General features: G+C 44.3%; 2 protein-coding genes across 3 annotated transcripts in view; both read left to right on the top strand.

Annotated features, from left to right (window-relative positions):
• Positions 1-3,737, top strand: part of ascc3 (activating signal cointegrator 1 complex subunit 3) — a 654,593-nt gene extending 650,856 nt beyond the window's left edge. For both annotated transcript variants that reach the window (XM_085997711.1, XM_085997710.1), the window contains exon 42: positions 2,554-3,737. In XM_085997711.1, coding sequence (XP_085853837.1) covers positions 2,554-2,701 — 148 coding nt within the window. In that variant the 3' untranslated portion in view covers positions 2,702-3,737. The remainder of the gene's footprint in view (positions 1-2,553) is intronic.
• Positions 3,738-52,507: 48,770 nt separating this feature from the next.
• sim1a (SIM bHLH transcription factor 1a) lies at positions 52,508-115,062 on the top strand. The gene is made up of 12 exons (XM_085997709.1): positions 52,508-52,692; positions 53,042-53,738; positions 64,184-64,266; positions 65,794-65,883; positions 67,720-67,828; positions 67,980-68,065; positions 70,662-70,861; positions 71,889-71,995; positions 72,526-72,673; positions 98,985-99,150; positions 102,329-102,749; positions 112,989-115,062. The coding sequence occupies exons 2-12, from the start codon at positions 53,564-53,566 to the stop codon at positions 113,720-113,722; spliced, it is 2,319 nt and encodes a 772-aa protein (XP_085853835.1). The 5' UTR covers positions 52,508-52,692; positions 53,042-53,563; the 3' UTR covers positions 113,723-115,062.
• Positions 115,063-144,179: the final 29,117 nt, after the last annotated feature.

Here is a 144,179-nt window from a genome sequence, read left to right as displayed (position 1 = left end):
TAGCGGAAATGCCGGAGGATGATCCGTTGAATGTGGAGGCTGGTGGGGTGAAAGGTGAGGACAAGGGGAACCCTATCGTGGTTCCGGGAGGGAGGGGCAGGGGTGAGGGCAGAAGTGCGGGAGATAGAACTGACACGGTCGAGGGCAGTGTCAACCACACTTTACACCTAATCCCAGCCTATTACCATCTCGTCTAGCTTCTAATCTCTTTTACTTCTTTTGTTTCTTTTATTCTTTTGTCCGATCGCAGCCCTGCCTCCGATGTAGTTTCTTTTCTTTCCAGTTTTGAAGAAGGGTCCAACCCGAAACGTCAACTCAAATTTCTCTCCACGGATGTTGCCTGACCTGCTGAGTTTTTCCAGCATTTTCTGTTGTTATTTCGGATTTCCAACATCTGCAGTATTTTGCTATCGTATTAATTTGAGCAAATGGGCATGCCTTTGTGTTCACAGAAAGCAATTTTTAAATAAAGTAAAATACTAACTTTAAATAAAATTACAACCCGCTGTAATCGGGTTTTGCCAAAAGCAGAAAAGCTGAATGTTCTGTCCCAGTATGACGGTCATGGCAGACTTAATTTATTTAAAGCTCTAGCATTCATTTAACTTTTGCTTAGAAAAATAGCTCGAGGCTCCCTACAAATGACTTCTAAAAAAAATATTTGGCTGTGGCTCCCAGAGCTGCCTCGTAAGCAGCCATTTGGAGATGTGTGAGTGTAGCCTGGAGTGATTCACTCTTCAGTGTCCCCTCTCCACTTAGCTAGTACCTCCACTTGTGAAGAATTGAGGGAATGAATCTGCATCAATTTGTAGTGCAGTGCATGAGAGGTTTTAACAGGCCTGAACAGATGTAAACTGGCGCCATGTCACCATGCACTTTTATATACAGGGTTATGCACAGCTTTGTACTCCAAGGCCGTAATACAACTGAAGAGTTGAGTCTTTGTATATATTTGTCATCCAAATGGCAATGTTACAATCAAAATAATTAAAGCAATGCAATACCTCATAGCTTTTGCCCCACTCTCACATCAGCCTATATATGTTTACAGCACAAAAGGAGGCCATTCAGGCTATCATGTCTGTGTGAGACCTTTGCTGGAGCAATCCAAAGCTATCCCCAATGCCCTGTTCTCTTTCCCCATAGCCCTACATTTTCCTCTGCTTCAGTTAATTATCTATTTTTTTAGTCACAAGTACAGTAGTGTAGTGGTTATGTTATTGGACTAGTAAACAGATTTGTAAGTTCAAGTCCCACCGTGAAAATTTGACAATTTGAATTCGGTTTTAAAAAATCTTGAAATAAAAGACTAGTATCAGTAAAAGTAACCATGAAGCTGTCAGATTGTTGTAAAAACCCAACTGTTTCACTAACGTCTTTTATGGAAGGAAACCTGCCGTCCCCACATAGGTCTGGTCAATATGTAACTCCAGTTCCACATCACTGTGGTTGACTCTTAACTGCCCTCTGAAGTGGCCTAGCAAGCCACTCAGTTGTATCAAACTGAATGAGGCAGTAGTTCTTTATGTTCCAGAAACCCTTTAAGTGGAGACATTTCTCCTAATCCCTCCCCTCATTCTCTTCGCGACCATTTAAACTGATGACCGTTAATTACTCCCCAACCAGAGGAAATAGTATTTTCCTATTCAACCGCTCAAAAACTCGTCATAATTTTAAAAACATTTATAAAATCTCCTCCTAGCATTCTCTGCTCCAGTGGAAATAGTCTCAGTGTCTCAAATTTCTCCTCATAGCTATAGTTCATTGTCCCTGGTATCATCCGTGGTGATCATTGATCTACCCTCTCTATGGCTTTAATACCCTACCTGTAAGAGGGCACCCAAACAACAGTACTCTTGTGGCTTAACAAATACTTTGTGCGAATTCATCATTATTTCTTTACTCTTGAACTGTTTGCTCCTATTTATAAAACCCCAAATGCTGCAAGGTATTAATTTTTTGAATTGATGGCATTAGTTTAATCAAAAGCAGTATACTATACACTCTTGAATGTAGGTGGTGTCAGCCCTGGTCCTCGGGGCTGTCTGTAAAGACAAGGTGCTCCATATTTCCACTGTAACCCTAAGGAAAAAAATTAATAGTGCTAGAGTTTGAAAATAAACCAGTTTCTTGGTAAAATTGGTATGAAATTAAGATAAACTATACTTCTGAATTTTGGAATGTGAAGAGATTTGTCATCAAAAAGAATCTTAGCAATTTTTTTTAAAAAAGAAGCATTTTTGATCATTTTAAGGAAAGGACACAGAAGTAATCTCAAAATCAATGCACTTTTATTAGTGGTATTTTGACATATTTCACAGAAGTTAAGTTGTCATCATGCAAGAAAATATAATGTCCTATAATTGCCATTTCAGACAAGTGTACCATACAACATCAGCGATGTATTCTGATCTTTTTAAAATTCTTTATATTCACAATTCTTTGTTCTAATAAGAATATTTTTGCGCATCAACATGTTCAGTATTTGCATTATTCAGAGTGAAGGGAAAGCTTTAAAGTAAAGTACTGTTTCTTTCCGCTTATATTTTTAAGGTATATCTACACTCTCTATCTGATGAATGATAGCTATCTGGGGATGGACCAGCAGTATGACATTTATTTGGACGTGATGCCAGCGAGCATTGCTGCTCAGGTCAACACCGAGGTCTCTGATGCCATGAGTGACCTGGCTGTGGCGTGACATGACAGGCTTAGTGCTGAACAACCCGGGAGTGGTGATCTTACAGTACAGATTGTGCTGGTGTGCCGGGGCGGCCCTGAAATGACTTGATATTTGCCTTAGTGGATGCAACTTCTAACCTCAGACTCGAAGGAAATTACAAATGGCAGCTGAGGTGACCTCCAGCACGATTCATCTGCACAGTTTGGTGGCCTTATGTAAATTTGCATTTTAGATTAGTGGTACACCCAGATAATTTGAGACTCTTTATACAGTCCACCAGGGCACCAAGCGAAGAGCTGAAAGTTATCCATTAAGAATCACAACTTCCTTCTATATTACTTTATGCAGGTTATGCATTTGTTGTAGAAAAGTCATTAAGCACTTTTATTTTTCAGTAAATTTTACTTTAAATTAAAATGGCATTCACTCAATGCATACAAAGTTATCTCTACTGCTGATGTCAGTCAATATGATTACCTAGGTGACAAAGAAATGAACTGACTTTCTTCTTTATAACTAATAAAGCATGGACTTTATTTAGTTCCTGTAATTGCTACCGATGTATTTAAAAGCTTATTCTGTATAGTGTAAATTATTTTGAATGTAGCTCTCAAACTCATCAATAATTTCAGATGGGCAAAATGGATGCCTGCGCAATCAGCTGTTATGAATTAAAAGTATACTTTTAAAAATCTCTATCTGTATGATGGGAAAGAAAATAAGGTAATTTAAAGGCAAGTTGTGATTGAAAATTCATTCCCATATCGACTGGGTGCAGAGGGTATTCATTTCCATGGTAACATGAAGGCTAAACTTGACACATTCATAACCATGGGGTCAGGTTAAACCTAGTAACCTTTCTCAGCAGTGAGTGCTGCAAGACTTCATTTGTCAATATCAATTTAGTTGCATCTGTGAAAATTAAGTTGTGGCAAAAATACTTGTGTAGCACAAGAAAAATTTGATAGTTACTGCAAAAAGGGAGACCTGCATTTAATATGAGTTTACAGTGCTGGTTGCATATGTAAAAAAAACATTAAACTTTATTGCAATACACATGTATTTTGTGTCTTCTTTGTCATATTCAGTAACAGCTATTGAAGGAAATATTGTAGAATGAAACAAGATCTGTTTTTAGTAATATTATTTCTGATGAAAGAGGTTGTGTTTCAATTTTGTCTTTTGTTTTAAATCATTTGCAGCCAATTACCGCAAAAGTAAACTGCATTGATTTCCTGGTTTTATTTTTACCAATAATTTAACAATTGAATAATGTAATCAATTCAAGCAAACCATTTTTCACTAACATTCCGCTATTTCTGTATTTTAATTTTCTTGTTAACTGTAAGTATTTGCCCAGTATCTGACTTTTACTTTCTCATGAACTCACTTGAGATGAAGCATGGTTAAAGCACGCAGCTTGCAATCCTTTCTGTCACAATCTGCAGTATCAGAATGGAAAAGGTAAAGGAGTGAAATGCTTTAATTTGGAATCGTTGCTGATAGAATTGCTAATATTGTGATTCCAACAATAAAAATGTGCCAAATATATCTCTTTTTTGAAGTATCAAATTTCAGTTAAGAGAGTAGTAACTGGCAGGAAGACTTAACACAGAAACAGACAGGGGAAAATGTGGCTGTATGTTCCTTTTTGATTCCATTTTCAAAGCAGCGCATGGTACAGTGACTGAAGCAATGGCTCACGATGTTGCCTGTTGCTTTGGCTGAGCTGGGACTGGTTGAGTTAATGTTGTACTAGTTCAGCAAACTAAAAACCTTTTAATGTAAAAAATCCATTGTCCTCAGGAGGGATAAGGTTATATTAAACTGGCACTGTAATCACAGTCACAAAATATTGCTCCTGTTTACCCGCTACGAAGTGCATTGTAACATTGCGATCGCACCCACAAGCATACCTGACACTGGCGCAGTCAGACCTGCAGGATACTCCCCCTGCTGCGTGCTTCAAACGAGGTGAGGCTAACACTATAATTATAACTGTGTGCCATGTAGTAGTATATTCTTACAATACTGGTGAAAGCACATTCTGTCAGGGTATTCTTTGCAAGAAAAATATATTCATTATGATCTCATATTTCAATAATCAGTGGTTTAGTTGACTGATTATTGGTACTGATAAATCCTTTTCTGTAGCATGCTGCTTTTCTCTGTTTCTGCACCAGTTGTGTAAAAGGGAATCCTACTGAGTCTGTACAGCTTGCTCTGTGGGAATTATTTGACTGATTTTCAGTGGTGTGATGAAATGTTGGCTCTGGAAGGTTTCACTAAAAATTGGGTGAAAGTGTTGCTGTAACAAATTCCTCAATACCTCTGGTATAATCCAAATCAAGAAACGTACTGGAACTGCTGCTCTGTCTACAATGCAAATATGATAATATGTGAATTGTCTGTTTACATATTCTGCCCCCGATATTTGCATATTAACCAACTTCAGAAGGGATTAAGACTTTGCATGTAATACTGCATTTTTTTTAATAGATTGAAGTATCTTTAAAATGCATAGAAGCAAGTTTCTGTGTGTGTTTATTCAGATATATAAAATCTTGCATATGGTGCACACTTCCTGTCCACAAACCATACTTCCTCTAACAATGCTGAGTCATAGTTTTTGTCAAAATCCATATGTAAATATTTAGAATAGAAATCCATATGCAAACATTGAGAATGGCAAAACTAACTAATCACTCAAAATGCTTTTTGAAAAAAAATGAATCAGTGATTTTTTCCCTCAGTAACTGAAATTTCTTAAGTCCTAAACAAGGTTTCAAACAAAATTAAGAAATCAAACTAAATTGCACATTTCACAATAATATGATTACATTTGCACACTGAATTGTCTTTTTTGCCTTTTAATACCTTTTAACTTTTTTACTTCAAGTCCTCAGCCTGTCTCAAACGACTGGACTTTAACTGGATATCTTTACCTCATTGCGCACCCGTGAATTCTCGGCATGTGCAGAATTTCCCAGGGCACGATATGCGCATCAGTATGAATTCCCTTAATTCTGTGAGGATTTGAGAATTTTTTATCCAAATTACATTCTAACAAAATGGAGATTAAATTCTTAAAGTTTTTTTCAGGCAAATGACTGATTTTGTTTATTAACAGTTGTGATTTTCTGTTCTGAACTGGTCACAGAAACAGCATCTATGATTGTAGTTTATTTGTTGATGGTTTAAAAAGAAAACCAATTGTTTATCACTCGCCTGTTTACTTCTGTAGATAATTCAAGTTAAAAATGTCTCTCATCTGAGCTATCAGCTTTAAGGAATTTTTTTATATAAATCTAGAAAAATGTAAATAATTAACTTTTGAGGTAGCATTTGTTTATGGAAATTTATGTTTGTGAAAGAATATGTTAGAAAACTTGCTTGTAATCCATTAAAGGATAAATATTTTACTTCTACACTCATAATAGGGAAAGTGGGGTGGAGGAAGAATCTGAGGACGCAAAAGGACTGTGGGTAGGTCAGGGAGAAGGCTGACTCGCAGGAATGCAGTGGAAGGGTAGCACCTGATGGTGTGAAAGAGGCGAAGGTCTCCCCTTCCCATGCTGCCAGATCTAATAAGCCCCAATACTGGCAGCTTCTGATCTCCCAATACTCCAAATCCCTTTTCCCAGTCCTGCTGTACTAAAGGGCCCCTTCCTCAGACTCACTTCCCAAGATCTTGGGATCCCCCTGTACCCACCCAGTGCTTGCAAGCCCCTAGATCAGAGTTGGGCAATTATTTGGGCTGGAGGGCCACTTAACAAGTTTTGGTGAGTTGTTGAGGGCCGCACACCAATGTTCCCCCTAAGGCAGTCGCGCATCAATCGCGAGGCCCCGTACAGGCTGCTCAGCCGCTCCTGCTGCTGGAAGAGATACTGCGCATCCGCGGCCGCACAGCAAATTTGAAGGAACTGCGCATGAAAAAAAAATTAGAGGAAACATTGCATAATCATAAACATACATTCAGATAGTAGTCAGATACTATCTTAAATACACAAAATGTAGTGTAAAATCTTCTGTTACTAAATGAACAAAATGATTGATCAATCCATTATTTGTTGTACTGAAAGTCTACGTGGCTGTTTGGCAGAGCAGCTCGAGTCTACAGAGCCTCCAACGTGAGAGATGTTCTCTTTTTAGTGTGCTGAGTACGGGAGGCCGAGGCTTCGCAAGGCCTGAACTACAATCGCATTGTCCTTGTGCTCCGGGATCCACTCTAAGATGGTGATGAGGACTCCCCTGCCATCGTGCTCTGGGTACCAGGAGAGGAAAGACACAACGCCAGCCTCTTTCTTCGGTAAAAGAGTCATGGAGATGTGCAGCCATAACTCAACTCTAAAATGGATGGGGCATATTCGAGTATGCAGTGCATTCTGGGTAGAGTCATCCACCATTGGGGCTCAGAATCACGGTACAGATCCTTTTGAGATCAGGCCAAGGAGAATCGCTTTTGCGAATTGATAAATTGAATTAAGTATTACTGCGTGTTCCCTGGCTGCAGTTCTGGTCTGTCTCTGACCCACAAAAAGTGGATAGTGTAATGTGCAGCTCGAACTCCGGCTCACGTTCTATTTCTGTCCCATCCAGCAGGCCGGATTGAAAACTTGGCGGGCTGGATGCGACTCGCAGGCCATATTTTGTCCACCACTGCCCTAGACCATATTCCCATTGCTCCTTGGTCTCAGAACCACCACCAATGTTTGCAGACCAAGACCTCCCTCCCCATTTCTCCCAAGTCCCAGAACCTGTCTCCCAGCGATCCAGAACCCACAAACAGCCCCAGCGTTCCCAGAACCAACCTCCTTACAGACCCTGCAGCTCCCTCAAAGTATTGCTAAACCCTGAGACCTCCAGCCTAGTACTGCCATATCCCAGGCCCCTTTCCCAGTGTTTCCATATCGCTGAGCCACCCCCAATACTAAAGTCAGTGTCCCTGATAAACTTAGCATAACAACCATTTTTTTAAAACCTCTGACTCACTATGAGCAGTGCCATGGAAAATCTCAGTAAAATACATAATTTGAAGCCCTTCTTCAGCTATAGCTATATACAAATAGCAAGAAATGCCTATTTATTTGGAGATTTGATGCACATACACAAAAAAATGCCTTTAGTCTTCATTATGTACATCAGTGAGAGTTATGAATAAAGAGTGTGGGATTGGCCCTCCTCCATTTCCTTCTGTACTATTTAACTATATAGCTACAGAAAATAGTAGACAAGAAAGTGCAGATAATTCCAAAGTCCTAGAATTGATTTGTGTAAAATTCAGTCTAATAACATTGAATAATTCCATTACAGTGAGCGACTCGACACAGCCAGTAGTACAAATTACATTTGAAATTGAAATCGAAGTTAAGATATAATTCCTGGATTCTTTATCCAGAAGGCAAAACGATAATACCATTAACCCCATAAGCACACAGGAAAGCCTCAGATTTAGAGAAGTTAAAATATAGAATTCAGTGTTACTACTTAATTGTACTTTCTCTTGTACTTAGGATCTCACACTGCAGAAATGCATCTCTGTTTCTGGCACTGTTCGTTTTATTCTCCATTTGCTGCATTCTGAAGAGATGACTTAAAAAACATGAACCCATTTTCCATTTCTAACAATGACAGAATCTCATTTTGAAATATATTTACACATTGAAGCATGATTAATATACATGCGTAATAAATAAGAGTTTTCACTGGCTGTGGTGCATTTGTGATATCTGTCAGACATGTAATGTACTGTTGCCACAGAAAAATCTAAATAGATACCTACTTGAACACGACAGTGAAGACTAGAGAAGCTAATTCAGGCTGTTTCAGTTGAGTTTATGAAAAGAAGTGCGAGACAAGACCATTAAGTCCATCTATGCTCTCACTGTCCATTAGATGGTGCAACTTAGTGATTCAATTTGGTTACAAGGTCACAGATTTCGTACCCACTTTATCTGCTACTGTTCAATAGCCCTGTCTGCCAAAAGAAAGTACTCATTAAATTTATAACATTCTCTACTTCTTGGATAGGTATATTCACCATTCTCTGAACTTTTGAAGCAACTCTAGTTTGAATAAATTAAATCTTAACTGTATATTCATCTTTTTTCATCTAAGCTTGTCCCCTTGTAGAGTTTGTATTAATATTGAACATCTCTCTGGGTTCCACTTTATCTATACCCTTGAAGATTTTAAATATTTAAGTAAGATTACCTAAACTGCTATTTTTCTCCCTGTAAATATTGCTAGTGCCCATAGTCTTTCTTCATAGCACAGTTGTCCAATCCTATTTATCAACTGAATTGCCCTTCTTTATATTCCATTCAGGGCCAGTGTGTTTCTCCAGCCTCTGCAGTACGATGCCTACAGTTTAATGAATTTTTCAAGTAATATCTACCGAATGTCAGCTGCCGAATTGATAGTCCCTATTTATCCCGGGTTCTGAGTTAATTCCTTATTCAGCCAACAGTGTCAGCTTTGTTTAATGGTAGCATTCTCACCTCTGAGTTCTCACAAAATATCAAAGTGCTGCACTTCTTACATTAACGGGGACTGTACTGGCACTCGACCTCGCCCTCCAGGATCTACTGCGGAGGGAGCGTAGGCAGCGAGAAAGATTGGAACATTTAGCCAGAGGGGGGAGGAGGAGGGCCATCAGGGCTCTCAACAGGAAGCCTTACCCTCCGAGGGTCTTCCGACAACAATTCTCCTACCTTCAATTAAGCGAGGAGCAGCGTCTTCGAAGGCTCCACTTCAGCAAGGAGGTGGTCGCAGAATTCTGCCACCCCCTGCAACAAGACCTCCAGTGTCAGATCAGGATGAGGACGGCTCTCTCAGTGGCAGTCAAGGTCACTGTCGCCCTCAATTTCTTCGCCAGCGGATCCTTCCAGTCTGCAACAAGAAATATAGGTAACATCTCGCAGTTCGCCGTCCATCGCTGCATCCGGGAGATCACAGAGGCTCTCTACAGTAGGAGAAGGGACTACATTTCCTTCCCCATCACCAGAGAGAAGCAGGACGAGCGTGCATGTGGGTTTGCCAGGATAGCAGGATTCCCCATGGAGCAGGGCGCCATTGACTGCACCCACATGGCTTTGCGGGCACCGCATAACAATCCTGAGATTTTCCGTAACCGCAAAGACTACCAGTTGGTGTTAATGTCCAGTTGGTGTGCGACCACAGACAGCGAATCCTCAATGTGAATGCCCGCTATCCTGGCAGCAGCCACGATGCCTTCATCCTGTGCCAGACCGGTGTTCCAGCAGTCTTCCAGCCACCACATCAAGCTCGCGGCTGGCTGGTCGGAGACCAGGGCTATCCACTCTCCACCTGCCTCATAACTCCCCTCATCAACCCCAACACTCCTGCCCAGCACTCATATATTGAGAGCCATGCTGCCACCAGGAGCATTATTGAGCAGACCATTGGGGTGCTCAAGCAACAGTTCTGCTGCCTTGACCACTCAGGAGGAGCCCTCCAGTACTCGCCGCAGCGGTTGTCCCATTTTGTCATGGTGTGCTGCATGCTCCAAAATCTGGCCATCCTGAGGACCCAGCCCTTGCGAGCAGGGATCGTGAGACCACCTCAGGAGAAGGAGGGGTATGACTAAAAGGAGGAGGAGGAACAGGAGCGAGGGAGGAGCAACCACTCAATCGGCCTTCCAGAAGGGTGGTCCGTGACCACCTCATCAAACTGCAGTTCCAATAAATTCAACCCCAGATCCCCGTTGCTCACCACATCCCCATCATTCCATCCCTGTCACAGGCCATATCACAGCGCACAGCTGAAATGAAAGACAGTACAACATTATCTGAAGTGGATTAATAAATTTATCAATCAGTGAACACATCTTTACAACAACATTTACTATTCACCCTTGTGTAATCCCTTAGTGACTCTCATTACTGTACTTTTGCCTACTCTAGTGCTCCTATGAAGGATGAAACTGGTAAAATAGATAAGGGAGAACCAGTGGATGTGGTGTATTTGGATTTTCAAAAGGCTTTCGATAAGGTCCCGCATAAGAGATTAGCGTGTAAAATTAAGGCACATGGGATTGGGGGCAAGGTATTGATTTGGATAGAGAACTGGTTGGCAGACAGAAAGCAAAGAGTTGGAATAAACGGCTCTTTTTCCAAGTGGCAGGCAGTGACTAGTGGGATATTGCAGGCATCAGTCCTTGGACCCCAGCGATTCACAATATATATTAATGATCTGGATGAGGGAACTAGATGTAATATCTCCAAGTTTGCAGACGACACAAAGCTGGGTGGGCGTGTGTGCTGTGAGGAGGATATAGAGAAACTCCAGTATGATTTGGACAGGTTGGGTGATTGGGCAGAAGCATGGCAGATGCAATATAACGTGGATAAATGCAAGGTTATCCACTTTGGTGTCAAAAACAGGAAGGCAGATTATTATCTGAATGGCAATAGATTGGGAGAAGGGGAAGTGCAACGAGACCTGGACATCCTTGTGCACCAGTCGCTGAAAGTAAGCATGCAGGTGCAGCAGGCGGTTAAGAAGGCAAATGGTATGTTGGCCTTCGTAGCGAGAGGGTTTGAGTACAGGAACAAGGATGTCTTGCTGCAGTTGTACAGGGCCTTGGTGAGACCACATCTGGAGTATTGTGTGCAGTTTTGGTTGCCTTATCTGAGGAAGGATGTTCTTGCCATGGAAGGAGTGCAGCGAAGATTCACCAGGCTGATACCTGGGATGGCAGGAATGACGTATGAGGAGAGATTGGGTCGATTGGGCTTGTACTCACTGGAGTTTAGAAGAATGCGAGGGGATCTCATCAAAACTTATAAAATTCTAACAGGACTAGACAGACTAGATGCTGGAAGGATGTTCCCGATGGTCGGGGAGTCCAGAACCAGGGGTCACAGTCTAAGGATAAGGGGTAAGCCAATTAGGACAGAGATGAGGAGGAATTTCTTCACCCAGAGAGTGGTGAACCTGTGGAATTCTCTACCACAGAAGGCAGTAGAGGCCAATTCATTAAATATATTCAAGAAGGTGTTGGATATATTTCTTAAGGCTAGGGGGATCAAGGGATACGGAGAGAAGGCAGGAACAGGGTACTGAATTTGGACGATCAGCCATGATCTCATTGAATGGAGGAGCAGGCTCGAGGGGCCGAATGGCCTACTCCTGCTCCTATCTTCTATGTTTCTATGTAAGTGTTGACCCAGTGGCTGCAGCAGGGCTGGTGGAAGGCTGCTGAGTGTCCGTGCGGGAGACTTCAGATGGCCTTGCAGGATGCCCTTGACCAGCTCTGGGCCTGGAAGGCCTGGCTGTAGACTGCACCACCTCAGCGTAGGCAGCAGCAGTTTGAGCTGGCTCGATGACAGGCAGCGACAAGGGAAATGGTGGAGTGGCAGTGGTGGGAGCAGGAATGCTGTCATCCTGAGAGAGGACAGCAGGTTCCTGCTCCGCTGACCCACTGCCAATTCCCCGGGGCAGCACTTCAGCATCCCTAATAATCTGTTGCAGCACAGATTGCTGGCCTGCTGCGACACCGTGAAAGCCCCAGTCAATGGTGGTAGACCCAGCCATGATGGCAGCAGTCAGCGTTGCGTGGCATCAAGCTGAGACCTCACTAGAGCAGCCTGAGATTGAATGGCACCAACCATAGACTGCATTACAGCACTAAGACGTTGCTTTGCTTCCGCCTGTGCTGCAATGGAATCTGCCAGATCGCCCATCACAGGCTGCATCAGGTCTGTGTCGCTACGGTCTCTCTGGGAGTCTACCATCCTTTCCAGAGTGGAAATGATGGGCTCCATGGTGCGCGCAGAGCTTTGTGCAATGTTGGAGGTGGACTCCTTCATGCTCCTTACCATTGCCAACAGGCTCTCGGGCACTCTTGCCATTGCACCTATGATCTCCGTGTGCATGTCCATCACCCTTCTTCTAAAGGCCTCCCCATCGAGGTCCTCATCTGAATTCTGTGTGGAAGAACTCTCCCTCCGGGGAGCTGGCCCCCAAGCTACCCTTTCCCTCTGGCTTTGCTGCAGCCTGCTCATTCCCGGTGTATCACCCTGTGTAGATCCCACTACTATACTAGCCTCTAAAGAACGCGTAGTGCCAGTACCTGAGCTGGTGCCTGCGGGTGAGACGTGCAGTGACGCGATGTGTTCTTCCTCCTTCTCCCGCATCGCTCTCAATGGTGCCCTCAGGGATAGGCTGCTTGCTCATTATCTGAAAGCATAAAAGCACAAGAGACGGGTTAAGGTGAGGGGAGGGGGGCAGGAAGGGAGAGATGCATGCCTACAGCATGATTAGCTGGAATGTGGGAAAGGCTTGTGGGGTGAGGGTGAAGTGGGATGTGCGAAGGAGTAGGGATGTCCCCAAGAGGATCAACGTCGCCGATGGCCACGGCGCCCACCACCTGGCGCCCAATAATCTGCAGCACTCGATTCTCCAGCGCAGACAGTGGTTGGGTGTCAGCTTGTCCCCCACCTGTGCGCTCCTGCTCCCTCCTGTTGTGAGCCCTTGGCCTGCAATAGAAAGGAAAGTGTGTGAGTGAGTGTGGAGCAATGTGTTTGGGTGATGGGCCTACCATAATTGAATAGCTCTCATTGTGTGCAAGGTGTGAGTGTTGGTAGGTAGAGTTTGTTGGTGAGTGAGTGCTAGGGGTGTGGTGCTTTGGCCAGTGTGTGCAGACTGTGGTTCAGACGGTGGTATGTTGCATTTGTTGACGCATTAACTCACTCTGACCACCCGAGTGAGGTTGTTAAATTTCTTCCTGCACTGTGTATGGCAACCACAGTGCTGCCCAAGTCTCTCCACAGCGAACACCAACTCCTCCAATGCTTGGTCTGAAAATCTGCAGGCTTTCTCCCTGGGCCATGGATCTGCCATGAGTACAGCTGGTTAAGTCGTCCAGCTCCTTGGACTTGGCCTGCTCCTGCTTGCTGACACAGGTTCACAGGCAGCAATGCTGAGAATGAAGTTCTGCAGCATGAATGAACCTCCCCTTTAAGAACGGAAAGAGCCTATGCCAATGATGACTTGCGATTAGACAGCAGCTGATATTGGTTAGTGCTTTGAGTGTAACGCCACTGAGCTAGGCCGTTAGCGCTTGATTCAGCACTCCTATCCTTTCTTTGAGCGATGACATTGAATTTTGTGTGCAATGAGATTCATTAGCGCTGGGCACTAAATCTCAAACTTTTCCAAAGTTAGCGCCCACTTGTGGGCGATAATGAATTTCTCCCCCAAAGTGTCATGGATTCAAGCCCCATTCTAGAACTTGAGCACTTAATCCAGGTCCAACAGTTCAATGTAGTACTGAGGGAATGCTGCATTGTCAGAGATGCCGTCTTTTGTATGCGACTCTAAATCAAGGTCCTGTCTGCCTGTCCAGGTGTGAACGAAAGATCCCCTGGCACTATTCAAAGGAGAGAAGGGAGTTTTCCTGGTGTCCTGGCCAACATTCATCCCTCCCTTGTAGGATTTGGCTATATGCAAATTAGCTGCTATTTACCTTCATAACAATGGTGACTACACTTCAAAAACAAACTCTGGCTGTGAAGTGCTTTGGGAGGTCCTAAGGATGTGAAAGGTGCTATATAGAGGAGTTTGACTTAAATTTTGTTTCTTCTATATTTGTGATCTTAGCAAGTTTTTGTATACATGTCAACTACTCTGGATGATATTAGTGACCTGTCTATATTTCACTGTATGTACCTAGAGTAAGCTTTTCTACAGATGATACCCTCAGGAATGTTCTGAAATAATTTCACTTTGACACTAAACAGGAAAAGAAAACACACATGAAATCAGACTAAAAGAGGAGAGTAGTTGCCTTAACATCAAGGGAGCACTTGACTGAAGATCCTGAGCAAAACTGAGGTTAATAAGGCTCAAAGGGAGAACCCTCTAGTGGCTGGAGTCATAACTATCCAAGGAAGGTGGCTGCGGTTATCGGAGGCCAGTCATCGCAGCTCTAGGATATTGCTGCAGGCGTTCCTCAGGGAAGTGTCCTTGGCCCAACCAATTTCAACAGCATGAATAATGACCTTCCCTGCATCAGTCCATCCTTGTGACCTCCACCACTGAGAAGGATGAGCAGCAATGTCATGGGAACACCATCGCCTCAAAGAGTCACGCACCATTCTGACTTGGACATATATCACCTATATATAGAACTGCAAAGGTGCATGAGAAGGTCCATCATCATCTCAGGGCAATTAGGGATGGGCAGTAATGCTGGTTTTACCAACATACAAAATTCTTACTGGGCTTGACGGGTTGGATGCAGGGAGGATATTTCCCCTGGCTGGGGAGTCTAGAATCAGGGGTCACAGTCTCGGAATAAGGGGTCGGCCATTTAGGACTGAGATGAGGGGAGAAATTTCTTCACTCAGGGTGGTGAATCTTTGGAATTCTCTACCCCAGAGGGCTGTGGGGGCTCAGTCGTTGAGTATATTCAAGACAGAGATTGATAGATTTTTGAATATTAAGGGAATCAAGGGATATGGGGATAGTGCGGGAAAGTGGAGATGAGGTAGAAGATCAGCTATGATCTTACTGAATGGCAGAGCAAGCTCAAAGGGCCAAATGGCCTACTCCTGCTCCTATTTCTTATGTTCTTATTCTGAGAATAAATAAAAATTGGCATCCAAATATATTCATTATCCAAAGTATGTGTTACTTGCCCTTCCAGTTCACACTGGGATGTAACTATTTCCAAACCTCTATAACTACCAATTTGAACTCGAACAATGCAGAAATGGTCACCTCTTTTACCTAATGTTGTTGACTTAATGTAGAAGGCAGGTACTTCTATATAGATTGGAATTGTGTGTTTGCAAATATCTTCTCCCAAATGGTAGATTCAGACACTGGGACACAGTTATCGTTCATTCCATTTGGTTGCAAATTCCTGGCTGGGCAGATTGTGCTGTCTTAATACCAAATACAGTGTGAGATTAATCATGTCGGTTATAAAAAATAACAGCAGTAATTATACTGTGAATGGAATGAGGCTTGGTATTGTGGAAGAGCAAAAGGATTTGAGGTGCAGGATCACAGAACATTAAAGGCATCACCTCAGGTTGATAAGGATGTAAATACAAAGCTATAGGAGTTCTAGGTTTTATCATGTGGTGCAGAATATAAAAGCCAAGAGGTAATGATATTGTAAGGAGTGCTTGAACTCCTAACGAAAGTACTGAGACTGAAACTAGCAGTTAACCAAACGTGGTTTAATGCACTAGTCGTCGTCGTACGTGTCTTCATTCTTCATACTGTTCCCTTTGGGGAACTGTATGAAGTGGTGGAAGGATTTCTGGCTGCGATTAACGCTCCTTCCATGACCGTAACCATCTTCGTACCAGCCATTAGGGTGGTTAGTCCTATGGCGGGAGGGTTTTACGGGCTCCCACAACCCATACGAGGGGGGGGGTCACCCACACCCACGGACGCAAGTATCCCGCTGGATGTCAACCCAGAATTTAGAGCTGGAGCTCCGAATCCACTTGCCGGGACTGTCTGGAGTGGGGTTCGAAACCCTACGCCTTCTGGCCCAGCGGCGGGGATGCTGCCGCTACGCCAAAGGCCTACTCCAATGCACTAGTAAAAGTTACAAACAAAAACGCAGGAGAAACTCTATACAGGTCTGTACACCAACTGGTTGCACCAGGACAGAGAGGGAACGCCTCTCCCCTCTGACGCCATCACGTTTCCCGCCATTGGGAACATCACGTGACCTGCGTAATGACGTCATCGCGCTGGATCGCCATTTTAACGAACCCGCGCTGTTTATACAGAGCAAACACTTCAAGGTAACAAGCCCCTGTTAAAGGCAATTATATACATTACTGCAAGAGTCTCTTGGTGGCTTTGCCACATACGCCCCCCCAGAATTGTCTTTAATGAGGAAAGTCAATCGCAGAGGAGGTCGGACAAGCCTGTTTGAACGACTCCTAAATTCCTGGAGAGGAAAACACTGAGCAGCTGGTGAGCTGGAGGGGATAACGGCCTGGTCAGGTGCGGCAGCAGCCGGCGGTCGACCCCTACGTGATGGCTGAGCGGGCTCGACTGGCTGTTCAAAGTCCAAGTGCGCGGGCTTGAGGCGATCGATGGAGATGTGGTCCGGCCTGCCCCCGAGGTCGACCAAAAAGTCTTAGCCCCTGTCTGTAAAACCCGGAAAGGACCCGTATACGGAGGCTGGAGCGGGCTGCGATGGGCGTCTTGACAAACGAACACGAATTTGGCCTTCATCAACTCCACTGGAATGTGGGAGGCAGGAAAACCATGTTGCGACGTCGGAACTGGCCGGAAGCACTGCGCCGCTTCGAGGTGGGCTTCCCGCTGAGTGGCTGCGGACCACGGCTGTGTAGGGGACGGCAGGAATTCGCCTGGTACCCGGAGCGGCTGACCGTAAACCATTTCCGCAGCCGAAGCCTGCAGGTCCTCCTTTGGCACCGTGCGCAACCCCAGCATAACCCAAGGCAGTTTATCGACCCATGCTGCGTCCAGGAGGCTGGCCCTGAGCGACGCCTTCAATGAACGATGAAAACGCTCACACAGCCCATTCGCCTGCGGGTGGTAGGCCGTGGTGCGATGGAGTTTGGTGCCTAAGGCTGAGGCCACCGCGTTCCAAAGCTCAGATGAGAATTGTGGATCGCGGTCGGACGAAATATCCATCGGAACCCCAAAGCGTGCTACCCATGACGAGATAAAGGCTCGAGCGACATCCGCAGAGGTGGTAGACATCAGGGAAACCACCTCTGGCCATCTCGTGGTGCGATCTACCATCGTCAGAAGGTGTGTGAAACCCCGCGATGGCAGGAGTGGCCCCACAAGGTCGACGTGGACGTGGTCGAACTGACGTTCCGGTACCTCGAAGGTGGCCAAGGGGGCCCTGACGTGTCGTCGTACTTTGGCTCGTTGACAAACCACACATGTGTTCGCCCAGTCGCGGATGTCCTTGCGCATCCCTCTCCAGATGAATTTGGATGCTAGCAACTTCTGCGATGCCCTCACGCCAGGTGGACGGAACAATCGGACGGGGGTCTCCCAAGGAGACGTCACAGAGTAAAGTGGTGCCCGCCGAATGGAACGGCACATCCTTCGGTTGAAGGCTGGCGAAGTCAGAACGAAAGGCTTGAGTGTCCGGGTCGGCAGCTTGGCCGGCCGCCATTCTCGCATAATCGATCCCCAACTGCACGGCTTGGACGGTGGCGCGGGAAAGGCAATCCGCTACCACGTTGTCCTTGCCGGCCACGTGCCGGATGTCGGTGGTAAATTCAGAAATAAATGTAAGCTGTCGCTGCTGTCGAGCCGACCACGGTTCGGCAGTCTTGGCCATCGCGAATGTCAGCGGTTTGTGGTCGACAAACGCAGTGAAGTGGCGCCCTTCGAGCAGAAAACGAAAATGGCGAATGGCCAAAAACAACGCCAACAGCTCTCTGTCAAATGTATTGTACTGGTGTTCATGCCGTCGCAGCTGGCGGCTAATAAACGCCAGTGGTTGCCACGTGCCGTCGACCCATTGCTCTTGGACGGCCCCTATGGCGTAGTCCGACGCGTCAGTTGTAAGAGCGAGGGTGGCTCCTGGCAGGGGGTGTGCCAACATTGTCGCATTCGCGAGGGCGGTCTTCGTGTCCCCGAAAGTGCGGTCCATTTTCGGTGTCCAAACTACGGGCTCCTTTCCCGGCTTCCCTCTGAGGGCCTCGTAGAGCGGCCGCATGAGCTGTGCAGCCCTGGGAACAAAATGATGGTAAAAATTTACCATACCCAGGAACTCCTGGAGTGCCTTCACGGACTGCGGCCGTGGGAATGCGGCGATCACCTCCACCTTAGCCCGAAGCGACATTGCCCCCTCTGAAGTGATGCGGAGGCCTAAGAAGTCGATTTGCTGCGGGCCGAACTGGCATTTGGCTGGGTTGACAATGAGGCCGTGCTGCTGAAGGCGACGAAAGAGAATGCGCAGATGCTTGAGATGGTCCTCCTTTGTGGCGCTGGCGATCAGTATGTCATCCAGATAGACGAACAAAAATTTGAGTTCCCGCAGCACCGAATCCATTAGGCGTTGGAATGCCTGCGCCGCGTTTTTAAGTCCGTAAGGCATGCGGAGGAACTCAAACAGGCCAAAAGGGGTTCTCCAGTAGGCTGATGATCCTCGACGCTGTCGAGTGAGGAGACCACATAAAGATAACGGGTCTGATCCTGCACGACGTTGCATAGCTCGAACTGCGCCTCCGCTTGTACGAACCAGGAGGCCGCCTGTTGTTCCCAAAATTGGGGGAGCTTCAAAGCCACTGCTTTGGCTTCCATCATGGCCCTGCATTCCATTTCCGCCGCAAAGAACGTCCGCAAGGATTCGGGGTCACCAATGTAGGAGTGCTTGAACTCCTAACGAAAGTACTGAGACTGAAACTAGCAGTTAACCAAACGTGGTTTAATGCACTTGTAAAAGTTACAAACAAAAACGCAGGAGAAACTCTATACAGGTCTGTACACCAACTGGTTCCACCAGGACAGAGAGGGAACGCCTCTCCCCTCTGACGTCATGACATCATCACGTTTCCCGCCATTGGGAATGTCACGTGACCTGCGTGATGACGTCATCGCGCTGGATCGCCATTTTAATGAACCCGTGCTGTTTATACAGAGCAAACACTTCAAGGTAACAAGCCCCTGTTAAAGGCAATTATATACATTACTGCAAGAGTCTCTTGGTGGCTTTTCCACAATATATACAATCTTAATAAGACCTCAGTTTCACACTATAGGAAGATTATTGAGGCTTTAGAGATGGGACAACACAGATTCACTAGGATGCTGCCTGGTATGTTGGAAATATAAATGCAAAGAAAGACTTGAAAAATAGAGGCTTTTCTCATTAAAACAACATAAAAGTATTTAAAAAGATGTAAGAATGGGACAGGGTAGATAGAAGCAGACTTTATCCCAGTAGTTGAGGGGTTTAGAATGAGGAATTAGATATAAGATTAAATGCAAGAGATTTAGAACAGTGAGCAAGAAAAATGTCCTTGCACAGAGGAAAGGGAGGTGAAGGGATATTGGGACGGGGAAAATATGATCAGGATGATCGGTAAATGCTGACATAGAGTAGATGGGCCGAATGGCCTATTTCAGTGTTTGATGCTAATGTATTTTTAATCACACATTGAGAGCTTTTGATGCATAAATGTAATTGTCCTGTATTTTGAAATAGGATGCAATAAGCAGTGTTTTTTTTTTCAAACCACACACCAAGAGGTGCCCAGATGACACGTTAACAAGATAGATATGGATGAGAAATGCACATCCGTGCAGAAAGAGCTACAATGCCACCCCACTCATCAGCTCAACAGCTAATTGTTTCTTAAATGGTTCCAAGGTTTTTGCTTCCACCTCGAAAGTCACTCTTTAAGTGAAGGACTTTCTACAATCAATCCTAAATTTTTACTAGTTTGAATCGGTTCACTCTTGTTTTAACTTTTCTATCCTGATTACTATCATAATTTCTTCTATGAGATCCTTGATATCATTCAGGCTCTGTCCCAACACTTATTTCTCTTGCTTTCACATCAAAAAGGGGTTTTGCATAAGCATCTGAACTGAAACCTGCTATGTATGGGTTAGGTTTGCAACAACAACTTGTATTTATATAGCGTCTTTAATGTAATAATAAAACATCCCAAGGTGCTTCACAGGAGCATTATCAAACACAATTTGACACCGAGCCACATAAGGAGATATTAGGACTGGTGACCAAAAGCTTGGTCAACGAGGTAGGTTTTAAGGAGCGTCTTAAAGGTGGAGAGCTTTAGGGAAGGAATTCCAGAGCTTAGGGCCTGGGTCGCTGTAGGCACAGCCACCAATGGTGGAGTGATAAAAATCGGGGATGAGCAAGAGGCCATAATTGGAGGAACACAGCGATCTCGGAAGGTTGTAGGGCTGCAGGAGGTTACAGAGATAGGGAGTGGTGAGGCCATGGAGGGATTTGAAAACAAAGATGAGAATTTTTAAATTGTGGCATTGCCGGACCGGGAAATTGATTGTCGTGTTCACATGGGATCCCAAATTTCCCTGTTTATCTAGCAAATGGAAAATACCATGCTGTTAGACCAATGTACATAGAATAAAATTACAGTACTTGATCAGATTTATTTTATTGGTTGAATAATCGAGACTAAGTAACAGAGCAAAATATTGAACAATGCAGTATGTAAAAGCAATAACATTATAATCATTCCACAAGGAATTAACATACCCTTTTTAGAACATATTTCACAGAGTCTGACAAGTCAGAAGACTTCTGAACGAAACATTCAGATTTGTCTCTTGGTGGACCTTTCTGATGGAATGTAAACGGATGATGCAAATCCCAGTCCATCCATCGAATTCACATTCCCCTTCCAGAACCAGAGCTGTGATTTATGCCACGAGCTGATTTTCATGTTTACCACCATGTTCTGGATGTAAATAAGCTTGAGTTTAACAGATTTTATACTTTGTGAGGTGAGGTATCAAGTCTGCATGTTTTTGCTTCCTCCAAGCGTTTCCCTTAATTACTCAGCAATATGCGTATGTTAACATTCAAAATAAGCTGTTCTAGCAAGCATATTTTTCACTTAATTAGTTTCTGAACAAAGGTATTAATACAAGCAGAGATCACCCACTCGAGGACAGATGTTGTGGGTTCAGGCCCACTCCAGAGGCTTGTCAGATAGGGGATTCACACTGGGAAAGTCATTTGGTGTCTGCAATGGTGCTGGGACAGAAATTAAATAATGTATAACCCTTGGCACAAAGGCTGAAAAGAACCTAAGGGTCAGCAGGGGCGAAATTAAGAGAAATGGTAAGAAATAGCTGAAATACACGTATCCCAATATTACTGTGTCCTTTCCATGACCTTCCATTTACTTACCACCACCTAACAGCCCTGTCCCTCCATGTCGCTTGGGTGTTATTTACATCTGACCTCCTGCATGCCAGAATGTCAGGAAGTGGCAGGCAAGATCGAAACACTCCTAAACGAATATTTAAATTAAGCCTCTGCCTGCTTGTGGTGAGCATTTCCACCATTGCAAATTCAACCAGTTTGCATTGAGCCTCTGAAATCAAGATGCAAACAACTATTGCACAGTCTGACAATTCATCAATATCTTACTGCAAGTATATACCATTGACAAAAGAGCCAGAGGTGAGATAAGGAGGTATGGAAGTGTAGTGGTTATGGTAGACTAGCAACACAGATGTTGCGAGTTCAAATCCCACTGTGAAATTAATCTGATTTAAAACCCACCTAATCTACTGTGAAACACTGAAAAAGTAAAGTTAAACAGTTAAATAACCTGCATTGGAGTGAATGAGGTCCCTTCTAATTCCACACCTGTTCCCATATGTGGCAGACTCTGGGGTCCATCTTGCTTTAGATCAGAAGAATCTCTATATCTATATCTTACATTACATTTTACTTCTTGTTGATGTGTTTTTGTCACACTTTTGTGTCACTTTCCATTCTAAATTCCTATTTTCATATTTATAATGGAAAGTGCCTATGTAAACTAGTCACGCTGTAATTGTGCCCTTCCACCAGTTGTGGCACTGTAGCACCTCAGTTTTGCATCTTCTAGCTCCTCCTCCTGTACTGTAGAGAAACACTTGGGCTGGGAATTTCCTTGGAGCTGCTCCAGCTCTGCTGCCGTAACTTTGCCGAAAGTGCAGCACACAGCCCATTTCCGAGTGTAAGTGGGGTTTGTGCCCCACTTCCAGCATATTTAAAGTGGCGGAGCAGGAGCAATTCCAAGGAAATTCTCTGCCCTGTACTCTAATCGCAACTTTACATGCTTGCTTCTCAAATTGCTCTAAGTTTTCCTATTTAGCCATAAATAATATAAAATCAAAGTATTGTATAAAAATAAGGACAGAATGTATGACTTTAAAATCAGGACTGAATTACTCTGCATGTCCTGCTCCAATTATCTCTGGCCCTTTAACCCTGCTTCACATGAAGACTCCCATGTGCAACACCACCAAACATTTACAGGAAACTTTCTGGTATCCGGCACGGACGGGACCAACGTGGTGCCGGTTCAGCAACAATTCCGGATAACCGAACGCTATAGTGAAAGATACGGACCTTAGAGCTCCGTATGAAGCAACAAACCCTGTGCTTCAGAAGAACGTCCACAAGTTGCAAGCATCTCTGTAGCTTAGCAACAGCTGCAGCCAAACCCTTGCCTTCCTCAATTTGTTGCTGTGCAAGTAATAAAAGTTATAAAAGTTAGCTGAAACCGACTCCTGAATTTTGCCGGTTAACCGACATTTCCGGTTATTTAGGGGCCGGTTAATCGAAAGTTTCCTGTACTAGTTAGATATATTTTTTTTATGTGGCTATTGATAGCCAGTGATTTATCATGTTTAGTGCCTTCTCTAACTTCTAGCATAGCTGCCTCACTATAGGGAAGATAAGAAATAGAGAAAACTATATTACCCACTTCAAAGGGAGTATTCGGACCTCTTTATGTAAATTGATTAACAAGGAGACAAAAAGTTAACCAGTGGTAGAAATAATTAAAAGTAAAACACAACGTGCATTTTTGTAGTGCCGTTAATGTTGAAAAACGTCCCAAGGTGCTTCACAGAAGTGTAATTAGACAAAAGTGGCCATCAAGCCAAAGAAGAAGATATTAGGAAAGATGACAAAGCTTGATCAAAGAGGGTCTTAAAGGAGGAGACAGTAGGTGGAGAGGCAGAGAGGTTTAAGGAGCAAATTCCACCGTGTACAACCCAGATAGTTGAAAGCTGAGCACCAGATGATGGGCAAAGGGAGTGGGGATTCAAAAAAGTTGGAGAAATGCAGAGATCTCGGAGGGTTGTAAGGCCAGTGGAGGTTACAGAGATAGGCAGGGGCAAGGCCATAAAGTGATTTAAACATGTTAATGAAAATGTTTAATTTGAGGCATTGGGGACCAGAAGTCAATGTAGAGCAGCGGGTTCTGAGTGAGCAGAACAGGAAATGGACAGCAGAGTTTTGAATGAGCTGAATTTTATGGAGGGTGGAGAGTGGGAGGCTAGCCAGGAGAGCATTGAAATCGTCAATTCTGGAGGTGACAAAGCAACAGTTTAGCTGAGGCAGGCAACATGTTCTAATGAGTGTTTCCAGGGTTTTCTGCATTATTTTTTCAGTGTTTCACAGTAGATTAGGTGGGTTTTAAACCAGATTAATTTCACAGTGGGATTTGAATTCACAACATCTGTGTTGCTAGTCCACCAGAACCACTACACTTCCATACCTCCTCATCTCACCTCTGGCTCTTTTGTCAATCGCCTTAAGTCTGTGTCCTCTGGTTACCGACCCTTCTGCCAGTGGAAACAATTTCTTCTTATTTACTCTATCAAAACCCTTCAGGATTTTGAACACCTCTATCCAATCTAAGGCGAACAACCCCAGCTTCTCTAGTCTCTCCACGTAAGTCCCTCATCCCTGGTACCATTCCAGCAAATCTCCTCTGCACCTTCTCTTCTAAGGCCTTGACATCTTTCCTAAAGTGTGGTGCCCAGAATTGAACACAATACTCCAGCTGAGGCCTAACCAGTAATTTATAAAGGATTAGCATAACTTTCTTGCTTTGTATTCTATGCCTCAATTTATAAAGCCAAGGGACCTGTATGCTTTTCTAACTTGTCCTGCCACCTTCAAATATTTCTGTGGGTAAACCCCCCAGGTCTTTCTGATCCTGCACCCCCTTTAAAATTGTACCATTTAGTTTATATTGTCTCGACAACAATAACTTGCATTTATATAGCACCTTTAACTAGTTCAAACGCCCCAAGGTACTTCACAGAAGCATTATCAAGCAGAATTTGACAATGAGCCACATAAGGAGATATTAGGAAAGATGACCAAAAGTTTGGCCAAAGAGGTAGGTTTAAAGAGCATCTTAAAGGAGGAGAGAGAGGCAGAGACATTTAGGGAGGGAATTCCAGAGCTTAGGGCCTGGGCATCTGACGGCCCAGCCACCAATGGTTGAGTGAAGAAAATTGGGGATGCACAAGAGACCAGAATTAGAGGAGCGCAGAGATCTCGGAGGATTATAACCTTCTCTGCATTAAATTTCATCTGCCATTTTTCTGCCCATTTCAGCAGTTTGTCTATGTCCTCCTGACGTCTGTTACTATCCTCCTAACTGTTTACTACATTTCTGAGTTTCGTTTCACTGCAAACTTTTAAATTATGCTCTATATACCCAAGTCCAGGTCATTAATATATATCACAAACAGCCGAGGTCCTAATACTAACCCCTGGGGGACACCACTGTATACTTTCCTCCAATCTGAAAAACAACTGTCCCTTAGCCAATTTTGTATCCATGCTGTAATTGCCACTTTAATGCTCTTTAATCAATTTTGTTAACAAGTCTATTATGTACTACTTTCTCAAACGCCTTTTGAAAGTTCATATACACAGCATCAACTGTACAACCTTCATCAACCCTGTCCGTTACTTCATCAGGTTCATAGTTCATATTGTGAATCCTATGGTCTCTAAGCATGTCATATACTGCCAATTTTGGATAACTCAAGAGTTATGGAGGAGTGATCCATTTTACATAGAAACATAGAAACATAGAAGATAGGAGCAGGAGTAGGCCATTCGGCCCCTCGAGCCTGCTCTGCCATTCAATGAGATCATGGCTGATCATCCAAATTCAGTACCATGTTCCCGCCTTCTCTCCATATCCCTTGAACCCTTTAGCCTTAAGAAATATATCCAACTCCTTCTTGAATATATTCAATGAATGAACTGGCCTCCACTGCCTTCTGTGGTAGAGAATTCCACAGGTTCACCACTCTCTGGGTGAAGAAATTCCTCCTCATCTCTGTCCTAAATGGCTTACCCCTTATCCTTAGACTGTGACCCCTGGTTCTGGACTCCCCGACCATTGGGAACATTCTTCCAGCATCTAGTCTGTCTAGTCCTGTTAGAATTTTATAAGTTTCGATGAGATCCCCTCTCATTCTTCTAAACTCCAGTGAGTATAAGCCCAATTGACCCAATCTCTCCTCATACGTCATTCCTGCCATCCCAGGTATCAGCCTGGTGAATCTTCGCTGCACTCCTTCCATGGCAAGAACATCCTTCCTCAGATAAGGCGACCAAAACTGCACACAATACTCAAGATGTGGCCTCACCAAGGCCCTGTACCACTGCAGCAAGACATCCTTGTTCCTGTACTCAAACCCTCTCGCTACGAAGGCCAACATACCATTTGCCTTCTTAACCGCCTGCTGCACCTGCATACTTACTTTCAGCGACTGGTGCACAAGGACGCCCAGGTCTCGTTGCACTTCCCCTTCTCCCAATCTATTGCCATTTAGATAATAATCTGCCTTCCTGTTTTTGACACCAAAGTGGATAACCTCGCATTTATCCACGTTATATTGCATCTGCCATGCTTCTGCCCAATCATCCAACCTGTCCAAGTCATCCTGGAGTTTCTTGGCATCCTCCTCACAGCACACACACCCACCCAGCTTTGTGTCGTCTGCAAACTTCGAGATATTACAACTAGTTCCCTTGTCCAGATCATTAATATATATTGTGAATAGCTGGGGTCCAAGGACTGATCCCTGTGGTACCCCACTAGTCACTGCCTGCCACTCAGGAAAAAGAGCCATTTATTCCAACTCTTTGCTTTCTGTCTGCCAACCAGTTCTCTATCCAAGTCAATACCTTGCCCCCAATCCCATGTGCCTTAATTTTACACGCTAATCTCTTATGCAGGACCTTATCGAAACCCTTTTGAAAATTCAAATACACCACATCCACTGGTTCTCCCTTATCTATTTTATCAGTTACATCCTCAAAAAATTCCAGTAGATTAGTCAAGCACGATTTACCTTTTGTAAAGCCATGTTTACTTTGTCCGATCCGGTCACTTTTTTCCAGGTGCTCTGCTATTACATCCTTTATAATGGACTCTAGCATTTTCCCCACTACCGATGTCAGGCTTACCAGCCTGTAATTACCCGTTTTCTCTCTACCACCCTTTTTGAACAGTGGGGTAACATTAGCTACCCGCCAATCCGTGGGTACTGTTCCAGAGTCTATCGAATTTTGGAAGATGACCAGCAATGCATCTACTATTTCTAGGGCCACTTCCTTAAGTACCCTAGGATGTAGATTATCAGGCCCTGGGGATTTATCGGCCCTCAATCCCATCAATTTCCCTAACACCATTTCCCTACAAATACTGATTTCTATCAGTTCCTCCCTTTCATTAGACCCTATGTTCCCCAACATCTTTGGGAGGTTATTTGTGTCCTCCTTTGTGAAGACAGAACCAAAGTATGTATTTAATTGGTCTGCCATTTCTTTGTTCCCCATTATAAATTCCCCTGATTCTGACAGCAAGGGACCTACGCTTGACTTCACCAATCTTTTTCTCATCACATATCTATAAAAGCTTTTGCAGTCAGTTTTTATGTTCCCTGCAAGCTTACTCTCATACTCTATTTTCCCCCTCTTAATTAATCCCTTTGTCCTCCTTTGTTGGATCCTAAACTGCTCCCAATCCTCAGGTTTACTGCTTTTTCTGGCCAATTTATATGTCCTCTCCTTGGATCTTATGCTATCCCTAATTTCCCTTGTTAGCCACGGTTGAGTCACCTTTTAAAAAAAAAATTATGCCAAACTGGGATGAACAAATTCTGTAGTTCATCCATGCGATCTTTGAATGTTTGCCATTGTCCATCCACCGTCAACCCTTTGAGTGACATTCCCCAATCAATCCTACCCAACTTGCACCTCATACCATCGTAGTCTCCTTTATTTAAATTCAGAACCCTAGTCTCTGAGTCAACTACTTCACTCTCCATCTTAATGAAGAATTCTATCATATTATGATCGCTTCGACCCAAGGGGTCTCGCAGAACAAGATTGCTAATTAATCCTTTCTCATTACATAATACCCAGTCTAAGATGGCCTGATTTCTAATTGGTTCCTCAACATATTGGTCCAGGAAACCATCCCGAATACACTCCAGGAATTCCTCCTCCACAGTATTGTTACTAATTTGGTTAGCCCAATCTATATGTAGATTAAAGTCACCCATGATAACTGCTGTGCCTTTATTGCACGCTTCTCTAATTTCCCGTTTAATGCCATCCCCGACCTCCGCATTACTGTTTGGAGGTCTATATACCACTCCCACTAACGTTTTCTGCCCCTTGGTATTTCTCAGTTCTACCCATACAGATTCCACATCATCAGAGCTAATATCCTTCCTTTCAATTGTGTTAATCCCCTTTTTAACCAGCAATGCTACCCCACCTCCTTTTCCTTTCTGCCTATCTTTCCTGAATACTGAATACCCCTGGATGTTGAGTTCCCAGCCTTGGCCACCCTGGAGCCATGTTTCCGTAATCCCAATCATATCATATTCATTTACCTCTATTTGCGCAGCTAATTCATCCACCTTATTACGAATGCGCCTCGCATTAAGACATAAAGCCTTCAGGCTTGTTTTTTTAACGCTCTTACATCTTTTAGAATTATTATTTACTGTGGCCATGTTTGATTTAAACCCTTGATTTCTCTGCCTGTCACTTTTGTTTTTCTCCTTCCTGTCTTTTGCTTTTATCCTTGTTTCCCTTTCCTCTGTTTCCCCGCTCAGGTTCCCAACCCCCTGCCATTTTAGTTTAAACCCTCCCCCACAGCACTAGCAAACACTCCCCCTAGGACATCAGTCCCGGCCCTGCCCAGGTGCAAACCGTCTAGTTTGAACTGGTCCCACCTCCCCCAGAACCGGTTCCAATGTCCCAGGAATTTGAACCCCTCCCCCTGGCACCATTCCTCGAGCCACGTATTCATCTGAAATATCCTTCTATTTCTACTCTGACTAGCACGTGGCACTGGTAGCAATCCTGAGATTACTACCTTTGAGGTCCTGTTTTTTAATTTACCTCCTAACTCTCTATATTCAGCTTTTAGGACCTCATCCCATTTTTTACCTATATCATTGGCACCTATATGCACCACGACAACTGGCTGTTCACCCTCTCCCTCCAGAATGCCCTGCAGCCGCTCCGAGACATCCTTGACCCTTGCACCAGGGAGGCAACACACCATCCTGGAGTCTCGTTTGCAGCCGCAGAAACGCCTATCTATTCCCCTTACAATAGAATCCCCTATTACTATAGCTCTCCCCCTCTTTTTCCTCCCATCCTGTGCAGCAGAGCCACCCCTGGTGCCAGAAAGTTGGCTGCTGCTGCCTTCCCCTGGTAAGACTATTTTGGTTCTAGTCTACATACCAATGGTAAAAGTGTTCATTGTTCACCCGCTATTCCAGATTACTTCACACATAAAGTCATGTTTTGGTTCGGGGGAGTAAGGGTTTGCTTGTGGATGCAAGCTTTTGTATTGGATATGAGAAAAAAGTATGTGGAGTAAGCCCAAATCGTAACACTGTGGCGGATCGCCACCTAAACGGGCGCAATCCACTTTTCCGTCCGTGGACAATAAATCGGGCACCTTGCCTTTAAGAAGCATACGGCCTTTAAGGCATGACAAAGGAGCGGGCGTCGCCCTCAGTGTGTACACAAAAGCGCGGGCGTAGCCCTCATTCTGTTTTCGGGTTTAGCAGAGAGAAGAGCTGGGGCAGCCATCTCTCGAGAATGTAATAAAAAGCCATTTGTTCCTCAGATCGGTTCGGCCTCCATTCGTGTTCCGCGGCAGCCTCGACATTGGTGACCCCGACGCTCAGAACGTATTCCGAGCACTGCAATGGCGGACACGAACGCAGTTTCCGTGAAACTGCCGGAGTTTTGGGAAAACCAGCCCGAAGCCTGGTTCCTCCAAGCTGAGTCCCGATTCCGGCTGCGACACATCACCACAGATGGGACGAAGTATGACTACCTCGTCGCATCACTCGGTAGCTCCACAGTCACGAAGGTCTGGATAGCGCTGCAGAACTCACCAGAGGAGGGCAAGTATGCACATCTTAAGGCCGCGCTCCTTAAAAAATTTATGACCTCGACATACCAGCGAAACTGCCGCCTCCTCGACCTTCCAGGCCTCGGTGACGCCTCACCGTCAGACCTCCTCTCCCACATGCTCTCACTCACCAACGAGAGCCCACCCGGGTCCCTCTTCCGCACGCTGTTCATCCGCCAGCTACCTCCCAGCATCCGCCCAGCGATCGTGGCGTCCGGCCTCACGGAACTAGAAGCCCTGGCCCACGAGGCCGACAAGCTGCTGTCCGCTCACTCCAGCCGCGACGTCGCTCCGGACCTGGCAGCCACAGCCTGGGCGCGCCCCTCACCGGCCACCACGCGGCCACAAGGCCCAGCCACGGGGCCCACGGGGCCCACGGGGCCTTCGCGCCCCACAAACCCGGGCTACTGTTACTACCATGCACGGTTCGGCGCCAGGGCACAACGGTGCACACCTCCCTGCTCCTTCAAGTCCACCCCCGTACCAGCCCCCATAATGGCCGTGGGCCATGTGGGCTCCCTGCTGTACGTCACGGATGACAAAACCGGCCGCCGGTTCCTGTGCGACACTGGAGCTCAGCACAGCATCATCCCAGCCTCCGCCCTCGACATCCAAAAGGGCGAACGAGGACAGGCGCTGGCTGCCACTAACGGCCCGGACGTACGGCACCCGCACAGTCACCCTCGACCTCGCTGGTCACCGCTACCGATGGGAGTTCATCACTGCCAAGGTACTCTCCCCTCTCATCGGCGCAGATTTCCTGTGCGCCCACGGCCTACTGGTAGACATCCCTCGACACCGCCTCGTGGACATGAACACCATATCCCCCATCCTGGGCGCCACGGCCCCCCGGCAACCCGCCGACATGGCGTCACAGTGCCACGCCCGGGCCACGGATGACTACTCGGCACTCCTGACCGAATTCCCGGTCCTCACCAACCCGACCTTCTCCGCGGAGGTCGCCAAACACGGGGTGGAACACTTCATCCTCACCACAGGCCCCCCAGTGTACGCCCACGCCCGCAGGCTGGACCCAGCCAAACTGGAGATCGTGCGGACCGAGTTTGCCACTATGGAACAGCTTGGCATCATCCGCCGCTCCAACAGTCCCTGGGCCTCCCCACTCCACATCGCCCCCAAACCAGGCCGCTCAGTCTTTTCCAAAGTCGACCTGGTGCGCGGCTACCACCAAGTCCCTGTCCACCCTGCGGACGTCCCCAAGATGGCCGTAATCACCCCCTTCGGGCTTTTTGAGTTCCTGCGGATGCCCTTCGGCCTCAAAAACGCAGCCCAGGCATTCCAACGGCTCATGGACTCGGTCCTTCGGGACCTGAAGTTCCTGTTCGTCTACCTGGACGACATCCTGGTAGCCAGTTCCTCCAAGCAGGAACACCTCGAACACCTTCGCATCCTATTCGGGCGCCTCAGCGACCACGGGCTCATCCTCAGCCCAGCCAAGTGCCAGTTCGGCCTGGACAAGATCGACTTCCTCGGCCACCACATCACCCATGCTGGGGCCATTCCCCTGCCCACCAAGGTACAGGCCGTCCAGCAATTTCCCCACCCCACCACCATCAAAGGACTCCAGGAGTTCCTCGGGATGGTGAATTTCTACAACCGCTTCATCCCCAAAGCGGCGTCCCTCATGAGGCCCCTGTATGAAGCCCTCCGGGACAGGAGCGGCAAGATGGTGGTTGAATGGACGGCAGACGTATCAGCCGCCTTCAACTCCACCAAGACCGCACTCGCCGACGCCACCCTGCTCGCGCACCCATGGCCCAATGCCAGAGTAGCGCTCACCACGGACGCCTCCGACCACGCAGTCGGCGCCGTGTACGAGCAGTGGGTCGACGGCGCCTGGCAACCACTTGCCTTCTTCAGCCGCCAACTACGCCCCCCGGAGGTCAAGTACAGCACCTTCGACCACGAGCTCCTCCCGTTGTACCTGGCGGTCCGCCATTTTCGGTTTTTGCTGGAGGGCCACCCCTTCACTGCGATTGTCGACCACAAACCCCTGACATTCGCAGTGGCAAAGACAACCGACCCCTGGTCTGCCAGGCAGCAGCGCCAGCTCGCGGCAGTGTCCGAGTTCACCACGGACATCCAACACGTCTCCGGCCGCGACAACGTGGTAGCCGACTGCCTCTCCCGCCCTGCCATCCACGCCGCACACCTGGCAGTCGACTACGCTCAACTCGCAGCAGACCAGCTCATGGACCCTGATCTGCTCTCCGCACCTACCAACCTACCAGGGCTACGCCTGGCCGACGTCGCCTGCGGCCCGACCGCAGTCACGTCAAGTGCGACATATCCCTATCTCAACCTTGGCCCATCGTCCCAGCGTCCTGGCGCCGCCGGGTATTCGAGATTCTCCACAACCTCTCCCACCCTGGCGCCCGCGCATCCATCAAATTGGTAGCCAACCGCTTTGTCTGGCGCGGCCTTCGCAAGGATGTGCGTACTTGGGCCAACTCCTGCCTAGCCTGCCAATGGGCCAAGGTGCAGCAACACACGAAAGCACCCCTCGAGGAGTTCACCGTTGCTTCACGTAGATTCGACCACATCCACGTGGACATCGTCGGGCCCCTGCCGCCGTCGCAAGGCCACACGCACTTGCTGACAATCGTCGACCGCACCACGCGCTGGCCCGAGGCAATTCCACTGACCTCTACCACCACCGCCGACATCGCCAGAGCCTTCGTCAGCACCTGGGTTGCACGGTTCGGCGTCCCCTCCGACATGACGTCGGACAGAGGTCCGCAATTTACCTCTGAACTCTGGACCACCATCGCACGCAATCTCGGGGTGACCATTCACCGCACCACAGCGTACCACCCCCAAGCCAACAGACTGTGTGAGCGGTTCCACAGATCCTTGAAGGCATCTCTTCGAGCCAGCCTCCAGGACGGCGCCTGGACCGACCGACTCCCGTGGGTCCTCCTCGGCCTGCGCTCCGCGGTTAAAGAAGACCTCCACGCATCGGCAGCAGAGCTCGTGTACGGCCAGCCGCTGCTCGTACCCGGCGAGTTCCTGCCCACCGCCACGACACCCTGGTCAGCCGACCAGCAACGCCACGACTTCGCCTCACCGGCGCTACAGTTCACCCCGGTGCCCATTGCCCGGCACGGCGAATCCACCTCACATGTCCCACTAAGCCTGCACCAGGCACGGTTCGTTTTCGTCCGGCACGACGCCCACCGCGGACCCCTTCAACCCCCGTACGACGGGCCCTACAAAATGCTACAGGCTGGGGACAAATTTTTCGCCCTACAAGTGGGCGACAGGACTGAAAAAGTGTCGGTTGACTGACTCAAGCCAGCACACTCGGAGCCCGGTGAGCAGGTCCCAGTAGCTCGTCCACCGCCATGCGGCCGACCTGCCCTCAAGCCAGTACACCCGGCTGCTCCACGCCTGACCGTTCCACGTCCACCGGCGTCCTACAAGAGCCGCTCCGGCCGGCCCATCAGACCACCGCACCGTCTCGTCCACACCTCCTAAGCGGATTCTGGGGGGAGCTGTGTGGCGGATCGCCACCTAAACGGGCGCAATCCACTTTTCCGTCCGTGGACAATAAATCGGGCACCTTGCCTTTAAGAAGCATGCGGCCTTTAAGGCATGACAAAGGAGCGGGCGTCGCCCTCAGTGTGTACACAAAAGCGCGGGCGTCGCCCTCATTCTGTTTTCGGGTTTAGCAGAGAGAAGAGCTGGGGCAGCCATCTCTCAAGAGAATGTAATAAAAAGCCATGTGTTCCTCAGATCGGTTCGGCCTCCATTCGTGTTCTGCGGCAGCCTCGACAACACCATATTTGACAGGAAACGTGTTCCTATGGGAAGCAAAATAACAAATATTATTCTGCTGTTGTCCATGCCTGATTTTCAGAATGACTGCTGGCTGTATGATAGAAATTCTGAGTGGCTGTGATATAAGGTATACTTCATCAACCTATTAAAGAAAAATTGCACTCAAGAGATTTAAAATAAAGAAAGAGAACAAAGCAGAGTTTAATCATTCATTTATACAAGGTAATGCAAATTATCTGTTGGCACCAGGGTGCTTTTTGACACTGAAATACTGCATTTTTCAGCACCTGATAGGTTGCAATAGCTACAAATTTTGCTTTGCTTCTCAAAATACACATTCTTCCCTGCAGAACTGCTGGCTTCTTCCATTAATTGCACCCATTGCTTGTGAAAGCCTGTCAGCAGCAGTACCCTAAACGCAATTAAATCTCCCAATTTTTCTGACTGACTCTGAGAAAATGCATTAGTTATCCAGGCTAAAAACTCATAAAGTGCTCATTGAGGTATTGGCTATTTTATGAGCTTCCAGCATAGCTGATCTACATACTTAGTCAGATTCTTATTTCACAGTGAGTTGGCTTTCATTTAGGCCCCAGTTTTGACTTTGTGGATGAAGCAGGCATTGTCTGGTGATTCAGGTTGATTTATGATTACCACATGTTACTTTTATTAATTTATTTTATATCCAGCTTACTTTTTCTTTTATACCATATATTTTTTTCTAGTATTTGATGGTTTTCCTGAATATTACTGTGATGTGTCTCTCTCTGCGTATATAACCCATCTCAGCTATTGCCTTCATTAACGTAACCAATACGTACTAAGCTAAAGTATCTACTAGTAGAAATGCATCGCAAAGTAAAACAAAGAAAATGATCATTCTGTGGTGTTGCGCATGAGGAGCATAAGGTTTAAAGCATGTTTAGCGTGGCACTATTCTAACCAGAGAGGAGGGAGTGGTGCGCCATGGGGTACATAGTTTTACAATTAAACTGCTGGACCTCAAGAGAAGTAAACAGCTTACCGTTTAATAGCATGGGGGAGGCAGCTAACTGTGATGACAACAGTTAAGAGAATTATTTTTTCCTGGAGCTAATTTCCAATCAGAAGGCTGTAAATGGGAGAAACATTGGTTTACCCAATTAGAAAACTGCCATGTGCCTTTAAAGGAAAAATACTTTTGAAATGATTGACAGCATTACTAGCTATTCAAAGTGGATGCCACAAGGTCCTATTTGAATGTGCTCACTACCTGTATTGGACTGGGGGAGGGAAAGGAAGCCTTATCTGTTTGTGAAAGGGTTGTCTTATTAGGATAGGTTGAGCAGGTTGGGCCTTTACTCATTGGAGTTTAGAAGAATGAGAGGTGATCTTATTGAAACATCCAACATTCTGAGGGGGCTTGACAGGGTAGATGCAGAGAGGATGTTTACCCTCGTGGGGGAATCTAGAACTAGGGGGCATAGTTTCAGGATAAGGGGTCGCCCAGTTAAGCTGGAGATGAGGAGGAATTTCTTCCCTCCGAGGGTCGTGAATCTTTGGAATTCTCTACCCCAGAGAGCTGTGGAGGTTGAGTCAGTGAATATATTCAAGGCGGAGATAGACAGATATTTTGAGCTACAGGGGAGTCAAGGGTTATGGGGAATGGGCAGGAAAGTGGAGTTGAGGCCAAGATCAGATCAGCCATGGTTTTATTAAATGGTGGAGCAGGCTCGAGGGGCCAAAAGGCCTACTCCTGCTCCTATTTCTTATGTTCTTATGTTCTTATTGTGGGAATTGCAATTTTATGTTCTTATTGTGGGAATTGCAATCTATCAGAGTGCACACTGACATTGCTGCATTCTGGGAGTTGCAGTCCACCTGTGTCACATCCACAAAGTGGCATTGGTGAATTAGAGGAATCTGTTACTTTGTTGAGCTTTTTGATCAGCGACACCTGTGAAATGTAGCAGAATTCAAGTTAAAAGCACCAAGCTTCAGAGATCGCAGCACACCTGGGCAGGGGAATTGTACAGGAAGCATTTCTAATGTGCATCGCCTGATTTGTGGGTAGGTTCAGTGTGGTTTTTTTTTTCAGAATCATTTTTTATGGGTTTGTTATAAATTTTATTTATATGACTATATATATTCAGCTAGGTCAGAAATAAAAGTGGCAGCTGAAACCATTTTCTAAAAATTAAATGCCATGATGTGATTGGGTGAAATTGCAAATTTTCACATGTTTGCTTTCTGTGGGAGCTGTGATGTTCTATACTTCAGGGAAATTGATCTCGATACTAAAGTCTCACATTAATTAGTTGTTTATGCAAATAATTATATTCAATTAAAGAGGGAATTTCCTCACCTGTATCTCTTTTCCAAAAGTGTTGATATTCATCGCAGTTTGATTAAAAAATGATGAGGAATAATGACTCCTAACAAAATAAATAATGGATGCCAATCAGTTCTTTAGATTCTCATTCTATTAAATGGGTCTATTACAGGCAACCCCTTCAAGAAGTAATTGTGCCCACCATCAGAAACCGCCATCAGTGCTTATCTGAGAGAAAGAAAGCAGTGTGGATGTTTCAAGCAAAAAACAAGTATGAAGTGTGATTGTTTTAGAAGTACTACTGGAAAGCAGGCTGCCTGTAATGAATTTCCCTGTATAATATATGTGTATGTATGGATAGTGGTGATTGTGCTCATAATATGCCCCAAGGCTAGGTATTCCTCCTCACCTGTGGCCTTCAGGATGTCTGCTGTTTCATACGCCACCAGATCTCAAAGCACTGCCCCCACCCCCCTCTGTCCCCAGTGGAGAGAGCGTGACCATCAACAAAATGTTAGCTATTCTGTTCATTCTTACAACAACCTCCTGTACTTTGGGAGATCCACCAATGCGGTGCCATCGGGCAGGCCTCTCGTGCTGCTGTTGAGTGGGAAAGGAGATGAAAATATTGACTCTGATGGACAATACATTAGTCACCTGTTTGATGCATCTGTGAACAGCAAATTGGCTGATACTACGGAGTTCCTTGTGATAGCTCGGAAGGGCCTTGAGTATTTTGACTGCCGTTGGCCGTGCCGTCCTCATGGTGAATGGCTCCAGGTTTCTTCGAAACAGAAGGCACTGCTCCGTAACAACCTTCCTGCAGAATGTGAGCCTACAAAAGTAGTCCTCCGGTATGAAGGGGAGTACTGAAAGCAATCCTCATTGCTTGCAATTGAATGGTAGCAAAAGGAAATGATAAATTCAGCTTTAAGGATTCATTTTCTGACAGTCAAGTGATTGGTCGGCCTTTAGCACCCATTTGTAATGCACGAGGATTGTGAGAATTCAGGAATATGAAGTGACGAATGGATACATGAATTCTTCTTTCTCTGTTCACAGGGGAGTCTATGAGCAATCTTTCCAGCACCTTAGTTAAAACATTTCAGACAAGTTTACCACTGAGCTACCCTCATTTACAAATGTAATGGGCTTAACGCCTGTATCAGATGGGCGCCATGAATGCTTGCACAGCTAACTATGCCAATATGGTGGCATCCATACCTCTACCACTGATTGAGTTTCTTCCCAAAATTGTCCCTTGCACCCATTTTAAGCTCATAAATTGGGTGCAACGAGGTGCAATTTCTAGCCCTTTAGATTTAACTACCTTACACAAAGGGTGGTGAACCTGTAGAATGGACTGACCAATGGAAGCAGACAGTATGGAGAATTTTACGGAATAATTGGCTAGATATTTCAGGGAGCAGGTGAATGAAAGGCATTAATTTTCAGGACGGACCAGATTGCATGCAGTCTGTCTTTTGGCTTCTGCACTTTCCTATGTTCTTAGTTTTGCAGGTTTCTTCAGTAACGCCTGATTTGCATTGGTTTACAATTCAAAATGAAGCTCTCAAACATTGTATGCAAGGAATTGTGCCACTGGCAAGCAACCAGGTCAGGATGTGCAGAAAGCACACAGCTAGTGGGAAGGAGATGAGTTCCCAAACTCAATTTTCCAGGCCCCAGATGCACAATTCTCGCTGATAAAGCATTTACAAGCATACAGAAAGGGCAGGAAAAGACCAAGCAGGCCATCAAACCTGTCTTATCCAGACACAGTGCAGCCTATGTGCACCATCAACCCACCAATCTCCTGGCAGAGGCAGTAAACCTTAACAAAAATATAAATAAGCCATAGGCCAATTTAGGAAAAAAATCCTGTGGGAAGTATCCCCTGTGACCACCTTGATTAATTTAAGCAAGCTCCAGGTGACTGCAGTAATTCATATCAATCCTCATAACTATCCCTTACTACCTTTTATAACTTGAGATGCCCTCCACTCTTGGGACCTCATCCTGTTTCTTTTCAGTGTGTTGGTACTTATCATATGCTCTGATAATTTGCCCCAGAGGTCAATGATTCTCCCTGAAAAGAAATGCTTCCTGGCATCTAACCCATCTCTTTGCTTTTGTATTTTAAACGTATGCCCTTAGTTCTTCCATCCTTATCTAGCTCAAATAAGCTGAATGAAATATATTCCCTTTATCACTTTAACAACTTCAATCACATCTTCTCGAAATCTATACATCTCCAATGGGATAAAAAAAAGTTTCCTGACCGTATCCTCATTGCTAAGTGCCCTATGACCAGGTATCATTCTGGCTGCCCACCTCTAGACCCTCTCCAGGGTCTTTTGTATGTTCCTAAGTTCTGCACTAGGAAAGATTCTTACTTGAGGGAGTCCTATAATCAATCCATGCGCGCTTCAAAGTATCAGAACGAATTAAAAACGTTTGATGTCACAATCAATATTAAGAACTCATCAGTGAATCTGACGTAGAATGGGAGCCCTATAATTAGATACTGGTTATGCTTAGGCTTCAGTCACTGTCTGAGCCTTTCAATTGGAGTGCTGCTTTGTGATTTAGTGAGGCATATCCATTATCCTCTATTAACATTGACGACAGACCATTCACTGTGGTCGGTGCACACCAGCCCAGCACTGACCGCAAGTACCGCGCCTTTCCCAAAATAATTCTTTCGCTATACTTAAGAAACTTCGACTGATTTGCAAGTCCAACGCACAGCTGATAACCACTTTATGAGAATAAGCAAAATTCAGTTTCTAGTTCAAAATGTTCATTTAAAGAGAGAATCTCAGCATCGATCCTTACAGTAAAATTGCAAAGAATCGTGAGGAGCTTGAACTATTTTTGTAATCAATGTCATTTTGTAAAAATATATATTTAAATGTTACAAACTAATGGCAATTACTTCTACTGGACACTAATCCTTGTGTTCTCTTCCTCGCTGTCCTCACTTGAGTCCAACTTGTTATTTGCTCCCCCCCTCGGGAGTTGTTGTGAACAACACGTCTTGTTACATACTTGGTAGCATCTCAGAACACCTCCAAGGCGCCAATTTTGAATTTCAGTATTGCAGTATTTTTGCAGAATAATTCAGCTTTATCAGTGCTCAAACATGTTTGACCATCGTATTTTTATGGGGATGGGGGTTAAAACTCTCTCGCAGTCAATTTCCAGGTATTTGTCAGTGTGATATTCACATTCTGCCTACTTTGCAGCGCTAAGGCTGTATTGTCACCATGAAGGAAACTGCAATCCAATTGGACCCACTCTTGTAGTTACCACTACAGGTCATCGACCTGAAACGTTAACTCTGTTTCTCTCTCCACGGATGCTGCCTGACCTGCTGAGTATCTCCAGCATTTTCTGTTATTTCAGATTTCCAGCATCCGCAGTATTTTGCTTTTGTATCAGTCCTCTTTCAGCTGATGTGAGCACTCCAACTCAAGTGTCATGGGCTATTATGCGAAGTAGCACCAGAATTGTTTCCATGTGTTTTTAGGCTATGCTTAGTTTTTGACCTTTTAAATGTACATGACTAACACCATACAGGAGCAATTTGGTAAAAGATTGACAGGAGATCGGAACTCTGCGAGAGAAAAAAGAATATATCAGAATATTAGTGAATTTCCAAAATGTTAAAGCAGTTGTTACACATTGCTGAAGTGATGGCTTTGACTTGTGACGATCAATGGACAATTAGACTCGCCGACCAAAAACAGCAAATCTAACATTTAGTTCCTGACTAAACCACAAGATGGGGTATTCCTCCTGGGGGAATAACCTATAATACTCCTCCCTCGCAACCGGGCGTCATATTCATGAAACCAACAGGAGGCGATGGTATCCAGAGAGGAATCTGCCATCTTGGCGCCACATTCCCATCTGGAAAATGATGCACTGGAGGCCCGAAAAAACCCAATTTCAGGATTGCCTTTTTTTTGTAATGCATTGTACTCTTGTCCTATTTCCAGGTTAATTGATTGGTATTTTCATGATTGTACCAGAGGCTTCAGAACAATGGAATGCCTAGTATACATATTTCAAGTGAAAATATAATGTTATCAGCGAGAGGCTGGCAAAAGTAGAGGACGACAAGGTGCCAGAGAAAAAAGTAGATTTTTTTAAATTATTGTTTTATATAACCAAATGATTCTGAATAAGCGTGTCCCCCTCCCGGTTATGGAGTGCTGGAATGGATCCATTGGACCATCGCTGTACAATGTACTGACTGCAAAGTGTGTCACGCTGCAGTTGGGTGGTGTAATCACTGTCCAGCTCTCGCCTACAAGATGTATTTTATTTTAAGGATGTTCCAATTTGCATGTTATTAATGATATTATCATTGTTTAAAAGGTCAGAGCAACGTAATTAACATTAAGTCGGGGTCACGGTAATTACAGTCTCAAACCAGCAGCGCTGGGCTGGATAGAGGCTCTTGACGGAGGAGGGCGGGAGTTCTGGTATTGGCTCCCAGTTGCACACGTGTGCCACACTGCAGGTCACATGAAACAACGCAGCCAAATCTATAATACACGAAAGATTTTGCTCATTTTACCTAGAAATTCCTATGATATCCAACCCATTACAAGACCCTTCCAAACTAAAGCATTCGAACGTATTCTAAAACAGAATAGACGAGTAAGCGGTATTTTCCAAATTGGTCACACGAATACTTCAAACGACACAACATAACGCAATTCATTGAAATGTTCTGCCTCTTGCACTTGTGGTTTTTGGCAGATTAGTTTTTGCCCAAAGGAAGATTTGAGGCTCCGCTTTCCTATTCAGGCCCACTTTAACATGATGCAACAAACAGAAAGTGTGTGGAAGAATGCACTTGTCATCAATGAGAATTGATTACGTTTGTTGAGAGAAAAATTGCCTACATCAAATATTTACCATAGAATTGTAAATGGATTGCCTGAATGAAAGATTGAAACGACCTGGTGCTTATGCATGTCAAGCCTTCACTCGAGTACCAAGGTATAGCACTTAGTCCTACTGTTAATATCTTCACAGACCCTGCCCCCGCCAACCAGTCTCTGCCGGTCCTCCGCTGGGATCTAAGTGCAGGAATTGCAGAATGGCAGGAACATGAAACACGGCTCGGAGCTACTGTCATAGGGTGAATGGCTTTACGCATTTATAGCTCTCCGCTCACCCCCGCCCTTTCTATCTATAAATATTAGAAAAGGTCCAATGCTAATGACAGGGTGGAAAGTTTTATATGTTTTACGAGTGAACAGCCCTATTTTACAGCGCATCTTGCAGAGGTGTTCGTTACTTTCCATTCAGCTTTGACGTGAGCAGGTTTAATGTTTTGGTGTTTTATGGGAGTTCTTCCTTCGAAAAAAAATCAACTGCAAATACTTGAAGGGGAAAAATTGCACAGGGCTGTGGGGAAAGAGCAGGGGAGTGGGATTAATTGGATAGCTCTACCAAAGAGTCGGCACAGGCACGATGGGCCGAATGGTCTCCTTCTGTGCTGTATCCTTCTATGATTCTGTGAAATATGGTACAAATCCCAGCTCACATCGATCCGAGCAAGGATGGGACGGAACGTGCCAAAGTGACTTTATCGGTGGTTTCACTGAAGTCTTAAGATATTATTATTAAAGATCTATTAAAGCATGAAACGGGACTGGGTTGTTTATCCTATATACTTTATTGACAGTTGTTAAATATAAAACATGGCGCGGGTGAGGGCTCGGTTAGAACATCCTACTCCGAGGTACCAGTCTGACTTTTCTATTTGATTTGTCACTTTGGTCTCATTGGGATGAAACGCGCCATTTTTAACAGGCGTTTCCCCAGAAAGCGAAGCCTGCATTCTAGAAAAGAAATGGAGTTGGGAATGTCAATTAATTGCAGCATTAGGAGAAGAGGACAAAATACAAAGGGCTGGAACGATGTTCCCCATTCCGGTCAATATTTGTGAAATTCCCCCCCCCCCCTTATATGCTTGAGGCTAATACTGAAAGGTGTGGGGAGGACTACAGCTGGCAGTTTTCCTGCAAGGCCTAAGTGGAGCTCAGGGGGTTTGATTGACTCGTCGGTCTCCCGTGGCGTTGCATTTGAGGAGCGCAGACCATCTTGTGGGACCGCATGACGGCCCTTGAGCTGCAGATGGACTCACTTTGGAGCATCCACGATTCTGAGAGGGGTGTGGATAGCACATTTAGTGAGTTGGTCACACCGCAGGTTAAGGCCAGCGTAGACAGTACATGGGTGACCAAAAGGCAGAGCAAGGGCAGGAAGGTAGTGCAGAAATCCCCTGGGGTTGTCTCCCTTAGCAACAGGTTCACCGTCTTAGGTACTGTTGTCGGGGGGGGTGACGCATCGGGGGAAGGCACCAGCAGCCAGGCTCATGGCACCATGACTGGCTCTGTTGCAAAGAAGGGAGGGAAAAAGAGTGGCAGGGCTATAGTAATAGGGGATTCGATTGTAAGGGGAATAGATAGGGGTTTCTGTGGTCGCGACCGAGACTCCAGGATGGTATGTTGCCTCCCTGGTGCAAGGGTCAAGGATGTCTCGGCACGGGTGCAGAACATTCTGGAGGGGGAGGGGGAACAGCCAGTTGTCGTGATACATGTTGGTACCAACGACGTAGCTAAAAAAAGGGAAGAGGTCCTACAAGTAGAATTTAGGGAGTTAGGAGCCAAGCTAAAAAGTAGGACCTCGAAGGTAGTAATCTCTGGATTACTACCAGTGCCACGTGCTAGTAAGAGTACAGAGAACAGGATAGTTAGACTAAATGCGTGGCTTGAGCAGTGGTGTAAGAGGGAGGGTTTTAAATTTTTGAGGCATTGGAACCAGTTTTGTGGTAGGTGTGACCTATACAAAAGGGACGGTCTACACCTGTGCAGAGATGGAACTGATGTTCTCGGGGTAATTTTTGATAAAGCAGTTCGGGAGCATTTAAACTAGTATGGCAGGGGGCTAGAAACCTATGTAGTGAAATAGAGGAAAGTGAAAGGCAGACAGAAATAAATGGTAAAAGGGTGAGGAACAAAAAACAAAGGGCCAAACTAATTCATAAAAAATGTGAGCATAAAAAAAGCCTGAGGGTTTTATACCTTAATGCGAGAAGCATCAGGAACAAGGTAGATGAATTAGCTGTGGAAATAGAGGTTAATAATTATGATCTAATTGGGATTACGGAAACATGGTTGCAGGGTGAGCAGGGCTGGGAGCTTAACATACAGGGGTATTCAGTATTTAGGAAGGATCGACAAAAAAGAAAGGGAGGAGGGGTAGCATTGCTAGTAAAAGAGGGGATAAATGCAATTGAAAAGAAGGATATTAACTCAGTTAATACAGAATCTATATGGGTGGAGCTAAGAAATAGCGAGGGGCGAAAAACATTAATAGGAGTGGTATATAGGCCTCCAAATAGTAAAATAGAGGTTAGGGAGGGCATCACGAGGGAAATTAGAGAAGCGTGCAATAAGAGCACAGCTGTCATCATAGGTGACTTTAACTTACATATAGATTGGACTAGCCTAATCAGTAAAAATAATGAGGAGGAGGAATTCCTTGAGTGTTTAAGGGATGGTTATCTGGATCAATATGTCGAGGAACCAACTCGGGAACAGGCTATATTGGACTGGGTACTGTGCAATGAGAAGGGACTAATCAGTAATCTTGTTGTACGGGGACCCTTGGGTCAGAGCGATCATAACATGATCGATTTCTCACTCGAAATGGAGAGCGAAGAAATTGACTCAGAGACTAAGGTCCTGAATTTAAACAAGGGGAATTATGATGCCATGAGACGGGAACTGAGTAGGTCTGATTGGACAACGTTCCTGGGAGGACTGGAGGTAGATAAACAATGGCAAACATTTAAAGATAGAATGACAATATTGCAAAAATTGTTTATACCAATCTGGCATAAAAGGAAATCTAAAAAGGTGACTCAACCGTGGATAACAGGGGAAATTAGAGACAGCATAAAATCCAAAGATAGGGCGTATAAAATAGCCAAAAAAAGCGCCAGAGCGGAAGATTGGGAACAGTTTAAGATAGAGCAAAGGAGGGCAAAGGGCATGATCAAGAGGGGCAAAATAGCTTACGAAAACAAGCTGGCGGAAAATATAAAAACTAACTCCAAAAGCTTTTATAAATATATCAAAAGGAAAAGACTGGTGAAAACCAAAGTTGGTCCATTGCAGTCAGATACGGGGGAATATATAATGGGAAATAAGGAAATGGCAGATCAACTAAATGCATACTTTGGGTCAGTCTTTACGAAGGAAGACACAAAAAACCTCCCTGGGATATCGTGAAAAATAGGGACATTGGCAAAGGAGGAACTGACGCAAATCAATATCTCTAAGGATATGGTGTTAAGGAAGCTAAAGGGATTGAAGGTGGACAAATCCCCAGGGCCTGATAACATGCATCCTAGGGTACTGAAGGAGGTGGCCCTAGAGATAGCGGATGCACTAAGGATGATTTTTCAGAATTCATTAGACTCGGGAACAGTGCCGATGGATTGGAGGGTAGCTAACGTTACCCCACTATTCAAAAAGGGGGGTAGGGAAAAAGCAGGTAATTACAGACCTGTAAGCCTTACATCAGTTGTGGGCAAAATGCTGGAGTCCATCATTAAGGATGAAATAGCGGAGCACTTAGCAAATGGGGACAGGATAGGACAGAGTCAACATGGATTTACAAAGGGTAAATCGTGCTTGACTAATCTATTGGAATTTTTTGAGGGAGTAACTGGTAGAATAGATGGGGGAGAGCCAGTAGATGTGGTGTACCTGGACTTCCAAAAGGCCTTCGATAAGGTCCCACATAAAAGATTAGCATGGAAAATTGAGGCTCATGGGATAAAGGGGAAAGTTTTGGCGTGGATAGGGAACTGGCTGTCAGATAGAAAACAGAGAGTTGGAATAAACGGCTCATTTTCTGAATGGCAGGCAGTAACAAGTGGGGTACCACAGGGATCTGTCCTGGGCCCCCAGCTGTTCACAATTTACATTAATGACCTGGATCAGGGAGTCGGATGCAGCATTTCCAAATTTGCAGACGACACTAAACTAGGAGGGGGGGTGGGCTCAGAGGAAGAGACCAGGAAGCTCCAGAGCGATTTGGACAGACTGGGCGATTGGGCGGATAAATGGCAGATGCACTATAATGTGGACAAGTGCGAAGTTATCCACCTTGGGTGCAGGAACGGGAGGGCAAATTATTATTTAAATGGCAATAGATTGGGAGAGGGGGAAGTACAGAGAGACCTGGGTGTTCTTGTACACCAGTCACTGAAGGCGAGCATGCAGGTGCAACAGGCGGTCAAGAAGGCAAACGGTATGCTGGCCTTCATAGCAAAAGGGTTAGAATACAGGAACAGGGATACCTTGCTGCAGCTGTACAGGGCACTGGTGAGACCACACCTCGAGTACTGTGTACAGTTTTGGTCGCCTCATCTGAGGAAGGATGTTCTTGCCATGGAGGGGGTGCAGCGGCGATTCACCAGGCTGATACCAGGAATGGCGGGAATGACCTATGAGGAGAGACTATGTAGTTTAGGGATGTACACACTGGAGTTTAGAAGATTGAGAGGGGACCTCATAGAAGTGTATAAAATTCTGACAGGTCTAGACAGACTGGATGCAGAAGGAATGTTTCCCTTGGCGGGTGAGAACAGAACTAGAGGACATAATTTAAGGATAAGGGCTAAACCATTTAGGACAGAGATGAGGGGGAATTTCTTCACTCAGAGAGTGGTGAACCTGTGGAACTCATTGCCACAGAGGGCAGTGTACGCCAGCTCATTAAATATATTTAAGAGGGAATTAGATATATTTCTACGGGCAAAAGGGGTTAAGGGTTACGGAGAGAAGGCGGGGACGGGATACTGAATTAAAGGATCAGCCATGATCTCATCGAATGGCGGAGCAGGCACGAAGGGCCGAATGGCCTACTCCTGCTCCTATCTTCTATGTATCTATGTATGTATCTTAGTCTTCAGGGGAAGCAGGGTTAGAGGGTGGGCGATAATTAGACCAGGGCACGCAGACACAATTCACTCTTTATTTTAAATCTTACATTCCGGCCTTATTTTTATATTTCCAGTATAAATCCCCATACCGACATTTATAATGGAACTCCCTATGTAAACTTGTCACTCTGTAATTCCACCCTCCTGCCTGATGGTGTCACTCCAATGTCTCCACTGGGGGCACGGTGTAATTACATAGGGGCAAATTAACATAGGCGGTTTCTATTATAAATATGAAAAAGGGAAATTAATGGTGAAGTTGACAAAGTGTGTGCAAATGAAATATTTTGAATATAGATAAATACATATCGAAGACAAATATTGACTGCTCAGTTATTTCAATGGAAAATGTAAACATTGAATTTTGAATGGTCCAATCCAAAATTTATACTTGTTCTCCATCTATTTTCCCCTCAGCTGACGAGGTCTTACCTGGAATTCCCTCCCTAAACCTCTCCGCCTCGCTTTCCTCCTTTAAGATGCTCCTTAAAACCTACCTCTTTCTGCACTAATATCTCCTTATGTGGCTCGGTGTCAACTTTTGTTTGATAATGCTCCTGTGAAGCGCTTTGGGGCATTTTACTACATTAAAGATGCTATATAAATACAGCTTGTTGTTCTTATTCTCCTTATACTGAAGTATGGTTTCATAAGCAGTTATATTCTCACAGAGGGCGGTGGAGGCCAGTTCATTAAATATATTCAAGAAAGAGTTGAATATATTTCTTAAGGCTAAAGGGATCAAGGGGTATGGGGAGAAAGCAGGGACAGGGTACTGAATTTGGATGATCAGCCATGATCTCATTGAATGGCAGAGCAGGCTCGAAGGGCCGAATGGCCTACTCCTGCTCCTATCTTCTATGTTTCTATGTGAGTGTGAGCAGTCAGCTGGACCCCAATAAAGCCAAGCTTGATGCTGTTCACACGCCCATATATCTGCACACCTCCCCCTCCCAGTTTCCTCTTCTACTCTTTGAACGTGTATGAAAACTTAATCCAGCCATCAATTTATGCCCATTCATTGCTATACTACCTGGGCCCATACATGAAGAGTGACCATTTGGTGGAGGTACTGGGTACGAGTGCGCCAGGAGTCTCTGGGCCCCAGCAGTCCAGTTGTCTGGTAACTCGCCCAAATAAGCATTCTCCACGTGTGAGCCTGAACAGTGAGTGTGGAACAATGTTTGGGCAATGGCTGTGAGCTAGCTGTTTGACATTGAAGAAACATCATAACTGAACCCAATCTTGTCCACGCCTGACACCCACACATGCACACTTTCCACAGAGCTCATTGGAAAGCAATCGAGAGTTGAAACCCAGTTGATTATTGTTTCTTTAGCCCGTGTGTGGAAACTAATTGTGGCACCTTACTGCTCCCTGAGATCTGCTAACTCAGCAAGGCCAGAAATCCAACATGTGGTTCAGTGCCACCTCAGATAGTGCATACCCACCGAGTCACGTCTGCTTTTCGGATGGTGCTGGTGCAGCCGCAGGAACCCTGGCTTCCCCGGTCAAAAGATATTGATGCTAATTGTAACATTCACAGTAAGTTCAGTTAACCCAGCGCTGACCAGAGATGGAACCTGATGTGTATTGCTCAGTACCACACCACACATTTTCCCATTGAATCGTTGGGACAGATATCTCTTTATGCAGATGTAAAACTTGTACATTTATCAACTGAAAAGAAAGTAAAAAGGATAGTTTGGACACAAAACAAAAACACTGTCTAACATTGATATTGATACCTAGGTACGTTTAATATTTAACAATTTAATGTTTAACTATTTTACCAGAATGTGATCGCCAATTGAAAGAAATCTTAGAAAATGGTTTAAATCAATTGCGCTTAATTAATACACGCGTAGGAGTCGCAGCAGTGTTTGTACTGTAGTTAATCAGTCAAAATAACCAAATAAATAATCATTTTCTCAATTCATGAAATGCATGTTTTGTCGTTTTATTGCTTTAGGCTAGCGGTTAATTATTGTCTAAGGTTAAGTTGGAGTTTCGTTTCCACTAACTAAATCTAAATCACTCAGGTTAAAAAATTCTGCGGAGTTGTGTGAGAGAACGCAACGACAAGAAATGCTTCGAAAAGATTTCACTTTCCCCCTTAATTGCAAAGTATGTTCTGTACGAAGGTGAGATTGCATTTCACATGGGAAATCTCGAGTTATCTCTCCAAACAGCGCCGAAAATGTAACGCCTTCTTCCAGTAAAAATAAAAGTTGCGGCTGGATTTTATTTTATTTTACTTTTTAACTAAAGCTTGTTTAAAATGCAATAAGTCAGATTTGCTCTGCTGTCCACTCGATGTAATAGTAATGAAGTTATGCCATTTGGTGAACCATTCAAAAATAAATCTTTCATAAGTATGTAGGCCTTGTTATTTTAAAAATGTAACGTTAAATTGTTCCTCGTTTCGCAAATGTGAGACTAACCAAGACAACGTTTACGTACATTGGAGAGGTTCAGTCTGCAATGAATGACTGGCGTATTGGACTTGCTGCATAAGTACAGCGATGAGGGGTTTGTACACTAATGTCATCGTCAGCTTTACGGACCTATAGAATTTGGTTGTGGATTTCACGTCGGTGCCCTATAACTATTTGCTCCTCCTTTGAATTATGGTAATGATGAACATTTTAAAGAGTCTTTTTTTCTCGAGCTATCGAAACCATTATTGGAGTTGGGAAATAGAAGTATGGGGTTCACATACATAAAACAATGCTTATTTGAAGCATTCCTGTTCTGGTGCGTGTAGCCTCACAGTTAGGACTGTAATTAAGAGAACCACTTTGCTTTAGGATTGGGATGTAAACATTAAGCAGGAATACGACATGCTCGAGCTCTGGGGCAGCTCCATCCTGACATGTTAAATGCGATAACGAAATTCAATTGCCTATAAACTTTATCTTTAGGGAAACACTGAGATTGTACTTAAACCAGTCATGGCACCATTTTATATCACAGAAAATGTTGGAAGCCGAGTAAACGTGAAGCACGAGGATTTAAAACAACTCAGAAATGAGGCGCTGGGAGCTTGTACAACCGCCGAGCAACACAGCTCTGGGGACGGAGGTGACTGACAGTGAATTGTGGATGTGCTGAGCCCAGCCACAACGATCATTACTCTACTTAATGAATGGCAGCCCCACGCCACCCACCCCCCCCCCCCCCCACCCCATTACGCGTTAGCAGGTTGCTGCTCAATTCCTAGAAGAGAATAGTTAATTTTGATGTGAAACCTGTTGGTTCAGGGATCCGTTTCTGTTTAAGGCATTAGCTGTTTTACCCTGATCCAGAACCCCCCCAACAAATTAACACTTCGTAATCCCCCGATCTGACTGAACTCCTTTCTCACTGGCCGGTCAGCCGAATCGCTCGAATGGCTGCTGAAAGAATTGGATTCAGAGGGGCGGTTGATATTTATGGGCAAATGACATTTTTTTAAGTATCCTGACCGCTTAAAAGATTTTTTTTACAGCATCGGCTACACTTGTAAGTGGGAGGGTGGAGAATTCCCGTCAACATTATATAACGAACAGCGACATTCTCAACACCCGCCGCTTTAAAGGTCTCACATGAAGAAATATGTGAAAGGCCAGCCAGAAAACTTCAGATCGACTGCACGACAGAACGCATGAGAAATCCATTTCACACCCATTAGCTCGCCCATCTAATACCATCCATAAAGTATTCTTTCTTGTTTTTAAAATGCCATGAGGGAAAATGTTGCAACGTTTGGGAAAGCAAATCGCGTTTATATATTAAAATAAAAGCATACATGTAATTTCATTGATTATCTAAATACAGAAAATTAACTGGCATTTTATGGCAAACACGCGAGCTTGTACAGACCGATGGTCAGCTTATGAAGATGCTGTCTGGCTCCACGTTGTGACTGAGCCTCACTGCGCCCGAAAACAGTCCATTCATTCACCACAGTACTTTAATAGAAACTCTCTTCTGACATTAAGGTTTTACTCGGTGTTGCGTGCAAGTGTTGTCGAAAACTGCCCAACAGATGTCACTTGTCTTTTTCATTTAACAGGTAGTTTTGCTGAAGACGCGTTTTTAAAAGAAGACTTCTCATGTTGGAAAACTACCACACACAAAAAAGACCTACTTCTCATCACTATCTGTAAGGAAAATAAATGGAATGTGTGTGTTTCTGAAATAGCACTGCTGCAATGATTCATGAAAGTGAAGGGCTCTCTCTCCTTCCCTGTTGAAGCGTGTGCCGGTGTGTGGGATGCATTTAAAGAAAATCACATGCAATATTATAAATGACTTATCCGCCTACATATTTGCACATAGTTTTTTTTAACTAACTTTGATCATTATTAATAATAATCAGTTTCGTTAGACTGCAGGTTCCTCGATTAATGGATTTTTTCTTAAGGAAAGTAGAACTGCAACGGGCGCGTGCGCAATGGTATTTTTTTTTACATTTGGGTGTTCATCTCTGTGACAGGGAGATAACGAGTAAAGTTTAAAAAGCCGTAAGGCGTGTTTATCCACAGCCGACTCGAAGAAAACAGCAGGAAAGTTTTGCCATTGCAATAACGTATTTGCAAGCAAGGTCACAATCATTTCAGTCGGCACCGGCCCTCTCTCTGTGCTGACAGTACAATTCATGTTGTTGCTGATCCGTCTGCAGCGTGTGCTCCTCCTGCATTCGGCTCACTTTAACAGTGCAAGATTACGTCGAGGTGCAGGTGTAACGTTACTTTGTGGAATCCGCAGTCTTTGTACAGGGGGATACTTCTGTAAACCTTCGAGTTTTGTACAACAACGCATTGCAATTAAATCTGCAAGAGATCGCACGCTAATGCAAGAATTAATGAATCGTTATATGGCGTTCGAGATATCCTATTAAAAGGAGCTGAGGAAATAGGCTTACAAGGGATTTAAAAACAAATTCAATTACACGCATGTTGCAATAATTAAGAGTACGTGGAAAAAAATCACGAGTTATCTGCATTTCAATTAGATACTGGGTATTCGTTCAAAATAGAATCAGTCGTATAACCATTTTATTTTGTTGCAAGGACTACTATCTAGATTAAGCTTTCAAAAAATAATTTTACACATTATTACACGCTTCATTAGTGAACAGAACATGTCTGAACTTTTGTCTAATCGTGAAACGCATTAAAAAACCGCTGGGGCGTGATCAATATTCACTAGGTGAGGTCGCGTTAAAGACATCTTTAGTATCACCTTCAACTATGCTGTGCCAATAACATTTGTCTGTTATTAGCAATACAAATAAAACAGTATTGTATTGACAGCGTGAAATTAAGGCACCGGCGACTGTGAAATATGGAGAGAGAAAATGAACAGCTCTACTTGTGCAAAGACTCTTCTCGGGCGGAAGTCGTCGTCTTTGCATCAGTCTGTGGAGCTTATTTTCACATTCGCTCAAACATTGAAACGCTGTTTAAAAACGTGTTGTGCAAAGCAAATTGAAACACCTTCTCTCTGCAATCTAATTAATGGAGTAATAGCGGATGCCGGGCTTCATTACCGCGTCTCTGTTTTGAATAATTTAAGGTTCAGGAATTATGTGAGTCTACTGCACTGTACACAACGAAAATCTAAATACTTCAGAATATCTTTACCATTTCCATATAGAACACACTGTAAACAGTTATCAAATTAGTTATAGTCATGAGCGAATTATCTTACTGACGTGGTAGGTCCTTTGCCACGGTTTTTTAAATGTTATAACCAGTACCAGATTACAAATTATGTGCGCAATGTGACAAATTGTAACCGTATTCTTCTGAGTGTTGTCTTGTATTTACGGTGTTTATTAAGCTTACCATTGTACATGTTCTGCGCAGTACACTCTATAGCAGCGCGATATCAAGACACCAGCAACAAGTTTAATTTAACTCTGCTGCCAGACTGTACATTTACCGAAGGTGCACTTAAAGGTTCGCTTCGCAGTTGTGACTTTCAGTAAATACACAGCTCAGTGCAAAGATGTTCAGCTCCCAAATACTTCTGTTTAGTTTCTATATTTCTTCAGTTATTGCTTTGCGCTAGTTCGTAATACCAATATAATTTAAACGTTAAAGTGCTATTGCGCTTACATAACTATACAGTGCACTTTATTTTATGATCTTTCTGTACAACCTTTTTTACAATAAAGACGCGCGTGGTTACTACGCTCTATGCATTGAGAGTATGAAATATATTTAATATCTCGGTTTCGTGACTTCTACAATGCATATGTTAAATGAACTCTAGATATTTGGCCATTGATCATCACGTTTGCAATACTTTCTATACAATCTGGAACATGCATTTCTACGCTACATGTATCGTTCCAACAAGTTTTAAGAGTTTGCTAATCTTCTCTGTCCAGTTCCAATTTTAGTGTATATGCTGAGTGGCTTGAAACAGCAGCAATGCTTTTTCTTTGGGTGTTGGGGGGGGGGGGGGGCGGGGTCAGAGGTCAAAATCAGCGCCCACCCCCCTCCGCCCCAGGCAGGCGGCAGCGGCGGGCACGTGACCTGCCCGGGGAGCGCCGACCAATAAGAGTCCGGCTGGAGGCGTGTGATTGACAGCTGGGCGGGAGCGGTGCCTGCGCGCCACTGGAGCTGGGCTGGGAAAAGGCTGGCGGCGAAAAGTTGCGCTTCACACTGCTCGACAGGCAGCCAAAGTTCAGCGCAGGGGAGCAGCCCGCCTTGCAGCGGCGGCCCGCCACAGTCACAGCAACCGAGAGTGAGAGAGAGAGAGGGGGGGCAAGGGGGAAAAATTAAAACTCGACAAGCTGAGGACGGTATTGCCCTTGGCCACTTTCCGAGTGTTTGCTGAAGATTGCCCAAGTGATCCCAGAAAATGCAACTTGGCTTTTAATGAGTAATCTAAGGTGAGCAGAACAATATAGTCATAGTAAGTGCCGTGATAAAAGTGAAGTCAATGCTAATCCTTGAAATCTCATTTTAATGCAAAAAAATGTAATACAAATAAAATTGATGCTAAGTTGGAGGCCTCCATAAAGATAGTCATACCTGCAAACAACAACAGTGCAAGGCATCTTCATTTTTTTTTCCATTAACATTTCGTTCACTCGGTTATATAATTAAGTTGCAATTCTAATTGGAATGAAGTCATCAACTACCTGATTCGGTTTAGTCATCTAGGCACAGTCAAGCTTTCGTTTTTGCTTCTGGTGCCTGTTCTTCTTGTAATGCCTGTTCCTTTCTGTCTTCCTCCAGACACTTGCCACTGGCGGGTATGAAAACTGAAGCACTTTGGAAATTGCATCTGCAATAAGAAAGGGGAACTTTGGGACTGAGACTGGCTGGATTATGGCTCCTTCGCTGCGAAAGCAGTTCCCCTCCAGGTATAAACACACAGCAGAGAGCCCTTGGCACGGTGCACCACCGGCACAGTAATGACAAGCCGGCTGCAAGAGTTCTGATCTGCATTGGATTGCTTTCAAAATCTCACACTTCATCATACATATAAAACACACTGACTGCACCGCGGCTTTCACTTGCCACTGATTTTAATACAGGTCTGGATGCTCTTGAATTTATCGACGTTTACGCTTTAGTAGTGCCATATTTAGTTTAATTGAAAAGGAGGGGGGAGTTATTCCCCACCCCCTCCCCCAAAAAAACCAATTTCGACATATATGCTGGTTTCACACGTGGTGTTAAAACCACAACCGTTTCTTTTCGTGGGGGAATGAACCTATGGCGGACGCGCTGTAAGAAAAGGGAAAAGGAAACGAGATGAAGGAAAAATCCAAAAATGCTGCCCGGACTAGACGGGAGAAGGAAAATAGTGAATTTTATGAACTGGCCAAATTATTGCCACTGCCGTCAGCAATAACCTCCCAGCTCGACAAAGCCTCCATCATAAGACTGACAACCAGCTATTTAAAAATGAGAGTGGTTTTCCCTGAAGGTAGGTTACAATATTCAATTTTTCAAAATTGTTATCCGTCGGGAAAAGCACGATTGTATGGAGGAATGAAGATCACAATTAGACCTGGCATAGAACACATTCAGACGTGGTAGAAAATGTACATTTTTAAGTGAAATGCACCGATGAGGACATTTGTTAACATACACACTGAGTGCAGTGTGCACAATGTGCAAGTGTCGTTGGATTATAGTGTGCTTTCAAAGTCCTGAAATTGGTCACCCACCAAAATTGTGAGTGTTAGATGATTATTTATATAATCAAATACAAATAGGGAGGAAAATAATATAGAAAAGTAAAGTAATATCACCATAAATTTGTAGTCATTGCAACATTAATGAAAACTTATATATAAGTTTAGTCTGGTAAATATATCATTTCCTTTGAGGCCATATTTAATTATATTTGCAATCAGGTCTTTATATTTGAGATGTTGCCTCCATTAGACCAAAGGTAGGGTTATTCAGACACACAGACTTGTAACAATTCTGTAAATAGATCAATCAATAGATTTTGATGGGAATTACTAATTTCTATTTAGTGCTGCACTGACCCTATTCATATGACGATTTTAATTTATTTTTTATTTAAAGAGCATATAATCTAGCAGGGAACTCTTGAAAGCAATGTGTAGGTGCCTGTTGAAAATGACTCATTTGTTTTATGAAAGTTATAGTGACAGACAGTAATTGAACCTCAATAAGAACAATCATTATTATGCAATGAAAACTAACAGGTTGTTATTAAAGACAAACCAGTAGTTTTATATGCTGTATTTTACAAAGTAATTTCATTTGATCACTGGCAAAAGATACGAAATACGGACGAGATAGTTTATGCTCATCTACAAGACATGAACTGGTTGATTCAGAACACTTGTAAGAAAAATATAAGCGTGATATATAACAACACAATTAATATGATAAAGCGGTGCTTCTGGACGTGTATAGAGCTACTGCAAAACAACAACAGGACTAATGTACTTCCTGTTGCAAAGCCCTATTATAAGATATGCATTTTATTCTAGATATGTGAGGCTAAAGCCGCACAAGTATAGAATGTAAAAGTAATATTTCCACCGCAGGCTGATTTACGGATTGAAGCCCGCTGTTGTAGTTCAGCCGTGGGCCGGCGATTGTGTCTCCGCCCCGTTATTATTTACTTTGTTTTGTGAGTGTGTTCATTGCAGTTCACAATTGGGATAATCCGCAAATCGTGAGCTTTTAAAGTGTTGGCAATGAGCGCTTGCTCAATTAAAGATTGAGGATGCCGCTTTGTGTAGGTCTGTCCTAAATATACTGGCCGGTCGTACAGCGGTAACTGCAATAGAAATGTTTGATTATAGTTTAGCTTATGTGTTTGCACCTTGTTCGATTTGTTGTTAGCACCGTGCGCTGTCTAATCATTCGTCTTATTTACATCCTCAATATTCCACGTTTCAAAACCAAAATGTTCACGATTCCACCCTTCTCCCATTCTCTGCGGTGATTTATCAGCCCCACTGGGCTACTTTTCCGCGTGCTTTCAGGAGAGACTTGTCAATTATGGTTTTGCATATCTGACGAGATGTTTGATCAAACGAAGCATATGGCGCTGCTTGTAAGGTGGTGAGTAATCTATAGGGTTTCAGAGAGAGAGAGAGAGAGAGAGCGGATCTACTCGGCAGCAACACCCTCTGAAAAAACAAACGTGTTTTAAAGCCCCAGAGAACACCAGAGCAAAGTGCACTACAGCAACAACTGCTAACCAAGGAATATGTTAACCGTTAGGAAATAGCGTGAATGTAGGTCCAATTGTATATGTGTGTATAATTCTCGCGCTGTACTGTACACACACACACACACATGCCATCTAGCCCTTTTCGGTGCATGCCACGCATATTCTCGTGTCAAATGACAATCGGAATTGTCAGTCGACACCTCAAATTCTAATCGGCTCAAGCTGTGAGAACATGGGGCTGATCATTACTTCTCACGTTTTCTAATGTCTCTTTCAAATTAAATCTCGTCCCCCGTTTTAATTATACCCTTGCGAGACTGCCAACCCAGATTTAAGAAACGAATCACTAATCGCCAAGTAATTTCGTGTATACAAGAGATTGCGCTGAACCAAATTGTGACCAGGTGAGGTATATCGCGGTGTGTTTTCCCACCAACATAACTAAAAAAATACACTGATAGGCGCTACAGACCAACTCCCTAAGCTGATAGTTGAAAGCACAAGGATAGTGCCATTATTACCAATATTGTTGACAACAGCAATAATTCATAATATTGTGTGTACATATTGCCCCATTAATAATTATGCATGAGGTTATTTTCTTGTTTTATTTAAATATAAATCATTGCACGTTCAATGGTTGTATGTACAATAATTCATATTTAAACACAGTTGAATAGCTCTCGATATGGTTAAAAGTGCCAAGGGTTTTGCAACTGAAACGCTTAAACCGAAACACCATGACTACGAGATTGAAATGCTCACACCAATTTTGAAAAGCGGTGGCATGGCTGTCACAGTGCTATAGCATGTTTAGACCTTTGATGCATTATTGCATGATTTTAAACGTATAAGGTATTAGAAAAAAATGACAGGAAATCTAATTTCCTTATGACTCATTGAAGAGCAGGAGCATACAGTGACCAAGCAATTAAAGAGCCTCTGAGGGTTCGCAGGCAGTTGCCTGAAGTGCTGCAGTAGGCGAGTGTGATTGGTTTGATATCCAGACACTCTCAGCAGCTCGGTTCTTCTGTAAACAGTTCCTTTCTGAAGGCTGCTGTTCCAACACATTGTGCTTGGAGAGACCGAACGGAGACATATGAGAGAGAGAGAGAGAGAAGGAATATGTGTATTTAAACGTTTTACTTGAAATGCACTTTCACTGTTTTGAAAACTTTGTAACTATTTTCTGCACAAAAACTCAATTGTAAAATGTAAACAGTAAAAGTGCAGTATTGTGAAAGTGAAGGCATGTGTTGTTAGGAACTTAAACTTAATAAACCAAGATGAACATTTTGTGTGAAACAAATACAGCATTTAAAACATAAGGCGTTGTTAATTCGCTTAAGCTCAGAGTACAGACTCCAGAAAGGTAAATTGAAATGGCAGGAGCGATCTTTTTGCCCTCCGTTTAGCATCACCAGGCGCGTTGAATTAAAAATGCATGTTTGAGCTCGGACAGCACCGCGCGGGACAGTTCGAGGTAAAGAAAGGCATCCCAGGGGAGCAGGAGATTATGGTTAGGAATAACTTTCGATTTACATCAAGTTTACTCAGCATAAAACATGGCTCGGGAAATACTGCTTCAGGAGACTTGACAATCCATATCAAAATCGCTGCTGTCACTGTTGCTTAAAAATGTCAACTTGATCCCAACAGCCCAGGAAAGAATTCCCCTACATACAAAGCAATCAGACAATAGCTGATAGCAATCCCGCCTAATACAATGGTGTAAGATGTTAGTGTTTTTGAAATGACTATGTCCAATCGAGAATGGAATGCTGCCATTCTCTATTCGCATCGCTGAGGCCTGGAGATTCCTGCCGTGTTGTGTGTGGACATCCCTGGATGTTTCAGACCAGCACTTGTAGCTCCACTTACAAGTCACACTATTATAGTCTAATAAACCAGCCTTTGATTATATTGTTCCCTCGCTTGCAGCTATTAAGAATCGAGAAATGCACTATTTGCTTATCGTAGAGCTACTATGTGCAATTTTCTAAACCTTCAAACTAGCAACCAACCAAAACGAAGCGAACATTAGATTTACAGGGCGGAGGGCGGAGGGGGGGGGGGGTGGTAGGGGTCGGCGCAACCCTAGCTGGGGGGAGCGATCCCAAACTCCCCCGCGAAGTCAAATGTTGCCGTTTTCATTTGTCACTAATGAGAAACCCTTCCCTGTTCAGGTTGCGTGTTTTCTTTGATTTAACACTTCGCTCTGTTGAGACCTAAAGGGGTCACCGGCCGTTTTAAGACTTCAGAGAGCTTTCTGTTTATCAATCCACATTTTAATTGACGTTTACTGCTGATTGTGGGGCCCACAGACGCCATTCTGATTTATAAAAAGTATTGCTCTACAAGACGGAGGCTAACCGCGCCGTACCACCTTTCCTTAGAACTTTATTACAGTCAGTTTAGAGTGAAACACAATACAAGGCTCGGGGGGTTAGAATCCTTTTGGAAAGGGACTGACTGCCAGTACCTGCTTTACAGACCTCCATCTGGCAACATTTTACACGTGCAATTCGGAGAAACACGCCGTTCAAATTCTTAGTGACTTTTGTTTAATATGCTAACGTTCCTGGCGTTGGTCAGTGCCCCAATGAGATAGTCCGGTGGAAAAACACCACCTTGTTGTCTGGAAATTGTGGCCGGGGACGCCGGCTCCAGTTATCTGGAGAACCCATAGAGAATGGTTCTTCAGCAGGCTAGATCTTTCTGTTGCTTAGCCCGAATGAGAGCAAAACAAACAGGGAGAGAGAGAGAAAAACAACAGGTCCTTTCACCAGATTGCATTGCAAGCCTAAAAACCTTCAGACGCCCCCAGCATCTAGGCCGACAGGCTGGAATCCCATACATACACAGGAGGGCTCAGACAGACAGACAAATCCCGTACACACAGGCTCAGACACCGAGTCAGATCCCATACACACACACACACACAGATCCCATATATACACACAGACTTAGTCAGGACCCATACAGTCTCAGAGCAAGATCCTATACATAAACAAACCCAAGAGTCAGATCCGACCCCACGCCCAAAATAACACGCACACATATACAGCCAGACAAATTGAAACTGAGATCCTTCCCCCTCATCCACACACACACACACAGACATAAATATATAATGAAAAGGTGACCTCGTCGAGATATTCAACACTAGAGTAAAAATGTTGTTTCCAATCCAGTGCGCAAAAAATAAATTTCAAACACAATTTTTCGTTTTTAAAATTCTAATGGCCAGTTTTATGTTTCCTGTTGGTAGTTATTATTGTATTAATGTTAAGCATTTGATCTGATCGATTTGTCTGCATGTGGAGGGGGGGCGGGTTGCTAGAATCTCACTTGCCACGGTTTTATCCTGCCGGTTTGTAAAGGAAAACGGGATGCTGAATATGAGGGCATTTTTGCGATTTAAAAGGAAGAAATGATTGCCATGTCTGTGATATATGTCCCGTTCTTCGAGGTGGTGGTGGTACTGTAGGCTGAAGTTGGATTTATCTCCGCTAAGGGCTGATGCTTGCAGCGAGAATCCAAAAGGTCGGGGGGCTGAGAAAAAGAATTCACCTGCGCCAGGTTGCTCTCAGTGCACTATTGGGATAGATACCTTTACTCGCTGTGTTCAGCCCCCTGACTATCTCGTGACAACCAGGTGCTAACTGCTCGCTTTTAACTCACTAAAGAAGGCACAAGAACAAAACGGGGCCAGATTTCCTCTGTGCACTGAAGTATAGCGAAGTCTTAAACACATCTCCATGAACAGATTTAGAATTATTTCGCACACTGACGAAATCATTGGCATTTAAGCGTGTGTGTGTGTGTTGTTTTTAAATACAGTTCACAGGAACTATGCGGATGGGAATTGTTACAATCATTTGATCTGTCCCCAGGTATAGGCCAGGTAGCGATCCGAGGATCTTTACAGCTGATCTCGGTCGCGCTATTCCTGATCTCAAACTGGGTTGGATGCATCGTTCTTCCTTTTCTGCTCCCTTTAATAAAAGCGGACAGGGAGAAACTTCCATCCAAAAACACTCGATGGATCAGCTTCTTATAAAAAAAACCGACAAGAGTATTGCAGTACAAGGGTGTGTACAAGTGTACCCGTCTCAGAATAATATATAATTAGAACTCCCCAGAAACATAATGGGCTTGAATAAATGGCGTGGCCAAGATCCCGTAAATCAGGTTATATTTTTGACGGCGGTGTCTCAAATGTTCAGTTTACATCAAGTGGCAAACAAAGTAACAATTGAATTTTCTTTTAAATTATATCCCAACAGTTCAGAGACGGGGACTTTATAAAAAGCGACGAGAAAATGTAATTACTTTAGGAAATGTGATCTTAACAGGCCCTCTTACGTCCGATATTAATTACTGCCAGCCTAACCTGAAACAATGGATGCAGACTTTTAAAATCAATTACCACACATATACTTTTAAAACCAGTTGCACGCACTATATATTAATAGTCCCATCAAAATTCTGAAAACCAACTACTAAATTGTAATTGAATGGATTCTAATTCTCATCACCATCACAGGCAATGGGCCTGTTGTGTACACATTATTTAGGGTTGTGGGTGGTGTTTGCTGGATCCTTCTTGTTCCTGCTTTAAATTATACATTAATATATATAATAATAATGTGGAGTTTGAGATTCATTCTGAGAAATTTGGATCGATTGCTTTTTTTGGATAGCAGAAAGCCCAGCTGGAGAACGAGGCGAGCTGAGGACTGATTAGAAACCATCGCTTTACTCGCCAAGAACTGCCTTAAATGGCACCTCTGGGATTTGGTCAATTTTACTGGATCTACTTCGCCTCATTTGGTTACTAATTGGTTTCTTGTTTTATAAATCGAAATCTCATTTTCAGGAAATTACAAAACACAAGCGTCCAGTCCATTGAGGTAATCCGGGTCAGGGGGTATTTAAATGGAAATGGGCCCTTCAATGCATCAATCCCGCCGTCCAACTGTTTCTCGGAAACTTTTTTCTTCTCCCCCCGTGTGCGCGCCGAGGCTTCACTTGGAATCGGAGCCATTTTAGCCACCAGCTCCCTATAGCTTAATGTCACTTTCACCTACACAATAACTTAAAAATATTATTAAATCAAGTCTTTTAACATTGAAAGGCTAATTTGAAGGAGGTCGCGGATTCCCTCCACAGTAGATTATACACCTCTTCTCGCTGGGAAAATCCTTCGCCTCCCGAAAGCTTCAGCTATATATTTCAACGCACAAAAGCTGCTTATTTCATCTCAGGCCTCTTCACCTTACAAGAGTATCTTCACCCCCCCCCCCCCCCACCCCCACCTCTTGTTTCCATTCAAAAAAGCGAGCTCTGATGGTCGCGCCGCTTCTCGGCGGTAGGTCAAGTGCAAAAATCACAACTTTAGTCTCCAGTCTCAAGGCTAATTCCTCCAGTGATTTCAATAGATTTCGTTCTGTTTAGGAAATGATTTACATTGGATTACTTGTTCAGATCAACTCCTCAGAGCCGAGTCTCAATGTTCTTGGACAAGGGAACTTACTGCTCGGCCTTTGCTTTTTGTGGTGGTTGTCAAAAGAGAAAATAATGCGAGTTTATGAACGGCTTTTCATCCGGTGGGCCCCACTGCCAACCATCATTATAATCGAAAACGTGAGGTACACTATTTGAAGTTGACCTGGACAAGAACTGGAGTTTGATTCGCCCTCCTCCAAATAGCCACGGAACACAGATGCATGTTATTCATGGTGGCTCATGCCAACTCTGTTTAAGGCTTGAATAAATAAATGGGATTCACATTAATGATTGTATTTAAACACGATTAGTTTTTGCAAACTACCTTTTGTGCGCACGGATTACATTATTGGCCGCCTCAAGTATTAGCAACATGTGAAAACGCACCCGCAGTTTGATTACAAATCGCACTGCTTGCTTTATCCTTGAAAACCTGCTGCACTTTCTTAGGCATTTCGAGCGGGTGGGGGGCGACTTTCTAAATACAAAGGACATTTCTTTGAAAAGCTCAGTGTTTCTTGGGGCGCACATATCTTTAAATGCAGCTGTTTTGGAGGAATGCCCTCTTCCCCCCCCCTCCCCCCTCCGGAACACTCGACATAACATGCCAAGTAAGGCGCGCACAGGAAGGGAACGACCATTTCATGGCTTTCTCACACTTAAGTGAAAGTTATTTACGGACCCGCGTCTGTAAACTCTCCCACTCATCACGTTACAATCCCAAACAACGACAACAGGAGTCAGAATAGACTTGGTTTAAACCCTCTGAGCAGAATAATGCACTGGGAACAGGCACAATGACAATAATGGTCGCATTGTGGCTGGAGGAAGCCCTTCACAAATGGGTGTGTGTTGGTGCTCTTTTGTAGGCACGGGTCTATAATTCGGTCTCCGTGTGGGGTTGACAGCACAAGTGCTTGCTGGAATCTCTTTTTTGTCGTTGTCCAATTTGCATCACATCAGTCAGGCAATCTGGGTTGGAAATGCTGAATCCTGCCCTCCATCCACCGACTGTTACCTTTATCCTCAAAACAACAAAACCTCGGGAGCTGCAGTTTGTTTGTCCACGATCTAATCCTCAAACTGTCAACTAACAGTCAGCTGACGGACACGAAGCTCGTATGTCGCCGAGATTTTCTCGCTATATATGTTATATATAGTGTAGCGCAGAAGATCTGAAGAATAAACGGATAGCAGGGTAGGAAGTCACCGACACAAAAGAGGTTTCGATGCATCGCCTCTCATGAGGTAGCGAATGGGGGGAAATGAGCCATTTGTAGTTTTTTTCTCTCGCGCTAGTGTAATAACTTGGGCTGATAGGAAGGGGAAATAAATTTGTTACAGGAAGGAAATACACACATCAGTTTCTCCACAGGTGATAATCAGTATCGGTCAGATTTAAGATGTCAGTAGTGAGGGGCAGGCAAGAACACTGATCATGGCAGGGTTGTGGAATCAGCTCGGTGACAGTCTGGTCAAATGCCGAAAAGGTGACTTCGAAACTGAGAGCTTGGCATCCGCAACCATTCAAACGGGTTTGGTGAGTCAGGCCGATGAAAGAGCTGTTTGGTTCGTTACTTTCTCTTCTTCTTGACATTAAATAATCCCAGGCGAATGTTATATTAACAAGTGTATATCTAACCGGAGTGCCAATACGACATGCCACAATTAATGCTTGAAAACGAGATTACAATTTACAAAATGAAAACTATTTCGAACAAACTACGGTATTGCTCACAGGCTGAGAAAATAAATGGTTCGCAGTTTAATTCTAATTATATATGGTTTTAAAAATCAGCCCGCTCGCAAGTTTTGCAACGTCTTTCGATTCTGCCCGCTTTCTGGCCAATAGTTTGGATTTTCTTGACCGTTCTAAAGCAATGGACATTTGGATCGAAAGTACAGGCTGTTAAAGAAATGTCTCCGTTTTGTTCAAATACTTGCAGCTTCGCCTGATAAAGTAACGGTTGAGGTAATAAACGGGACTTTAATATAACGCACATCAATTCATTCACAGTGCTTCTGTTTGTCATAGTGGCACAAGAGTAAACTAGATTTACAAGGCGCCCTGGCGACGTCCTTGAACTCGCTCCTATTTTTTTTGGTTCACGGATTCCAAATGAAATCCCCTCTTTGCTAACTCTCGATGCGCTCCAATCTCAGCCTGATCTATTCTAATAGCAGCCAGAAACCCCGAACCCCAGTGCAAGTGCGGAAAAGCAGCAACCTGTTCACACACTGACACTTTCTGTGCGCATTTGCACACCATTCCTGCGTGTAGCTAATTCAGCTCTTCCACCCGCGAGTTACATGGTCGCCTGATTTCGTTTGGGTGTCTGTTTAAGATGGCAGGGTCTGTAAATGTGCCCCCTCCCCCTGCTCCCCAGTGGTTAGTTATACCAGAAGTGTGTGAAAGACAGTTTATCACACAGAAATGACGGGTGCAGAAAGGGGCACAAAGCAACGTGAAAGTGTGCGCTCATAAGATATGCCAAGCTTTGTTATTAGTCAGCCGAGTATTTGTTTGAATATTTCTTGATAAATGACCGTGGTTATGTATTTGTGAGGCCAGATCTTTATGAAGGGGGAAGATCTGTATATTGCTCTGCGGTGTTTCTCACTGATCAGACATCTTCACATTCGACCTTGATAACCCACATCAAACATAAATGAAATTTAATAAAAGGAATCGCTATCAATACAAATAAACCAGATATTTATTCAAATATCACTCTGAGTTGTAGACATTATTTAAGATGGCCCCTAATCCCTATTTTATATGGTTATGTTAAATATTAGATACTATTTTATTGTTTGATTGTCGTTTATACTTACACTCAACTATTTAACACAAATAATTGCTTTAGCCTAGTTCTGTTTTGTTTAAACATTTTATCATTTAAACACGTTCATTCAATGTGTTATACAAACGACCTAATTATTGTCAAATCGGCAAGAAAACATTCCGGCTCGGAGGTGTTTTCCCCGCAATAATACTGCCTAAAATAAAATGGAATGAATTATGTAAAAATAAATCCAGCTCCTGAACTGCCCACAAGTCAACTCCAAACATGTTAGCGGTTGTGTAGTGCGTGATCCTCGCCGCTTCCCGGCCCGCCGAGGTGAGCGCGGAGCTTGTGGGGCGTCCACTTCGCCTCAGTCCCCGTACCGTTTCTTACTGTTTTCCTACGTTTTAGGACTGGGAGAAGCCTGGGGCCAGACCAGTCGCACTGGTCACTTGGATAATGTCGGCCGAGAATTGGGATCTCACCTTTTACAGGTAAATCGCCAGGAACGCTCATTGTTCATTGCACTTTATCAAATGCACATCGCTTCAAACATTCGTGTCTGCGACAAGCAGCGTTGTGTTTTTTTTAAAAAAATGCTTCGCGTGAAAAGCAAAAGTCGTCGGAACAACGTGGGACGTGGGAATCCAATTCCTAATACACCTGTAAGGTTAACACAAGCCAGTGACACCTCAGCGTGGGCAAAAGTCGCATGTCAGCATGTTAGTGAAATACCAATGTTCCCGGCCCTCTGCTCTCGGATAGTCAATGACACTTTCCGTATCAGTTTCATGATAAAAAGCGGGCTTCCAGCCGGGCTGCGAGCAACAACCCCGCTAGGCCGCCTGATACTGTCTTAATGACAAGCTGGATTATTGTTACTCTTTAAGATTGAAAAACATGAATTATCTCAAGACAAAAGAAACTACTGAGAGTATTATTTATTATTGTTTTATGTAAATTTGATTTTAAGACTAGATTATTAATTCAAGTGTCGTCGGTCATGATTCTTTGCGGCCCACTGCTGAGAAGGATACTAAATATTATACTCGAAGACTGCTATAAAATATACACCATTTCTCTTTCAGTCGCCGTTACCTTCAGCCCTTAATGGTTTCATAATGAACAAAATCCAATCAGCTGCGTGTCCATTTATTTTTTGACCGGATTCCCACCTGCAATGATGTGACAGGGATGGGCAATGAATGATGGCCTTGCCAGCGACGCCCACATCCCATAAAAACGAATAAAAATAACATAATCACTGTCACGCACACAGGTGTTAGAAGGGCGGGTGTGGGACCTTCTGATAGTGAACCGGAAGAGCACTTTAGCTACAGAATAAAATAATAGTTGCCGACACTGCTTGCAGTCCAAAAGCGCGTGGAATGATGTAAGCCAGGTGGGCAGTACAACACTTTGATACAGTAACACATTCAAAAAATCAAAGCCAGATGCACGAATCATTATTATCTTTCCCCAATTACATATCATTATCTCTGTAAAATATATAACATTATTATAGATTTATTCTGTGAATACGAGAAGTACCATCTGATAAGGTGGTCAATCAGAAAACGAATGATGCATATTTCAAGACAAATGTAAGAAGTCACACAACACCAGGTTCTTACATTTGTCCACCCCAGTCCAACTCCGGCATCGCCACACTATTTCAAGACAGGCTGTGTTCTTTTTTGAGGTTACAAAATCTGGCCAAGAATTCAAACAATCTTCCTAAACAATTCCCCAGCAAGTCAGACAGAGCTCAGCGTTACCGTTTTGGTAAAACACTCTTGCGTTCTGGTTCTGTAATTAATGATATCGCGGGAACGTGGCGCGTTTCTCCGGAGAACCTTCTGCCGCTGCCGAGGCAGACAGCAGGCAGAGAATGAAGAAAGATGCGCATATTCCTTGTACAACTCCAGCCAAAGACAGTATTGTCAGAATATTCGATAGAGTCGCCTCGTTTCGCCAAAAAGTGATGCATGTTTTTGTTGTTGTTGTTTCTGGACATCCAGACCCTGGATGGTTTCATCTTCGTGGTGGCCCCAGATGGGAAAATTATGTACATCTCTGAAACGGCGTCAGTTCATTTGGGACTATCACAGGTAGGACACACAATCTCTCCAGTCCCCATTGTCCTTTCCCTATGTATGTAGGTATCTATAATATGTACGTATGCATTCACAAATATGTATTTAGCCATTTATCATTCGTATTTGATTATTTATGATGTATAAACTCGCGCGCATTAAGTAGGCTTTTAAACAATATTATTTGCATGTCGGTATTTAATATGTATGTCCGAACATAATGGAGATCTGAATTGAGTGACACATTCGATCACTGCCTCCTATTGTGGAGTCATGATTGATCTCAGATAAAACACATTCATTGTATTGTGTGCTCACATCATTCAAAATCATTTCCACAGATTGTGTGCTGTTGGAATTTGATTCAGTCAGACCGTTGTTCGGAGTTGCGGGCTCCAAGATATCCAATGTTGATACTTTTTTGTTTTTATTCACGATCAGAACCAAAGGTTCATAAAAATAAAATGACAGGCAAGACTGACAAAAATCTCATAAAAAATATACCCGGGACTTAAGCATCAGCATGAAGTAAATAGAGTCCATTGGTGACAAAATAACATTTTGTTTGCCTTTATCCTTATTTTTTGGGTTAACTCTAAGCAAGTTAGGCTTAATATTACTACACTGGATTTTGTGTGAAGTAATGCACATTAATCTACAACAGAGTATGGACTGCCCAGTGATTCTGTGATCTATCCATGCTTTTTTAAATTGTTATATGTTTAAAAAGTCTGCTACAGAAAAGTTCATTTAATCTTAAAAATACAATACATCATATTTTTGCAAGTAGTATAAATACACTATATTTAATATAATTATATTCTGATTTTCAAAAATCAATGCCAATTTAAATCTTTTAAAATTCACTGCTGTTTAATTATTGTAAAGCAGTGCATACATTGCAAAAAGCATGAAACTTTCTGTATGGTAGACTATGAAGAGGCTGGTAATAAAATAGTCATAGATCATAAGATAAATGGACAGTCATTGCGCACTTTAATGTTCACTTAAAAATAATCTTATTGCAATGACACAATTGGAACAGTAATAAAATATCACAACTCTTATAATCTTTAGCTTCCCTGAAAAATGACTAGTGCAACTTTAAGAAACCCAGAGCTATCCAGCAGTAGTGACCTCATCAATTGTCCCCACACCATTGTTCAGATAATGTTCCTGAAAATCATTAACAAGGCTACAATGCTGTATTAATGTGACAAGTGGGTAATAAATTGCTTTTGAGTACCAGGGGCTTATATCATAGCGTTTTATAATGGGGATGCCCATATGCCTGGAAGTCTAAATTTCAAAATATTTGGAAACTACCTTCAGTGTGTTGGTTACAAAACGCCAGCTCTAAAAACCAATAACAACTCTTTTCCGCATTGCAACAAATATTTGAAGTATACAAATTTATGTGAGATTGCAAAGAGAGCATACCAATGTACAAACAGGCCCAGCTTCCCTTTTGTTTTATTTTTTACTTATATTTTTGCAGTTTCTATGCTAATTTTTTCCTTTCATTTTTGGTTATTAAAAACTTGGCAAAGCATTATAAAATAAAGTATAGATCTATATCTTTCAAAGGCTGCAGTTTAATGTGTTTTTCCCCAGCTAATTAATATTCATAGAATATTCATGTAAACAATCATAAATAAGAATACAAAATCAGCACACTTGAAGTGACTTCTTTAAAATTACCCGAAATTATCAGATGCAGTATAGAAGTAAATGGTTTTCATTTCTCCCCGCGAGCCTTTGATTGTGCGCGGGTGAATACGTGTGCGATGCATCTGTTTCATTACCGAACTGTTTTCAAGGAAAGTTTAAAAGTGTTCATGATGTTAACAGGTAGAGCTGACTGGAAACAGTATATATGAGTACATCCACCCAGCTGACCACGATGAGATGACTGCAGTTCTAACAGCTCATCAGCCTTACCACTCTCACTTTGTTCAAGGTACACCAAATCTATTCTCACACATTCTGACCTGTGCTTATTCTTATTTGAGGTGGGGTGGGGGGTTGCTTTTGTCCCCTTTCCCCTCCTTCCCCCCCTCCCACCCTGCCACCTCTATAGTACTGTAAACTGTTATGGTGTGTTTTAACAGAATATGAAATTGAACGATCCTTTTTCCTGAGGATGAAGTGTGTTTTGGCAAAGAGGAATGCAGGCTTAACCTGTGGTGGTTACAAGGTGAGTTCTGCTCATCTGATGTGTGATCATGTTAGGACTGTGACTATTATTCTTTTCCTGTTTTACGTAGGTAGTAATTTAAAGCAATTAAACAACCAAGCACATTGAACATTATTTTGAAAATAATCTTTTATTTTGTGCCCAATATGGTAATGCTATTCACATTCATGACTGTATACTGCAAAATGATTATATCTCACCCCCTCCCACCTTAGGGAAACATTATTTTGGCTAGACTTATGTACAATACTTTAATGTAGAGACATGTTTACAGTAATTGTTCATTTACCGAAAGGCAAATAGTAAGTTGCATTTACTTATAATGGGATATGGGTCTTAGGAAAGAATTCATGTGTAATGGCTGGTTATGTTTTACTTATTTGGGGAAGTCATTTTTTAAAATTTGGGCTGTGGGCAATGCTGGCAAGGCAGCATTTATCACCCATCATTAGTTGCCCCCAGGGCATTGAGTCAATCATTTAGTGTGGGACTGGAGTCATGTGTAGGCCATACCAAGTAGGGTTGGCAGGTTCCCTTCCTTGAAGGACAGCCATGAACCAATTGGGATTTTAATGACAATGCGGCAGCTTTCATGGTCAATCTTTCTGGCGCTACCGCATTTATTGAACAACTTATCACGAAGGGATTTTAATTCACAATCTCTAGGTTGCTAGTCCATAACTGCTATGCTACCATACCCCATGTATTCAGTCACTTCAAGTTACACATTGGAGGATTTCATATAAATTGATATTTTTCACACTGTCAAATCCAAAAAAGAAATTTATATCAAAGTAATCTGGTACACAGTGTATCTAAAAGGGCCCACAACAAAGCTGATTGTGGATTATTCAGCTGTCTTGCTAATAAAATGCAGCTCCATAGCAATGGAAGCACATGCTTTATAAATTCTTGTTGTACATGTGAATCTCAGTGGAGTCCATAACTCTAATCCACTAAGCAATATTTCTGGTGGTTTTGTCTAATCCTAGTCAGGTTGATCGGTATTGGTGTCTCACTGGGAAAAATGATACAATGTTTATTTTCCTGATGAAAGTATATCTCGTGCCTCCAAACTGCATACATGTTAGAACCCATGGAAAAGCTTAAAGAGCAGCTATTCTGACTGGAGAAAGATGGTATGGGTTGATCAGTTGTGGAAGAATTGGAGGAGGGGGTTAATGAAGGGAGCAACAATATATCACAAAATTCCTTTCTGCTGTATAAGGCTTGACTTTCTTGGGATGTTAGCATCCTTCAGGAATCCTAAAACTAAAGTGGTCCATGAAGTTGGAAGGGCATTCAACAGTAGGAATGGTCCCCACACAGAAACATTTGAGTTCACAGCCTCAATAGGCCATTGTGAAATACATCATGAGATACTAGGGAACGGTAGCATAGTGGTAATGTTACTGGACTAGTAATCCAGAGACAAGAGTTTAAATCTGGATTTGAATTCAGTTAAAATAAAATCTGGAATAAAAAAAAGCTAGTATCAGTAATGGTGACCATGAAACCATCGGATTGTTGTAAAAACCCATTTGGTTCACTAATTGGAGCACCAAGCTCATGGTCTACAGAGCAGTAGTGATACCCGCCCTCCTGTATGCTTCAGAGACATGGACCATGTACAGCAGGCACCTCAAAGCACTGGAGAGGTACCACCAATGCTGCCTCCACAAGATCCCACAAATCCATTGGCAGGATAGGTGCACCAACCATCAGTGTTCTCGCTTAGGCCAGCATCGAAGCTTTGACCACGCTCGATCAGCTCCGATGGATGGGTCACATCGTCCGCATGCCCGATACGAGACTCCCAAAACAAACGCTCTACTCCAAGCTCCGGCACGGCAAGAGAGCTCCAGGTGGGCTGAGGAAACGCTTCAAGGACACCCTCAAAGCCTCCTTGAAAAAGTGCAACATCCCCACCGACACCTGGGAACCCCTGGCCCAAGACCGCACAAAGTGGAGGAGAAGCATCCGGGAATTCGCCGAACACCTCGAGTCTCTTCGCCGGGAGCAAGCGGAAGCCAAGCGCAAATAGCGGAAGGAGCGCACATCAACCTAAGCACCCCACCGTCTGCCCCTTCAACCACCGTCTGCCCCACCTGTGACAGAGACTGTAGGTCCCGCATTGGACTCATCAGTCACCTGAGAACTCATTTTTAATGTGGAAGCAAGTCATCCTCGGTTCCGAGGGACTGCCTAAGAAGAAGAGAAGGTTCACTAATGTCCTTTAGGGAGGGAAATCTGCCATCCTTACATGCTCTGGCCTATATGTGACTCCGGACCCACAGCAATGTGGTTGACTCTTAACTGCCCTCTGAAGTGGTCTAGCAAACCACTCAACTGTCAAGAAGGCAGCTCTGCACCTCCTTCTCGAGGGCAATAAATGCTGGCCTTGTCAGTGACGCCCACATCCTGTGAATGAATAAAAAAAACTTGCAACCAATAAGGCAGGCATGAGACTTCGAATTCTCCACACTGCGGCTCACAGACAAATGACCAGTCAGGAACTCAAGGGTGGGGTGACTCGTGTTTTGCCATTGTGTTAATGAGTCACACTATAAAAATACAGTGCATCTGTTTCTTTCAGGTTATTCACTGCAGTGGCTATCTAAAGATTCGCCAGTACAGCCTGGACATGTCTCCTTTTGATGGTTGCTACCAGAATGTTGGATTGGTGGCAGTTGGCCATTCACTGCCCCCAAGTGCTGTGACAGAAATCAAACTGCACAGCAATATGTTTATGTTTCGAGCCAGCCTTGATATGAAACTTATATTTCTTGATTCCAGGTAAGATCATTACATTGTCAAGTAATTTTTTGGTTTGATGAGGGGCATAGATAGGATAGATATAGAGGAAGTTTTCCCCTTAGTAGGGGGGTCAATAACAAGGGGGCATAGATTCAAGGTAAGGGGCAGGAGGTTTAGAGGTGATTTGAGGAGGAACTTTTTCACCCAGAGGGTGGTTGGAGTCTGGAACTCACTGCCTAAAAGGGTGGTAGAGGAAGGAACCCTCACAACATTCAAGAAGCATTTGGATGAGCACTTGAAATGCCATTGCATACAAGGCTATGGACCAAATGCTGGAAAATGGGATTAGATTGGACAGGGCTTGATGGACGGTGCAGACACGATGGGCCGAAGGGCCTCTTTCTGTGCTGTATAACTCTATGACTCTATGACTCTATGAGTGTCAACAATGGAGTTTCATTCTTTATCCATTGCAAGTACAAAATTGCCTGAAGTAGTGCTGTAGTTGGGTTACAGAGAGCACAGTGCTCTATTAGTTATGTAGAAGCCCCCAAACACTCAAGTAGCTGCAGTAACATCTTGAAAATCAGCATCTGTCCTGAGCCCTTGTGAATGGTGTTGTGTTCACCTCCAATTGTAGGTTAGCTTTAGAGCAGATCACCAGAAAATACTTTGGAACATCCAGCAGCTTGAACCTCCATTCTCAGAAAAAAGATCCTTCTTGGCACCAGATGATATTTATACTGGTAGACCCTTTTAGCATAGGTCTCTCAGAATTATGAATTAGAAATGAGTTTGTGCAATCTATCACTGTCTACTGCTCAGCAGACTAACAGTGCATCAAATCATAAAGAGTTACATTACAAAAGTCAAGACTTGAACGGAAGAGTTCAAAGTGAAGGGCACTTTATCTTCATTTATCTTCCTTTATCCTTCATCTTCCATTGTTGATGAAGTTAATTTTGTAATGCAATCGAATGGAGTATACAAGGGGATAAGCATTTGACAATGATTTAGGATGCTCATTTATATCTGCTTATGCATGTCTTCTGTTTTTCCAATGCAGGGTAGCTGAACTGACAGGTTATGAACCTCAGGATTTAATAGAAAAAACTCTTTATCATCACGTCCATGGGTGTGATACATTTCACTTGCGTTGTGCTCATCATTTGTGTAAGTACTTTTCCATGTGTGAGAATCTTAATTAATTTCTGATTAGTATGTGAGCACAAGGATTGCCTTATTTGGTCATAGCTGTGAAGCTTAAATTCATTTTTTCTTTTAGCATTGCCCTCAGTTGGGTATCTGAGGTTACAGGAATTTTGAATATTGCAAAGGCAAAAATACGTCCTGCTCATGTGCTGGCAATGATTAGTGCCAAAAATAGTCAGTCCTTTGGAAGCTAAAAGAAAATCAGCTTCAGGGCAGAATAAAACAAATTGGGCCTGAGTCTTCTGGCCAAGATGCTAAAGTACTTTCCCTCAGGAATCAAAATACGATCTTGATTGCTCAAGAGTAAAACTTGGGGGAATTGTGAATACATTACAGGTCGCTCTTGCAACCTTCGTAACAACATTTTAGCACTAAAACAGGAGGTGCTCTGTGTTCCAACATTGTGAACTTATTTTTATATAAACAGTGAATGGAGAATAAGAAGGAATTATCAGGATGAAATAGTGATTAGCTTTCCTTTCTGTACACAGTGCTTGTCAAAGGACAGGTAACGACAAAATATTACCGCTTCCTTGCAAAGCACGGAGGCTGGGTTTGGGTTCAGAGCTACGCAACAATAGTCCACAACAGCAGGTCCTCCAGGCCCCACTGCATCGTCAGTGTCAACTACGTCCTCACGTGAGTAACCATTTCCCTCCTCATTATTAGTTTAAACACAGGTGCCCTGGCAATGATGCAAGCGCTCCCATAAAGTCAAGCTGCATCACCAGAACGAAATGTACTTTAAAAAGGACCTAAATTGGACCAATGCTACAGGATGTTGGCAGGATGATCATATTTAGATCTTGTGTAGAGTTCAGCTACATTTCCTATAAGCAAACAAAAAAAATGGATAGAATAGATGATGGGCTGACTTGAGCTATAAATGTCCTTATGGGTTGGGGAGGACCTAGCACTGTTAGTTATTGTCCTATTTGTGACCATCATGTAGACCTCCCGCGATGCCTTGAAATTACTGCAGGCTAATCTATTATTTTGAAATAATGAGCATATCTCCCAAGGCATTACTGTGTTTTAAAATGACAGGAGCATTATACCATGTAATGCACAATGTGTTGTTCTGCTGATAAAGTGCAAAGGTGTGTAAATTGACCTGTCCCTTTAAGGCCACATTGTTTAATTGCTGTAAATAGTTAATTCGAAGTGGATTTCTCTATGACACAATTGTGAGGTAAGTTAGATGGTGGCCGTTCCCCTGTAGACTGACAGCAGCAGGAAATGACTGGTTTTCTTTGTAATTTTTTGTAAAACTTGCTTTGCATATGTAACAAAGAGTGTGACAGTTTGAAGTGTGATGTCTTAAGTGTGATGAACTCAGAACTTTTCTACATATGCAGATACGTATGCACCGTGAAGACCATGAGGAGTGGTCTGATTCTGTTTTTGTGCCTATATCAGCTGTCAGTAGCAGTGCTGGTAGGGAGGGTGCTCTGTCATTTATGTGACTAACAACTGATGCAATCACTGCAGTTGTGCTGAAAAGTGTGGGAAATCTTCTGACGAGTATATCACAGTATCTTCATTTTAACAATGACTTTGAAAAAAGTATATTTTGAAATCAAGTGAATGCAAACAATTGATCGAAGCACAAGGTTGTGCACATTTGTAAAATCCAAGCTTGATGTCACATAAGAACATAAGAAATAGGAGCAGGAGTCGGCCATTTGGCCCCTCGAGCCTGCTCCGCCATTTAATGAGGTCATGGCTGATCTGATCTTGGGCTCAGCTCCATTTCCCTGCCCGCTCCCCATAACCCATCACTCCCTTATTGTTCAGAAATCTGTCTGTCTCCACCTTAAATATATTCAATGACTCAGCCTCCACAGCTCTCTGGGGCAGAGAATTCCACAGATTTACAACCCACTGAGAGAAGAAATTCCTCCTCATCTCAGTTTTAAATGGGCAGCCCTTTATTCTGAAACTATGCCCCCTAGTTCTAGATTCCCCCATGAAGGGAAACATCTTCTCTGCATCTACCCTGTCGAGCCCCCTCAGTATCTTATATGTTTCAATAAGATCACCTCTCATTCTTCTAAACTCCAATGAGTATAGGCCCAGCTTGCTCAACCTTGCTTCATAAGTCAACCCCTTCATCTCAGGAATCAACCTCGTGAACCTTCTCTGAACTGCCTCCAATGTAAGTATATCCCTCCTTAAATAAGGAAACCAAAACTGTACGCAGTACTCGAGGTGTGGTCTCACCAATACCCTGTACAGTTGTAGCAGGACTTCCCTGCTTTTATACTCTAACCCCCTTGCAATAAAGGCCAACATTCCATTTGCCTTCCTGATTATTTGCTGTACCTGCATGCTAACTTTTTGTGTTTCATGCACAAGGACCCCCAGGTCTCTCTGTACTGCAGCATTTTGTAATCTCTCTCCATTTAAATAATAATTTGCTTTTATATTTTTCTTACCAAAGTGGATAACCTCACACTTTCCCACATTATACTCCATCTGCCAAATGTTTGCCCACTCACTTAGCCTGTCTATATCCCATTGCAGATTTTTTGTGTCCTCTTCAAAACTTGCTTTCCCACCTATCTTTGTATCATCAGCAAATTTGGCTACATTAGACTCGGTCCCTTCATCCAAGTCATTAATATAGATTGTAAATAGTTGAGGCCCAAGCACCGATCCCTGTGGCACCCCACTAGTTACCGTTTGCCAACCAGAAAATTACCCATTTATCACTTAAGCATTATTTGCATGATTTATCCCATCTCTCCTACTCATTTCAATGTTGACGGAGCATTACACCATGCGCTCTGGCCTTGCATCTCAATGAAAAAAATCTTGCTGCATGTTGTTTCTGCAGAGAGAGTGTTGCAAAAGCAGCCTTAGTGCATTTAAGTAACATTGTGGTTTTTCAAAGTTGGGTCCTTGACCCTGATGGGTCTGTAAGGGGATCCCAGTGGTCTCTGAGGCCATCACATTCCTTTCTGTCTGTCATTAGATTTCTGTACTTTTCTGTATTTGTAGACTCACCAGTACAGTACATTATTTGTGTTGCTATGTACTAACAGAGAATGATTTTTGCACTGTTTCCCTTTGGTCTGCTGACGCTGTCTTTTGGAGGCTAGTTTCAGGAAGTGTATCAGTATTTGCAAGTGGTCTCTCAGAGAAAAAGTTTGAAAATCAGTTTGCTGAAGAAGGTGTTGGGCCACGTGTGGGGAAGAGAGTGTACGATGCTGAGTGCACAGTTACTGCAATGCAAGTGCTTTTAATAATGATTATAAATCTACATTTTGAAAAGGTTCCCAGCCCCAGGAAAGTGGTTAAAAATGCTGCAGATCTCAAGTCAATTTTGCAAAGGCAGCATTAAGGAAGATTAATGATGGCAAATAATGTCTGACTCCCAAATTCACAGTTATTATTTCATAAAATGAGTCAGCCATGGGTATAATTTTCAGATATAATTTGACCTCATTTGCATTATTAGCAGTTTGTTTGTATACCTCGGGTTTTTTTTGGCAGTGGGTGTGTATTTTTCCTCCATTTTAAACCTCTCATTACACAATGGTTGAAAAGACAAATGGCAGAAATGCCAGCAGCTTTCTTAATCTGGTCGTCAGGATGTGTGTCAAAATAGCCTGAGGTGACTGCCATTTGATTTCCCCTCCCTCCAGTTCCATTCACTTCCATTCTGCTCTGATGATACATTTGAGTTTGGAAACTCACCGTGTATCAATTTATGGACACAATAACATGACCAACATCACTTTATGGCACCGCGGCAGGAGATATGTATGCAATTGTTCTTCCCCACCCCCCAATTTTCTCCCCTGGCGTGTTTAAAGGCCTGGCTTATCCGGCAGTGCAGTTCCATGGCCACTGACTGACCTTCAGTACCTTGCTTGAGTGGCCATTCATACGGTGTGAGCCTAGATGGCGAGCATTGGCAGGCTGTCTGACCACGGGAGCCATCAGTACTGTCCAGATCTGACACCCACACATTAAACTTTCCAGATAGATAGCGATTAGGAGTGGGAACATCCCCCGTGGCTGATTTTTCCTTCTCCATAGCTCACAGGTGCTGAGGCCAATTGAGGTGCCCCTACTGTTGCAGCAGCTAAACTTACCATTCTCAACACACACCAGAGAACAAACCAAGAACTTTAGTGGTTTGCAGGCTAAGTGAGCTTGCATTTACACATTGACTTATTAGGAGGGGCAACTATCTTCAATTAAACAAACCAGAACTTTCTTTTAGCACTTTGATATTTCCACAAGTTAAATTGTGCAGGGTGGGGAGCAAGGGAAAGCATAGTGCTAAAGTTAAGGACACTTGTATCTCACTTACATCTTTGTTCAGAAATGACAATTTCTTTGAGGCTCAGTACAGTTAGTAGAATATACTGTAACAGTTCAGTTAGTCATTGGCACACTTTAATGCATTCTGCACTCCATACAAGAGGGGCAATAACAAAATAGGCATATGACCCCTTGTTCCAAATTTAACTTAAATCTTGATTTTTTAATGAAAATTGTTGCCTGTGATTTGTCTGTCACCTTTTTGGTGGGAGAAAGTTTGATCAGCTCACCTTGTTCCACCCCTCTCGCCCCTCATTTAAAATCCTCGCTCTCTACCGCCCAACCAAGTACCATGCCAAGTTTCTCACCAAGATATCGTCACTGCTTTCCTCCCTCAGCCCCTGCACTGAGCAACTTCTCATCCTTAGCGATTTCAATCTCCATCTCAACTCATCATGCTCTCTTTTCTCTGAGTTCATTGCCCTCCTATCCTCCTTTAATCTCGCCCTCCATATAAACTCCTCAACCATATTCATGGCCACCCCCTCAACCTTGCCATCTCATGTGGCTTCTCTAGTCCTACCATGTCAATTCCAGATAAGGCCATCTCTGATCACTTTCTTGTATCGCTTTCTACCCACAACCCCCTTTCCCTCCCAACACCACTTCCTTCTGTGTCTGCTCCTGGAAAAAAACTCTCTCCCAATTCACGTATAACTGCACTTTCAAAATAACAACCGTCTAGCCTTTGGCCCTCCATTCACCGCAACATTTCTGCTCAATCACTTCCTCACCTCCACCTTTGATGCCCTTGTCCCCATTAAAGCCATTACTCTCTCTCACCCTGGTCATTCCCCCTGGTACTGCCCTCATCTCCACTCCCTTAAGTCCAAGGGACGCAGACTTGAATGTTTATGGTGGACAACTGGTTTAGCCATTCACTGCCAGATCTGGCTGGACCACATAAAGCATTATCGGTTCCTGCTCTCATCTCCCAAAATTTCTCACTATTCCAGGATCATCCTGGAATGCAACGATAACCCCCAGCTTCTCTTCTCCAATACAAACCATCTTCTTAAGCTCCTCTCCCCTGCCTCCTCGACCCTCACCTCCAATGACAAGTGCGAGGACCTCATGGACTTCTTTATCACTAAGATTGAGACCATCCGTTCAGCTGCCTCAGCCGCTTCCCTTCCCTTAGCCCATCGGGCCAAACTTCTCCTAAGGTTCCCCCCTGCTCTAGCCCCGAACTCGCATCTTTCTCTAGTTTCTCTCCTATCTCTCCTCACGCCCTTTCCGAGCTAATCTTGATCATGAGACCTACCTCCTGCTCCCATGACCCTATTCCCACCAAACTGCTGCCCACCCAACTTCCCATCCTGGCCCCCTTGTTAGCTGATATTATTAATGGTTCCCTCTCTCCGGTACTGTCCCCCAGCCCTTCAAATCTGCCATCATCACCCCTCTCTTCATAAAACCCACCCTTGACCAATGTTCCCTCTAAGGTGTGCAGCTGCACACCAATTGCGAGGTCCCACGCAGGCCACTCACCAGTTGTTCCACTGGAAGAGATAGGGGAAATTGCGTTTGACCCTTCTGTCCTTGCAAACTACCGCCCCATCTCCAAACTCCCTTTCCTTTCCAAAGTCTTTGAACATTTTTTCACCTCCCAAAACCGTGTCCATCTTTCCCACTACTCCATGTTTGAATCCCTCCAATCAGATTTCCGTCCCTGCCGCAGTATTGACTTTGACCGTGGTGAACTATCCCTCCTCATCCTTCTTGACCTGTCTGTAGCCTTTGACACGGTTGACCCACACCATCCTCCTCCAACGCCTGTTCTCTGTCGTCCAGTGGAGTGGGACTGCCCTCGCCTGGTTCCATTCTCATCTATCAAGTTGCAGCCAGAGAATCACCTGCAATAGCTTCTCTTCTCTCTCCTGCACCGTTACCTCTGGGGTTCCCCAAGGATCTATCATTGGCCCCCTCCTATTTCTCAGCTACATGCTGCCCCTCGGCGACATCATCCAGAAACGCAATGTGAGGTTCCACATGTACGCTGACAATACCCAACTCTACCTCACCATCGCCTCTCCATCACCAAGATCTCTGTAACTTCACCCGACTCCGCCCCTGCCTCAGCTCATTTGCTGCTGAAATTCTCATCCATGCCTTTGTTATCTCTGGACTTAACTATACCAATACACCCCTGGCCGGCCTGCCACCTTCCACCCTACATAAACTTGAGCTCATTCAAAGCTCTGCTGCCCGTATCCTACCTCGCACCAAGTCCCATTCATCCATCACCCCTGTGCTCACTGACCTATATTGGCTCCTGGTTGAGCAATGCTTCGATTAAAAACAATTTTCATCCTTCTTTTCAAATTTCTCCATGACCTCGCCTCTTCCTATCTCGGTAACCTCTTCCAGCCCAACAACCCTCTGAGATATCTGCGCTCCTCCAATTCTGGCCAGTTGCGCATCCCCGATTTTAATCGCTTCACCATTGGCGGCCGTGCCTTCAGCTGCCTAGGCCTTAAGCTCTGAAATTCCCTTCCTAAACCTCTCTCCCTCTCGCTTCTCCTATAAGACATTCCTTAAAATCAATCTCTTTGACCAAGCTTTTGGTCACCTGTCCTCATATGTGGCTTGGTGTCAAATGTTGTCTGATAACACTCCTGTGAAGCGCCTTGGGATGTTTTACTATGTTAAAGGCACTATATAAATGCAAGTTGTTGTTGTTGAAAATGATTCCTTGTCTTGCCTATTTGGCGAGGTAACAAATGATATTTTTCAATATTGCTGGCTGTAAATACTGCTGCTGTGGTACATATACAACCTCACACCAAATGGAAACCCAAAATCCTGGAGTGCTGGTGAATTTCATAGTACTTTAAGACTGCATCTACTTTCTCACACTGATATGTATTGAGTGCAACACCCAGCAAGGCAGCGCAGAGTTCTACTGCCAGAGGTACCTCGAAGATGATCGTACACTGAGCTCAGTGGCAAAGGGCACATATTTGCATTGATGTACGTGCAGATCTCTTTCCTTATATGGCTCACCTTTGAAAAGAAAGAAAAGTAATCTTGCGAAAGTCCCCAAGAACTCAAACTAGGACTTGATAACATAGGGCAACCATGTTTCCCAACATTATACCAGTGACTACACTGTACAAGTATATTATTGGCTGCAAAATGCTTTAGGATGTCCTGAGGTTGTGAAAGTTGCTTTGTAAATGCAATATTCTTTCTCTCCAATCAGTCACCTCTTCAAAAAAACTTTATTAAGTTTGTCAAACACTTTTTACCTTTAACAAAGTCATGCTGGCTGTCCTTGATTAGAACATAAGAACATAAGAACATAAGAAATAGGAGCAGGAGTAGGCCAATCGGCCCCTCGAGCCTGCTCCGCCATTCAATAAGATCATGGCTGATCTGATCCTAACTGCCAATCCACTATCACAGAACCATCTCCTGCATCTAACAGAATTAGACACACGAAATAGGAGCAGGATCAGGCTACACGGCCCCTGGGCCCGCTCCGCTACCCACAGGGCTATGACCGATCCGAACCTAGACTCATGTCCAAATTCCTGCCCGCTCCCCGTAACCCTTAATTCCCTTTACTTCTAGGAAACTGTCTATTTCTGTTTTAAATTTATGTAATGATGTAGCTTCTACAGTTTTTTGGGGCAGCATATTCCATGGACCTACCACCCTCTGAGTGAAGTAGTTCCTCCTCATCTCAGTTTTGAAAGAGCAGCCCCTTATTCTAAGACTATGCCCCCTAGTTCTAGTTTCACCCATCATCGGGAACATCTTCCCTGCATCCACCCGATCCAACCCCTTCACAATCTTATATGTTTCAATAAGATCGCCTCTCATTCTTCTGAACTCCAATGAGTAGAGTCCCAATCTACTCAACCTCTCCTCATATGTCCATCCCCTCATCCCCGGGATTAACCGAGTGAACCTTCTTTGTACTGACTCGAGAGCAAGTATGTCCTTTCTTAAGTATGGACACCAGATCAGATCTAAGGTTGCCTGCCCCCTGGTCGGTTCAGTTACATACTGCTCAAGAAACCCATCCCTAATACACTCAACGAACTCATCCTCAAGGCAGCCCTGCCCAATTTGATTTGTCCAATTAATATGATAGCCCATGCTTTTCCAAATACTCACTAATTTTATCTCAAATGGATTCTAAGAGTTCACCCACAACTGATGTCAGGCCAACAGGTCTATAGTTATACCATTTTTCCTTCTCTCCCTTGTTGAATGCAGGTGTTACATTAACTATTCTCTGGTCCCCGTTCACAACTTTCATATTTAAGGAGGACTCAAAAATTGTAGCCAGAACCTCTGCCATCTCCTCTCTGACATCTTCCAACATCACAGGGTGCACACCATCAATTCCTTTGCTACAATTATCCCTAACAATGTTTCCATATCCTTACACCAGCATTCTCACTTCCACCAGCACTAATAGAGAAAGAAAGCAAAATATTCATTTGATATCTCTGCCATTCCTCACCTTCCACAATTAGACTTTTTCCTTCATCCCTGAGTGATCCTAGCTTCACTTTAACTATTCCTTTTTTTAGATGCTTATAAAAGCCCTTACTATTTCTTTTTATGTTATCTGCTAGCCTTTTTCATACTCTCTTTTAGTCCTTCTAATCTTCCTTTTCACTTTGCCATGACATTTTGTGTATTCCTCATGGTTTTCTCTCGGAACCATTATAGCTACCACATCATATTCCCTCCATAGTTATTGATACTTCCAACTTTCCAATCTTGTTTTGAATTCTTTTTTCCTGGTTTTCTTGTTTAATTTTTTTGATACCCTTTACCTCAAATCCTCTTTCATTCCTTTTCTCCTGGAATAATATTTTTTCAAGCTGGTGGCATTGCTTATAATATTAATTTCAGTCCCGCGATACTATTGCAACCCTCACTGGGTTCACACTGCCAGTGTGCTGCCACTTGTTACACAGTGAAGCTGCTCCATCCGGCTGCCTCAACAAGCCTAACTGGTTTTTGTGGGATTGAACCAAACTCGTTTTCAGCAGGTAACAAATTAAGGACTCAGCAGTGAAGCAATTAAAACAATTGTTGAATATACGAACATCTCTATCAGCGATCTAGACATACACAGTGACCCTGAGCTAATTTGATATTGAAATGATATGGTATTTAGTGGAAAGAGTTTACAGTGATTGTTTGCCAGTTCCACTAATTGCGTGTTGATATAGTTGTTTTTACTATGTAAATCAGTTTTGTTTTATTCAGTACTGAGATGTCTAGGCAGGGAGCCTCTGTTTTTCTACACAGGCAGATTTTAGTGTTTTGTGGGAGAAATACTTAACAGCTGATAGATGCTTTCAAAAGGAAACTAGACCAGCACATGAGAAATAAGGGAATATAAAGATATGATGAAAGGCTGAGCTGAGGCAGACTCATGTGGAGCATAAACATGAGCACAGATTAGTTGGGCCAAATGGACTGTTTCTATGCTGTATGTAATTCTATGTAACTACAGTGATATTTGGGGAGGGAAAGAGAAGAATCCAGCAACTAATGGCAACCTGTTAATGACCCTGAAACCCTTTTACTATCCAAGTTAGATTGTTACTGTAGAAAATGGTTAACATGATACGGTTTGTATAGCTACAGAATATTTTCACATATTTTGTGAAAGAAGTAAGGAGAAGGAAAGTTGCAAAGAAAAATACCACCGTGACCTCTTAGCACCCATGACTATAGATTTAATGAAGAGCTATTTAGAAAGGACTAAGTTCCTGAATGGGATGTTGCAATATACATATCTATATATATAGATATTGTTGGTGGCAACTGCCACAGGTAATTCTCTTGATTGGCCCCATAACTTCAGAACAAAACCCTGTTCAAGTTTTCCAAAAAGTAAACAAAAGTGCAGATATTTATTTACATATTTGACAGCTATTCTGCATATAAGCAGTGGTGGTCTTCCAAATGTTTCATGTTACTGTTGGTGATGTTAGCAAACAAATACTTATTGTGTTTGTGGGATATTCCACTGCCAGCTATTTGAACAAGGGTGTCAACCCGTTTATTTTAAACTGGTTCATGCTTCCCTTAAAATAATGGATGCAGAAGTGTTTTCCGAATATACTCTCATCCGCTTATATCACCGACAGTAATTGCTGGCCTATTAAAGTTCCATTTTGTACATTGTCTTTACAACTAAAGCTTCCTTCAGTTGTAATTTATTATCAACAATAATGTAGCAGTGCTATATATCTGTAAAACAAGGCATTAGGTAATAGGGAAGAGTGTATCTGTAGATCAGAACTCATTATATAATACTAGTTGATCTCTCATTGCGTTGTGTATGCACAGCAATATTAAACTTAATTTTAAGTAATAAATATTAAACAGATTGTTAAAAAGAATCTGCTCTTATTTCCTAATTATTGTATGCTCTCCATGTCAATTTATTTTTAACATTTGTTCTTCTCTAATATTTGGCTTACTTACTTCGTTTACTTTTGTACTCAGTATAATTATCTTTCTTTTTTGATTTATTCTATTTCCTTAACATATGTTTGCTTGTGGAAAATTACATTTATCTTTGTATTTAACAACTTATGCATGTGCTTTAAAATTGCGCATTTATCCCTTAACAATCGGGAATGCGCAACAGGCCAGAATTGGAGGAGCGCAGATATCTCGGGGGTTTTAGGGCTGGAGGAGGTTATAGAGACAGGGCAGGGTGAGACCATGGAGAGATTTGAAAACAAGGATGAAAATGTTTAAATCGAGGTGTTGCCGAACCAGGAGCCAATGTAGGTCAGCGAGCACAGGGGTGATAGGTGAACGGGACTTGGTGCGAGTTCGAATACGGGCGGCAGAGTTTTGGATGAGCTCAAGTTTACGGAGGGTTTAAGGTCGGAGGCCAGTGCTACAACCCTCCGAGATCTCTGCCCTCCTTCGATTCTGGCCTCCTGCACACCCCCAATTTTCATTGCAGCACCATTGGCAGTCGTGCCTTCAGCTGCCGCAGCCCTAAGCTCTGGAATTCCCTCCTAAAACCTCTCTGCCTCTTTACCTCTTTCTCTCTTCCTTTAAGACGCCCCTTAGAACTTATCTCTTTGACCAAGCTTTTGGTCATCTGTCCTAATATCTAGTTATGTAGCTTGGTGTCAGTTTTGTTTTGCTAATACTCCTGTGAAGTGCCTTGGGACGTTTTACTATGTTAAAAGCGCTATATAAATGCAAGTTGTTTTTCTTGTGTATGTGGTGGGAGCTGTTACAACAATTGGAACCTGATATAGGCTTATAGGTAATTTTGTGATTTATTTTCTAAATTGCTCATTTTTCATGTGTTCTATATTTCATTTTTAGGGGTTAGTGGGTGGATGAGGAAATGTTGTGTCTTGGGGAATATCTTTTTGCTGGAATGTGATTGTGTATGAAATTGACTAATGGCTTGACATGAATAAAAGAAATGACACCTCGATGGCCATAACAGACATGACAGACTAGATGCAATGTATGACAGACACAACAAAGGTTATTTATCAAGAAATCAAATAGGGAATTCAAGAAATTAAATCGGGAATTCAGAAGAAACATCTTTACCCAGAGAGTGGTGAGAATGTGAAACTCGCTACCACAGGGAGTGGTTGAAGTGAATAGTATAGATGCATTTAATGGGAGGCTAGATAAGCATATGAGGGAGAAGGAAATAGAGGGTTATGCTGATAGTTAGATGAGGAAGGATGGGAGGAGGCTCGTGTGGAGCATAAACGCCGGCTTGACTGGTTGGGCCGAAAGGCCTGTTTCTGTGCCGTATATTCTATGTAATCCTGTAAGTGTTCGGAGCCTCAGTGATAATTCCTTACTATCTGTGTTTGAAAAATTAAATACTCATTGCCATAGGTTTTTACTGCTACTCTTTTTTATTCGTTCATGGGTTGTGGGCGTCGCTGGCAAGGCCAGCATTTATTGCCCATCCCTAATTGCCCTTGAGAAGGTGGTGGTGAGCCGCCTCCTTGAACTGCTGCAGTCTGTGTGGTGAAAGTACTCCCGCAGTGCTGTTAGGGAGGGAGTGCCAGGATTTTGACCCAGTGACGATGAAGGAATGGCGATATATTTCCAAGTCAGGATGGTGTGTGACTTGAAGGGGAACTTGCAGGTGATGGTGTTTCCATGCGCCACCTGCCCTTGTCCTTCTAGGTGATAGAGGTCGCGGGTTTGTGAGGTCCTGCTGAAGAATCCTTGGCAAGTTGCTGCAGTGCATCCTGTAGATAGGACACACTGCAGCCACAGTGCGCCGGTGATGGAGGGAGTGAATGTTTAAGGTGGTGGATGGGGTGCCAATCAAGCGGGCTGCTTTGTCCTGGATGGTGTCGAGCTTCTTGAGTGTTGTTGGAGCTGCACTTATCCAGGCAAGTGGAGAGTATTCCATCACACTCCTTACTTGTGCCTTGTAGATGGTGGAAAGGCTTTGGGGGATCAGGAGGTGAGACACTCTCCGCAGAATACCTAGCCTCTGACCTGCTCTTGTAGCCACAGTACTTATGTGGCTGGTCCAGTTAAGTTTCTGGTCAATGGCGACCCCCAGGATGTTGATGGTTGGGGATTCAGTGATGGTAATGCCGTTGAATGTCAAGGGGCGGTGGTTAGACGCTCACTTGTTGGAGATAGTCATTGCCAGGTATTAAATCAGCTTACTGCTGGTAATAACATCAGGACTGGTTAGTGGCAGTGGAAACATTGCCCACAGTTCCCTCTTTCATATCCCTGCCACCATCATTGACAGCAGCCGACTTGTTGTCGGCTCATACAAGTCATTAATCTGACAGTGCACCTTTAACCACAGCAGAGCCCCTTCCTCTGCCTTTTCTATTTGTTACGACTTCTGCCTGTCTGGTTCTGTGGGTGACATCTAATTGGATAACAGCACTATGTCAGAAACTTATTGCCACTTGCCCAAACTCCTTTCACTTGGAACTGTAATAGCTGGCAGGGGGCGGGGTGGGGGGCGGGGGTGGTGGCGGTGGGCGTTAACGTGACAGCGGGCACCCAATGCTGAAAACAGGGTGCAGAGGTCTGAGGCCTGCAACGTGCCCAAGGTGCCAAGTGCCCCCCAGTGGGTGGTGAGCACAAAGGGGATGGGCAACCTGTGCACCAGCTGTGCGCTCTGCTCATTAGGCCCCAGATTTCAACGAGCAGTGATCCTCCAGCTGCACAGCACGCGTCTGGAACAGGTGCTGAATGGGGAGGCTTGCCATCGCATTTAAAAGAAAATAGATAAATTCAGACAACTTTCTCTCCCTCGTCTGGTGCCCTGGTATCTCTTGAACCCACCGCAACATGCTTGGCACCCAGCACGCAACAGCTGGTCCTTCACTGGCTGCTGGTGCCCCAACATTGTGGCCCTGGCATGCCTGGCACATCACGAGAGTGCCAGTAAATTATGTAAATGATTCATTCTTGCTTTATCCGGAGAGGTCAGTCCAATTTTATGCGGGCACACGTGGCAAACTGCATTATTGGCCCACTGTGTCTGTGCTAGATCCGGGGGGTGAAATTCGTCTTGGCGAGCAGCGTAAAATGGGCAGTAGCGCATCGGCAGCTCATTTCACGCTCTGCCCAATTTTCTTTTCTTTTCCATTGGAGGCACAGAAGGCATTCTACATGAACATTGCTATTCACGAACCCAAAGTCTCAGATCTCAGCACAATTAAAAAAAACAACAGAAACATTAAAATCTATTTTAAAACAATTTGGTGTAATGTGCTATAAAAAAATGATAGTCATAGTGAAAGAGGAGATAGTTCAGATACTGGATGGGATAAAAATTGATGAAGAGGAGGTACTAGAAAGGCTGGCTGTACTTACAGTAGATAAGTCACCAGGACCGGATGGGATGCATCCTAGGATGCTGAGGGAAGTAAAGGTGGAAATTGCAGAGGTACTGGCCATAATCTTCCAATTATCCTTGTATCCTTGGTAGTGCCAGAGGACTGGAGAATTGCAAATGTTACACCCTTGTTCAAAAATGGGTGTAAAGATAAACCCAGCAACTACAGGCCTGTCAGTTTAACCTCGGTAGTGGGGTAGCTTTTAGAAACGAAAATCCGGGATAAAATTAACAGTCACTTGGACAAGTGTGCATTAATTAAGGAAAGCCAGCATGGTTTTGTTAAACGCAAATCATGTTTAACTAACTTGATTGAGTTTTTTGATGAGGTAACAGAGAGGGTTGATGAGGGCAATGCGGTTGCTGTGATGTATATGGGCTTCAAAAGTCGTTTGATAAAGTGCCACACAATCGGCTTGCCAGAAAAGTTGAAGCCCATGGAATAAAAGGGACAGTGGCAGCATGGATACGGAATTGGCTAAGTGACAGGAAACAGCATAGTGGTGAACGGTTGTATGTTGCACTGGAGGATGGTACACAGTGGGGTACACAGCGGTACTAGGACCACTGCTTTTCTTGATAATATATTAATGACTTAGACGTGCGTGTACAGGGCACAATTTCAAAATTTGCAGTTGACACTAAACTTGGAAGTATAGTAAACAGTGAAGAGGATAGTGGTAGACTTCAAGAAGACATAGACAGGCTGGTGGAATGGGCGGACACATGGTAGATGAAATTTAACACAGAAAAGTGTGAAGTGATACATTTTGGTAGGAAGAATGAGGAGAGGCAATATAAACTAAAGGGTACAATTCTAAAGGGGGGTGCATGAACGGAGAGACCTGGGGGTATATGTGCACTAATATACATTCCAATGAGAAAGAAAAATTCCACAGGGAGGACCCACCGTCCGTGGTTAACTAAAAAAGTTAAAGATAGTATCAAACTTAAAGAAAAAGCATATAATTGAGCAAAGATGGGTGGCAGGTCAGAAGATTGGACAGAATATAAAAAACAGCAAAGAATGACTAAAAGATTAATAAGGAGAGAAAAATTAGAGTACAAGAGAAAGCTAGCTAGAAATATAAAAACGGATAGTAAGAGTTTCTATAGATATTTAAAAAAGAAAAGAGTTAACAAAGTGAGCGTTGGTCCTATAAAAAGTGAGTCTGGGGAATTAATAATGGAAAATAAGGAGATGGCAGTTGAATTGAACAGGTATTTTGCATCGGTTTTCACCATAGAGGATACAAGTAACACCCCAGAAATAGCTGTAAATCAGGAAATGGAAGGGAGGGAGGAACTCAAGAAAATTACAATCACCAGGGAAGTGGTACTGAGCAAATTGTTGGAGCTGTGGGCTGACAAGTTCCCGGGTCCTGATGGACTTCATCCTAGGGTCTTGAAAGAAGTGGCTAGTGAGATAGTTGATGCGTTGGTTTTAATTTTCCAAAATTCCCTAGATTCAGGGAAGGTTCCATTAGATTGGAAAATAGCGAATGTAACTCCTTTATTCAAAAAAGGAGGGAGACAGAAAGCAGGAAACTACAGGCCAGTTAGCTTAACATCTGTCATAGGGAAGATGTTAGAAGCTATTATTAAAGACATTATAGCAGGGCACTTAGAAAAGTTCAAGATAATCAGGCAGAGTCAACATGGTTTTGTGAAAGGAAAATCCTGTTTAACCAATTTATTGGCGTTCTTTGAGGAAGTAACATGTGCTGTAGATAAAGGGGAACCGGTGGATGTACTGTACTTAGATTTCCAGAAGGCATTTGATAAGGTGCCACATCAAAGGTTATTGCGGAAAATAAAAGCTCATGGTGTAGGGGGTAACATATTGGCATGGATGGAAGATTGGCTAGCTAACAGGAAACAGAGAGTAGGCATAAATGGGTCATTTTCTGGTTGGCAAGATGTAACGAGTGGTGCGCTGGGGCCTCAACTTTTTACAATTGATATAAATGACTTGGATGAAGGGACCGAAGGTATGGTTGTTAAATTTGCTGATGACACAAAGATAGGTAGGAAAATAAATTGTGAAGATGACATAAGGGGGCTCAAAGGGATATAGATAGGTTAAGTGAGTGGACAAAGATCTGGCAAATGGAGTATAATGTGGGAAAATGTGAAATTGTCCATTTTGGCAGGAAGAATAAAAAAGAAGCATATTATCTAAATGGTGAGAGATCACAGAGCTCTGAGATGCAGAGGGATCTGGGTGTCCTAGTGCATGAATCACAAAAGGATAGTATGCAGTTACAGCAAGTAATTAGGAAAGCTAATAGAATGTTAGTGTTTATTGCGAGTGGAATTGAATACAAAAGTAGGGAGGTTATGCTTCAGTTATACAGGGCATTGGTGAGACCACATCTAGAGTACTGTGTACAGTATTGGTCTCCTTATGTAAGGAAGGATGTAAATGCGTTGGAAGCAGGTAAGAGAAGGTTTACTAGACTAATACCTGGAGTGGGTGGGTTGTCTTATGAGGAAAGGTTGGACAGGCTAGGCTTGTATCCACTGGAGTTTAGAAGAGTAAGAGGTGACTTGATTGAAACATATAAGATCCTGAGGGGTCTTGATGGGGTGGATGTGGAGAGGATGTTTCCTCTTGTGGGAGAATCTAGAACTAGGAGTCACTGTTTAAAAATAAGGGGTCGCCCATTTAAGACAGAGATGAGGAGAAATATTTTCTCATCGAGGGTCGTAAGTCTTTGGAACTCTCTTCCTCAGAGGGCGGTGGAAGCAGAGTCTTTGAATATTTTTAAGGCAGAGGTAGATAGATTCTTGATAAGCAAGGGGTTGAAAGGTTATCGGGGGCAGGCGGGAATGTGGAGTAATCAGATCAGCCATGATCTTATTGAATGGTGGAGCAGACTCAAGGGGCTGAGTGGCCTACTCCTGCTCCTAATTCGTATGTTCGTATGTAAATCATTGAAGGTGGCAGGGCAAGTTGAGAAAGCGGCTAAAAATCACACGGGATCTTGGATTTCATAAATAGAGGCATAAAGCACAACAGCAAGGAAGTTATGATGAACCTTTATAACACACTGGTTCAGCCTCAACTGGAGTATTGTGTCCAATTCTGGGTACCGCACTTTAGGAAGGATGTGAAGGCCTTAGAGAGGGTGCAGAAAAGATTTACAAGAATGGTTCCAGGGATGAGGGACTTCAGTTACGTGGATAAACTGGAGAAGCTGGGGTTGTTCTCCTTAGAGCAGAGAAGTTTGAGAGGTGATTTCATTGAGGTGTTCAAAATCATGAGAGTTCTAGACAGAGTAGATAGAGAGAAACTGTTCCCATTGGCGGAAGGATCGAGAACCAGAAGACACAGATTTAAGGTGATTGGCAAAAGAACCAAAGGTGACATAAGAAAAAACTTTTTTATGCAGCGAGTGGTTAGGATCTGGAATGCACTGCCTGAAAAGGGTGGTGGAGGCAGATTCGATCATGGCTTTCAAAAGGAAATTGGATAAGTACCTGAAGTAAAAAAATTTGCAGGGCTACGGAGAAAGGGCGGGGGAATGGGGCTAGCTGAAGTGCTCTTGCAGAGAGCCGGCACGGGCTCAACGGGCCGAATGGCGGCCTCCTGTGCTGTAACCATTCTATGATTCTAAAAGAGCATATTATTTTCTGAGAGGGATGGTTCCACTGAGTTAGTTTCCATTCTCGAAAAACACCACAGAGACAGATCTGGGAATCTGGGCAGAAACGTAATACTGTTGTTGTGGATTGGCACTGTCACAGCACCTGCCTGATTTTTCTTTCCATTGATTTTTGCAGACAATCCGCCATGTCACATTTACACCCAGGCTGCAAGTTGAAATCTACCCCATTATCTCTTTGATAAGTTTACTGGATCTTGGCTCACTAAATATCACTACATGATAGACCCCATCATAATACTTACAGTACTGGGCTTCCAAGGCATGTGTTATAATGAAATGGAGTGTATTGAGAACTTCTTTTTTCACTTTTTATGGAGTGCTAATAGTCCGCTTGTCATTTTGCACCACATAAATCCATCCTTGGGTAATGCAGAGAGTTTACATATACAGAGCTTTCACTAAAGCAACCCGTGATAAATTTTAAATATCTTATCATTTTCTCACAGTTTTAACAGGAAGCTTATTTTTAATCATCTAGTTTCTGAAGGCAAGTCCTATTCCTCTTGTATGGCTTAATTAGTGTTGTCTGAAGGCACAGTGGGGCCGCACTGTCCCCAGAGGAACTATTGCTCTGCACCTAATAGCAAGTGTGAATGATTTATTAAATCTTGTCACGTCGAGGCTGTATAGTAAATCTTTTAGTATTTTTTAACACTTACACTCTCTCTAACAGACAGAGCCGTTTTATAATATAATATAAAAGCAAAATACTTGTGGGTGCTGGAAACCTGAAATAAAAACAGAAAATGCTGGAAAAACTCAGCCGGTCAGGCAGCATCTGTCTAGAGAAAAACAGAGTTAACGTTTCAGGTCGACGACTTTTCATCAGCATTGGAAGAAGTTAGAGATTTAAAAGTTTATAAGCAAGTGTAGAGCCAGGGTAAAAAAGGGGTGGGGGGAGGAAAGTGCAAAAGGGAAGGTCTCTGATAGGGTGGAGGTCAGGAGTGAATAAATTACTTTATATATTATATATATATATTTTTAGTGGAAATTAAAGTTCTAAGGATGCTGTACTCTCAACTATGGCACTCTCAACTATGGCACTCTCAACTATGGCACTCTCATAGCTGAAGTAAGGAACAGTGTCAACAGTGCCAGCCACAGCAGCGAGCTGATCACCTTTGATGCTCATCTAACAGATCCCATCGGGACTAGGGCGAGAGGGGCTGCTTCTACTAAACCCCCAACATCGATCCAAAATTGCAGCTCTGGGTTGAGCAAAACAGTTACTCGTCTTCATGTTAAAAAAGCAATATTTTAAAAGATACTTTGATTACTGTTGTGTGCCATTAGTTGTAGAGTTACTTATATTAGCAGCTGCTATAAACAGGTGGAATCATAGAATGATACAGCACAGGAGGAGGTCACTTGGCCCATCGTGCCTGTGCCGGCTCTTTGAAAGAGCTATTCAATTAGTCCCATTCCTCTACTCTTTCCCCATCGCCTTGCGCAATTTTTCCCCTTCAAGTATAATTGATATTTTCTTTCTTTTTTTCTGCCTTTCTTATTTTATTACTTCCTTTCCTTCCAACTTTGCCCTACATTATGAACAGAAAACCTTGTGGGCCACTGACCTTTCTACCTCAATTCTGGATATGTGCTTCTGGTGCACAAGGTTCCGCACCAGAAATGCAAATGAATGAAATCGACCCTTCTAACCCTGTTAGTTTTGCCTCCTTCCAGATCAGCAGGATTGATAGATATACTGGTGAGCCTCTCGTGTCCATCATTGTCCCCTAGGAAACTTTTGAAAACCGTGGTTGTGGAAGTGCAGTATGATTGACGTAGCTTGTTCCAATTTTGTGAATCAGCCAGCAATTATGGAATGGTAATCTTCAACCCATCCATTTACAGTCAAAATTTCCACTAAACATTTGGGACTGGCAACTGAAATACATTGTCAAACCAAATCTTAAAGGGGCACTGTCATCATGAAAAATAAGGGGGTAAAAGTTTCCACTCGGTTGCATTGGTTTTTTTTCGGCGTAATTTGCCCAAAGTCAGTGTAAACCGGTGCAAAAGATCGCGGAATTTTAAGTGCAAGTTACGTCCTGCGCAAATCTTTTGCGCTAGTTTAAGAAACATTGCGCTAGAAGCCGGCCCCGCCCACAAAACTGATCGAATTCATCACCATTGAGAGTATCCACTAATTGCACTCATTTGCAGGCCATCGAGGAGACTCTAAAAATTGAGCTGGTTCTTTTGGGCACAAGGACATTACTAGGCACGTTTTAGTAGCTTTAATTTTTTTTTTCAATTTACGAAGAAGCTGACTACTGTACCCCAGTGTAACTAGAAAATGGTTCTGTATATTTTTTAAAAGTAATTTTCAATCATTTAAAATCAGGCTACTTACAGGTGGTGATTGATACTGATTAAAAATGCTTATTTTTTTGTGATAAACCCATATTAATCAAACTGCACCTAGTCACCACCCTTAAATATATCAAGAAATATTTTTTGAAGCAAATTTTTTTAAAATTATGTTTTAAAATGCTGCTCAATTGCACTGGTTCATGGCAGATTTTGCGTTCGGCGATAATCAAATGAGTTTGAGAGGACACTTGAGGAAATAAAAACACTTTTCAAAACGGGCGCAATTTTGGGCGCAATTTGTGCCCGGATCGCCGATTGCGCCCAAAGTGGAAACTCTTGGCCAATGTTTGGTAAACTTTGGGAGGGAGAAGAGAGATACATAATTTTTGTCACAATGACATCACACAGACAAATAAGGCAGTGATCTGAGTTTCCTTATCACGTGTGTTTGTAAATAAATGAAAAGAGGTTCTTTGGAAGATGATCAGCCAATCTTACTCCAATTGTTTGCCTGTCTGGGTGCAATGGGTTAAAAATTGGCTGTTCATTTCTCGTAGCTGAGTCCAAATCCAGCCCAGATTGATGGCATGAAAGCTTACTTTATCTGATGTCTGTAAGACTATTATGTAAAATGACTTTAGTCAGTCTCAATCTTGGGCAATAAGGTGGCAGATGGAGTATAACGTGGGGAAATGTGAGGTTATTCACTTTGGCAGGAAGAATAGAAAAATAGAATATTTAAACTATTAAATGTTGGTGTTCAGAGAGATTTAGGTGTCCTCGTACAGGAAACACAGAGAGTTAGCATGCAGGTACAGCAAGCAATTCGGAAGGCAAATGGCATGTTGGCCTTTATTGCAAAGGGGGTTGGAGTATAGAGTAAGGAAGTCTTGCTATAATTGTACAGGGCCTTGGTGAGACCACACCTGGAGTACTGTACACAGTTTTGGTCTCCTTATCTGTGGAAGGATATACTTGCCTTAGAGGCGGTGCAACGAAGGTTCACTAGATTGATTCCTGGGATGAGAGGGTTGTCCTATGATGAGAGATTGTGTAGAATGGGCCTATACTCTCTGGAGTTTAGAAGAATGAGAGGTGATCTCATTGAAACATACAAGATTCTGAGGGGGATTGACAGGGTAGATGCTGAGAGGTTGTTTCCCTTGGCTGGAGTGTCTAGAACTAGGGGGCATAGTCTCAGGATAACGGGTTGACCAGTTAAGATTGAGACGAGGAGGAGTTGCTTCACTCAGAGGATTGTGAATATTTGGAATTCTCTGCCCCAAAGGGCTGTGAATGCTGAATCGTTGAGTATATTCAAAGCTGAGATAGATAGATTTTTGGACACTAGGGGAATCGAGGGATATGGAGATCGGGCAGGAAAGTGGAGTTGAGGTTGCAGATCAGCCATGATCTTATTGAATGGCGGAGTAGGCTCGAGGGGCGGCCATATGGCCTACTCCTGCTCCTAATTCTTATGTTCATCTCTACTGGACATAGGCCTAGTTGTTAGCCGTGGCTCAGTTGGTAGCCATCTTGCCTCTGAGTCAGAATTTCTTGGGTTCAAGTCCCACTCCTGCGACTTGAGCACAAAATCTGGGATAGCAGTATTGAGAGAGGTGCTGTCTTACTGATGAGATGTTAAACCGAAGCCCCGTCTGACCTCTTTGGTGGGCGTACAATATCCCAATGTGACTATTCGAAGAAGAGCAGGTGAGCTCTCCCCAGTGTCCTGGCCAATATTGACCCTTCAGCGAATAGCTTAAAACAAATCATTTGGTTATTTATTTCATTGCTGTTTGTGGGACCTTGCTGTACGCAAATTGGCTTACATTACAACACAGACTACACCGTAAAAAAGTAATTAATTGGCTGTAAAGTGCTTTGGGATGCCCTGATGTCGTGAAAGACGCTATAAAAATGCAAGTCCTTCTTTTAGAGCAGCTAGAACCAGAACAAGCCCTGCTTCAGTAACAATTGGCAGTAAATTGCCAGTCTCACTCAGAGAAGCCACAGGGTGGCTGTTGTACAGTAGTGGGTGCTCGTCGGAGCCTGGGGCTCAAGTACATTGTTGGGGCAGAGTAGAAAGAGCTTTACTTTGCACCTAGCTTGACTTGGGAGAGCTTGATGCTGACACAGTGCCTGAAATGGAACATATTCCATCCCCCAGCACTAACATCCCTTATCTTGAACACAATGTTCATTGAAAAAAATCATAAATTGTGTTTATTTTTTGACCAGATTTGCACACACTCATCACCAGGGGAGGTGGTTAAGGTTCAAACTTTTCCTGGCAGTGATGTGTTGCATTACTGAGAGCACTGCATTCATCGCAGTATCTTGTACAAGTCAGATTGTCTTAGCACAATGGGGTTTAATAGGCAATCAGTCAAGAACTGGAAATCATAGAGTTGAAAATACATGTTTAATCAAGCACTGGTGTAATAGCAGCTTAAACAGATTAAGGCGAAATAAATGTAAACAATGTGCATGCCACAAAAAATGGGATGTCCAAGAAAAACAAATGAGCTACACAGGAGCCGTAAGGGAACTGTTAATTATTAACTGCGCTCACACACTCTGAAAGACTCAAACACAGGCTGCTGCTCCCTGTTTCTTTTCTTTTGGTTATTGACTAGTTCAGTTTAACAAATCCATTGACCCAGCTGCTTTTGTGCTTTAATCACAGCTCTGTAAAATGCTTATCTATTTTCCGATAGTAGACTGCTGTTAATGGCGATTTGGGAATGATTATACGTAAACAAAGTTCCTCAGCCTGTCTGTTACCTCTCATACGGCGCAGGGAGCAGATATGAGTGCTGGTTATGAGAGAGTCATATTCCTCAATTGTGCTGAGGGCTCGACTTTTCCTTTTCTATGTATCAGTGCACTTTTGGCAACAGCATTGCTCAAACAGTACTTGCACCTGAATTTGGTTTGTCATCATTACCTAATAAAGAAGGTTGTGGGTTCAAGTCCCGCTCCAGAGACTTGAGCACATAAAGCTAGGTTTACACTCCAGTGCAGTGCTGAGGGAGAGCTGCACCGTCGGAGGTGCCGTCTTTCGGATGAGACGTTAAACCGAGGCCCCGACTGCCCTCTCATGTGTATGTAAAAGATCCCATGGCACTATTTCAAAGAAGAGCAGGGGAATTATCCCGGGTGTCTTGGCCAATATTTATCTCTCAACCAACATCACTAAAAAAAAAATTATCTGGTCATTATCACTTCGCAGTTTGTGGGAGCTTGCTGTGCGCAAATTGACTGCCACGTTTCCCACATTGCAACAGTGACTACACTTCAAAAGTGTTTCATTGGCTGTAAAGCGCTTTGAGACATCCAGTGGTCGTGAAAGGCGCTATATAAATGCAAGTCTTTGTTTCTTTTATACAGCGCCTTTCATGACCTCAGGATGTCCCAAAGCGCTTTACAGACAATAAAGTACCTTTGAAGTGTAGTCACTGCTGTAATGTAGGAAACAGACTAAGACACTCATCAGTTCAAGCAAATAGTACGAATGATATAAATATAGCGTGTCTTTCTCTGGTAATCAAAACTAATAATGTTAATACTTTCAGTGATACATCAGGGTTGATCTACCATGACTACTTAAAAGATTCAATACTGTAGTTTATACCTTATTTATCTAATAGTATCGTAAGTTATTTTTAAGAGTATTGTATTTTTTTGTTTCTGACACATTCTTTGCATTAGTTATGAATAATTCACAGGTTACCACATAAAAGCCAGAGTAGGCCGACTGAAATCAGCAGGAGTAAGTTAGATGTCATTCCTGTATACTTTCGATTTTAAACATGTTTTAAATTTGAAGTAGGAGTCTCGTACCCTTGAACCTCATAAAAATTTAATTGCATAACTCAAATAATATTCACATTTCCCCCCCCCCCCGCCTATTCTTTCCAGTTTAAACACAGAAGGGGGAATTTTAACTCCCTCCGCCTGGCAGTAACCGGGCCAGCTGGGAGTTAAAATTGAGCGCCTCTGTTTGTCGCTCCTGCAGCAAGTTTAACCCCCGCTGTTTTTGTAGGCGGCTGAGCCGGCCACCCGATACATTGATTTATGTTAATGGCGGAGGGGTCCTATGATGTACATAGGACCCTGAAGATATTTTAACCCTATACTGACCGCAGGATGCACGACTAGCGCCTCGCTCAGTAAAGCCCATCGGAGTAAAAGTTGAGACCCTAAAAGTTAAGCTTTATACTTGTCTTCGTGGGACCAGGAGTGCTTTTCTGGACCCTGCAAAGAAAGTGCAAAGAAACCTCTGCTGCCCCTGGTTTTACTTCGCCGGAAGTGAGGCAGAAATCCCACGTATGTGCGTAAAACGGGATTTCTGCAGCACTTCCGGCAAGATAACGTCGGTGAAGCGGCAGCAGCTCCGAATAATTTTCCACTCTAGTTCTGTGCTTCCCACATTGCAGTAGGTTTTGCTATTTAACTGTAAATCATTAAAGTATTATAAAAAATAAGGGCAGAACGTATGACAATAAAATGGCAACTGAATTACGTGTGCACACCCTAGCTCAGTTATCCGCAGCCCTCTAACCTCGCTTCACCTGACGACTAGATTCGTTCGACTCCCCATATACAAGGCCACGGGAGATAAATATTGTTTTCATGAAGGTATTTATGGTCACTCCTTTTCACTGGGTAATGTGATAATGATAATGCAGAGTGTTGTAAGCCATAAAGGAATCATAATATTTACTTTGGATTCCCTCAAATTCATGGTTACTGGTGAGACAAGCTTGTTGGACCATTGATCCTTGGGTGAGTTAAACCTACACTAATCTGTTTTGAGACTTTGTAAATGTGGCAGGTGCACGGGTCTGGTATTAAAATCTCTCTGCTAATTATTACTCAACCTAGTCTGGTGAATCATGGTAAACGTACAGCTAGTTTACCAAGAAATGTTGCGCAAGTACAGATTTGTGCAAGTTGGAAGTAAAAGATAAGCAATTTGTAAATCTTTGTATCACAGTTCATTTAATCATTCATTGCACCCAAAACAAAATATCTAAAAGTTAATTAATATTTTACACAACCGTGTCAGTGATATTTTGTAATGGATTAGAGCTGCACACAGACAACTGATGGATATTTTATACTTGCACAGGATATTGTACTTCAATGCTATGTGCGGATATTGGCCCGTATTTTCCGATGCCTGCGGGTGTGTACGAGCTGTGTACACACCCGTAGGGACATCGGAAATACCGGTTTCAGGCATGCCAAGCGCATTTCCGATCTGTCAAGAAATCGGACGCCTGCTCTGGAGAAGGGCCTCTGCGGGTGGAGAGTTTCACTTTCTGCAGAACCTCTGCCCACTGAAAACCCTTAGAAATCTTACGCCTTGTAAAAGCTTTTAAAGTGCTTTTACCAGCATAAGAGTTTAAAAAAGTAAAAAAATAATTACTCATTTATAATTTTAAAATACTTTTAAAAAGGTAAGTTTATTTTTAGTCCTGTAAAATCCTTAATTATTTTTTTCAAAAAATTAAATTTTTGTTTAAAATATTTAATTTAATGTAAATTTAACTCATCTTAAAAACGTGATTTAAATTTAAAAAACAAATGTTTTAGTGTCTTTTTTCAGTGATTCCCATTCATACTTTTGACAGTTCTATCTGTCAAAAGTATGAAGTGGGATTCCCTTCTTTCATTGGATTGCCTGGCCCACGTGATCCCAGGGATGCTTGCGAACCGCATGCGCCCTTGGGATACGTGGGCCCTGTGCATTTCGACTGTGAAGAGGCCCAGGATCGGAAGTGTCCATACCTCGGGAGCCCTCAGGTAAGTGCGTAGGAAGCCTCCTATCGGAAATTACGGGCCATGTATTCTACACAATGGGAGTGAATTGTGAGACAATTTGGACTATTAGAATTCTGTTTTGACCTGTTAGACATTTCTATGACCTGGCAATTGAGGCTGCCTCAATGAACTCTTTCAGAAAGGAGCTAGATAAATATCTGGCTGAGAATGGGATTGGACGTTAAAGGGTGTCAGCGTGGCTCTGGATGGTAAAATATTTCACAGAATTCAATGTTTCCTGCACGTCTATGGTGACGGGATGGGGGTGGGGGGTGCGGGGGAAGGGCAGGCATTTGGTGGAATGTCTGCGTATGTCAGCAGGAAAATAGAGGATGGATGAATATTTACCCAGAGAATGGTTAGAAGGTGGAACTCACTACCACAAGAGTTGAGGCAAATAGAATAGATGCATTTAAGGGGAAGCTAAATAAGTACATGATGGAGAAAGAAATATAAGGATATGCAGATAGGATTCGATGAAGTAGGGTGGGAGGAGGCTCGTGTAGAGCATAAACACCGGCATAGACCAGTTAGGCTGAAAGGCCTGTTTCTGTGCTGTGAATTCTATGTAATTCTGCAGTCTTGCTTAATAGCCTTGGAGCATCAGGGAGCAATCATGCAGAGCTTTCCCTCAGGAGAGTGGGATGGAACACATGATAGGGTAGATTGTACATGGTCTGTGGAAGGAGCAGGTTTGATGAATGGGATGGCCCTGTTTCACTCTTTCTTACTTTCTTAACTGTGTACTTTTTGAGATTAAAGTTGGAGACGGGTGGCAGAGAGCGACAGTCATCTGATTAGGGTCCTAAGAGACTAATGAATATGACTGCAAGAATGATTTAGCATAGTGTTATTAGAGGTGTTTATATGTATGCACGTGTGTGTGTGTACGATATTTATGCACTGAATCTAATAAGATTTATGGTTTGACTGCTTTTAGGGATGCAGAGTACAAGGGATTGCAACTGTCGCTAGATCAAGTAACAGCAACAAAACCATCCTTTTCATACGCAAACTCAACCCCAACCATCACTGACTCCAGGAAGACAAGCAAGTCCCGTCTTAGCCGAACAAAATCCAAACCGAGAGCATCACCTTACCCTCAGGTGAACTATCCCCAATTGTCATTATTTTTGAGTATGTTAACGAAACAGTGTGGGGACAGTGGTGTGGCATGTTACTGCTGTCAAGCACTTTGTGATAGGTTAGTGGGACCCAAGTTTGTACTTGCGCTTGTATGGCAAATTCCTAATGTTGATTTATAATAGCAGTAGAGATAGAACTGTTCAGCTTTAACTGTGCATGTTAATTCAACTCCCTCACGCTGTCGGGCTCAGTAACATGACCAAAGCAATTCCTTCGATAATGTGCTAACTACTTACTGTTTTGAGATTTGTTTAATAATAAAATATATTGGGGCTGACAATCCACGAGGGTGGAGGCACATATCCCTAGTGATGTGCCAGGATGCACCTACCCAGAACATCCACTGGGTCAGGGAGAGGTCCCTCCATTCACAGAAGAATTGCGGATGGCCACATTGATAGGGGTGCATCTGGGGCACTCACCCACTGAAGAGACATCAAATTGCAACATAGCTTGCCAGTTCTGGGGTAGGAATACCACCCTCTCCCGCTCACCCCCCAGAAAGACTATAAGGTGCCCGGAGTGACCCCTTTGTAAGGAGGTCTCTAGTTTAAAAAATATTGATTTGAAAATCACTTATGCATTTTTCCACAGATTGTGGATGTTTCAGCCAGTGATTCAATCAATGCATCAAGTATTCACAATAGCCATGTTCTGCTTTAAAAGAGCTCATGTAACAGATTATGGGTCAAAATCGTAAAAGCATTATTTTGTCACGCAAGAGCCAATAATGTGGCCTGCAATCCCCAAAGCTCTGCAGTGTATCGGGCGCAGGCATCTTGCATAATTGGCCGCCGAAACTTACTCAGCACACAAAGTGCACAGTGCCCGTAGTATGAGTCCCATGTGCTGCTGGCACTTAGGAGTCTGTGCTCAGACTGTGCGTAAAGATCATTAACACTCCCAATTTGTATGTAAATTAGGGACAAGCCTCATAATACACCAACAGTGACTGAACAACACTCCAGATGGCAGGCGCTTGTTTGCAACGGGCACTTCAAAGGAGACCTTCAAAGAAATTCATCTTCTGCCTTACTGGCCTCTCCTCCACAAAGGAGCACCCGTCGTTGCGGGACCTCGTGTCCCCTGCCCGATCAGCACATTGGGTATTTCTTGTGGCCCGTAAAGACTGTGCATCCTTACATGCAGCCTGCAGCCCGTTAACAGTTGTTGCTGCCTGAAAACCTGCCCAGATGACCGCCAGGACATCAACGGCTATGTGCCGAGAGTGCCCATAAAATGGTTAAATTAGCTTACCTCACATTATGGGGAGAGGTCAGTTTGGAGTCCCACTGACACGGCTAGCAACCCGATGAGAGGCCACTGCATTATCAGCCTCATAGTGTAACATATTCACGCGGCATAACTTCTAAGTCCCTTACCTTTTCGACAGAAACACTGATGTTGGTAAATGCGTTGAGTTCAATAAGAGTTATGCATTAGGCAGCGAAATACTCAAATCAATTTTAATCAAGATTGGCAAATATTTGAGCTGCTCTTGAGCCTTAGAGCTGAACAATTTTTGTCTGTGATCAGCGGTTTAAAAATTGTTTTATCTTGAGGTGTGAAAACCAGAGTAGATTTCCAATGTAGCAACAACAGTGGCGAATCCAGTGAAGGTGGTTGCATTTATGACGTTATTGCAAAAAATGTAAGTGTGAAGCTCATTTAAAAAAATAAATAAAACTGAAAGTTTAAAATGCACACAGTTGAAATGGGCCACCTCTAAGTTTCTAATGTTAGAAAGGAGCAGGATATCCTGTTCAGTATTTTCCAATATTTGTAAATTTCTCCTGCAGTCAGGGACCAGTGACCAGTGACCAGTGCTCCTTCTGCACATTTAGGCATGTGTGCGCAGTTCTTTGTTTTGCCTAACTAGAAAGTGATGCGAGTGAGCCTCTGTGCTGTCCTCTTGCATTCCTCCAAAAACAGTATCAGTGGTCAATTCAGTGGGTGCTGTAAGAAATGATGACACTGGAGTTAGTTACTGCAGTTTCAGCTGTGTCTTCCCTAAGCGTGTGACATGGGCCCAAGTATTATTCTATTGGCCACACAAATGGCACAAAGGAAGCTGTAAATTGTGATTCCAGTTTTAAGATGTGCCATATTTCCAACTCTCCTGCACGCCACTGACATTCTTTGCCATGCCTACATGCCTCCCCTGAGGTGTTCTGTAGTTGATTCCACTGCCTTGATGATAATGCTCCAGAAGAAAAGTTAGAAACAGTAATTAACACTTGTAGATGATCTCTTAGCAATTGGCAACTGCTTCCAAAATGTCATTTAAGATCCCCGCCAGAATTCAGTATAAACTGTGAGACCATTGAACACAAAGCATTGACCCATACTGGAGTCAGAACTTTGAGTGAATATAAAGACCATCCTTATTACTGTAGTGCAAAAAGCAGGGTCTTTATACATTGCCTTGAAGACCCTGTTTTTTGAACTAATAAGGATGGCCTTTATAATTTCACATATTTGTCTATTGCATGTATGACACATGGAAATTAGTTCAGTTATTTATTTAATCTTCATGTATTCTAATTTGTCCTCATTGTTTTGCTCCTGCTCCAAAATTAATCTCCTCTAAAAGACATTTAGAGACTGGCCACTTATGAGCAAATGATAGTGCCTACAATTGCAATCTGGTGCAAACCTTGTGCATGTGTTTTTCTATTGAGAAACCTTGACCAAGTCCCATGGTGCAGAATATCAGCAAGGTTGAGGAGAACAGGAGAGAAGATGATATATATCAGGAAGTAATGGTTAGGTGACACCATGATCAATCGCAAAATATTAAACTCCCCATTTTACCTCCAATCATAATTATTAGCCGGAACAAATGAGCTTTGATCTGCTTAATGCTGAAGCCTGTAGATTGTATGAGAGGTAAGGAGTTCTGCAGTTTTGAGATACTGGGAAAGAATAGAAAACAAAGTAATAAGGACTAATTTTGATACATTGAAAATGCAGGTAGAAAAAAGATTGTGAAGGATGGTATATTTGCAGCTCAACAAGAACAAGAACGAATGAAAATGATTTTTTTATTATTTAAGATTAATTTAAATGAAACCCAAATACAGATTTGTGATCCTTTCCATAACTTTCTCTTTTCTCTTATCCTCCCCACTCTTGCAGTATTCTGGATTTCACACGGAAAGATCGGAATCGGACCACGAGAGCCAGTGGGGAGGAAGTCCACTAACTGACAATGCTTCCCCACAACTGCTGGATCATACAGAAGGGTCGCAGCCACATTCCCAGCATGATATTATATCCTGTGCCTACGGACAGTTTTCCGACAGAAACTCTCTGTGCTACGGCTTTGCCCTCGAGCACTCCAGATCGGCGGAGGACAGGCAGTCCCACTTCCACACGTCACCGTGCGAGGGAGGAAGGTGTGAGGCAGGCAGATACTTTCTTGGGGGCTCGCAATCTGGAAGAGAGAATTGGTGGAGCTCTTCCCGTATGGCGCTAGCTCTGGCAAAGTCATCTCCGGAAAGCAGAGAGGGATATGAAAACAGCATGCCACATATAGCTTCTATTCCCAATATTCATGGTAAGACGATCGTAAGGAAAAACACCAGTAACTAGAAACTTTGCAATGTAGGAAGCAATCAATTCTAAGGAAGACTGAATTCAGTTTGACAAGAAAAAGAAATAGGTTTATTTCAAGAATTGTTCAGTCAGCAATTTGCCTTTTTGCTGTAACTAAATAATCTTGAGACCTAATACGTGGGGCTAAATTGCTTTTAAACCACATGCTGTCAAGTGGAGAAACCTCCGCAATACAATCCCTTTCTGAAAGTTAAAGCAAACTCTATCACATGTAAGAACCACACTAACTAATCTGAACTTCCCTATAATTGACATTAGATGCTTCTCTGCATTGGAAAGGAAGAAAATTGCTTAGCAGAGTTGTGGGTTTCCCTTGTTTGAAACGTACGGGGTAAATTTTGGCCTTCACCAGCTGGGCAGTAATCCAGTGGCACGTGTCATCCACCAATTGTAAAACCTGCCCAATCTTCATTCTATTGAAATGGTGTCTCGGCCAACATTCATTCCTCAACCAGCATCGCAAAAACGGAAGCTGGAATTTTAACCTAAAAAAATGGGTGGCTTTGGAGCGTGGGGGCAGTTAAAATGGGATTCCCGACCTGATCCCGCCCACTTCCAGCTTTAATGGCGGCAGGACTGGAGGGCGGGCAACCAACCCGCTCCCAGGGGGGCAGAACACCAATTTTAATATTATAATGAGGCTGGAAGCCTCTTCTTTAACCTCCATTTTGTGGTTCACTGCATGTAGATGGGTTTCACACAATTTGTGAAACCCGGCAGTTAAAGCAAGGTGGGGACTGCTGGACCCAGGAGGTAAGTGGCTTTATACCTACCTCCTGGATCCAGGGTCCCTGCCTAACCCACCCCCCATGATCGGAGACCCCCTCACGAGGCCTCCGATCGCCTTTCCAGGTGTCCCCCGAGGCCTCCCCCCCCCCCCCCCAATCCCACCGATGATGCTGAGGCCGGCCACAATCTTCCGGTGGTCGGCCCCGATCCTCTCTTTCCCCCTACGAACCCCGGCCGCAACCCCACCCCCTGCTGATCCCCGGCCACCCCTCCCCCGCCCCTGCCGACCACTGATCCCCGGCCGACCCCCTGACTGAGCTCCCACCCCCGATTCACGACCGACCGCCCCCCCCATCTGTCCCTGGACCCAACCCTCCCCCCCCTCTCTGCAGCTGCAGGCTCACCTGCCCGCCTGCAGCCAGCTAGCCTCTCAATCTGGCTGGTGTGGGTGGGAAACCGAAGCCTCGCATGCAAATCAGGCCCTGCTGTTTAAAGTCGGCAGGGCCCGTGGGAAACCCGGTCTCCCGGGTTTTCCCGCCCGCTTCGGAGGCCCCCAACCCGCCTACCTCCACAAAATCCCGACCAGATTAACTGTGCATTCACCTCATTGCTGTCTGTGAGACCTTACTGTGTGCAAATTGGCTGCTGCATTTGCCTACAAAAACATAAGTGACTACAATTCAGAAGTAATTCACTGGCTGCAAAGTGCTTTGAGACGTCCTGAAAATTTGAGAGGTGCTATATAAATGCAGTTTTCTTCTTAAGTACTTCAAACCCTCTTCTGTCCAACATTTTAAGTCAACGGTAATAGCTGTCAAATGTGTGCTGTTGATATTAGAGTAAACACTAGGTATAATGTTTACAAAACACATGGAGCAGATCTTTGTTTACAGTATGCTCTGAAGAAAATGGAGAATGCTAATCTTTCTTGTGTTGTCTTTGGACCCAGTACAAGAAAACTGGTCCAGTCCTCTTAGGAGCACATTTGTACCAGATCGGCACTAGTTTCTTATAGCTGGCACAATATTTGGCTGACTTTCACACCAGCTGGCTGTGACTTATTCTCATACTGATTCTGTTTGACGCTATCTAACATAATGAACACTTTCTGCTTCATTTCTACTTAATTAATAATAAGGCTGGATAACTTCCAGATCTGTATTGCGATGGCTCGAGGATATTTCCAAGATGTTAGAAATTAGAAAATTGTTTATATAAACATCAATCTGAGTTTGAGAATTCACGATTAACATCTTTTCCTGTCCATTTACTTGAGTCGATATTTTTCATCTGATGTCTGATATTGGAGTAAGAATTCTTCTGGTCATTATGTCTAGTGATATCATAAAAGATATTCTTTATACTCATTTTTATGATTTTGCTGTAAATACTGAACAGATGAAGTCTATGCAAACACATTTTACAGTGTCACTTTCACTTGGTGACCAGAGGAATTCATAACCTATTATTTGATTATATGCCAAGTATTTGATTCTCCGTTCAGTCTTTGACTTTTGTGTTTACTTGTCACTTAGTTAAAATGTCACTGTACCTTCATTGGTGCAGTATGTGAAAGCATTTCCAGGTTAACATTTGTTAAATGCTGAAAGGAAGGATATACTTGCCATAGAGGGCGTGCAACGAAGGTTCATCAGACTGGTTCCTGGGATGGGGAGATTGTCCTATGAGGAGATTGAGTAGACTTGGCCTATATTCTCTAGAGTTTAGAAGAATGAGAAGTGATCTCATTGAAACATACAAAATTCTTACAGGGCTTGACAGGGTAGATGCAAGGAGGATGTTTCCCCTGGCTGGGGAGTCTAGAACCAGGGGTCACAGACTCAGAATAATGGGTCGGCCATTTAGGACTGAGATGAGGAGAAATTTCTTCACTCAGAGGGTGGTGAATCTTGGGTATTCTCTACCCCAGAGGGCTGTGGAGGCTCAGTCGTTGAGTATATTCAAGACAGAGATCGATAGATTTTTGAATATTAAGGGAATCAAGGGATATGGGGACAGTGCAAGAAAGTGGAGATGAGGTAGAAGATCAGCCATGATCTTACTGAATGGCGGAGCAGGCTCAAAGGGCCAAATGGCCTACTCCTGCTCCTATTTCTTATGTTCTTATGAAAGATTTCTCGTGAAGCTTTCTATGAAATGAGATGACTCAGTGGTGGTAAATAGGATGAACACAGAGAAAGATAAATTACATAACATTCTGCCTGACAGTACGCAACCTCATTGATCCTGAGCTGAGCTTCAGATCTTGGGTCTAGTTCATCATAAAGACTACCTTCAGAACATCACCTGCTTACATCCCTACCTCACCCTGCAATGCTTTCCCTGTTAGCCTCCCAAGCTCTAGCTCATAGAAACTTCAATTCATTCAAAGTCTGCCACTTGTATCTGTCCCGCACTAAGTTCCACACTTCTGTCACCCTGTGCTCTTCAACCTCCATCCACTTCCTGTCTTCATCCCATCAGCTTTAAAATCCTTGTCCTTGTTTTCAAATGCCTTCAGGGTCTCGCTCTTGTTAGCTTCTCCAATCTCCATCTTCTCCAGCATGCACCATCCATTCTTCTGACTCTGGACAAGTGTGTATTCCCCATCCTTATGCCTCACCATCAATGGCAGAGCCTTCAGCCAACTCAGAGTTGTTGAGCTGGAGTCCGAGCTAGAGACACTCCGACACATAAGGGAGGAGGAGGAATTACTGGATAATTTACTCTAGAGTACAGTTACACATTAGAGGAAAGCACAGGTGCAGGAAGGGGAGAGTGTGACTGTCAGTCAGCCAGGTAAGGGGAACATAGGAGAGGTAGTGAAGGAGATCCAGCAGACACTGATCCTGTCAAACAGGTACAAAGTACTCGATACCTGTGAGGATAAGGAGAAAAACTGAGAAGGACAGCCAGAATGCCGACCAAGGTACCATGGAGCAGGAGGCTGTCCAAGGGGAGGAGGTGCTGAGTAGAAAGGTTGTAGTTATAGGGAATTCTATAATTAGGGGGATAGATAGTATTCTTTTCAGTCCTGAAGGGTGTGTTGGCTACCAGGGTGACAAGGTAATGGACATCTCAAAACAGTTGGAAACGAATCTGGAAAGGGAGGGGGATGATCCATTTGTTGTGGTTCATGTCGGAACCAACGGCATAGGAAAGACTATAGAAGAGGTCCTGCTAAGGGAGTATCAGGAGTTAGGGGCTAAATTGAAAAGCAGGACTCTCGGGTAATAATCTCAGAATTACTACTCGAGCCATGTGCAAATTGTCATAGGGACAAACAGATTAGCAAAGTCAACACGTGGCTCAAGGAGTGGTGTGGGAAGGTGCATTTCCATTTCATGGGACACTGGCACCAGTACTGGGACAGGAAGGAACTGTACTGTTGGGATGAGTTGCACCTGAACTGGGCTGGGACCAAGTTCCCAGCGGAACAGTTAATAGGGCTGTAAATAAGACTTTAAACTAATAACACGGGGAGGGTGGTGGGAAGAGGAAACTGCAAGAAATTACAGAAAGTTAATAATAAAAGAATGAGGAAAAGAGAGTTAAGGATAAACTAAAGGAAGGAATAAGGATAACACGAATGGCCAGAGATCAGATAAAGTCATAGAACATAAAGGTAAAATAACTACTAAAAACAAAGAGAGAGGAATAATAAATAAAAACAATTTAAACTGTTTGTACAGCAATGTATGCAGTATTCAAAACAAAATGAATGAAGTGGAGGCAATAATTTGTACAGAGGATCCAGATACAGTAGGGATGACTGAAATGTGGCTGCATATAGAACTGGATTGGCAACTAAATATTGCAGGATATAACACATTTAGGAAGGGCAGAGAAGGAAGGAGGAGAGGTGGAGTAGCTGTACTAGTTACAGATAACATAATGGCCGTAGAAAAAAGGATGTAACTAGCAGTAAGTTAGATACAGAATCCATATGGATTGAGTTAAAGGAAAAGTAGGGATCCATCACCCTAATAGGGGTATACTATAGACCATCAAATAGTGGAAGGGAATTGGAGAAAGAAATATGTAGGCAAATATACAAGGTCAGGAGCAGGCATAGAATAATAATCATGGGGGATTTCAACTACCCCCAAATAAACTGACAAGAAGAAGTAGCAAAAGGTGATAAGGGAATACGAAGAACTTGAGAGAAGTTTTTTAAAAAACCATCAGGAAGGCAAAGAGAAATTACAAAATCACATTATCGAGGAATATAAAAAGAAATAATAGTGTTCTATGGACACCTAAATAACAAAAGAGAAATTACAGTAGGAATAGGGCCACTAAAGAATGAGCAAGATAAACTCACAGGTAATGACAGAGAAATGGCAGAACTATTGAATAACTAATTCACCTCAGTTTTTGCTAAAGAAGATAACGAAATAGACACTTCACTAGAGGATGAGCTTAAAAAGAATATTAATACAGTTGGGTCAGAAAGGGAGAAAGTAATTGACAAACTAGCAAAACTAAAAGAGGAAAAACCCCAGATGGTATGCACCCACGCATCTCATGGAAACTAGGGAGGATATAGCAGAGGCACTAGTTTATATATATAGAAAAGTTCCATAGACGAGGGGATAGTGCCAGAGGACTGGCAGAGAGCTAATGTTGTTCCTATATACAAAAAGGAAGACAGAACAAAACTTGGGAACTCTAGGCCAGTCAGCTTAACGTCAGTGGTAGGAAAGATACTGGAATCAAAGAAGTAATAGAAGAGCATCTAGAGACAGAAAACATAATAAAAAATTGTCAACATGGATTCTGAAAGACTACGTCATACTTAACTAACCTGATAGAATTCTTTGAAGAGGTAATGGAAAGAGTAGACAAGGGTAATGTAGTAGATGTCATATACTTGGATTTTCAAAAGGCCTTCGATAAGGTACCACACGGTAGACTCATGACAAAGGTTAGGGCATGCAGAGGCAGGGGACAAACAGCTGAATGGACAGTAATATAGCTAAAAAATAGAAAGCAGAAAATAGGGGAAAAGGGTACTTATTCAGATTGGAGGAAGGTAAAAAGTGGTGTTCCACAAGGTTCAGCGCTGGGACCACTGTTATTCATAATTTACATTAATGATTTGGACTTGAGAACAAGTAACTCAATATCAAAATTTGCAAATGATACAAAACTGGGGGGTATAGCTAACACTGAAGAATAATGCAACATGATACAGTAAGACATTAGAAAACTTACAGACTGGGCAGTTAAGCGGAAAATGAATTTAAAAAAGACTTGCATTTATATAGCGCCTTTCACGACCACCGGACGTCTCAAAGCGCTTTACAGCCAATTTAGTACTTTTGAAGTGGAGTCACTGTTGTAAATGCGGCAGCCAATTTGCGCACAGCAAGGTCCCACAAACAGGAATGTGATAATGACCAGATAATCTGTTTATCTGTTATGTTGGTTGAGGGATAAATATTGGCTAGGACACGGGGATAACTCCCCTGCTCTTCTTCGAAATAGTGCCATGGGATCTTTTACATCCACCTGAGAGAGCAGACGGGGCCTCGGTTTAACGTCTCCATCCGAAGGACGGCACCTCCGATAGTGCAGCACTCCCTCAACACTGCACTGGAGTGTCAGCCTAGATTTTTGTGCTCAAGTCCCTGGGGTGGGACTATGAACCCACAACCTACTGACTCAGAGGTGAGTGTGCTACCAACTGAGCTACAGCTAAGATTTAGCATAGATAAATGTGAGTTGATGCACTTTGGTAGGAAAAATAAAAACAGCACCTACATCTTATAAAATAAGAAACCGAATGGGGTAGAAGTGCAAAGGGATCGAGGGATACAGGTGAACAAATCATTAAAAGCAGCATCGCAGGTCAGCAAAGCAATTAAAAATGCTAACAAAGCACTGGGATTTATTTCTAGGGGTATAGAATTCAAAAGTAGTGAAGTTATGTTAAACTTCTATCGGACCCGGGTCAGGCCACATTTAGAGTACTGTGCACAGTTCTGGTCTCCATACTATAAAATGGATGTAGAAGCGCTGGAGAAAGAGCAAAAAGATTTTTTGGGAGAGATTACAGCTATTGGGAAAGATTGAACAGGTAGGGGCTTTTTCCTTTAGGAAAGAGAAGACTTAGAGGTGACCTGATAGAGGTCTTTAAAATTTTGAATAGGTTGGACAGGGTAGATGTGGAGCGAATGTTTCCACTTGTGGGAGAATCCAAAACTAGAGGCATAAATACAAGGTATTTACTAATAAAGCCAACAGGGAAATAAGGAGAAATGTCTTTATTCAAGAGAGTGGTTAGAATGTGGAATCCGCTACCACAGGAGGTGGTTGAGGCAAATAGGAACATAGAAACATAGAAGATAGGAGCAGGAGTAGGCCATTCGGCCCCTCGAGCCTGCTCCGCCATTCAATGCGATCATGGCTGATCATCCAATTTCAGTACCCGGTCCCTGCTTTCTCCCCATACCCCTTGATCCCTTTAGCCTTAAGAAATATATCCAACTCCTTCTTGAATATATTTAATGAATTGACTCCTTCTTGAATATATTTAATGAATTGACTCCTTCTTGAACATATTTAATGAATTGATAGCTTAGATGCTTTCAAAGAGAAAGGGGGATAGAAAGATATGCTGAAAGGCTGAGATGAGGTGGTTAGCTTGGGAGAAGACTCGTGTGGAGCATAAATACCAGCATAGATTAGTTGGGTTGAATGGCCTGTTTCTGTGCTGTATATCCTTTGCAATTCTTTGTAAGTCACCTCTGTATCATTGAATTATTTCCCTAAACTCTTTTATTTTGCTATCTCTCTCCATATATTAAAAAACCTACGTCTTTGATAGCGTCTTTGGCCTTGTCCCCAGCTTCTCTCTCTCGTCCGTCTCAGGTCACCTCTGTGAAGTACCACGAGATGTTTGACTACGTGGAAGCTACTACAAAAATGCAAGTTGTTGCTTCTGTAAAATGATGCCAGCTCCATGTCATGGCAGGTGTTCTTCCTTTAAACTGTACAGTTGCTGGCTTATTTCATCATTGCTTTAATCATTGAATCTGTAACTAATTGAGTGTATGACTTATGAGATTCCAGCTATGGTCAACTTTACTGACAAGTCTCTCCATGGCAATAAATGTAACGACGGTCTTTATTGCTTATTCTTTTAATTGTGGCCTGAAATCAGGCTCTTTGAATATTAACTTGGGAATGCTTAATGCATTTAGATAAATTCCTTTGTGCTACTTTAATAGAGATGTTAGCCTGTTTAAAATAACTGGGAGGATAGGTGTCAGCGTACAGGACCACAGGTTGGAATCTAGGCAGCTGTACTCTTGTGTACATAAAAAGAATTAAACACAAGTTGAATTTAATCTTGGAAGAAGTGCTTAAAAAAAGAAATGATAATATATTTTTTAAAATCTGCTGCTCGAGCCAGATATAGTTAAAGATATTTTCCAATTGCATTTTCAGTGATGATAATTACATAGAATTACATAGAATTAACAGCACAGTTGGGAGCCTAATGGGATTTGCGTACAACCCCTTTCTTTGCATTCACCACCCACATTGTGATACACCTAATTATATGGGAGGTGACTGCCATCATATTACAGTATCGGCTTTTTGGTTTTTGTGCACCACAATTTGAAACTTTGAGTTATGGGTTGGAAATCTGCCTGTGCCAGGGAAATTCAACCCTTCAGCCTCTGAAATATTTCTTCAGTGAATGATGCAGTGGACAGTTCAGAGGCTGATGGGTTGAATTAATATGTCACTAGACAATTACAGTGCGTTTCGTCATGAGATATGGCCATCGTGAAAATGTTAACATAATTTACATGGTGTGAGATGCGTCATTTTTATGTAACAGTACAGACTACTTTATCGGAGCTGCTGTGGCAGTTGGTAGGCTTAGAGTTGCCGCGTGAGAAAATGTAATTGCCTCACTCTCTAGTGCTTCTACAGCGGGCTGGAATTAGCTGAAAAAATAATGGCGTCTGAACGAGGCACGCCATTATTAATGCGCAAATTGGCCTAAACTTGCAGCGAGGTAGAGATACCGTCAATTGTGAATTGCCACAAACTGCTGGCCGATTTGCGCCGCTCTGCCATTGGCCTCGTGAAAAACGCATCTCACCTTCAACCTCCCCGTGATTTTCATGAAGTTGCTGCATTTGCACATTAATTGCCAATTAAACTCGCCACAGAAAGTCAAGTCCAGTAATTAACAGCGTAAGCACCCTTTTAACAACGTGATCATTGTTAATGACTGCCAATCAACCTCTCTGGTGCTGAAAGTGAACAATTTAAACTGTGGAGTTTCATTCCTTCAGATAGTGAATTGTTTTAGGGGTTTTAAAACACGCCAAATTTAAAATTTAAAATGCTTTTTTCTTACTTTTCCTTTCTGTCTCTTTTTTCTCTCGCTCTCTCATTTCAATCTTTCTTTCCCTCTCTTTATTTCTCTTTCTGTACCTGATTTGACATTAAATTCACCCACTCTAATTCATCCTCCTCCTCAGTCCTTCCCTTGTTTCTTTCTCAATCCTTAAATCTCAGTGGTTAAGGAGATACACTGTTGGCTGTTCACCAAGGTCCCAGATGCCCTGTTGCCCTCGCGCTGTTACCAACTCCCACTTCCAGCAACTTTGTGGGCAAAACATTTTTGAGCTGAAGGATACATGAACAAGTCTAACTGACACGGCCTGCCATGAGATGCCCCGCTCCAGCAAATTCTGGGCCATAGATTTCTCCCCTCGAGGGATGTTCGGCCAGCACGCTGGCCATCCGATATTGTCAAATAGCAGAGGAAAGCCCAGCTCTTTATTAAGCTGTATCTTTCAGGTGACCTGACATTAATTATTAGCTCTACACTTTGGAATAAATGCATTAAGACAACACAGCCTGGTGATATTAGCGGGCAAACGTTTAATGTGTTTTTGTGGCACTTCCTCTGTCCACTGTTTTAAAATAAACAATTCAGTGTCTCAGTTAAAATACTGCACAGAGGAAAGCCATGTATTTATATGGCATTAAACATTCATTTAAAAAAAAATTGTTCTTGGGATGTGGGCGTCGCTGGCAAGGCCAGCATTTATTGCCCATCCCTAATTGCCCTTGAGAAGGTGGTGGTGAGCCGCCTTCTTGAACCGCTGCAGTCCTTGTGGTGAAGGTACTTCCCTGGTGCTGTTAGGGAGGGAATTCCAGGATTTTGACCCACGATGAAGGACCGGTGATATATTTCCAAGTCGGGATGGTGTGTGACTTGAGGAGAACTTGGAGGTGATGGCGTTCCCATGTGCCTACTGCCTTTGCCCGTCTAGGTGGTAGAGGTCGCGGGTTTGGGAGGTGCTGTCAAAGAAGCCTTGGCGAGTTGTTGCAGTGTATCTGCTAATATTTCCAACAGTGGTTTCTGGGCTTATTCTGGAGAAATGATTTATTTTGCTTTTTTTGTCTTTCAATGCAGGAAGGGGACACTGGGATGAAGACAGTGTTGTCAGTTCACCAGACCCTTGTTCCGCCAGTGAGTCGGGGGACAGATACCACAATGAGAGGTACCAGAGCAGTCCACATGAGCCGAGTAAAATCGAGACTCTGATAAGAGCAACACAGCAAATGATCAAAGAAGAGGAGAGCAGGCTGCAAATGAGAAAACCTACCTCGGAGCAATTGCAACCTATGAACGGTATAGGCAAGATCCACGCCGCGTGTTTTAATGTGAGCTACCAGCAACAACAGATGACCAGTGTTGTGTGCCGTGCTCCACCGATGACTAACACCTCTCCCTGTGATCACCTCCAACAACGAGATGGGAAGATCATGAGCCCTCACGAGAACGAATACAACGGCAGCCCCGTTTCTCTCTCTAGAATAAGTAGCCCAAGTTCTGACCGAATTTCAAAGACAAGTGTAGCCTTAGGTAAGGACTACCTAGCTTCTGACATGTCTCCTCATCAAACAGGGGGGAACTGCGCATCATCCCCCAACTATTACTCCACCCATCACCGGCAGCACTTTGATAAACATGCATATGCACTGACTGGCTATGCCTTTGAGCACCTGTATGATACTGAAGCCATTAAAAGCTACTCTTTGGGCTGCAATGGCACCCACATTGACGTGACCTCTCACTTCCGAATGCAACAGGACCCAACCCACGCACACAAGGGCACTTCGGTTATAATCACCAATGGAAGCTGATGTTTCATTGTAAGAGACGTTATGGTGAAAGGTGGCAAGCAGAAAGAGCGCAGCAATTTGGATTTAAAGGAAATATTGAAGCTGCACTTGTATTCCCAGTGCCAGCTTGCATATGTAAGCACGGAACTGGGTTTACCAATCCACTATGTTTGAGAGTCGGTCCAGTGTATGCACTACACACTGATACACAGAGTGCACTACAGTGTATTTAAGGTTAACCATTATGGAGCTGGGTGGGGTTGGGAAGCTTTCCTCTCTGCTAGTTGTAGCAAAATCATAAATGTGTTCATTGCCAAGCGGTTTACAATTTCGCTACATGTAGCACACAGAGGAAATCTCCCCCCCCCCCCCGCCCCCCCGTCCCACTCCACCATGGTATAATCCACATTAAGTGACTAGTCAGTTACAACAGAGTTAAATATAAACCAGGGTATAGGGTCTATTTTTGTTTGCATCTCAACACATTTAATTAACAATTTGCATAAAATGTAAAGAAAATGAGAACTCTGGCAGCAAGGTTAAGAACGGGGTGAACAATTTAACCTTCTAAGCTGCATGGATTTAAGTGGAGTAATTCCTGACCCCAAAAAAAGGTATTGGTTATGGTAAACTGGGCATTGCATTTAGCTGAATAGCTCACAGACAATATCACAATGGATAGCTGACTGGTTGTTGACACCTCGGGGGTCACATGAAAAAATGGGTGGGTTGGAGGCTGGGGGGTGGGGGGAAGTTAAAGTTTTAAAAATCGAAATCCCGCCTCCAATCCACCCACTTTCAACTTTTACTCAGGCTGGACGGGGGCGCTTAGCCAACCCGCTGACAGGAGGCGGGTTGGCGTTTTAAATATGATAATGAGGCCTGAAGCTTCTGCTTTAACATGCTTTGCAAATTTAACTGCAGGCGGCCGGGAATCTCGGGCCTCGGGATTACCGGTAGCTGCAGCGAGGTGAGCACAGCCTCGGGGAGCAGTTCTTGTAGGCCGGGAGGAGTAGGAGTGCTTCCTCCCAGCCTCCCCCCACAAGCTCACTCATCAGCAGCCCGCCCCTCCCTGTCAGGGATCGGACCCCCCCCCCCCAGGGAATGGAACATCCTGGGTTCGGGGATCGGACCACCACCACCACCCGCTCCCCCCCCCCCCCGCCCCACCTGCCTTGGACCCAGCACCTACCTGTTGCTGTGATGTCCTTTCTAGCCAGCGTTCCTCACCCGACTGTCAATCAGGCTGGCTACCGGATGGGGAACCCGCCCATGATGTCACACGCACGCTGTGGAGTTAACCACACAGCATGTGGGGAAACCTGGTTTCCCGCGGACCACCAGCTTCCCCCCCCCCCCCCCCCCACACCCCCCCCCCCACTCTGGGTGGATCGGAAACGGAAAAATCCAGCCCCTAGTATCAATAAGTTTTCATACAAGTCACTTACGGCTGAACCACTGAGCTTAGAAGGCTAAATTATGTTGTATCAGCAACATATTGCTTAAAAGGAAAGAGTTAACATGGAAGGGAAAAGATTTATGAAAACTTTCATGTATCAAAGAGCAGCTCCAACCCTGGCATCAAAGCCCATGTCAGCAGTAAAGACTGATTGCCGTTTGGGCTTGATGTTCATACGTAGCCTCCTATCACTTTTCAACTGTACCAAAATGTTTATTTATGGGGCATCAAACTTCCCGTTTGCAATCGGAGAAACAAATGCAGCGAACCAACTAAGCAAATCAAACTGAGTCAAAGACACGTGGCACACAGCAGGTTTTTACAAGGCATTTAACACGTTTTACAAGACAGTTGCTTTCTTTTGCTGGACTCCCCTCACGGCAAGTGTGGTGGTTCCAGCAATTAGCAGAGGAAAGCTTCAGACCAACATGTCAGAACAGATTGCATATATTTTTTTAAAGTGTTTTTTTTTGTTCTTGTTCGTTGTACTCAAGGTATTGAAACACCTGAACCAACGAGTCCGATTCCTTTTTGTTCCTATTACATGTGCCTGTCCATAAGTATCTACTTCCCACTAGTATACAAGCCCAAATATGCACTTGTGAAATTGTCAGTTTTAAAGGGAATTTCTACCCTGTTAAAGAAAGAGGAGTTTACTCACAAACTTAATCCTCTGCCAAGTTTTCTGATCCACACCTTTGCTGTGTACAAGCAATTCACTTTGTAACATTTTAAACATTATTATTTGCCTTCCATTGTGCAATCTTGTGGTGAATTTGCAAAACCCTCTCAGTAAGAGCAGACGGCCTGATTGACAAGCCTGCCTGTTGGCTGGGAACAGAACTCATTAGCCTGTGTTTGCGAATCAAATGCTCTACCTTCAAAACTGTCCACTCAGTTTTGACATAACAGGAAGTAAGAATGGGCTGAAAAGGAACAAGACTAACGGATTTAAACAGTTGGCTAAAATGGGCCAGAATGCTTCGGAAGAGTATTTCAATTCTTAAGGAAAAGCGGCTTTATAAAGTATGAAGCCATTTATGCTTAGGTCAGAGGGGTATTTTGGAGCATTTTTGGTTAGTTTTAACAACTTGCCTTAACAGTTCTTTCTCTGCACCTGACAGAAGCTATACTGAGCTCCTATTATGAAGCAAGTGAGTTGGACCATCCCTCCAATATTCCTTTGAACAATCAAGAATATACTTGAGAATATGATGCTTTCAATTAAATAAGACCCTATTGCATATCTTCATTTATTTTTTTTGTTGCCAGGTTCCACTGATCAGCTACCTCCATGTCTTGGCAGGTGTTCTGCCTTTAAACTGTACAGTTGCTGGCTTGTTTCATCACTGTTTTAATAGATGAAACTGTAAATAATTGCGTGCATGACTTATGAGATCACAGCTATGGTCAAAGCCCAGAAAACTTGACTGATTGACTTGCCAATGATAACAAAAAAAAAACTGGAACCCTGAACTGAAACTGGAACGAGATGTATGCGATTAAATTATTGTCCTACCGAGAGTTAATTTTCTCACGCAATTAATTTCTTTCTAGCTTCGGTAATTAAACAAAGACTCACTTTATCAACCCTATAGCACAGTAGGTCACAAAATACTGCACAAAGGATGACAAGAAATCACATGACACGAAACCTGGACCATGTAACAGCCCTTAAAGCACTAGTCATGGCATTTGATGTTCTGAACAGTATAGAGTTTCTGTTTATTCAGGAGGCAAGGGTGTTTGAACCTGGATAGATGGAGGTCTGCCTTGCTTTCTGTCTTGATGTCCTGATTTTAAAAAAAACTGGTGAAACTCTGTTGGAAATGTTACTGTTCTGATTAAATTCTGCCTGCACCCTCCACTTAACAGTGTACAGTTGATGGTAGCCTTGTAGTACATGTTGATGTGAATACAATTTGTAAAATGGTGCCAAGTTCCTTTTGTGTATTCATATAGAAGACTATGATTTGTATAGTTAATCCCTAAGATCCTGTAAAGTGTTTCCTGTTAGATTTATTTATATTGTAAATAGTTCTGACATTTGAAGTACATGTGCATAAGATGTATTTATTATGTGAAGAAAGAATGTTTTGGGTTTTGAAATATAGTTACAATTAAACAGTTTTTTTGTTTCTACGGGTCTATTCTGGACAATGTTAGCACTGTGGGTGATATATTAATGGGGGTGGGAAGGAATTAACAATGTAGAGACTTTACAGTTTCTGTGAAGTACTGAAACAATTGCTAACTTTCTTGGGAGGGTAACTTTTGTGCTCATCAATATGAAGGACGTCAGTGCTGGGGAATGAGACACCATTTTCACTTTCATCAACTAGTTTTAAAACATTCACAAGGTCAGGAACCACGTGGGTTAGCTGTAGATTAAAGGTCCCTTTACTATGTTCCAATAGAATGCTTTGGTCTTAACCTCAGAAGAGGATCCTTTACTGCACTTTCCACTTCACAAACCAGCCATCCATATGGAATGTGTGAGTTAGATTGCCGAATTAGCATCAAGTTCTGAGAAGTTTTGTATTGTGGTTCACATGCTTTAGGAACATGGTAAAGAATGAAGTGGAACTGGGTGCTCAATCATCTTTCATTTTTGCGGACGTGAGCTCAATTGCAGTCCAGACTGATGGGATGACAGTCCGATACCTGGGATGGCAGGAATGACGTATGAAGAGAGATTGGGCCAATTAGGCTTATATTCGCTAGAGTTTAGAAGAATGAGAGGGGATCTCATTGAAACTTATAAAATTCTAACAGGACTAGACAGACTAGATGCAGGAAGGATGTTCCCGATGGCGGGGGAGTCCAGAACCAGGGATCACAGTCTAAGGATAAGGGATAAGCCATTTAGGACTGAGAGGAGGAGGAATTTCTTCACCCAGAGAGTGGTGAACCTGTGGAATTCTCTAGCACACAAGGCAGTTGAGGCCAATTCATTAAATATATTCAAGAAGGAGTTAGATATATTTCTTCAGGCTAAAGGGATATGGGGAGAAAGCAGGGACAGGGTACTGAATTTGGATGATCAGCCATGATCTCATTAAATGGCAGAACAGGCTCGAGGGGCCGAATGGCCTGCTCCAGCTTTTATGTTTCTATGACAGTCATCTCTGCTGGCTGTATAGGTCCTATGTGAAATGAGTTGAAGCAGTCTCAATCCAATGCCTAACGTGTATGGGCCCAAAGTAGACAACTGTCTCTCGTTTAGCACTAAATGGCAGTCACACTCAGAGAGGCCACAGGATGGCTGGTGTGGGAAATAGAAAAATGTCAAAGTGCTGCAGTAGGATGTGCCCTTCTGAAGTTGGGACAGAGTAAAGGGAACTTTACTCTGCATCTGGCTGACCTGGGTGTATTTAATGCATGAAATGGGGACTGTTCCATTTCTGAGCACTATCATCCTTCAGCTTGATGAGCACAAAGGGGGGTAAAATTGGTCTCCGGTGATAGCACAAAAAGTAAAGCAATAGTAAATCAGCAGCATGTGTTGCACCCTGAAAAGAAAATCGGGCAGAGTGTAAAATGGGCTGCGGATTCGCTATTGCTTGTTGTTGCGCTACTGCCAAAGACGAATTCACCCCCAAAACGTCAAAGCTAATCATTTTCATTAGGATTTTTATTTCATGCCACATCAAAACAGCAGAATATGACAATGTTCATTTAAAAAAAAACGCGAAATACTCATGTCTTTTTCTTGCATTTTTCAAGGTGGTTGAGCATAATGCTGGGGAATGGATCATTTCCACATTTTCACTTGGTATTCAGTAACAACAATATGTCGTGTGAGGTACAACACAGGCTGGTTTCCTACATTCGCTTATACTTTGTGGCCTGGGCAGTAATCTGGCGGAGCGGATCGAATGCCTGTTTCACAACCTGCCCAATTCGCATCCCTTTGATTACAATGGAGATGAAACTCAGCTGGGCGACCCGCTCTGCCAGTTTACTGCCCATGTGGTAAATGTGAAAATCACTCGCATATGTCGAAGGTCACGTGGCCATTTTTAAAAAAAGGGAAAAATAATTTTTAATAGCAATTTAATTTTAACTTTTTACCATTACTGACAATGTTGTCAATTTTTGCATGTCATACATCTAACTATAAATTGTCCTAGAATCATTGATTTTCAACCAAAGGGTAATTTTTTTTTTACCCAAGGGTTAATAGAGTTATGGAATGCAATACCCGAGAAGGTTATTGAAACAACTGGTATCAATGAGTTGATGAGACAGTTGAATGCACTTCTGGGAGTTCAGGACGTCAGCCATGTTTTATAACAAAATGGGTTCCACTTCCTGAATGTTCAATGGGTCTGTGACCACAGACAGCGAATAATACAGGCCTGTGCCCATATTCCTGGCAGCAGTCATGATGTCTTCATACTGTGCCGATCCTCAATCCCCCCCCCCTCCACTTCGACCCAAAGTAGCAGTTTGGCTACTTAGCGACGGTGGGTATTTTCTCTACACCTAGATCATGACTCCTGTCAGGAACCTGGGCACAGACACTGAGTGCCGTTACATTGAGAGCCACACTCAAACCAGAGCTCTCACTGAGCAAACCATAGACACCCTAAAGTAAAGGTTCTGATGCCTGGACCGATCCTGTGAAGTCCTGCAGTATTGGCACGTACGAGTTTCCAGATTTGTAGTAGTTTGCTGCAAGCTATACAATTAGACCATTCAGAGGTGCCAAGCCTTGCAGCCGCCCACAAGAGGAGGAAGTGCAAGTGCAAGGTGCGAGAGGGGACGAGGAGGAAGAGGATGATGAGATGACTAAGGCCAAGCAGCGCTGCCAGCTGCCTGAGCTAAGGCTATAAATGATTGAAGAGAGATTCTCCGAAGCAAACCTTCCCCAAAGCACATCAATAGTCCCACCATTTGACCCACTCCTCCTACTTCTGAATGCCTTCTAACATTGCTACCCCATTGGTCCGCCTCTTACATAACGAAGAATATGAAAATCAACATCAATGCAAAAAAAACCTCTTCACATTGTGGATTTTAACATCTTTTTCTTCTCAATATTGAAATATAACCCTAGTGCAATCCCTCAGTGTCTGGCCTCTGTGCTTCTTAATCTATTTTAGTCCTTCTATGAGATGGTTCCCCTGCCGCAGGAACCTGAGAGGTGGAATGCTGCTGAGGGTACTTGGAGATGGCCATGGTGTGCGACCTTGAGCAGCTCTGACCCATGGAGATGGCCATGGTGTGCAACCTTGAGCAGCTCTGACCCATGGAGATGGCCATGGTGTGCGACCTTGAGCAGCTCTGACCATTGGAGATGGCCATGGTGTGCGACCTTGAGCAGCTCTGACCCTTGGAGATGGCCATGGTGTGCGACCTTGAGCAGCTCTGACCCTTGGAGATGGCCATGGTGTGTGACCTTGAGCAGCTCTGACCATTGAAGGCCCGATTGCAAACTGTTGTGTCTTGGCATCAGCTGGGGCAGTCTGGGCCAGCTGGCTGTGTAGAGCCAGCAAATCCACTGGGGCCAATTTTAACCTAACCCATCCCTTCGGGAAATTGATGGGATTGGGTGCAATGCTGGTTTTACACCCCGCCCGATTTCAATCTCCATTTGGCGGGGTGCAAAACCGGCGTATCACCTGATCCCATGGGTCGGCCGCCTGGCGAGTTCGGTTAAAATGACCCCCACTGGGTCAGAGGCTGACAGGAGAGCAGGCATACTGTTATCCTGAGAGGGACAGCATGAGCCAATCCCACTGTCATGGGACTGCGCCTCTACACTCCCTCTGCTCTGCATGTGAACAGAGTGAAGGAGTGTGGTGAGCCTCTGGCTGCCCCTATCCATGCTCTCCTTCAGGATTTAAAGACTGATAAGAGTTACAGTGGCAGCAATCTGAGCTCCCAGCAGTTAGTGCAAGAGGGCAATCCAGTAGATGTAGTTTACTAGGATTTTCAAAAGGCATTTGGCATAGTCGTACCAATTAGACTAGTAGGGAGGGTTAAAGCTTAAGGAACTGTTGACAAATTGTCTAGATGGATTGAGAATTGGTTTAGCAATAGAAGACAAGGGGTGGTGATAAATGAAAAATGCTTGATAAAAGAAATGCAGAGATCAGTCCTTGTATGCCTGCTTTCACAATATTTTTTCAATGATATGGAACCAGATACCTGCAACAGTATTACTAAATTGATGTATAACGCAAGGATACATAAATAGGCAATGAATAAAAAGGTGATTATCTTCAGGGAGACTTAGACCAATTATATGGATGAGCTGAGATAAAGCAGATGGATTTTATTGTGGATGAATGTAGTGTAATGCACATAGGAGCAGTAAAGATGTGCGAAACAGAAAAAGGTCTCTACTGAAAAAGGAAAGGATTTGAGAATGATCATCAGTCATATCATGAAAGCTCCTGGTCAATGTGAAGCAGTTACCAATAAAGCAAATCAGGTACTGGGGTGCATTGGATTACAAGTTACAACAAGTCGACATTGTTACAAATCAACGGTCACCCTATCTCAAAAAATATAGAGATACATTATGGACCAGGATGATTTCATGTTTTAGGGGATTAAGTTATAAAGAAAGGCTCAAGCGACTAAACTTATTTTTGCTGAAGAAGATTAGGATCTTGAATTTCTGCCAATCTCCTGTCATAACATTGGCAGCAGATCAGTGGAGCCCCTGGAAAAATGGTCTAACCAGCCATTTTTAGCCATTTACACCATTTCTACAGAGGTTCCACCAATCTCCTGCCAACAAAACCTCCGCAAAAGTTCCAGGCATAGATTCAGAGGAGACTATTAAAATAGTATAGATAAGGTTGAGGTAAGCAAGTTAATTAACTTCAACAATTTCTCCTATTTTATAATGAACTAACGATGTTATGAATATCAGTAAGAATTTCTACCAGGAACTCATCATTAATAAAAGTCTCCATTTTGTTTCAGTTTCCAGACACTGTTGGTAACATCCACTATCTGTACATGAAAAGATATAAAACAATACAAGTTATAATTTCTCCTGAGGATTGGTAGATTTTCTATTGCTTGGGAATTACAGGGTTAAGGATGACTTAGTTATTGAGTGTTGGTAACTCAGGCCTGTTGTAAAAACAATGATGAACAGTATAACAGTTAAAAAAGACAGGGAAAATAATTTCACTAATTGTGAAAGAACCCTCCAAGAAGACTCTTCTATCACCTCCCTTGCACTTCTGGACAGGATACAAGTCAAAGATTGTCATTTGATAAGCAACTTCTTTCTCACCTCCAGCCTTCAACCTCTCGCTCTGTTGCAACATTTCTTATTGATGACACTATGGCCAGTGCTCCATTGAACTTTCCTCTCTTGTTCTGGGCTCCAAATATGCTGCTGTACATAGTCTTCTTCCTCCTGACATCCCACTGTGCTAAAACCAAGACTCATTGCACAGCCATGCTCTCAATATTCTTTCCCAGAACCGTGGAATGCCTTATGTCCCTAGTTTGCTCGTACAATCTTCAAATTGCTAAATCCCAATCTTGACATCACCTAATCATTACTTTGTGATTTACCTTGCCTTCTCTTTTATTCTACTCAATTTCAGTGGCTCCATTGGTTCTTCTTACCTGGATCTCCCTCTTCTTTTATGAATTGCAATATGTAACCCATGAATGAGGGAGAAATTCAGCTCGCATTGGTTTCCGATGCAAAATGGGCAGCACGATCCCAATGCACGCCTGAAGATGGCGGCTTGAGCAAAACTAGGCCTTGGACTTCAGTTGCATTGAACCGGTGAGCTGCAGATGCCAATCAGGTGTCCCGATGCAGCTCGCTGGTTGGGGTAAGACCAATTCTCAGAGCCTGAGGTAGGTCCTGGAATGGTGGGGGTGGAGGAGTCAAAATGGAGAGGGTGGGCACGGGCCAGCAGCGGCCCACACTCCTACTCTTCCTGGCTCCACTGAAATGAAAGTAGGAGCAGCTTCCAAAGGGATTTCTTAAAGATCCCTTTAAGGACCGCTGGTTAGGTTGTTAAAGACCCGGAACAACTGGGAGCATGTGTAACAAAGCTCTGTCCATTTCAATCGGGGTCCTACAACCGGCATTAGGACCCCGATTAGCATATGCAAGGCCCATACCACCTGTTTCAGGTGGGCATCCTGCATACCTAAAAATCACTGGCTTCCAATTTTGCAGCCGTGCACTTCCAGGGAAGATCTGGCACGGGAGGTTGCACTCCAAAATTCTTCCCCCTAAAAAAACGGGTGCAATGAAGTTCAATTTCTTCCCAAAGTTTAAGCGTATCAAATAAGCCATCCTAAAATATACTTCTTAAGTATTTGAGACCTGAAATTCCTTGGGATGCCATCAGTGACAAATTAGGGGTGAAATAGTTGGAACTTTAGGCAGGAATCTGCTGGAAGTTGGGAAAGACAATTCTTACGAGCACTCCCCTCCATGCGGACGTCATCACAAGAGGCAGGACTCTCAGGATCCACCAACGCTAAGTACACCTGTATGATATGGAATCAATTCACTAATCTGTCCTGCATATGGTCTGTTATGAGAAAAAGACCCTTTCGAACTAGGGGGTCATAGTCTCAGGATAAGGGGTCGGCCACTTAGGACTGAGTTGAGGAGAAATGTCTTCACTCAGAGGGTTGTGAATCTTTGGTATTCTCTACCCCAGAGGGCTGTGGATGCTCAGTCAGTGAGTATATTCAAGACTGAGATCAATAGATTTTTGGATACTAAGGGAACCAAGGGATATGGGGATATGGCGGGAAAGTGATGTTGAGGTCAAAGATCACCCATGATCTTATTGAATGGCAAAGCAGGTTCGAAGGGTCGTATGGCCTACTCCTGCTCCTGTTTCTTATGTTCTTATATTCTTAAAAAGAACTTTCAACAAAAATACTTAAAATAAGAATTTTCCTGACCTTAAATGAATTTCAAAATTATTCATTCAAAATGGAGCATATTACTCAAATCATAATTGGAGCATTAAATTTAGCATTTTTTAAAAAGGCCTATACGTATTGATGTTTGTGAAAATCAATTCATTGTACACGATCGTTTCTTTAGTCCAGCTCCTGTTACTACTTTCATAAAGTTCCAGTTTCTTCATCTTTGTATTTCTCTGTAGTTAACTTTCCTACATCTGTTTCACCAAAGTCTAACATTTTCCCTCCTCTCACAAAAACAAAAAAAACACGAAAGAAGAAATGGGCCCTTCGCCTGGCTGCAGCTGACCTTCAGGGGTTAAACAGTTGAATACTGAGCGCATTTCCAAGGGAGAATAATGCAGTGCCTCGGCACAACCACAGTTCTGGCTAACACATGTTACTTCTGTTTGGAATATAATTATTTACAGGCACTTGCGCTGTATGAAGGATGTGATAAAATACTGCAATGCAGAAAGACTAGATTGGCGGTTGGTGGGGAGGGGTGGGGGAGCAGAGGGGGAAGAGAGGGGAAGGGGGAGGGTGTTATGTGTAATGAATACAACATGGAGTTTTACAGCTGAACAGTTTGAGTGGCTGACCTCCCAATCTGATTAGGCCTGATAAATCAAAGCTGCATATTCCAAGGGAATTATCAAGAAGGCTAGTTCTTTCAAAACAACACCATTTTATCTTACGTGCACACAATGGAAATTATAGCACAGCACTTCCATAGAAATTCCTTTCTCTGAATTATTAAACTTGAGCGTGCATTGCATCCACCACCGAGAAGAAGAAATGCTTGTGTGTGTGAGAAGCACAGGTTGATTGAAGTGATTATCAGTCTGAGATAGCGCCTTGTAAGCCAGCTGATACTAATAAAACAGCCTTTAAACTGACAAACTCCTCTTCCTGTGATCAATCTTTTCAATCCTTTCTGGCTATGTTTTACCGCAGTCCTCAGCTCGTGCCGAATGAATCTGGAAGACTAATGTGGCAGGTTGTTGCGAGCTTGTCCAGTGTCCCACGAGCACACTAATTACTGGAATGATAATGAGCCAACAGGTGCGGGTTTTTTTTTTAATGGGAAGTTCTGGTGCGAGACAAAGTTTAAAGTGTGCAATAATAAGATGCTGTTGCGGTTATTAATGTTGTCAGGTTTTGAGTGGCTTGTTTGTGCTGTTATCAGCCAGAGGTTCCCTACAGTGTAATGAACTGTGTGTTAGGATGTATTTACAGTTGTGGGGATTGTAAATAGATGTTTAGGTAAAGGCAGCTCAGTTATTTACATCAGTGACACAGGGTGTGATTCTTGCAAGATTAAAAATAGAACTTACTCCTTACCACTAAGGTACATAAATTCAAACGTGTGTCAGGACGGAAGCATGCTGTACTTTTTATTTCCTTTCACTGGCTATAGAAGAATACTATAGGGAACAGTGAGCAGTAACTTTGCCTATGTGGGAAGTTTCTTATATATATATATGGTGGTTACGATTTGGAATGCACTGCCTGATAGGTTGGTGGATACAGATTAAATAGTAGTCATCGAAAGGGAACTGGATAAATACTTGAAGGAGAAAAAAAACTGTAGGGATATGGGGAAAGAGCAGGGGAGTGGGACTAACTGGATTGCTCTTCGAAAGGGCCGGCGCAGTATCGATTGGCCGAATAGCCACCTTCTGTGCTGTACTATTCTATGATACATATATATTTCAAAGTAATTTTGAAATGGTTGAATTTGAGTCCATACTTGGGTCTTGACTGCAGGCCTTTTCTTTGTCCGTGGCGATACATTTTAAGTAGGTCTGGAATTCAAAGTTTTTTTCTCCAGGCGGTAGCACGAAAAAGAAAAAGAAAGACTTGCATTTATATCGCACCATTCACAACCTCAGGACATCCCATAGCACTTTACAGCCAATGAACTACTTTTGAATTGTAGTCACTGTTGTAATGTGGGAAATGCGGCAGCCAATTTTAGCACAGCAAGGTCCCACAAATGGCAACAAAATAAATGATCAGATAATCTGTTTATGGTGGTGTTGGAGGGATAAATATTGGCCAGGACACCGGGGATAACTCCCCCGCTCTTCGAAATAGTGCCATGGGACTTTTACGTCCACCTGAGAGGGCAGACGGGGCCTCGGTTTAACATCTACTCTGAAAGACGGCACCTCCGACAGTGGAGCACTCCCTCAGCGCGGCACTGGAGTGTCAGCCTAGATTTCTTTGGAGTGGGATTTGAACCCATGACAATCTGACACAGAGTCGAGAGTGCTGCCCACTGAGCCACAGCGAAAAAGGAAAACCAAGCAGTGGGTCAATAGCTAAAATGACCCTAATACAAAAAGAAAATACTGCAGATGCTGGAAATCTGAAATAAAAACAGAAAATGCTGGAGATACTCAGCAGGTCAGGTAACAGCTGACCTGCTGAGTATCTCCAGCATTTTCTGTTTTTATTTTAGCTAAAATTACCCTACTACTTTCCTAAACCCTGCGGAGTTCCATATCATGTGAACTTTGAGAAGGAAAAATTAGACAGATGACATTTTATAATATTTTCAAAAGTTTTGTTAGGTATTGGGAAATATAATGGAAGCCTATGGGTGAAGTTAAGAATTTTCTAGTTAATTACAGCATTGGGTTCTGTTTCATATCATCTAAGTGATACTCGCGCTAAAGTATTATGGGAGTGGTTCCCATGTTACAGCCCAACTCCGCCCCCTCCATCATTCGTGAGCTCGAGGCAATATGCTGATCCATATATCCCTGAGCCTCGATCCACGCACAGCTTGCCAGCTCTGGGTGTTGCTGAAATCAGGAGATAAACAGGGAGATGGAAATCGTGGCCCTGGACAAAAAGTGAACAATGGAAAACTGATACTCTAGATCACACAGTGCCAAGTGTGTTATACCTAGCAGATAACCTGAAGGTCCCGCGTTTGCAGCTTCATGTACAGCATAGCACCTCAAAGCACTGGAGAGGTACCACCAACGCTGCCTCCGCAAGATCCTGCAAATCCATTGGCAGGATAGGCGCACCAACGTCAGTGTTCTCACTCAGGCCAACATCCCCAGCATCGAAGCTTTGACCACGCTCGATCAGCTCTGATGGACGGGTCATATCGTCTGCATGCCCGATACGAGACTCCCAAAACAAGCGCTCTACTCGGAGCTCCAACACGGCAAGAGAGCCCCAGGTGGGCAGAGGAAACGCTTCAAGGACACCCTCAAAGCCTCCTTGAAAAAGTGCAACATCCCCACCGACACCTGGGAATCCCTGGCCCAAGACTGCACAGAGTGGAGGAGATGCATCAGAATGCTGTTCATAGACTACAGCTCAGCATTCAACACTATCGTCCCCAACAAGCTGGCCACCAAACTCCACACTCTTGGCCTAAACACTTCCCTCTGCAACTGGACCCTGGACTTCCTAACAAACAGACCCCAGTCTGTCAAATTAGGTAGCCACACCTCCCCCCACTGACCCTGAACACGGGGGCCCCACAAGGATGTGTGCTGAGCCCCCTCCTCTACTCCCTCTTCACCCACGACTGTATGGCTGTTCATGGTTCCAACACCATCATCAAGTTTGCGGATGATACCACGGTAGTAGGCCAGATCACCAACAACAATGAGTCAGCCTACAGGGAGGAGGTCCAGCATCTCGTGAAGTAGTGCGCCGATAACAACCTGGCCCTTAACATCAAGAAAACCAAAGAAATCATTGTGGACTTCAGGACGTCTAAAGGCGGAAGTCACATCCCCATCCACATCCATGGGGCTGTGGTGGAAAGGTTGGACAGCTTTAAGTTCCTCGGAGTCCACATCACGGAAGACCTCTCCTGGTCCTTCAATACCTCCTCTCTGGTGAAGGAGGCCCAGCAGCGCCTATATTTCCTAAGGAGGCTGAAGGGATGTAACCTGTCACCCCTGATCCTCTCTAACTTTTACCGCTGCACAATAGAGAGCATCCTGACGAACTGTATCACAGTATGGTATGGCAGCTGTAGCTACTATGACCGGAAAGCCCTGCAGCGGGTAGTCAAAACTGCCCAACGCATTACCGGCACCCGGCTACCGACCATAGAGCACATATACCAGAAACGCTGTTTACGGAGGTCACGGACCATCATCAAAGACCCTACCCACCCCAGCCACAGTCTGTTCGCCCTCCTGCCATCTGGGAGATGCTACAGATGCATTCGCACCCGAACGACCAGATTTAGGAACAGCTTCTTTCCCAGGGCTGTCATCCTACTGAACTCCACAAATAAACTATAAAGCCTGCACATCTGCCAATGCACTTTATTATGGTTATGTTTATGTTAATGTATTACAAGCCAAATGAATGTTGAATGTTTAAATGTCTTAATCTAAATGTACACTCTCGGGAGCTGCAAGCCTACATTTCATTGTACTGCACTTGTGCACTAACAGTGACAATAAAGTTGATTATTATTATTATTATTATTATGCATCCGGGAAGGCGCCGAACACCTCGAGTCTCTTCGCCGGGAGCAAGCGGAAGCCAAGCGCAAGCAGCGCAAGGAGCGCAACAAGCACCCCACCCACCCGCCCCTTCAACCACCATCTGCCCCACCTGTGACAGAGACTGTAGGTCCCACATTGGACTCATCAGTCACCTGAAAACTCATTTTTAATGTGGAAGCAAGTCATCCTCGGTTCCGAGGGACTGCCTGCCTAAGAGAGATACATAGCAGAATATTTATTTTGTGTTTCTAGTTTGTGGTAACGATGCTTTGAATTAGCAGTTCTGCTCATGAAGCCCTGTAGCACGCCTGATACTTCCTTGCAAGATTCCTTCAAGCAAACTGGCAATGTTACATTTTGGTTGACAGTGGTAAGAGTGAATAGGAAGGAAGTGGAAAAGCAATCCTGCCAGGATACAGTGAGGTTTCCTTCAGGGAATGAAGTAAGGAAAGCAGCCTGCGGGTGTTGGTGATGAAGAGAAAGGCCAATATCAACAAAAGAACTGAGGATAGAGAAGATCCTCAAGACTCAATATGCCAATCACTTTGTGCTTATTATTGTAAATCAAGTTTAGATGGTGGCTTAACAGTGAATATAACCAAGACAAGCTACAAACCAGCATAAATCCACCAACCACAGGAGGTGCACACTGAGATCAGTGTGCATTAAATATGGCATCAGATCTGATAGCGACATTGATACAATCAAAATGCATTAAACTTTGACAAAGCACTTACTGCACATGAGAAATAAGGTTTCCCTCATAAAACATTTGCTGATATAGCAATAGGATTCCTTGCTAATGAAAAAGTTTTCTATTTCCAGATTGGGGTTTAACTTTAAAACAACCTATCTAATTTGAAAATATACTTTGGGACACAGAACAATCATCTTTACAAAACCGGCTGAGAAAGAAAGAATAATTGGCTACTATAGTTAGTTCCGCCATGCAATTATATCAGCCATGACCTAATTAAATGGCGGAACAGGCTCGAGGGGCTGAATGGCCTGGGTAACTTTGGCTCAACATAAATGCATTTCCAGCTTAATTTCTCTCGCCTCCCTTTCCCATGTTCCAGACCTAACTAAGGTAGAGTTTTCATTCATAGCTCTTTGGGTGTTTTGCTCAATGACAGGTTTTGTTGCCTGGACCTCACAAAGGGAATGTAAATAATTCCACGGCAATAGACTGGGCCGAAATTCAAGGAAAGTATGACTGACATCCAGCACTACAACACAAATCAACATGCAAAAGCTAACACCTCAAGAGGATTCTTGACAGATCAGAAGTGCCGTTTTTCAGCGCATGCGCTTCGCATGCCTGAAACTGGCACTTGCGAGGTCCCTACGGGTGTGTACACAGCTCGTACACACCCATAGGGATCGGAAAATACGGGCCTAGAGTCATAGAGTCATAGAGTTATACAGCACGGATAGAGGCCCTTCGGCCCATCGTGTCCACGCCGGCCATCAAGCCCTGTCTAATCTAATCCCATATTCCAGCATTTGGTCCGTAGCCTTGTATGCTGTGGCATTTCAAGTGCTCATCCAAATGCTTCTTAAATGTTGTGAGGGTTCCTGCCTCCACAACCCTTTCAGGCAGTGAGTTCCAGACTCCAACCACCCTCTGGGTGAAAAAATTCTTTCTCAAATCCCCTCTAAACCTCCCGCCCTTTACCTTGAATCTATGCCCTCTAGTTATTGACCCCTCTACTAAGGGAAAAAGCTCCTCAGCATCCATCCTATCTATGCCCCTCATAATTTTGTACACCACAATCATGTCCCCCCTCAGCCTCCTCTGCTCCAAGGAAAACAAACCCAATCTGCCCAGTCTCTCTTCATAGCTGAAGCGCTCCAGCCCTGGTAACATCCTGGTGAACCTCCTCTGCACCCTCTCCAACGCGATCACATCCTTCCTGTAGTGTGGCGACCAGAACTGCACACAGTATTCCAGCTGTGGCCTAACCAGTGTTTTATACAGCTCCATCATAACCTCCTTGCTCTTATATTCAATGCCTCGGCTAATGAAGGCAAGTATCCCATATGCCTTTTTTACCACCTTATCCACCTGTTCCGCCGCCTTCAGGGATCTGTGTACTTGCACACCCAGATCCCTCTGACCCTCCGTCTTGCCTAGGGTCTTACCATTCATTGTGTATTCCCTTGCCTTGTTAGTCCCCCCAAAGTGCATCACCTCGCACTTTTCCGGGTTAAATTCCATTTGCCACTGTTCCGCCCATCTGACCAACCCATCTATATCGTCCTGCAGACTGAGGCTACCCTCCTCACTATTTACCACCCTACCAATTTTTGTATCATCCGCGAACTTACTGATCATACCTTTTACATTCATATCCAAGTCATTAATGTAGACCACAAACAGCAAGGGACCCAGCACCGATCCCTGTGGTACCTCACTGGCCACAGGCTTCCAGTCACAAAAACAACCTTCGACCATCACCCTCTGCCTTCTGCCACTAAGCCAGTTTTGTATCCAATGTGCCAAGGCACCCTGGATTCCATGGGCTCTTACCTTCTTGACCAGTCTCCTGTGCGGGACTTTATCGAAGGCCTTACTGAAATCCATGTATACCACATCCACTGCGTTACCCTCATCCACACACCTAGTCACCCCCTCAAAAAATTCAATCAAATTAGTCAGACATGATCTTCCCTTGACAAAGCCATGTTGGCTATCCCTGATTAATCCTTGCCTCTCCAAGTGGAGACAAATTTTGTCCCTCAGAATTTTTTCCAATAATTTTCCTACCACTGATGTTAGGCTCACTGGCCTGTAGTTCCCCGGTTTTTCCCTACTTCCCTTCTTGAATAATGGTACTACATTAGCGGTTCTCCAGTCCTCTGGCACATCCCCTGTGGCCAGAGAGGTCCTGAATATATGTGTTAGAGCCCCCGCAATCTCTTCCTTTGCCTCACACAGCAGCCTGGGATACATTTCATCCGGGCCTGGGGATTTATCCATTTTTAGGCCAGCTAAAACCGCCAATACCTCCTCCCTCTCGATGTTAATATGTTCAAGCATATCACAGTCCCCCCGCCCTATTTCTATGTCTACATCGTCCTTCTCCATAGTGAAAACAGATGCAAAAAATTCATTCAGAACCCCTCCTACATCTTCCGGCTCCACACACAGATTGCCACTTTTGTCCCTAATGGGCCCTATTTTTTCCCTAGTTATCCTCTTACCCTTAATATACTTATAAAACATCTTAGGATTTTCCTTTATTTTGCTCGCCAGTGTTATTTCATGGCCCCTCCTTGATCTCCTAATTTCTTTTTTAAGTATCCCCCTGCACTTTTTGTACTCCTCTAGGGCTTCCTCCGTCTTTAGCCTTTTGTATCTGCCAAAAGCCCTCCTTTTTTTCCTAATCCATTCTCGTATATCCCCTGACATCCAAGGTTCCCTGTGGTTTTTGGAACCACCCTTGACCTTTACGGGAACATGTTGCCATTGTATGATCTCAATCTCCCTTCTGAAAGCCTCCCATTGCTCCGATGCGGATTTTCCTACAAGTAGCTGATCCCAGTCCATTTTGGCCAGATCCTGGCTTATCCTATTAAAATCGGCCTTCCCCCAATTTAGAACCTTTATTTCCGGCCCATCCATGTCCTTTTCCATGACCACCTTAAATCTTACCATATTATGGTCACTGTCACCAAAGTGCTCACCTACTAGCACTTTTTCCACTTGGCCAGCCACATTCCCTAGAATTAGGTCCAATACCGCCCCCTCTCTTGTAGGACTTTCTACATGCTGGCTCAAAAAGCTCTCCTGGATGCACTTTAAGAATTCTACACCCTCTGAGCCTTTCACACTCTGACTATCCCAGTTAATATTGGGGAAGTTGAAATCCCCCATTATTATTACCCTATTATTTGCACATTTCTCTGAGATTTGCCTACATATCTGTTCCTCTATCTCCCCCTGACTGTTTGGAGGCCTATAGTACACTCCCAGCAAAGTGCTTGCCCCCTTTTTGTTTTTAAGCTCCACCCATATGGCCTCATTAGAGGAACCTGCTAATATATCATCCCTCCTTACTGCAGTAATTGACTCCTTAATTAATATTGCGACACCCCCTCCTCTTATACCTCCCCCTCTGTCTCGCCTGAAGATTCTGTACCCCGGAATATTGAGCTGCCAGTCTTGCCCCTCCCTCAACCATGTCTCCGTGATAGCAACAATATCATACTCCCATGTGTTTATCAACACCTTCAGTTCATCCACCTTATTTGCAAGGCTCCTTGCATTCACATAGATGCCATCCAGCCTTGCCCTTATATGTTTGCCCTGTCTACCAAGCTGACTTGTTTTTTTCTCTATAATTGGCAGCACATCACCCCCTATTTCAGCTCCCCTCTGTATCCCATCCCCCTGCCAAGTTAGTTTAAACCCCCCCCAACAGTGCTAGCAAACCTCCCCGCAAGGATATTTGTCCCGCTCTGGTTCAGGTGCAACCCGTCCGACTTGTACAAGTCCCACCTTTCCCAGAAGCAGGCCCAGTGATCCAGGAAAGTAAAACCCTCCCCCCTACACCAACTCCTTAGCCACGCATTCATCTGCTCTATCCTCCCATTGCTATACTCACTAGCACGTGGCACTGGGAGTAATCCAGAGATTACAACCTTTGAGGTCCTGCACTTTAATCTGTTACCTAGCTCCCTAAATTCTTGATGCAGGACCTCATCTCCCTTCCTTCCTATGTCGTTGGTCCCAATGTGGACCACGACCTCTGCCTGCTCACTCTCCCCCTTAAGAATGCCCTGCAGCTGCTCAGTGACATCCCTGACCCTGGCCCCAGGGAGGCAACAAACCATCCTGGAGTCACGTTTGCGGCCACAGAAACGCCTATCTGTTCCCCTTACGATAGAATCCCCTACCACTATTGCTCTCCCACTCTTTTTCCTCCCTTCCTGAGCAGCAGAAGCTTCCCTGGTGCCAGGAAGTTGGCTGCTGCTGCCTTCCCCTGGTAAGTCATCCCCCTCAACAGTATCCAACTTGGTATACTTGTTTGAAAGGGGGATGTCCGCAGGGGTTCCCTGCACTACCTGCCTGCCTTTGTTGCTCCGCCTGATGGTCACCCCCTGTGCAGCCCTACCCTGAGGCGTGAACAACTCGCTAAACGTGCTATCCACGAGCCTCTCAGCATCGCGCATGCTCCAAAATTCATCCACCCACAGCTCGAGCGCCGTAATGCGGTCTACAAGTAGCTGCAGCTGGATGCATTTCCCGCACACATGGTCGTCAGGGACACTGGCAGCGCCCCTGACTTCCCACATGAGCAAGAGGAGCAGAACATGGGTCTGAACTCTCCTGCCATGACTTACTCCTTTAATTAATTAAAAAATTTATTCAATACCCCAGTTACAGGTATACTCTAGGGTGCTTTATTTACCAACTGTCCCCACTACACCAGAGACCCTAGAAATTTAACACCACAGAAGTCAAGCTTGTATTGAAAAGAGAGAAATACTCACCAACCAATCACTTACCTGCTCCCTGGTGACGTCACACTCTGATTACTTTTTACCTCTCTCCCCGCTGCTGAGTTGGTGTGCCTCGCTGCTCTCCGGTTTTTATACCGGGCTCCGACTCACTGCTCCCGCTGGTCCCGACTGGTCTTGGGCCTCGCAACTGCCGTCGGTTTTTATACCGGGCTCCGACTCACTGCTCCCGCTGGTCCGAACTGGTCTCGGGCCTCGCTGCTCTCTGGTTTTTATACCGGGCTCCGACTAACTGCTCCCGCTGGTCCCGACTGGTCTCGGGCCTCGCTGCTCTCCGGTTTTTATACCGGGCTCCGACTCGCTGCTCCCGCTGGTCCCGACTGGTCTCGGGCCTCGCTGCTCTCCGGTTTTTATACCGGGCTCCGACTCACTGCTCCCGCTGGTCCCGACTGGTCTCGGGCCTCGCTGCTCTCCGGTTTTTATACCGGGCTCCGACTCACTGCTCCCGCTGGTCCCGACTGGTCTCGGGCCTCGCTGCTCTCCGGTTTTTATACCGGGCTCCGACTCACTGCTCCCGCTGGTCCCGACTGGTCTCGGGCCTCGCTGCTCTCCGGTTTTTATACCGGGCTCCGACTCACTGCACCCGCTGGTCCCGACTGGTGTCGGGCCTCGCTGCTCTCCGGTTTTTATACCGGGCTCCGACTCACTGCTCCCGCTGGTCCCGACTGGTATCATTTTTTTTTTCTTTCTTTCTTCCGAATTGGCTACACATAAAAAGTAAAGCCAAAGATTAGTGACTGGATATGAAATAACAGAAAATGCTGGAAACACTCAGCAGGTCAGGCAGCATCGAGGAGAGAGAAACAGAGTCAATGTTTCGAGTCGGGGATCCTTCTTCAGAACTCCCTCAGAAGTAACTGGATATGGTTGGACATGAAGGTTACACATAAAATTTATCTTCTGTTGTGGGCTAGGTTTCCCTGTTTGTACTTGTGCAAAGGACAATGTACAAAGTGGTGATTTACAAAAAAGAATAATCATAGAACCACAGAGGCACACTTGCCTACTTTTTCTGATCAGATGTGAGCCTGATATTGAGGCTTTGGAAAGTTTGCAGAGGAGGGTTTATAAGATAATGAGGGGAATAGATGGTGTTCCAGTTGACAATTTGTTCCAATTTAAATAGGTTGGGGACCACCAGAGGTCACAATCTTAAGTTGTGTAAGATCTAGGTCAGATGTCAGGAGGTGGTTCTTTTCCCAGAAAATATTGGACCTCTGGGATAGGCTGCCGTCTCGTGCGGTGAATGCTGATTCGCTGAATTCCTTCAAGCGAGAGCTGGACCTGTTTCTGGTTGGGGCGAACATCACCTCTTAGATAAGGTAGGTACTTCAGGGAATTCAGGGCCAGAGCGATCTCCTGGACTAGTTTCGATCGCCTAGATGAGTCAGAGAGGAATTTCCCAGAATTTTTTCTCCCCAAATTAGCCTGGGTTTTAATCTGTTTTTTTGCCTCTCCCAGGTGATCACAGGATTTCGGGTGGGGTGGAGCGTGTTTATATTGTGATACACAAGGTATCACAATTGTGTGGGACAGGCTCGATGGACCAAAGGGTCTTTACCTGTCCGTCATTGTTCTTATGTTCATATGACCAGCAGTAAAACAGCGTACAATTCACACCTGTTTGTTAAAGCTGCCAACCTCACAGTAATTTCCAGGTCAACAAGGATGAAATTAGGTGCCTTTGCACCTTGGGGGCTAACGTGGCGCAAAGGGCTTTGCGACCGAGTGCGACGCAGACATTGGCTTCCGCCATATTCGGCGAGAGTTTTGCAGCGACGCTACGGCATTATGCCCCAATCTCCTTCACCTGGAGATTGTGGCGTCATGGCCGTGCCATCGCCCTGGTAGCACCTTGGACCCGAAATTGACTTCCGCCCCCTGCAGCAGCGCCGGTCAAAAACACTGACAGCTGCAGGAGGCGTGCATCTGGCGGCCGGCCGCTTCGGGGGCGATAATTAAAGTTGAGGTGGCTGAGGTAAGTGAAAAAAAAACTTACCTTTGTGGCGTACTGATCACAGAAAGGACACAATCCGCTTTCCGGTCCATAGACTATAAATCAGGCGTCATGCCTTTAAGAAAGATCACACCTTTAAGAAACTCGATCTGCAACATAGTTAAGCCCAGAGCGGGGGAGGAGGAGTCGAAGCTGTGCACTGATGAAAGGCAGTCGTACTTTGTGTAGTCTCTGACTCCATTTTGTGTTCAGCATGCAGCCTCAAGAATTAAACCTTTTCTGTTGAACCTCTCCGAGTTCAGTATTTTTTGCTAGGAGTACGTAGACTCCTACATTGGTGACCCCGACGCTCAGGACGACTCCTAAGCGTAACCATGGCTGACACAAATGCAGTTTCTGTGAAGCTGCCGGAGTTCTGGGAGAACCTGGCCACCGCCTGGTTCCTTCAAGCCGAATCGCAATTTCGACTCTGCGGCATCACCGCCGACGCAACGATGTACGACTACCTCCTTGCCTCCCTGGGCAGCTCCACAATCACGAAAGTCTGGACAACACTACAAAACCCTCCGGAGGAAGGCAAGTACGCACATCTCAAGGCCGCGCTCATTACAAATTCACAGCCTCCCAATTCTTGCGCAACTGCAACCTCCTTGACCTCCCGGGCCTCGGTGACTCCACGCCGTCAGACTTGCTCTCACACATGCTTGCTCTGACCGACGAGAAACCGCCCGGCTCCCTCTTCTGCACGCTCTTTATCCGCCAACTACCTCCCAGCATCCGCCCGGCGATCATGGCGTCCAGCCTCATGGACCTCGAGGCCCTGGCCGATGAAGCCGATAAGCTCCTGTCCGCCAGCTCCAACCACGCCGTCAGCTCCGACCTGGCCTCCGCAGCGTTGGCGCGCGCTCCACCCTCTATCGTGCGGCCACACAGCTCGGCCACGAGGCCCCACAGGCCCCCACGTCCCCCAAGCCCTCCGACCCAGGGCTACTGCTACTTCCATACCCAGTTCGGCGCACGGGCATGCCGCTGCAGCCATCCCTGCACGTTTCCAACCGCCCCCACACCGGCCTACATGATGGCCGTGGGGCAAGCAGGCGCGCTGCTGTACGTTACGGACAGCGCCTCCGGACGCCGTTTCCTATGCGACACGGGCGCGCAGCGCAGCATCATCCCCGCGTCGCCCTCGAGATCCAGCGAGGCAGCCGTGGCCCTGCGCTGGCTGCCGCCAACGGCACCAACATCCGGACATACGGCACCCGCACCATCACCATCCACCTCGCAGGCCGCCGCTACCACTGGGAGTTTATCACCGCCAAGGTGCTCTCCCCGCTCCTCGGTGCGGATTTCCTGTGCGCCCACGGCCTGTTGGTCGACATGCCTCGGCGCCGCCTCGTGGACATGAACACCATGTCACCTATCCCAGGCGCCATGGCCCGCCCCACAACCCGCCGAAATGGCGTGGCAGTGCCGCGCCCGCTCAACGGACTCGAGGAGTTCACCGTGCCAGAAAGAAGGTTTGACCACGTCCACATCGACCTCGTCGGCCCCCTGCCGCCATCACAAGGTCACACGCACCTGCTGACAATCGTGGGCCGTACCACCCGCTGGCCCGAGGACATTCCACTGACGTCCACCACCACCGCCGACATCGCGAGGGCGTTCATCGGCACCTGGGTCACTTGGTTCGGCGTCCCCTCCAACATGACGTCAGATAGAGGCCCGCAGTTCACCTCTGATCTGTGGGCCGCCATCGCCTGAAACCTCGGGGTGGCCGTTCACCGCACCACGGCTTACCACCCCCAAGCCAACGGACTGTGCGAGCGATTCCACAGGTCCATGAAGGCATCCCTCCATGCCAGCCTCGAGGACGAGGCTTGGATCGACCGCCTCCCGTGGGTGCTACTCGGCCTACGCTCCGCGGTCAAGGAAGACCTGCAAGCCACGGCGGCAGAACTCGTGTACGGCCAGCCGCTGCGCGTACCTGGAGAGTTCCTGCCCACCGCCACGACCCCCTGGTCGGCAGACCAGCAATGCCGCGCTTTCGCCAACCGGCACAGCAGTTCGCTCCGGTACCCACCGGCCGGCACAGCGAACCAGCAACCCACGTACCACCTAGCCTGCACATGGCCAAATTTGTTTTCATGCGCCATGACGCCCACCGAGGACCTCTACGGCCCCCATACGACGGACCCTACAAGGTACTCCAGACGGGGAACAAGTTCTTCCTCCTCGAAGTGGGTGGCAGAACTGACAAGGTGTCGGTCGCCCGGCTCAAGCTGGCGCACCTAGAGCCCGACGAACCCATTCAAGTGGGCCAACCCCCACTGCGGGGCAGACCGCCTAAGAGCCCGACGCGTCCGACCGCCCCGCTCCCGACACCAACCGCCAAGAGCCGTTCCGGCCGTGCCAGCAAGCCGCCACGCCGGTTCGTACACTCCCTACTAGCGGATTCTGGGGGGAGCTGTGTGGCGGACCGATCACAGAAAAGACACAATCCGCTTTCCGGTCCGTAGACTATAAATCAGGCGTCATGCCTTTAAGAAGGATCACACCTTTAAGAAACTCGATCTGCAACATAGTTAAGCCCAGAGCGGGGGAGGAGGAGTCGAAGCTGTGCACTGATGAAAGGCAGTCTTACTTTGTGTAGTCTCTGACTCCATTTTGTGTTCAGCATGCAGCCTCAAGAATTAAACCTTTTCTGTTGAACCTCTCCGAGTTCAGTATTTTTTGCTAGGAGTACGTAGACTCCTACACCTTTCCTGTTCTAGCTTTTTTCGCGGGTTCTTGTCCGCGATCGATCAACCCGGCGCTCTGCTTGAGTGCCAGGCTGATCGCGTGGGATCACGGCTGCCTTGGTGGGCCAGGTAGGTACTTTTTAAATTGCAGAGCCTGCATCGATGGCCCTTCCTTTTAAGGGAGGGAAGGAGCCTTTGAACGTGGCAGCGCTGCACGGCCCAGTGTGCAACGCTGCTGAAGTCTTCGCTCCACTCTCCAGTGTTAGCGCCCTAAGAAGGAAGTGGGGTGTTTGATTTAACGCGCCACTTCCCTCTTGGGGCACTAAAACTCAATCTCGTGGTCGCCGGCGCTAATCAGCGCTGGACGCTAAAGTTAGCACCCGGGCGATGTTAGCGCCCCAAAATGGTCGATATCGAATTTTTCCTGCAACCTCTTTAGAATTCTTTGGGTGAGCTTCCGGTGTCAGTAATGCCCCTTTAGGGGTGGGAAATAGTAAGATGCTACAGGATTTAAAGGCCTACAGCAGCTTAAAGGGTCAGGCATCATCATTACCATTTCTATACAGGGAAAGAAGATCATTTCTAAGATTCTAGAATGACTGGTGGGCCTGCAGGAGAGCAAAGAATCCCCAGTTTTTCTGATAGGCCTGTGGAAATGTTGGTGCAGGAAATGAGGTGGCGGGGGGGGAGCAATAGGCTTTGACATCAAGCAGGCTCTCAAGCAGATCTGCCCAGGGACAATGGTAGGAGGTGATCTGGGCAGCAGTGAATGCCAACTTCATCGGCCTCCTCCCCCTCCACTCATCCAGTCAGTGCAAGAAGTTTAATCACTTTACCAGGCCAGCCAAGGTAAGAAAAGCCACCCACACTTTTTCTTTATTCGTTTATGGGATGTGGGTGTCGCTGGCAAGGCCAGCATTTATTGCCCATCTCTAATTGCCCTTGAGAAGGTGGTGGTGAGCCACCTTCTTGAACCGCTGCAGTCCGTGTGGTGAAGGTACTCCCACAGTGCTGTTAGGGAGGGAGTTCCAGGATTTTGACCCAGCGACGATGAAGGATCGGCGATATACTTTTAAGTCAGGATGGTGTGTGACTTGGAGGGGAACTTGGAGGTGGTGGTGCTCCCATGCGCCTGCTGCCCTTGTCCTTCTAGGTGGAAGAGGTCGCGGATTTGGGAGGTGCTGCCGAAGAAGCCTTGGCGAGTTGCTGCAGTGCATCTTGTAGATGCAAGAATGGACTGTAATAAGCGTGTTTGCCACTTATAATGACTGCCCCCTCACACTGCTAAATGCTTTATTACCTGACTAATCTTCCGGTGGTTTTTTTAAACCTTTTAGGAATCAGTACTGTAATAAAATGTGAAAGTTCCCACTGTGAAATCAGCCAGAACACACAAAACTCCTCATTTATTTAGATGGGCACTATCTTCATGAAAAACCATTCAGTAAATTTTATTTAATTACCAATACCCGATGTAAAATTGTGTCAATATGCATTGTTTACACATGATATTATCATGATGAAAAGCATGTGTGGCATTTCTTTTTTCTGAAATAAAATAAAAGATCTTAATAAAGTTTTCATGAAGACAGTGTTCCTTTTCGGTATGTATAGTCGATCTGTAGTCAATAGCCAGGTTACTGACGCTTAACGATATAGTTGGTACAACTGATCCAGTCTAACAGCACAATATGGCACCAATTATATCAAATATGATGTCCTAACTTATGTTCAGTGGTTCAGCCATCAGTCTCCATTGCAGTCAGTCATTCTTGTCTATAGAGCACATTCTTTTGCAAGCTTTAAAAAACCTTGTGCTGCAAGTTGCTATTCAAAAAAATGCTACCTTAATGAATCCTGATAGCATGTGTGTGTAAATTAGATGCAAAACAATAGCTTATCAGGGTTGCATTGAACACATGTATGTCATCATGACAATTTTAGGTGCCACTTATGCATACGTGAGCCCAAAATCAATGAAGGACCTGTGCATGTCTGTAAATTCACTTTTGACCATCTGGCATTTCATATGTTTACGAGGGTCTCTTACGTTTATCACTATTCATGAAAAGTGTTGCATTACAGGGTTTTGCTTCGAGGTAAGGAGGTCGTTGGCAATAAAGAACAATGAGTATGTAACATCTGACTGGCAACATTGCAATAGAAATCTAACATCAAGAGGTATGAAAATAATCAAAATACTCTGAGGTAAAAAAAATCGGAAAATTTGAGAGAATAAAGGAAGTTCTCTGTATTTAATCATTTAGTGAAATGATTCAGAGAACTTTCATTTTGTGAATTCACTACTTTTACAATATTAAAATTACCACAGTGAATAGATGGTTGGGGCAAAATTCGGTTACGCCCCGTTTCGGTGCGGTAAACGAATTATTACCGGAGATTTAGCGCCTGGCGTGAAAGTAGCACCCCGGCTGCTAAGTTCAGCTTACTGCCCCGGCGATGAAGTGGAGAGCTATCTCGGGCACTCCATTTCCTCTCTGGGCGGTGTCAGGGGCGCAAAGTGCACTAGCGCCGGAGCGCTATGCAGCCGCTCCACGTAGCGCTGATGCGTTTCAACGCCCCTCCACTTCCGTTAAAGGGGAAGGACGTCGCGAGCTCTGCAGGGCCTCCGATGGCCCACTCTAGCCCACCAGGGCGGCATGGTGCCGTGGCTGCAGCCTAGCACTGAGACGCGATGCCGGGCTGAGCGATGGCGGCCACGGACCACGCCAAGGCACCTCCCTTTAATTAGCGACTCGTGAGGCTGGCACCGACAACGCGCGCGGCAGCCTCGTGGGGTGCAGCTGAATTTCTGCCACGGGGTGGTAAGGGGTCGCGGTGGGGCGCTAAGGGGTCATTGCCGGTAGCGCAGTGGCCTGGGGCGCTACCGGCAAAGGCACGGCGCTATCAGCTAATGCTTCAGTAGCGCCCTGCCAAATTTCTCGGGAGGTGCTATTAGCACCCCACCCAGCCGATAAGCTCTTAGTGCCCCATTAGCGCCCCCCGGAGGTGCTAACAGCTGGCGCAAAGGAGCCGAATTTCGTGGCCGGTGAGTCTAAACCGCCTGAAATCAAATTTATTGTGTATTATGTAAAACAAATGATTATACTTTACTGTATTTGTAAGTACTTTAATAAGAGTTATATAGGTATAGATATGTATTTAGGTGGCAATCTGATCAATTAATATTTTGAATATAAAATGGAAAGCTAAATATATTACTTTTATCTAATGCAATTGCAATAATCCATACTGTCATTTGCCTAACTCGTCTATCTTTTTAATTAAAAATCTTGGGGTTGAATTCCGCAGGGTTTCTTCCAATTGTCTGCTGTAACCCGGAGGAATGACGCGAGCCCTGTTTACACAGTTTCTCCGGATCTTCGATGGGTGGTCAGGAGAACCCTTGCGAAAAAGAATGGCGCTTGTGCCTGTATGAATATGTGACGTAGTGTTGGAAATCCCTTTCAATTAGACTACAGAACTTCTGACCATAAACCCAACCCATATAAATCCATGAGCAGTTCCAGGGGAGATCAGCGAGTATATCCAAATAGATTTACAGCCTAAAATACAAAAGGCTTCGTGGAATGACTGGTCAGGTTTGGTGTGTACTTTTGACTTTCCATTGTGCACCAATTTGTCCTGCAAGAAGATCGAGTGAATAAAGATAAGGCTCGCAGTTGAGAAGTGTGTGCCAAGTGGCAGGAGAGCGATTAAGTAAGAGATCTGGCGATCTGAGGCTGTTAAACTTAGGGTTGTGCAGGTAAGTAATTGCTGTGGGGGTAGCTGGGTACCCTTTGTGAAAAATGCTGAGTTCGAGCCACCTTATCCAGAGACCACTGTTGTACAAAGTGTTGCTTTAAGAGGAAAGGTATGCCGGTACCAATAGTGAGCAAGCCAGAAAAGGCAAAAATAGAAACAGAAAATACTGGAAACACTCAGCAGGTCAGGCAGCATCTGTGGAGAGAGAAACAGAGTTAGTGGGCTGGATTTTACCGGTGCTCAGAGGGCGGGTTTGGAGGCAGGTCCGCTGTCAAAATAGCAAAGATTGACAGCGGGTAGGAAACCCGCTGTCAACCCGCCTCCACGCGAGTCTCCCAGGTGTCGGTTCTGTCTGTGTAGAACTGACCCGACACCAGGTGGCGGGGAAGGCAATTGAGATCATTAAATGGCTTGTTAACAGCCAATTTAATGCTATTTTGAGCCTACCTTGTAATTTTATGTGCTCCCCCCACGGGTTACCCACTGCTCGGAGAACACGCCAGTTCACCCTGTCGTGAGTTGAGTCTGCTTTGATGTACCTGATAACCTGACAGCTGCAGAAGTAGTATAAAGGATGCATGTTGCAGATGTTCAGTTTCAGAGCTCAGAAACTGTTGGTTACTGCATTTGTAAAACACATGGGGGAAAAATTCGGTTGATTTGCGCCTCCCGTTAGTGCCCTTCTATTGAGTGCCGGGCTCTTTTGCCGGCACTCCGATCCCTGGTGGCCCAGCTGGGCCCCGGGTTGTGCTGCGCTAGGCCCCGCTCCTTTAATAAGGGGAGGAAGGCCTGCAGTGCCGTGGCACATAGAGCCGCGATATTCACTCGCAGCGCCCCAAGAGGGAGGCGGGTTGCCTCCAGTAGCAACCCAGCTCCCTCTTGGGGAGCTACCAGTGAATTTCGGGCGCGGGGGCACTAATTTTTTCGGGACGCTAAAAGTAGCGCCCCAGCGAAGTTAGCGCCCCAGAGGGGGCACGACCCAATTTTGCCCCCATAGAGATTTCTTTAGCTTGCAAGTGTTTAGAACCAACTGTATATCCAGTGCCACCTCATTGGAACAACCTCTCTTACCATGACAGATCGCTTCTGTCATCTCACCTGCAGCTGCCATCTATTCCAGCAACATCGGTGCCCTTGAAAAAATCACACCTTGGTCCTCTGAATCGTTCCACGATCAGCCCCAACACCATTATCACCAGGCACACCAACATAACCAACAACAACACCAACCTTCTCCGCAATCACCTGATGCTGCACTGGACTCAGGGCATCAGCCCCTGACAACATTGCTGCCTGGGAGGCCAGTGATGGCATCACCATGGCCAGATTTTCTTCACTTGACGCTGTAAACCCTGGCTGCCACATGATGCGCCAGGTTGACACCATCCCACACCAGCACCGTGAAGCATCCCTTTAATGTCCAAGCTATTCCAAGCACACACATCATTATAGCGGGGGTGGGGAGGGGGGGGGGTGCGCGGGGGAGTTATGTCTCAACATTCACTGGAACTCAGTAAGACACTTCTCAAGGTGCGCACAGATCTGTCCAATAAGGTGAAGTGTTGAAAATAAAGATTTCACTGTATAACAACACATTACCAGAAACTTCAGATGAACATTG

The sequence above is a fragment of the Somniosus microcephalus genome, chromosome 9 (assembly GCF_052327205.1).
Source record: "Somniosus microcephalus isolate GS21.2 chromosome 9, FLI_Smic_1.0, whole genome shotgun sequence".
In the NCBI taxonomy this organism is placed as follows: domain Eukaryota; kingdom Metazoa; phylum Chordata; class Chondrichthyes; order Squaliformes; family Somniosidae; genus Somniosus; species Somniosus microcephalus.
Note: the sequence above shows the minus strand (reverse complement) of the source record. Positions and strands in the feature narration are given on the sequence as shown.

Coding starts and splice junctions, on each gene's coding strand:
- sim1a (XM_085997709.1), top strand. CDS start 53,564: ATGAAGGAAAAATCCAAAAATGCTGCCCGGACTAGACGGGAGAAGGAA. Junction 53,739..64,183: donor GAGAGTGGTTTTCCCTGAAG/GTAGGTTACAAT, acceptor CCTACGTTTTAG/GACTGGGAGAAGCCTGGGGC. Junction 70,862..71,888: donor CTTATATTTCTTGATTCCAG/GTAAGATCATTA, acceptor TTTCCAATGCAG/GGTAGCTGAACTGACAGGTT.